General features: G+C 42.7%; 3 protein-coding genes across 5 annotated transcripts; all 3 read left to right on the top strand.

The window, feature by feature from the left end:
- Positions 1-9,496: 9,496 nt before the first annotated feature.
- mtmr8 (myotubularin related protein 8) lies at positions 9,497-54,232 on the top strand. 2 transcript variants are annotated; one of them, XM_067997115.1, is made up of 14 exons: positions 9,497-9,662; positions 13,172-13,294; positions 14,668-14,830; positions 20,225-20,382; positions 26,949-27,077; positions 28,337-28,471; positions 29,073-29,205; positions 31,013-31,122; positions 31,828-31,953; positions 35,274-35,323; positions 37,637-37,837; positions 42,823-42,951; positions 44,108-44,234; positions 47,381-54,232. In XM_067997115.1, the coding sequence occupies exons 1-14, from the start codon at positions 9,639-9,641 to the stop codon at positions 47,705-47,707; spliced, it is 1,935 nt and encodes a 644-aa protein (XP_067853216.1). In that variant the 5' UTR covers positions 9,497-9,638; the 3' UTR covers positions 47,708-54,232. The 2 variants fall into 2 exon arrangements, with proteins under 2 accessions (XP_067853216.1, XP_067853217.1); XM_067997116.1 differs by lacking the exon at positions 31,828-31,953.
- Positions 54,233-65,937: 11,705 nt separating this feature from the next.
- asb12a (ankyrin repeat and SOCS box-containing 12a) lies at positions 65,938-69,377 on the top strand. Its single transcript, XM_067996675.1, has 2 exons — positions 65,938-67,004; positions 68,819-69,377. The coding sequence occupies exons 1-2, from the start codon at positions 66,149-66,151 to the stop codon at positions 68,950-68,952; spliced, it is 990 nt and encodes a 329-aa protein (XP_067852776.1). The 5' UTR covers positions 65,938-66,148; the 3' UTR covers positions 68,953-69,377.
- Positions 69,378-96,589: 27,212 nt separating this feature from the next.
- On the top strand, positions 96,590-116,440 carry amer1 (APC membrane recruitment protein 1). 2 transcript variants are annotated; one of them, XM_067996677.1, is made up of 2 exons: positions 96,590-96,662; positions 112,172-116,440. In XM_067996677.1, exon 2 carries the CDS (start codon positions 112,278-112,280, stop codon positions 115,893-115,895), a length of 3,618 nt encoding a protein of 1,205 aa, XP_067852778.1. In that variant the 5' UTR covers positions 96,590-96,662; positions 112,172-112,277; the 3' UTR covers positions 115,896-116,440. The 2 variants fall into 2 exon arrangements, with proteins under 2 accessions (XP_067852778.1, XP_067852777.1); XM_067996676.1 differs by lacking the exon at positions 96,590-96,662 and adding an exon at positions 111,237-111,436.
- Positions 116,441-144,179: the final 27,739 nt, after the last annotated feature.

A 144,179-nucleotide genomic window follows, 5' to 3' on the forward strand; every position in this document is an offset into this window, starting at 1 on the left:
CGATAAATCCCACAATTGCTATACTTACCACGCTGTGTAATTTGTTAACCGAAGACCGCAATTTTGCATATGATTTCCCAAGAGTGAAAATGCTGGGCTCTAATTGAAATCAAATAACTTGCCCTACCCATGAAACATTCATCCATTGTGGATCGAGGTTCCCAGTTTCTAACACAGATCTAAAACATCTGGAGCAGGATTCTTCTTTCCCGCTTCCTCCTTTTTTCACCAATTTTCTTCCCAGCATTCTCCTAATGAATGCGTGACTCCTTATTTGGGTACGATTCAATGGTTCCCAGAGGAGAATAACTGTAATGGCCCGGAATTAAATGGCTATATCAGTGACGAATGTCTTTAATCACACTGTTCAGCTCTCCAATTTGCCAGTGGCGAATTCACGCCACGTCAATGGTCCAGAATTTGCTGTCAAAATGGTGAAGCTAAAGGCTAACTGTTATTTATTCGCAAATCGTACAGAAATTTCAGGCGAGCAGAGATGCGCAATTAAACATGAAAATCCAGAAGTTGCTGTCCGAGATGCGCCGCTCCGCCGTTAGCTTCAGGAAAATGCCACCTCGCTGTCTGACTCACCGTTCAAATGCATTGAACGGTGTGAAGTTCCTGTACTTGCATAGTAGATACAAACTAAACATGCCACAGAAAGTTAGGGCTTGCCCATTTCAATCTAAGTACCCCTTTTAACTGTGTGATAAGTGTTAATTACTGCCAAACAAACTCTCTGGCACTGAAAATTAACTATTACAAGTGTGGAGTGTCATTCTTTCAGTTTTTAATTGTTGGAGATTTTTTAAGAAATTAATTTAAAAAAAACTTTTGTCTCTTTTTTCCCTCTCTATTTCTTTTTCTGTACCTGACTTGACATTGAATTCGCTATTCTAACTTACACTGCCTTATTCAGATTCTGCACTGTTCATTTAGCAATCCTTCAATCTGATTGATTAAGGAGATACATAGTTGCTTGCCCTGTTCACTCAGATCCCAGAGGGCACCGCACCATTTCTACCTCGCAGGTCCAGCAACTTGTAGGGCAAAATCTCATGGAAATTAAACGAGCACGAGCAAGTCTAATGGCGGGCGCCATTCGTTGACCGGCTACAGTAAATTCTGGGCCATTAGAATATGTTGCAGCGAGTGTAGCAGTGGAACAGGAGTGATACGGCCAATGTCTGATACACATCCAAGGTACCGGACCTGACACAGAACACAACAGATTATTTAATGTTTCCATAAAAGTAAATGAGCTAAATAATTTTTGCAGGTTTCCCATTTTCATATTTTAAAAATTGTTTAGTATAAATGGAGTTAGTTTATTTCTTATTTTGTAATTAATTCGCGTTGCTTACAATCGGAATGGTGCAAAAGGGCATCTGTCTGCTGAAACAAGGGCTGCTCATTGTTATTGCATCTCCTGGCTAATTTCACTTCTGACAGGCTGTCTTGTCAGTAAATGGCTGGTTGCTTTACTTTAAATGTTATGACATTAAAGTTAGGTTGGTTTGAAGCGGTTATCTCCTCACACAAACAACCCTCACCTCCATATAATACCCGTTTATTTCACTTCCCTTCTACCCCAAACAGGGTTGTCATATCAACCTGACTCAGAGTTATAGTGTGCTGGAGGTTCAATTATTTACAAACTGCACTTCTAACAAAGATCAAATATATTTGGTAAAATTGTTCATATTTCCTTTCCTGATAATAAGATGGACTAGTATGAATAGAGATTCTTCTAATCCACACTGAACATCAAGAAGTCCTTGCATCTCCCATTACTAGACTTATGTTTTTAAATAAATCAGTACAAGTTGTTCCAAAATAGCTGCATTTGAGTATAACTCTTCAATATTTTATTTAGTGGGAACTTCATGCAAACTGTGTCAAAACATGCTGAGCAATTGAATACTTTACTGATTCTGAGACCTTCAGTGCCATTCTGTGATGGTCTAAGTAGCAGTAGCGATCACAGTGGCACTAATTCAGCAAACTCGATCTTAATTGGCTGAGCCTGGTCCATTTAAATTAGGCGCCTGGATTCTCCATTTCCTTTTCAGCTGCAGAGCGTGGACAGTGGTGGTCAGGCTTCTCCTCACGGTTCTTGCATAGTTAGACTCTGTTTCAGATGAGTGTATTTTAGAATGGTCTTTACAGACTGGGTGCTTTTAGCAGACTGGGTTGCTCTAAATGGAAGCTATTGAACTGCAGTGCGACACTCATTGATGGACATGTTTTTCAATATTGTTGTTACCAAGTTTTATCAATACCTGGCACCAAATTATCCCAATCTGAGCTCTTTTGCATCAAGAATTCTTTCCATGTTTGGGACCACATACTTGTGAACAAGTATTCTCCATCATGAATAGCAACAAGTCTAAACTACATTCTCAACTTTGTGACACACACCTGAACTTAGTATTCAAGATAGTCACAGACCAGTCATTTACTCCAAATGTTGATGCAATGCTTCAAATAAAGAGGTTCCAGGTATCCGCGAGCAGCAGTAAATAGAACTTTCATTCTATATATAGCGCCGTGTTTGACGCCGTTAGTAACTACAAATGGTGCAGACACGTGACCTTGAACTATTATTCGGGCCATCATACTAACATGTAATTGCTGGACAATGTTCACAAATTTACCGGGGCATCCAAATTTGAAAAGAATCGCCCACAGTACATCATGATTCACAGAATGGAATGCCTTTGCCAAGTCAACATGTAGAGGTTCTGGCCCTCTTTACATTTTTCCTGGATTTGGCGAGCTGAGAAAATCATGTCAGATGTTCCGCGATCGCATTGGCTTTCTGGGAGAATTATTTCCGCCACTTGTTAGTTTAGTTATCAGAGCATGATGTGGGAAAGTGGTGACTATCACAGCATGAATGATCACTTTTGCACTCGTAGAAGTGCACAATGTTGGTGTCTTTGAAATCTTGAGGCAGTTTCATGTTCCCAGATTTAACTGTAGATAACGAGAAGCCTCATCTTAAGCTTCTGGCCCCTGTGATTGCAGATCTCTACAGTTTGTCTTAAAATAACTTAAGTAGGAGGGTTGAACTATAATCTCTTCCAATTAGTCTGGACAATTTAACTTTTTTATCTCTAAGTATTGCAATGATCAATCATGTTAAATCCTGTAAATCCAAGACAACTGAAATACCGAAGTTTGAGGTGAGATGTTTAATTAACACCAGGGAAATGTTGAAACAGTAACTTCATCAGCAGAACACTTTCATATTTACAACACAAAGGCCCACAAAGATCTACAATATTGACTATTTGGACTTTTTTTCCTTGGACAGTAGTTATTTCATGGAATTCAGGGGCTTTTGTTCTTGTTACAATGCAGATTGTATAGAGTAATGGTAAATCATTCACTGCCAAAGTAAAGGAGTTTAACACAAGATCTCCAGAACCAGAGATGAATGCCAGACCTTTACAGAATGTTAGTAAATCCAAATATAAATTATTCTAAAGTCAGGGTCTGAAAGGGAAGAAGTTGCTTGATTATTTTGGCAGATTCCCAGATCTCACAAAAGGTTTGCATCTGACATGGACACAGCAGTTTCATGCAGTATTATTTACAGTGAAGTGTAAGTATATACCTTTAAATACATTTAGCCTTAGTATTTACTACATAACCATTCCAGAGGAAATTATTTTTGGCTTCAAATGCACCAAGTGTCAAAAATAAAAACATCCTTGGCAGCATGTCCCTAGACCTCCCAGAAAATAAATTTTGCATTATCGCAACTCATTTCAAAAATTTCTAAAGCCACTATTGAAAAATTTAACTTTTGCGTACAAGTTCATGTACTATCACATTTGAACTACTTGTTGTATGTTATACGTGAGGCCACTGTGCTTTAGTTTTTCCACAAAAAACAAACTGAATTGTAGAATGTGATACCAAAATACTATTAACAATCCTGAAATCTAATATATTAAAAAGGTATTTAATTTATTCAGTTGCGTTGAACCAGTAGCCTTGGTCATAAGCCTTTATCCAGTGCTGATTTTCTGTTGTATGTTGTTTTGAGTTGTCATTTTTTTAAAAAGCTGTTGGTCAGCTTTTCTGAGTTATATGGGTTAGCACGTATTCCCCTCCTTAACCCAAGGGCTCAGAATCCAGTTGCAACACCTTTACTATGGGGGAAGATGAGCTAACTCGGCAAAGAACATTTTTTTCCCCTAAAGTGAGAGGCAACAAACAAGATCAATCATTTTTTAAATCAATATATATGAGCGTGCTAATTCCAAATGAAAGACAGTTGATGGGTCTGGAAACAAGCGTTGCAGAGGGATGGCTACACCAAAAATTAGCCTTCATCTGAACCAAAATGGCCACCATGTCCTTGGGAAGAAGGAAGTGGGGGAGGATTGAAACTAATATGGCAGGGGGCTGGGGGGGGAGTCTTGGTTTGGGACTAGAAGGGGCGAGCAGAATTAACAACGCTGCTGGATAGAAAAAGAAGGCTTAGCTGAAATAAATAGCAAGAAAACTAGGGCAGCGGGGGGAAGAGGCTATGAGGTAGTGAGGGAAGAAACACTGTTTTTCCACAACGGGTATCAAAACATTAAAAGGGTCAACATTCCAAAAAATTGGAGTGGAGATTGAGTGGAATGTATGTGCATACACACAGCATTCAAGGCAAAACCAGAGAGTTAGAAGCATTAGTAACCAAAGGGATATGATTTAGTAGCTATCACATTTGGACAGGATGGGAACTTAATATTGTTATAACATTTTCAGGAGAGACAGTTAGGGGAGAAAGGAGGTGGCAGTGTTAGTAAAGGATTTCATCACTAAGCTAGAATGCAAGAATGTCCAGGGGATTGCATTAAGACAGAATGCATATGGATAGAGTTAAGAAATAAGAAGGGAAATGTTAACAATTCTCAGTGTGCATTACAGGTCACCAAACAGTGGAGACGAGGTAGAGGTGGAGATCTGCAGACAGTTCAGAGAGATACACAAGAACAGGCACTAACATTGGGTGATTTTAACTATCCCAAAATAGACTGAAATAAAGGTAATGCATCTGGTCAAAGTGGTGAATGATTTTTAGAATGCATCCAAGAATGCCTCCTAGGTCAAATGTTTCTAGTCCAAAAAGAAAAAAAAAATGCTTGATTTTGTTCTGGGAAATGAAGTGAGCAAATAACTGATGCAAGAATAGGAGAATGATTGGGAAACAGTGACCACAACATTTAAGAATAGAAATGAATATTGAAGAGTCATAGATAAGGCTACTGGACTGGAAAAAGGCAAAGTTTGTCAAGATAAAAAAGGATCCAGTCCAAATTAACGGGGCAGAAAAGGTAGCAAACAAGTTAACAGAATAATGGAAAATCTTCAAATACAAGATGCATTAAGAAAGTTAAAGGGATGCATCAAAGAATAGTGTTCCATAGATAACCAGACAGATTAAAACTAAACTGAAACTTAAAAGGGAGACAAATTAGTGAAAGTGTAATAGGGAGATGAAAAAGATTAAAAGGGCTGAAAGAGACTATGAAAAAAGGCTACCAGACAATATAAAAGGAAATAGCAAGGGCTTTTATAAACACATAAAAAAGTAAAATAATAATTAATGAGAGGGTAGGACCACTCAGAGGTGAAGGAGAGAACCTAATTGTGGAGATATTAAATAAATATTTTGCATCAGTTTTTTCAAAGGAAGTGAGAACATAGATATACTAGAGGAGGATATGGAACAATTGTCAGAGATGACAGTGCAAAAGTTCTGACAAAAGGTCTTCAGCCTGAAACGTTAACTCTTTCATTCTCCACAGATGCTGCCTCACACGCTGAGCTTTTCCAGCATTTTCTGTTTTTAATTCAGATTTCCAGCATCTGCAGTATTTTGCTTTTGACAGTACAAAAGGAATTGGTTATGAAAAAATAAGCAGAACTCAAGGCAGATAAGTCACCGGGTCCTAATGGCTGCAACGTAGATTGTTGAAAGTCAGAGAGGAGATAGCAGGGACTTTGGCCATAATTTTTCAATCCTCATTAAATATGCAAATTGTACTAACCAAAGTAACACCTATGTTCAAGAAGGGAGAGAAGGATAAAATGGGTTACGATAGGCCAGTTATGGGCAAACTTATACAATCCATAATACAAGATAAAATTAGTGAGCCTTTAGAAATGCTAATCAAGGACAGCCACCGTGGATTTGTCTAAGGCAAGTCGTGTTTGACAAATTTAATAGAATTGTTTGATATATATATATATAAATAAATGACCTGGACTTGGGTATCGGGAGTACAATTTCGAAGTTAGCGGATGATACAAAACTTGGCGACGTAGTAGATAGTGACGAGGATAGTAGCAGACTTTAGGAGGACATAGATAGACTTGTGAAATGGGCAGACACATGGCAGAAGCAATTTAATGTGGGTTAAGTGTGAAGTGATGCACTTTGGGAGGAACAGCATGGAGAGGCAGTATCATCTAAATGGTACTATTTTGAGTGGGGTGCAAGAGCAGAGGGACCTGGGGGTGCACGTGCACAAATCTTTGATGGTGGCAGGGCAAGTTGATAAAGTGGTTAAGAAAGCCTACGGGATACTTGGCTTTGTAAATGGGGCATTGAATAGAAAAACAAGGAAATCATGCTAAAACTTTACATATCACTGGTTAGGCCTCAGCTGGAGTATTATGTCCAATTCTGGGCACCACACTTTAGGAAGGATGTCAAGGCCTTGGAGAGGGTACAGAGGAGGTTTACCAGGATGATACCAGGGATGAGGGACTTCAGTTATGTGGAGAGATTGGAGAAACTGGGGTTGTTCTCCTAAGAGCAGAGAAGGTTAAGGGAAGGCCTAATAGAGGTAGTCAAAATAATGAGGGGTTTTGATAGAGCAAGTAGGGAGAAACTACTTCCTCTGGCAAGTGGGTCAGTAACCAAAGGTTATAGATTTAAAATAATTGGCAAAAGAATTAGAGGGGAAATAAAAAAAAATCTCACAGAGGGTTGTTAAGATCTGGAACACACTACCTGAAAGGGTGGTAGAAGCAGATTCCATAGGAACTTTCAAAAGGCAATTGGACATGTACTTGAAGAGGACTAATTTGCAGGGTTATGGAGAAAAAGCTGGGGTGTGGGACTAAATTGGACAGCTCTTTCAAAGAGCCGGCACAAGCAGACTGGCTTCCTTCTGTGCTGTAAGATTCTAAGTGAACGATTGCGTCAATAGAGAGAACACAGTTGATGTAGTGTATATGGATTTTCAGAAGGTGTCTCACCAGAGGCTTATTATAAAAATTCAAACAAATGGTACAGGAGGAAATGTAGCAGCATGGATGGAAAATTGGTTGATAGACAGGAAACAGACTTCAGGTAAATTGGTGTTGCTCAGATTGGAGGGTTGAAAGTGATGTACCCCAGGGGTCAGTGCTGGGTTCACTGTATATAAAGATGATTTGGGCTTGGGTATAACAGCAACAACAGCTTGCATTTATATAGTGCTTTTAATGTCAAAAACCATCCTCAAGCACCTCACAGTGGTGTAAACAAAAAAAAACAGGTGCAAAGCCAAAGATGGTATTAGGAGGGACAACCAAAATCTTGGGTCAAAGAGGTAAGTTTTAAAGAGGCCGTTAAAAGGAGATGCAGATAGTTTAGGAAAGGAACTCCAGAGCATGGGACCTAGGTGGCTGAAGGCACAGCTATGAATGGTGGAGCAAAAAGAGGGGGCATATGTCAATGGTCCAAAGTTAGCAGAATGGAGAGTTTGAGATGGGGATGTATGTCTGGAGGAAGTTACAGAGATAGGGAGGGGCAAGGTGATGAAATTTTAAATTTGAGGCACTGAATCCAATGAAGATCAACCAGGACAGAGATTATGAGCAAGTGGGCTAGGATACAGGTAGCAAAGTTTTGGATGAACTGAAATTTGCAAACGGTGAAAGGTGGGAGGTTGGCCAGGAAAACACTGGAATAGTTGAGTCTGCAACATACAGCATGATTTTAAAGCGGAAAAACAGGTGGCTTGGGGGCGGAGGGGGGAGCAAAAATTTTTTTAAAATCTAAAATCTGCCCATTTCCGGCTTTAACAGAGGTGGGACAAGCGACCAACTCCCTCTCAGGAGGCGGATTGGTCACTACAAGCTTTCAAGGAGGCTGCGGGCCTCCATTTTAACAGCTATTTTATTTTTTAACTCCTGGGGGCCAGGATTCCCGAGCCTTCTACTTCACGCCCCTTGAGAGGAGGCGAGAAGGCCTGTAACAGCAGGTAAGTGCCTTTACAGCACAGCTTGTGGGCCCGGTGGAGCAGGAGTGCTTCCCCTAGGCCCAAATAGCCTATCTGCAGCGACCCCTGCCATGACTGACCACCCCCAACATCTAACCTGTTCACATCCTCTTCTCCTGTCCGACTGAGGCCCAGCCTATCAATCAAGCTAGCCTGTCAGGCGGGAAACAGTAAAAAAAATAAAAGAATTTCTTATGTCAAAATCGTAAGGACGTCCGGCAGACTAGTACTTCCGGGTTTCCCGTCAGGAATTCCACCCCCCGCCCCGATAAAATCATGCCCATAATCTCTAACTTTGCTGAAAGCACTAAAGTAGGAGGTTTGGGCAACAGCAAGGAGGATTGTTAAAGACTTCAGGAAGACAATGACGGGGTCATCAAAATGGGCAAATAGGCAGAAGGTATAAATTAATATGGATAAATGAAAAGTTATACATTTTGGGAAGAAAAACAAGGAATGGGAGTATACACTCAATGGAAGGATGCTGAACTAAGTAGATGAACAGAAAGACCTAGGGGTTCAAAATGTATAATTCCCTGAAAGTGTGCATGCAGGCAGTTAAAGCTATAAAAGACCAATGGCATTTTAGGTTTTATAAACAGAAGCATGGAGTACAAGAGTATAGAAGAAATTATAAATCTTACAAAGCACTGGTTAGACTAAAGAGTGCAGTTTTGGATGTCCCATAATAGAAAGGACATTAAAGCCACAGTGAGATTCACCAGGATGATGCCAAGGATGGGAAACTAGGTTACGAAGAGATACTTGGACTATTTCCACTTAAGTAAAGATTTATTAAAGCTTTTTCAAAATTTTCGCTGAGAGGTTAGGTGAAGTAACTTTACACCGAGGACTGTTGAAACATTAGAATGCTCAGGCACAAGCCGTTGTATCTTTTAAAGGAAATTAAGATACATATTTGAAACAGAGCAAGCTATGGGGAAAGAGCAGGGCAGTGGGATTAGTGTTTGTATTTCTCTGGCCACAGCCACGCTGACTCGGATTACCTTCGCTGAAGCTCGGCTTCAAATCTTTTCTAGCTCTGATATAAAACATTTTTAAAAAAACAACCTGAGAAACACATTTTAGACGAGCAGGGCAATGATTTGAGATACAGCACCACAGGTAGATTCTGGCGCGTGTTTGGGGGTGTGTGGAAGTCTCGCGGGATCTTTGCAAGAAAAAAAAAGGGGGCGGGGACAAGAGGATCACGTGACACTGGCAGACATGGCGGATCGTAACGGTGTCGGTGGCTCAAATCCTGTTTAAAAAAAACAATTAAGGCACGGAGCTTCTCGCTTCTTCACTCAGGAGCCCGATCGCGACTTCTTTCGGCGGACAGGAATATAATCATTTACAATGGAGCACATTCTAACACCCAAGGTTCGTACTATTGTCGGCGGGCGGGGAGCCGCAGCTGCCCCCCCCCCCCAGAGCGGGGGCTGCGGTCTATCCTCTGACCACCCCCCTCCCCCTTTTAAATCTAACAGACCTTGTACCAGTAAAAGCTGCATGAAGTTCAGATACTTAATATCAACGTGATTGCATTCGTCCCTCGTTAGTAACTGCCGTCTCCTTTTCATTATCTTTTTGTTTACATGTTTTATGTTTTTTAAGTTTAGTTAGCAGAAGTAACCTTTTCTGTAATAGAAGAGTAGAGTCACATCCTCCTGTTGTAAGTTAGTACTTGTTGTTGTTATTATAGGAAATCTTACCAGCTCAGTTGGCAAATAGTATCAGATTGCAGGGCTCAGATTTGAGAGTCGAGAAAGTTGAAATGGTCCCAAGGCGGTCTTACTGTCTGTAGCGTCACTGAATCTGATTGTCCCGAGTGGGCAGTGCTTTGGTGTATGATAAGTTTTTATGAATGCATATTTTCATCCTAATCTCTGGTTTTGGGGACGGGTTGGGTGGTAGGGCCTTCTTCCATTCTAGTTGCCAATTCACTTCATTCTACTTTTTGTCCACTGTTTATGTGACAGTGAAGGGTGTAAGTTGGCATTAAGATAACAGAAGTCTTGCCTTAGTCAAACAAACTAAAGCTGAATATTACGACTGTTACCTTTTTAATCAAATGGCAACATGTTACTGAACACATTTTATGCAACTAAAGATATACAGAATGCATAATTAGTATTTTGTTGCTGTTTTAGAGTATGCACAGATTATAAATCTACTCCCTTGGCTTAATCAATAGATTTTCAAAATGGGGTCCATGAGGTTATTAGATTTTTATATTTTTCTGTATGTGTTGACTTACTAGAACCTTGCTTCTGTTGCAGTTTGGTGTCTGAACTGTGGCCCCTGAGCCCTGACAATTCACCCCTCAAAGCTCAGGCAACTCAGTCTTTTTGTGCATGTATTTGTTACTTACTGGTTATAGAATCATAGAAGTTACAACATGGAAATAGGCCCTTCGGCCCAACATGTCCATGTCGCCCAGTTTATACCACTAAGCTAGTCCCAATTGCCTGCACTTGGCCCATATCCCTCTATACCCATCTTACCCATGTAACTGTCCAAATGCTTTTTAAAAGACAAAATTGTACCTGCCTCTACTACTGCCTCTGGCAGCTCGTTCCAGACACTCACCACCCTTTGAGTGAAAAAATTGCCCCTCTGGACCCTTTTGTATCCCAGTTTGCGCTGTTTGAATTTTGTGAACCTGTAAAATGTTTTTAGCACTTAGCTCATTAGTTTGTAAATCCTAAATTTCAACACCAATTGATATATACTTGTGTGGCAAAAAGCTTGGACACTCCTGCTGTATGTTAATAATAAAGGAAAAATCTGCAATGATCACACAGTTTTACTTTGGTAGCTGACACTCTTTTTGAAAATTAGAACAGGTGTATGCCAATATTTGCTGGGGTCCCTTAACAGAAAATTTTGAAAACCACTGACTTATTAATATCTTGAGATGTGTCATTCTGTGAAAATACACTTGCATGTGAGAGCATTTTCCTAACTTCTAACAAGCTGTAGAGAAAATTAACACTATTTGAAAGTAGCTCTTGAAACAGATTGAAGGCTGTCACGACTGCCATGCGATTCCATAACTTGTTCTGCAATAGTAACATTTTATTACACTGAAGGTTACAGGGTGATGTGTTAATGTTACACTATCAATTGTAGTACAGTTCTAATTGGTACCTTTTCTACTTCCATACTTTGATTCTAAGAGCTTATTATATTCCCCTGGGGGTATTTTGTATTGTTTGACATACACTTCCATTTCATGTTGAAAAATATATATTTACAAATGTCTTGTTTTTATAAACATCAATACTTCAACCTCCATTTAGGCCCACCAGGCCATAATAATGACTAGGAGCAGCCTGCTGAAAACAATGAGGTTGCGGCTTTGGCTTGAGAGCCAATCCAAATCCATTTGACCCCGGAAAACTAAGCTTTTTTTCCCCAAAAAATTATGCTTCCACTTATATAGTGTGTTGTTAAAACAATTCTGTGCTTCACAAAGTAAATTTGCTATTTAAGTGCACCGACTGCTTTGCAGATAACATGGGAGAAATATTTTGACTGAAAACACTCCTATTCCCTTCCCTTTTAAGAAAGTGTGAAATGGCTCAGGAAATGTCACCACTATTGTAGACAAAGCTTCTGTCACAGCCTGATCTGCTCCCCAGACCCGTTGATGGCTTTGCAAGACAGACCAATGGAGGAACTGACCCCACACAGATGGTGATGCTTTTTTAGTATTGTTGAACTGGAAGCTGTCTTCTGCTTTTTCATTGCTGAACTGTCATGTAGCAACAGTCGGGGGGGGAAAACTAACAATTTTAATTGTCGAAATATATAGTCGATCTTCCGTGCCTCTTGGAGTCAAGACCAGGTATAGTGATCAGGTGAAGTGGGATTAGAGGAAGGGGGATAATTGGACTGGATCGTACAGATGTAATTCAGACTCTATTTGTAAGTAATTCATTCTGTCTTCATTTTTGTGTAATAGTTGGTATTTTCTACACTATATTAAATAATCTTGTGCTTCCTGCCAACTTGCTTTTTTTATTCGTTCATGGGATGTGGGCATCGCTGGCAAGGCCAGTATTTATTGCCCATCCCTAATTGCCCTTGAGAAGGTGGTGGTGAGCCGCCTTCTTGAACCGCTGCAGTCCGTGTGGTGAAGGTTCTCCCACAGTGCTGTTAGGTAGGGAGTTCCAGGATTTTGACGCAGCGACGATGAAGGAACAGCGATATGTTTCCAAGTCGGGATGGTGTTTGACTTGGAGGGGAACGTGCAGGTGGTGGTGTTCCCGTGTGCCTGCTGCCCTTGTCCTTCTAGGTGGTAGAGGTCATGGATTTGGGAGGTGCTGTCGAAGAAGCTTTGGCGAGTTGCTGCAGTGCATCCTGTGGATGGTACACACTGCAGCCACGGTGCGCTGGTGGTGAAGGGAGTGAATGTTTAGGGTGGTGGATGGGTTGCTAATCAAGCAGGCTGCTTTGTCCTGGATGGTGTCGAGCTTCTTGAGTGTTGTTGGAGCTGCACTCATCCAGGCAAGTGGAGAGTATTCCATCACACTCCTGACTTGTGCCTTGTAGATGGTGGAAAGGCTTTGGGGGGTCAGGTGGTGAGTCACTCACTGCAGAATATCCAGCCTCTGACCTGCTCTTGTAGCTACAGTATTTATTGTTCTATCATAAATTCCTATGTACACATTTGTAATGCAAACTTTCTATGAAAACTTTGTGATTGCACCCACCTGCCAGCGATGGATGATATCCCAGGTATCTGGCCAGTCGTCTCATTGTGCGCAATGGCTGCTGTACGGTGAGTGCACTTCACAGGTAATTCCTTTACTCTGAATTTAACTACTAGACCATCAGGGGAACTGCAATCCTAATTCCTAATTTTTGCTTTTGATTTCTTACAGGTAGAACAAGTGAAGTTGCTTGACCGGTTTACTTCTAAGAAACCAGCAGTGGGAACGCTTTACTTGACTGCAACCCATCTGATTTATGTAGAATCTTCATCAGAGGTTCGCAGAGAGACCTGGGTATGTGGTTACATATTTGTTATGCACTACTTTTATGTTGATTTCTCAACCTGAAAGCAAGAGCCCACATTTTAACCTAACCCACACGGCGGGAATGAGGCAGATTCGGGCCGGATGCCCATTTTACACCCCACCTGATTTTACGCCCCATTGACTTCAATGAAGTGTAAAATCTGATAGGGTGAAAAACAGGCGTCCAACCAAACCTCACCCTGTTCCTGCAGGGCGGGTTAGGTTAAACTCAGGGCTACAGTTTTCATGGATTAAAAACTTTCTTTAATTTTATCAGGAAATCATCGTTTTAAAAAAAAATGCTTTTACATTTTTTGTGACACCAAGGTGAATGGCTAAAGCTAATATTACAAGACACCAACCAGGTTTAAAAGAAAAGACGGACAATAAGAAAGTAGTGCTCAAGTGATGCGAAACATGGTTATTAAAAGACTGAAGATTGTAGGAGGAAGGAAAGATCAACTGAGGCAAGGGGCTCCACAGTTTTGATTTCCTGGGAAAGAATGAGTTAGAGTAGTAAACTGATGAATCTTGATTTCAGCAGTGAAGATGTAGGGAGGAAAAAGAGTATGCTGTTTGCAACTTATGGGGAACAATAAAGGAAAATTTGAGATTTGCTCAGGCGGAACCAGACTCTGCAAAACCATGGCACCCCTTTTGATCCAGAGTTCATCTTCATACCTCATATCCTAATAATGCTTACTTGCACCTCCACAACAACACCCGTTTCCACCCCTACTGCCACTGATACTCTTGTACCCGCTTTTGTTGCCTCTGAGTTGATTTTTTTTTCCAATGTCTTCCTTGTTGGTGCCTCACCCATAACCCTCCATAAAATGAAACTTGTTCGGCTGCCCATATACGTTCCCATCTTAACTCCCACTCACCCATCATTCCCCGTCCTTGCTGATCTACATTGGCTCCTTGTTCCCCAATATACTGAATATAAAACCCTTGCCTTCAAATCCCTCCACGATTTTTCCCTGCTGTAAGGCTCTTCGAGCATGATGGGCATCGCAGCTGCAAGTGATCCTGTGCTCAATCAATATCCACAATGCAATTTAAAATAGGAGTCACTAATCGCAATCGGGAATGGGAACCCTGGTGGTCTTATGTTTTCTCCCTCTTCTAGAGATCTGTTTGGCTTAGTGCTATAGTGCCTTTGCCTATTAGGCAGCTGTGATAGCAGTTTTCAATTTGTATTTGATAACTTTATCTAACAAAGGAGAATTGGGAATACTCTATGCAGAGGGCTGCAATTGAAACAGCTGTTCTCAAATGGAAAAAATAATATAGGAAAATATAGACTTCAAAGGCTGACAATGAAACTAATTTATAATTTTTAAAATAATACTTCACAGATTTTGCACCATCACATTTCAACAATAGAGAAGCTGCCCCTTACTACTGCAGGATGTCCGTTGCTGATTCATTGCAAGAACTTCAGAGTTGCTCACTTCGTTATTTGTCGAGAACGTGATTGTCACGGTGTTTACAGTTCACTTCTCAGATTGTCACAGCCAGGTACAATACCTCAGTGTATAAATAGCTGACTGTAAGCTTTAACAACTGTATGACATCTCTTTCACTGATGTGCGGTCTTGGTGATGGTGCGACTGGTGTAGTCGATATGTTCTACAAAAAGACATACATTTATATAGTATCTTACCACACAGCTCCAAAACATCTCGTATGTGCATTCAATTAATTACTTTGAAGTGACTGTTATGTAGGCAAACACGGCAGCCATTTTGTGGACAGCAATATCCACAGCAGCTGTGTGATGATAACAAAATAATGTGCTCTTAGTGGTGCCTTGGGTTAGAAGACATTGGGCTTTCCTTCTGGGACCTAAGTTCAAATCCAGCCCAGACAAATGGGATGAAAGTGTGCTGGCTGTGATCCAACGCCAAATGAGTTTGGCTAGCCTCAACCCAATTCCTAATTGACGTGGCTCCACAGTTTATGCTGCCTTTACTTCAACACTGAATTAACAAATTCACCCAGAGAGGGCACAGAGAAGGGAAATAGAAAAATGTCACACTGGTGCTTTTGAGGCTGACATTGTTGGGGCCCTGATCTGTGCCAGCATTGGGTGATAACAGCGAAAGTAAGAGACCGCCACAACAACAAAAACAACAACTTGCATTTATATTGCGCCTTTAATGTAGGGAGTTTCACAAACAAAATCCAGGCAAAAATTGATGCCGAACCAAAGAAGGAGATATTAAGAGGGATAACTAAAAGCTTGGTCAACGAGGTGGAGAGGCAGAAGGAATTCCAGAGCTTAAGGCCTAGATGGATGCCAATGTTGGGATGAAAAGACTGGGGGATGCATAAGAGACCAGAGTTGAAGGAATGCAGAGTTCTTGGAGGTTGTAGGGCTGGAGAAGGTTACAGAAAGAGAGGGGCAAGGCCATGAAGGGATTTAAACATTAGGATGAGAATTTGAAATTTGAGGCATTGGGGGACTGGGAGTCAATGTGGGTCAGTGAGCACAGGGGTGATGGGTGAGTGGAACTTGGTGCGGGGTAGCACATGGGTAACAGAATTTTAGATAAGCTGAAGTTTATGGTGGCTGGGAGGCCGGCCGGCCGGGAGAAATAGTCAAATCTAGAGGTGACAAAGGAATGGATGAGGGTTTTGGCAGCTGATTGGCTGAGGCAGGAATGGAAATGGGTAATGTTACCGAGGTAGAAGTATAGTTGGTCTTTTTGATGGAGAGGATGTGGGGTAAGAAGCTCAGGAAACCTGGTGGATATTGGTGCAGGTAAGAAAATTGACTTATACAGAAATTTTGTTGTGCTTTTTTTGTGTTTTTACTATAAAATAGAGTAGAAAAATGACTTCTCTAAGTTTAGGGATATATGTTGTAAAGCTTTTGTGCTTTACTGTAGGCTGGACCACAAACTCATCCATAGTATTGATTTTAAGTCAGCTATAATTACAAAGTACAGTTATATACAAGTTTTAGTGTCAGTTCATAATTATCAGTGTGTTTGATTGTATTGATAGTTGAAGCAATGTTTTTGTGCTTTAATAACATTGGTAGAATTCTATTTTGAAATTATATTTGGTTTTGTAATAAAAATAGATCTGTTCTTTGAACAGTGACCTTCCTTGGTGTCTCTCCTAGTCGCCCATTTGAAATGCCTTCTTAGAAAGCTATCTTTATCGTCACACTTCACCTTAGGCAACTTTTGTCTGTGTCTAGTAACTTCTAATGTCATAATTCATTCTATTGTTTTGAGACACTGAGAAATTTCTAAAGGATGTTTGGCCTAGAGGGTAAGATTATTCTGTAGTACAAGAATATGTTCTACTGTAGCAGTGAGATAGGCTTTTTAGTATAAACATTTGGTAAAAACAGGATGTAACTGAATTGTGAAGGTCATAGATTCAGTCCCCAGTGTGCACTGAGTTAGTTGATCTTAGTGAGGGCAGTAATTGGTGTACTAAACCAAGGCAGCAATTAAGGACAACCAAAGAGGAAAGGGACAACATAAAACTAAAAGAAAAAGCATACAAAAATGCAAAAAATAGCACAGATCCTGGCGACTTGGAGAGACGCAAAGTACAGCAAAGGGTGACAAAACAGATAGTAAGAGCTGCAAAAAGGGAGTATGAAAAGAAACTTGCAAGGGATATCAAAATCAATACAAACATTTTTTACAATTATATTAGGAAAAGAGGGTGATCAAGAGCAATGTGGACCCCTTTAAAAACTGATAATGGTGATATTGTAAATGAAAATAGGGAAATGGTGGACATGCTAAATAATTGCTTTGCATCAGTATTTACAGTAGAGGAAGAGGATAGCATGCTGGACACCCCAAGGAAACTAATTTTGAATCAGGGATGGAGACTCACCATAATTAGCGTAAGCAAATTAACAGTAATGAAGAAAATAATGACACTAAAGAGTGACAGATCCCCAGGACCAGATGGTTTCCATCCCAGGATTTTAAAGGAAGTAGGCGAGAACATTGCAGATGCCCTAACTATAAGCTTCCAAAGTTCTCTCAATTCTGGAACTGTTTAAGAAAGGTGAGAGAGGGAAACCAGTGAATTATAAACCAGTTAGCCTGATATCTGTTGTAGGGAAATTGCTAGAGTCTATAAGGATAGAGTGACTGAACACTTTGAAAATTTTCAGCTGATCAGAGAGCCAGCATGGATTTGTAAAGGGTAGGTCGTGCCTGATGAACCAGATTTAATTTTTTGAAAAGGTGACTAAAGTAATGGACAGGGGAATATCTATGGATGTTGTTTATATGGACTTCCAGAAGGCATTCGATAAAGTCCCTCATAAGAGACTTAGCTAAAGTTGAAGCTTATGGAATTGAGGGCAAATTGTTGACCTAGTTAGGAAATTGGCTGAGCGGCAGGAAACAGAGAGTAGGGATAATGGGCAGGGTGCTTAAATTGGCGACATGTGACTAGTGGTGTCCCACAGGGATCTGTGTTAGGGCCTCAACTATTCTTTGTATTTATTAACGACTTAGAGAACCACATATCCAAGTTTGCTGATGACATGAAAATGGGCAGCATTTTAAGCAGTGTAGATGGGAGCATACAATTACAGGGACATTAATAGATTAAGTGAATGGGCAAAACTGTAGCAAATGGATTTCAATGTAGGCAAGTGTGAGGTCATCCACTTTGAACCTAAAAAGGATGGATCAGAGTACGTTCTAAATGGTGAAAAGCTCGGAACACTAGAGGCCCAAAGAGACTTAGGGGTCCGTGTATATTGATCATTGAAATGTCATGGACAGGGACAGAAAATAATCAAAAAGGCTAATGGAATGCTGACCTTTATATCTAGAGGACTAGATTACAAGGGGGTAAAAGTTATGCTACAGCTATACAAAGCCCTGGTTAGACCACACTTGGAGTACTGTGTTCCGTTCTGGGCATTGCATCTTTGGAAGGATATATTGGCCTTGGAGGGAGTGCAGTGTAAATTTACTAGAATGATACCTGGACTCTAAAGGTTAAATTATGAGAGATTACATGAACTAGGGTTGTATTCCCTGGAATTTAGAAGATTAAGGGTGATTTGATCAAAGTTTTCAAGATATTAAGGGGAACTGATAAGGTATACAGAGAAAAATTATTTTGGCTGGTTGGGAGTCTAGGACTAGGGAACATAGCCTAAAAATTAGAGCCAAGACTCAAGAGTGAAATTAGGAAACACGTCTACAAACAAAGGGTGGTAGAAGTTTGGAACCCTTTTCTGCAAACAGCAGTTGATACTAGCTCAATTGTTTTAAATCTGAGATTGATAGATTTTTGTTAACCAAAGGTAATAAGGGATATGGAGCTACGGTGGTTATATGCAGTTGGGTCACACGTTAGCCGTGATCTCATTGAATGGCAGAACATACTCGAGAGGCTAAATGGCATACTCTTGTTCCTGTGATCCTAAGGTACTATTATTAGCCAGAGTGCCACTTGACTAAGAAAGTACAAAAATCAGTCAGTATTCCCTCTCATTGTTATCCAATAACGTATACTTATGTGGATGTTGGGTGAGGACAGGTTTGGGCTTGGGTGGAATGCACTCCGTGATTAAATAGGACCGCATCAAGAAGGGATTCTTGGACATGGTTTTGAGGGCACTGGCACCCATGGATCCAAAAAGAATCCAGGCCTATAAGAAAAGAGATGAGAAAGTTAGAGATTGTTAGGGGTGCGATTGGAATCTTAGTGAGTAACAGTCTTTGGACATTCTCTTTTAGATGATATATTGGTGTTGGCAGACTCATCTGGGGATCTAGCGCACTCTATTCACCATCTTGAACAACTGGTTTACCAGTGGGTTATGGTGGTGGATGCTGCAAATGTGCTATTATGGCCTTGCACATCTCTAGATGGAATCTGAGGTATTGATTGGAAGGCTGTTTGTCCCAGCTGTTGAACCATATTAATGCCTGGGGCCCTGGTGGATGGCAACTTCAACCTGGACAGAGTCCTTCAGGACATCATTGAGGAGTGCACTTTGGTCTTTTTTCTCGCTAGGATCAGCCACCCAGTTGGGCTTTAATCTGATTACCAGGAAGAGAATCCCAGCCCACAATGACAGGTCTATCTAAGGTAGTAAATTCTCAATGCAGGTTAAACTTGTGGCATATAATGTATGCATTCAAATAGTTCTATTCAGTTGTTCAGATCTCTTAGGCACGCAACAGAATCCCATGTGTAAGGTCCAGGATCAAACTGTTGAACAGATTTGTAGCAAAAACGAGAACTGGTTGCAGAGATGTAGGCTACACTGACCTGTTACTAAATAACCAGCAGGCATAGTAAGCCACATAGGAGGCAGACCTCTTTGCTAAAACCCCTCACACATGCACAATTGGAGTGATAGATCTGTCACTGTGGGCTGGGATTCTCTTCCTGGTAATCAGATTAAAGCCCAACTGGGTGGCTGATCCTAGTGGGACAAGCAGGGGGATGTTAACCAGTGATCTACTCTGGTAAGCTGCATGATTTTAACTGGTTAAACTTCAGCAGTATCACTGTGCACACTTGTGGGTCCCCTAGCCTTGGATCTGCCAACCTGTACCAAAGCTCTCTGGATTTGGGTAAATGGGATGTGTTCCTACAAGGTGAGAGTATGTATTTTACACTTGGGAGATAGAAACCCTATCAGTGGGTGTAGATTTCTCAATAGCATGAATTGGAGACTCTCAACATGATGATGGGTTTTCATCGCATAGGAAACCTGGCAGACCAAAAAATAAATAAAAACACTTGGAAGATGTGCAATGATTCTCAGCATTTTTTAAGTATGGTGTACATCTTGACTTTTGAAGCCTTATATTTTTATTGCTGATAGTGCAGAACATTCCTTTTATACAGCAACATTTTAACTTTTTATTAACTTTAAAAAAAAATGTGATTATATTTCAGTGGCGTTTGAGGAACTTTATGCTTTCTTGTACAACCCGAAGCAGAATGAAACGGACAGAGGAATAGGTTGGAAAACAATAAATATTAGAGAAGAATTTCAGCGTATGGGAGTACCTAATGAACACTGGGAGCAGACTGACGTAAATGAAGGTTACGAGGTGATTTTAAAAAAAAATTATCCATGCGTGGCCACATTTCAGTGGGATCATAGTTGTTATCAAATGGTTACCCAAGAGCATCTCAACATTCCAGAGTCCAGCTTAGTTAAGGCACTACCCAGTATATATAGTATGGAGCTACACACACCAGAGGGTCCTAGAACCTGTGCTTAGGTCCTGGTCTGTGGTGATTTAACTGAACTCAGCTGGAGCAACATTTTGAATGCTATAGTTGATCTGTGTCTCTAGGCTAGATAGGGGAAGAAAAAAAAATCGGTTACAGTTAGAGTCATAGAGTCATACAGCACGGAGAGAGGCCCTTCGACCCATCGTGTCCGCGCCGGCCATCAGCCCTGTCTACTCTAATCCCATATTCCAGCATTTGGTCCGATAGAGTCATAGAGTTCTCACTCCTGATTTGCTATCTATTGACATACACTTTCTAGAATGAGTCAAAGTGGACGGACATCAGGTGAGAACCAGATTGGGCTCGTGTGTTAGCTTCCTAACACACACACACTCTAGATTTGTACATGAAGAATTGCATTTTGTTCTAGGTACCATAAGGCTGCCTGTGTCTAAAACAGCATCGCGGCAAGAGTCAGCACCTTCGGGGTGAGAGGGGAAACAATCCATCTGGTTCACTAATGTCCTTTAGGGAAGGAAACTTGCCGTCCTTACCCGGTCTGGCCTATATGTGACTCCAGACCCACAGCAATATAGTTGATTCTTAATTGCCCTCTGAAATGGCCTAGCAAGCCACTCAGTTGTACAATCTCGCTTAAAAAAAAAAAAGTCATAATAAGAATAAAACCGGGCGGATCACCCGGCATCGGACCACTAGGCACCGAACACGACAAAGGAAACCAAGCCCAGTCGACCCTGCAAAGTCCTCCTCACTAACATCTGGGGACTTGTGCCAAAATTGGGAGAACTGTCCCACAGACTAGTCAAGCAACATCCTGACAGCCATACTCTCAGAATCGTATCTTTCAGCCAACATCCCGGACTCTTCCATCACCATCCCTGGGTATGTCCTGTCCCACTGGCAGGTCAGACCGACCAGAGGTGCCGGTACAGTCAGGGGGGGAGTGACCTTGGGAGTCCTCAACATTGACTCCGGACCTCATGAAATCAAATGGCACCAGGTCAAACATGGGCAAGGAAACCTCCTGCTGATTACCACCTACTGTCCTCCCTCAGCTGATGAATCAGTCCTCCTCCATGTTGAGCATCACTTGGAGGAAGTACTGAGGGTAGCAAGGGCACAGAATATACTCTGGGTGGGGGACTTCAATGTCAATCACCAAGAGTGGCTCGGTAGCATCACGGCTGGCCGAGTCCTGAAGGACACATGAGTGAATCAACACGAGGGAAAAACCTACTTGACCTCGCCCTCACCAATCTACCTATTGCAGATGCATCCGTCCATGACAGTATTGGTAGGAGCGACCACCGCACAGTCCTCATGGAGACGAAGTCCCATCTTCGCACTGAGGACACCATCCAACGTGTTGTATGGCACTGTCACCGTGCTAAATGGGATAGATTCAGAACAGATCTAGCAGCTCAAAACTGGGCATCCATGCAGCACTGTGGGCCATCAGCAGCAGCAGAATTGCATTCCAGCACAATCTGTAACCTCATGGCCGGCATATTCCTCACTCTACCATTACCAACAAGCCAGGGGATCAACCCTGGTTCAATGAGGAGTGTAGAAGAGCATGCCACTTCGACACTCCTTATTGAACCAGGGTTGATTCCTTGGCTTGTTGGTAATGGTAGAGTGAAGAATATGCCGGCCATGAGGTTACAGCACCAGGCGTACCTAAAAATGAGGTGCCAACCTGGTGAAACTACAACTCAGGTATACGTACATGCTAAACAGCGGAAGCAACATGCTATAGACCGAGCTAAGCGATTCCACAACCAACGGATCAGATCAAAGCTCTGCAGTCCTGCCACATCCAGTCGTGAATGGTGGTGGTCAATTAAACAACTAACCGGAGGAGGAGGCTCCGTGAACATCCCCATCCTCAATGATGGCAGAGTCCAGCACGTGAGTGCAAAAGACAAGGCTGAAGCATTTGCAACCATCTTCAGCCAGAAGTGCCGAGTGGTGATCCATCTTGGCCTCCTCCCGATATCCTCACCATCACAGAAGCCAGTCTTCAGCCAATTCGATTCCCTCCACTTAATATCAAGAAACGGCTGAGCGCACTGGATACAGCAAAGGCTATGGGCCCCGACAACATCCCGGCTGTAGTGCCTGAAGGCTTGTGCTCCAGAACTAGCTGCGCCACTAGTCAAACTATTCCATTACAGCTATAACACTGGCATCTACCCGACAATGTGGAAAATTGGCCAGGTATGTCCTGTCCACAAAAAGCAGGACAAATCTAATCTGGCCAATTACCACCCCATCAGTCTACTCTCAATCATCAGCAAAGTGATGGAAGGTGTCGTCTACAGTACTATCAAGCGGCACTTACTCACCAATAACCTGCTCACTGATGCTCAGTTTGGGTTCCGCCAGGACCACTTGGCTCCAGACCTCATTACTGCCTTGGTCCAAACATGGACAAAAGAGCTGAATTCCAGAGGTGAGTTGAGAGTGACTGCATTTGACAGAGTGTGGCACCAAGGAGCCCTAGTAAAATTGAAGTCCGTGGGAATCGGGGAAAACTCCAGTGGCTGGAGTCATACCTAGCACAAAGGAAGATGGTAGTGGTTGTTGGAGGCCAATCATCTCAGCCTCAGGACATTGCTGCAGGAGTCCCTCAGGGCAGTGTCCTAGGCCCCACCATCTTCAGCTGCTTCATCAATGACCTTCCCTCCAGTGCAGGTCAGAAATGGGGATGTTCGCTGATGATTGCAAAGTGTTCAGTTCCATTCGCAACCCCTCAGATAATGTCGCAGTCCATGCCCGCATGCAGCAAGACCTAGACAACATCCAGGCTTGGGCTGATAAGTGGCAAGTACCATCTCCAACAAGAGAGAGCCCAACCACCTCCCCTTGACATTCAACGCATCACCATCGCCGAATCCCCCACCATCAACGTCCTGGGGATCACCATTGACCAGAAACTTAACTGGACCAGCCATATAAATTCTGTGGCTACAAGAGCAGGTCAGAGGCTGGGTATTCTGCGGTGAGTGACTCATCTCCTGACTCCCCAAAACCTTTCCACCATCTACAAGGCACAAGTCAGGAGTGTAATAGAATACTCTCCACTTGCCTGGATGAGTGCAGCTCCAACAACACTCAAGAAGCTCGACACCATCCAGGACAAAGCAGCCCGCTTGATTGGCACCCCATCCACCACCCTAAACATTCACTCCCTTCACCAACGGCGCACAGTGGCAGCAGTGTGTATCATCCACAGGATGCACTGCAGCAACTCGCCAAGGCTTCTTCGACAGCACCTCCCAAACCCGCGACCTCTACCACCTAGAAGGACAAGGGCACATGGGAACAACACCACCTGCACGTTCCCCTCCAAGTCACACACCATCCCGACTTGGAATTATATCGTTGGGTCAAAATCCTGGAACTCCCTACTTAACAGCACTGTGGGAGAACCTTCACCACACGGACTGCAGCGGTTCAAGAAGGCGGCTCACCACCACCTTCTCGAGGGCAATTAGGGATGGGCAATAAAATGCTGGCCTTGCCAGCGATGCCCACATCCCATGAACGAATTTTTTTTAAAAAGGCTCATGCTTGGTCATGAGGGTATTTTCAGACCAGACACAAGTCAAACCTAAATCTGAAAAATATGAAATTTATAACTCACTCCGTCATCTACTACTTTATATTTTGTTTGAGGAATTTAAGTTGCAAGGTTTGTTTTTGCTAAGGTTTCGTATTTCCTGGCACCTTGACTTTTGAAGCCTTATATCTTGTTTACAGGAGCTGAATCAATATACTATTTAGTTCCTGTTTTTGGTGGGTATCCAAACATCATTGACACTTTTGTCAGTGCTAGCTCGTAGCAGTAGAAAAGTTAATTTTTAAGAAAACCTCCACTGAGTCTCTGATTTTTATACTTGCCTTGCTATTTCATTCCTGCCAGTACTGCAGTTGGGGCAGTTTTTAAAGTACAGTTCTTAATGGCTGGGTCCTGCTTGCACATTCCTTGCTGCATGTGAAGGAGATCTATTTATAATAGTTTTGTGTATGGCTTGTGCTTACTGACACATTAACCTTACTTCCTGTGTTATGATTTTTGAGTATAATCAGTTGTAATGGGAAAACCCTACATCAACATTTTATAAAGGCAAAATCTTGCATCAATGTTTTACCGTCACATTTTGTTGATGAACCAATCAAATCAATGAATGCCTTTTGGGGTGAAAAAATCTTCCAGCATTTTTTTTTTCAGTAGGTGAAATGTCTAATGTCCAAAATAAGATTTTAAACATGTTTAATTCACATTTCACAATAATATGATTACATTTATTCACTGGATTGTCTCTTGTGACTTTGAATGCCTTCCTTTCAGTTTTAGTCCAAGACTTCAGCCTGTCTCTGAAGTCTAGCCTTCGGTTGAATTGTTTCCCCCAGAACAAAAATTCCAACCATATCTGCTTCTTGTTTTTTAGGGCTTCGCCAGACATTTGTTCCATGCTTAGCACCAAAGATCATTCCCTAAGTGAGCCTTCACTCCTTATGAGCAGGAGTGTGATTTTGTATGAAACAATATCTGGTAATATAGTACTGTGCAGCAGTTGAACAGAAATCTTTGTTACTGTAGTTAGCTTACTGAATTAACATGCATCCTCTTGTGTCCTCCTAATCTTTAGATATCAGAAGAATAAATACTCATAAACCATGTGACTTGGGCTATAAATCTGGTTGGATAAAAGTAGGCAGTAATGGATAGTGAATAGAAAAGATTACAAAACTTTTAACTTCCTTGGGTACAAAACTAGCAAAAGATGTGCCATGTTGCTAACTCTTAACAATATTAAGCCTGGACCAGCATTGATAGCAATAATTTATACATGAGGTTTGATCATGAGGCTGGAGCCTCCAGCCTCTATCTCAATGAGCTCAAGAACTGACAACACACTGCCTAAGTGATGCCTTTGGCCCCTATGAAGTTCCAAACTAGGTTACCAGGAAATTGAATAATGTCTTCCACAGCTGATCAAAGCTTATTAAATTAAAGTGATGGTTTCCTGAACTCCACCAAGATGCTGCACCTAAGTCCGTTCATGCCGGGTGAATGGCTTCTGTGCATTCTAAGTTCAAAGGAGTTTGGGCACAAACAAAGTACTGTGTCGCTATGGGGCAACAATTAAATCAGGTGGGGGCGGGGAGTTTGGCACTCTATGTAAGTTGCCAGCATGGGAGCCTGAGGGAGGGTTTACAGTTGGGTGGTGGAGTCGAGCCTTCTTGTGATGCATGAAACTGTCACACGGCTATATTTAAAGGTGGTTACAAAATTATGCTGCAATGAAAAAGACAATTTTAGTAAGCATTCACATTGTGATTAGTTTATTGTAATGAATATGTAAGTTCACATAATACCTAAGTTTTTATCTTCAACTTGAGACGCTAAGGGCAAACATATTCCTGCGTTGCCACCCAGTGACTGTTTAATGGAGCTAAGGTGGAGAATACAGTTTCAATGCTGAGTTTGGAGCTAATGTTACTGTGATTGGCATTTATAATATTGAAAGACCTATCACAGTACCACCTGTAGGCGTAACAAAGTACTGCAGGTAAATGTTGACACTTGAAAAGGATTTTTCCATAGAACCTGACATAGGAGATTTCACTGCATTTTGAGATTGAATGTTGCAGCACCGCCCCCCCCCCCCCCCAAAAATTGTATTTTATATATTAAAAGTTTAGTGAAGTACTTATATTGTACACCAACTTTAAAAGTAACTGAAAACTGAATCAATATTTCAGGCTAAGGTGCTAGGTTGATTTATGCTATGTAAACATTTGTCTGAAAATTCTCTGACAATATTTTACAAAGACTTTAAACTATTTTAAAATAAACAAGTCAATGCCTTTGTTAAAATAGTGGGCACATCAATGGATTCATTATTAATATTGCACAGTGCAGTTTCAACTCTCTGGTTTTGGTTTTAAAACCGTCTTTAGCCCAAAACAGTTTCGTCAAGTATAATTGGAACCTTACAATAGAATTTCTGAACCAAAAATAAAATTACAAATTTACTTCTCTGTGGATTCACACTTTAGCTAAATATTTTTGCGCATTTCATGTTGTTCAAATGTTAATGAAGCTGAGTATCAAAAGTTTTGATCTTCATTTGACTCATTCCCTTAAGAATACTGTAGTAAAATCTTTTTCTACCTGCAATTTGAAATTTAAACTGTCTCTACATTTAAAGCCCTTTTGAAATAATAGCTCCGTGCATTTGAAATTAAATGAAGTATAGTTCAAATTTTCTTTAACTTTGTACTTTGACAGCAAAATAAATCTCTACATTGAAGTATTGATTTTGTTTTTAAAAAAAGAATCATTGAACAAAGCTCCAAATGTAAGTCACATTCTATTGTAGAATTTTGTTTTGGTTCCTTCTAGACCTGCAATACGTATCCAACATTTCTGTGCGTACCAAAAGGAGCCAGCAAGCCAACAGTAGTGGGCAGCTCAAAGTTCAGAAGTAGAGGGCGATTTCCTGTTCTTTCATATTTTTTCAAGGAGAACAACGTAAGTGTCTTTGCTGATTAGTGATTGTTTTTATGTTTCAGTGCATTTTATTCAGATGACTCAGTTTAAAGTACTTCAGGATATAACCCAATAGTGCTCTTTTGTTTAACTCTGTGGAAAATACAAGTTTTTTTTTTAAATAACCTTAATGGCTTAATGGATAATTTCACTGCATGGAGTTTTCCTAAGCCATACAGGCGAGTAGGTCCCAAGAGATTTGATTTCAATCTAGTGCAGATGTGGGGGAACGAGGCACAGCATAAAGAGTGATTTCCTTACAGCTTGGGAAAGACAAAAGGAGAAAGCTTAGAAGTGTCCTGGTTATAGTAGTATACAGTGCTAGATTTGGTGCTGCAGAATATGACCATTAGATCTCAGGTTTGATCCTATACCTAGGCTAGCAACTGTGATGGTATAATTGACCTCGGTGGCCCTGAGCCAATATCGGATTGGATTCTTTTTCCTGATCCCTGATCCCTAATCACTGACCACCAGCTTTGGAAGGTATTCATGTAGAATGTTAGATGAGGACAAAAACGGGCTTACATGTTATACTCCATGATAAAATAGCACACTAGTTCTCAGTGTCTAGGGTAACTCATGAAGAACGGCTATTTTGGGTGTAGGTACTGGAGATCCGGCACCTATGAAACTGTACCTCTGAGTGTTGGTGAGCTCAGCTGAAACGTAGGACCAGGGGTAGGCCACTTTGAGCACGTTCTAATGTTTTGTCAGCCATTAGCTCTTTATCTTTTTAAATCCCAATTCCTTGTTCTTTCTCCATACTCCTTAATATGCAGACTTCTCAAATAAGTATTTCCTCTTTAAACACCTCAAATAATTCTGCATATATAAAACTTCCTAGGGTAGTGCATGCACATTCAAGCAAGCTTTTGTTTTAAAAAATAAAATCCTGGATTTTCTTTTTAATCTTTGCATTACTATGGTCAGTAGTTAATTACTACCTCCTGATTTCTCAAGTTTTACTGTTTGCCTTGCATTTGTGCCTTGGCCCTTCAGTTTGGCTTGTCAAAATATGGATATGTAAAGCTGGACTATATGCCACTTGTGGCATGGATCAATTATAAGTTATCCAGTTAGACTCAGTTATGGAAATAATTATCATATTTCATTCCAGGCCAGGACACAGTGGATGTGTCCAAATGGACTGTTGATAAAGCTTTATGTACTGTTTAATTTGATTTTGTTTCTCTCTTCCAATCTCCATCCCTAACGTAATTAAATGTTTGTTTCAACAGGCTGCCATCTGTAGGTGTAGTCAGCCACTGTCAGGGTTCAGTGCCAGGTGTGTGGAGGATGAACAAATGCTTCAAGCCATCAGCAAGGCCAATCCAGGAAGTTCTTTCATGTATGTGGTAGACACGAGACCAAAGGTATTTTTATTCACCAAATGGTTCAATGGACATTACTTATAAAAGTCAGTGAGTTAAAACCCACTACAATTTGCCTCAGCGTTTTTGAATTAGGGAAAAGAAAAATCAGCTAGGGTTCCCACTTGACTGTTATCCAGTGATTCAAACTGAAGATTGTACATGTGTGGATGACAGGTAAGGACAGGATGAGACTCCGCTATGATGCCTTCCATCGTTGAGGAGCATATCAATTAAGGATGTCACAAGTGTATGCCATGTATCTGTGGTGTTCAGATTTATTCTTCAGAAGCTACACCTATGGGTGCTCCAATCTGCAGATCTCAACACCAGTCATTACACCATTGTAATAATGTTGACAGTCAGCAAGAAACCTTCTTTAAGTGATGAATGAAAATGATGTATGACGTTATAACTTACAACAATAGGACAATTTTGGAAGTAGGTTTAAAAATTATTTTAACCTCCTGGAACAAGACAAGATGACTGTAGCAGGACAATTATTGAATACTGTCTCATCAACAGCAGAAAACAAAAATCCATATCTGAAAACAAATAACCAAAATTACAGGGGCTATGTTCACAGTATTGGTTTCTTTTATAGCTGAATGCCATGGCAAACAGAGCTGCTGGGAAGGGATATGAAAATGAAGATAATTATTCCAACATTAGGTTCCAGTTCGTTGGTATTGAGAACATACATGTGATGAGAAACAGCTTGCAAAAGTTTTTAGAAGGTAATGCTCCTTTTCTATTCCATTTATTGTTATAAAAACAAACTGCTTTATGAATTGTTGGTTCAAAAGTCACAAACAGAAATTATTCTTTGAACAAACAGAAAATAGAAGGAATTCTGGTATGTAGGGCCTGGTGTTACACTAGCACTTTTAACTGCTGAGGCATGCTTGACTAAAGCTATGGTGTGTCCAGCTTCTGCTCTGGCCAAGATCAGTGAACTCAGCACTGACCTTGGGCCCTTTTGATCTGTATGGCTTTGTAATATACTGGCTTTATAAAATACTAGGCCATCGGGGTTGCTGCAAGTTTCATCCTGTTCATTTAAAAAGGTTTTTAATGTTGCAAACTTACTTAATTTTAAAACTGTCAGTTTCAGACCTTTCATAGCACATGATAAATGGCTGGTTAATGTGGAATATATGAGACTGAAATTGGCTGGTCTGGGGGAATGTTTGTATAGTGCACTGAAGTACAAAATAGTTTTTTTCCACAGTAGTTTATTGAAGGGGCTATAACCTCTGTATTTAGGATTAAAGTAGAATGACTCTTGTTCTATAATCAGCAGGACAGTCCTTTAATGAAATGAAACGAAACAGGAAGGGGAAGATTTGAGCTTTTAAAAATCTCAACACATGCATTCATTGGGTATATGCTTGAGGAGTCAACTAAAACCTCAACTTCCATCAAATTAAGGAGCAAATGAATTATAATTTATTTTAAAAAGTAGCTAAAATTGTATAGAAATGTCTCTCCATTATTGGACTATTATCCTCTTTGTTGCTAAATTACATGCATTCTGATGTATACTGCCTGAAAGGGTGGTAGAGGCAGAAACTCTAATCACATTTAAAGGGTACTTGGATGCGCACTTGAGGTGCTGTAACCTACAAGGCTATGGACCAAGAGCTGGAAAGGGAGATTAGGCTGGATAGCTCTTTCTCGGCCGGTATAGACACAATGGGCCGAATGGCCGCCTTCCGTGCTGTAAATTTCTATGATCTGATGCTTCTATAATGTCAAAGCAACTGAGCTTGTTCCAAAACATTATTTGTATTTTTTTTGTTTTTATTTCATCCCAATTTTCTCCCTTCTATTCTCCTTTCTTGAAGGTGCTGATTCTTACTGAAGTGCTATTCCATGGGTTCACCTTGGTGCTGACAGGTCGTTCGACTGTGAAGAACCTCACAGACAAAACTGACCCTGTCTTCACCTGACAATCTCACAGTAATATATTCTAGTTGGGATTGCTGGATAATGATCAGAAGGAGGAACCCAGTAACAGCTTGCATTTCCTCCTCCCCCCCCCCCTTTTTGGGCTGTACGGTTCAGTTGTACATTTTCATAAAATCTATTGAGAAAATTAATTCTTCATAATTTATAATTGGTATTTATCAGTTAAATGTGTTTCTTTGAAGATCGCACCTTGGCACATGTCTAAAATTTATGTAGAAAAAGCTCACCATTATAGGACTTCTGTCACTGCATTTGATAAATCATTTTGAAAGTTTTGTGTGTGGGGGGCCCTCTGCAAATATTGACATGCCCTCAGATCCTCTGTACTAATTTTGAAGGATAGTGTTAGCTACCCAAAGGAAAACAGTGCTATAATTGCAGAAAATATTATTATAAAGGAACCAAAATAGCAGGCTCCTAAATCAATAAATATAGAAATTTACAGCAATCTGATGACACACATCTTTGGGAACCCCAAACAGCTTACATCATTTATACTTTTTAATCTTCATTTGTTACATGGGCAGGGGAAAAAATAACTGCAATTTTAATGAGTTTTTTTTCTTTCTTTAGTATGTGAACTGAAAGCCCCATCAATGAGTGACTTTCTCACGGGCTTGGAAAACTCTGGGTGGCTGCGTCACATTAAAGCGGTCATGGATGCTGGTGTCTTTCTAGCAAAGGTAATGGCTTGAGCTTATTTTTTCCTTTTTGCCAGTATGCTTTCCCTTTCTAGCAGGTGTTGAATCCTTCTTGTAGTATGATCAGTGACACAGCCTTCAATTGTCATGACCCTGAGCACTGCAGTTCTCTTCCTAAACCCCTCCGCCTTGTCACAGTCTTCCACACCTTCGAAACCTGCCTTAGGATGTACCCTTAGAATGTACTTCTTTAGCTATGCCTTTGCAGATCTCTCCGGTCTCTTCATCCAACTAGAGTTTGGTGTCCAGCTCTTTTTTTTGAAGCACCTTGGCACTTTCCTTAAATGGTCCTGCGACTCATTATATGAGCCCATGGACAAGCTTTTTTTAAAATTATATTGACTGAAATACTTAACCATGACTGTTGTTCTTCTTGCTTACTTCCCTTCACCCCCCCCCCCCCCCCCCCCCCCCCCTTGGCTATTCTACTGCTTTAATAGAATATTAATACATTAGAAAGAAAATACTATGTTTATATAGTAATAGTTTTCAGAACATCCTAAAACACTTCATATACAATGGATTACTTTTGAAGTGCAGTCCCTATTGCTATGAGCAAACTCTATTTATTTCACTTGCTACTCATGAATTTTGGGTGTTTCTGTTAAAATGCAGTTTGTGGTGATATTTATAAAGGAATTTATGTGTTTAAAGCTACTTTGTTTTTCTGTACACTATTACTGCTAGGCAGTGGCTGAAGAAAATGCCAGTGTGTTGGTCCACTGTTCTGATGGGTGGGATCGTACTGCTCAGGTTTGCTCATTGTCTGGCCTTCTCCTGGATTCCTACTACAGGACAATAAAGGGATTTATGGTGAGAATGTGAAGGTGCACTGTTTTTGAGGTTTTGGCTACTTAGGCTATTTAAAATGGTTAAATAATGTATGGCCTATGTTCTGCTTCCTAACTGATCAAAATGTATTATAGTATTAAACAAAATTAGTTTGTAGGTCCAGTAGTTAAAAACATTGCTCCGTGTAGGACCATGCCATGCAGACCAGAAGATGCTGGGTTCAATTAATGATCTGTCCTGAGTTGGCTAGTCTCAACTTGGGTGGCAGCAGGGGCTCCACGATTGGTCTCCGTGTCCTGAGGAAGCAAAGAAATAACCAGACTGGATTCCTCCTCCTGATTGACTTGTGTAGGAAAATGTGCATGTGTAGACATAGGGTCAGAACAGAGTTGGGCACAGCTGTGATGCTCTCATTGTCGAATAACCTGCCAAAACTCGAGGTTCACACATGAAACATGAATGAACTGACCACACCCAAGGAACCATATACCAGTGTGGGTCAGTACTTTCAGGAGAGGAAGGAGGAGAAAATTATTTTTTAAAAATTTGAAAGAGTGAGAGCTGCAATAAATGAGTATGCAAGGTGAATTTAAATATCCAGACCTTTTTTCTCTAATTTTCTCTTTTTCTTCTGACTTTTCCCTAAAACATTGACTATTTTCAAGGACACAGTCCATAGGTGCCAAGTGCTCTCTGATATCTCATGCAATCCTGTCCTCAGCCAACAGGAGTTACTGGATAGTGATGAGCAGCAGCCACCTCAGATAATTCTTTTCTTTCCCAGACCCAGTGGCACTGAGGCCAGTTGTATGCCTACCATGTATTGGCTTAGATTAGCACAGATTGGGATTGATCATCTTGGGCTGTATGACTCAAGTACCCATTGAGTTTAACAAAAAAAAATTAAATGTTTTAAATACTTTGCGACTGTCTTGATTTCTATTTTCCAAATTTTCCCTGTATTTGTTAACTTACTAGCACATTATTCTGATGGGTGGGATACTGATGAAAGGTTTTCGACCTGAAATGTTAACTCTGTTTCTTTCTCCACAGATGCTGCCTGACTTGCTGAGTTTCTCCAGCATTTTCTGTTTTTATTTCAGATTTCCAGCATCTGCAGTATTTTGCTTTTGAGCACGCTATTTCTGCTGCTTTATGTACTAATAGGTAGCAGTTTTTTGGGAGTATTTAACATTCTCTCTCATGTGATGAGAGGAGATCCCCATGATATGTCAACATTTGCAAGTGGTATCTCACAAAGACAAGATCAGACATTGTTGGTGGAATTGTTTACACTATATTTTTTAAAAAAGCATAAGGTGATTTTCTAGTTACACTGTATCCTGGCAGCTGTATCCTTTTTTTAATATAGTCCTTGCATGAGGCAGTGACAGCTATATTATTAAACTTGCTGTCCCGGCCTCAAAAATTACATATTTCTCAATAACCTGATTTAAATTTATCCACTGAATTGTCTTTTGTCTCCTTTAATTTCTTAATTAAGGTTTTTTTTTAACTTGAAGACCTTAGAATCTCTCAAAAGTCTTGGCTTAGAGTTGATATTTTTGCTCAAAGCTGTGAATTTGCCATGCTGTATATACCTCTCCCCCTTCCCCCAAGTGGAGGCCCTGCAATTCTACCACTGGTGGAAAGATGTAATTACATCATAACAAGTTACCTTGGCAATTTCTGTTCTAAATGTTGACCTAGGAATTTATCTTATAAAATATATTTAAAAATCTTGTGTCTGTGTGCACTTCATGTCAGTTTTTTCCATTATAAGCTTCCATGTCCACACTTATAATAGAAAATGTCTGTGTAAACTTTTTGTACTATTTACAAGTGTAACAAGTTTACATATGCAGTTTCCATTATAGATGTAGACATAGAAACTTATGATGGAAATATAAAAATAAGGACAAAATGTATGACTCTACAATGTGCACTGCATTACTTCTGCATGCACTGGTCCGGTTATCCCCCTGCCCCCTAACCTCATGTCACCTACTTATTCTTGACTTCCCATATGCAGTGCCATGGAAATCAACTAGTATTTGGGTTAAAAAATATACATTTATAAAAATCATAATGTGGCCAAGTAAGCTAGGCCTCTTTCACTGTTTGGCTGCTCCTTGATGTCACTGATGGGTACGTATCCCGGAATAACTCCACTAACTGGAATAGGACCTGTGGCTTTAGAGTGGGCTGAGAGCTGATCCAGATACATGCGACCCTAGTGAACCACGCTTTCGGCTGGGTGTGTGATGCTGGATCAGCTATCGGGCAGGTAATGACTGACTAGTAAAGGATTACTTTGAGCCAAAAGTACTAAACTTTCCTTCCCCATTAACTACAACTATTTACATTTTTAAAGTGCTCCTCATTTTTAAAAAAATGTTGTTTCAGTGCTCTATAAGGCAGAAAAGGATAGCTACCAAGCAGGAAAAAGGAAGGGAAAAAATTGGGAGGAAGCAAAAGGCACAGCCAAAAAGGGGGGATTTTAGGAGACTTTTGAAAACGGGGATATGGTGGCAAGCTGAAGAGATTATGCGAGAGAATTCCAGAGGGTTGGCTTAATAACAGAAAAAGTGGATGGGGACAGAATGGGGAATGAGGAGAATGTTTGTGGCTTCAGGAACACTGGAAGAGGTGCATGGGTGTAAAGCTGAGAAGATGACCCTGATGAGGTGCAGTGCAACCATGGAAAGATTTTAAATAAAGATGAGGGTCTTAAAGTCAATTTGCTGTGGTACAGGCAGTCAATGGATATTGGCAAGAGTGGAGTGATGAGAGTGCATCCCTTTGTGTGATGTAGGATGCAGGTATCAGAGTGCTAATAAATAAATAAATTGGTATGTGTGGAGGCAAGGAGAACAGCACTGAGAGCATTGGAGGAATCAATCCTTAAGATAACAAAGTGTGGTTGAGAGTTTTGGCAATGTTTGGGGTGTAGACTGGCAGTGTTCTAGAAGTGAAAAGGTGGTCTTGGCAACAGGATGTCTGTGGAGGAGGATGCTCAGCTCAGGATTGAACAGTTGTTGAAGTTTCCAGATTTAAAATGGGGGAACTGCTGGGGAGATTGAAGTCAAGGCCAGAGCTAAAGAAGATGCCTTTTAAGTAAAGATTTTTTTTTAAATTAAGTACTTTAGAGGAATATTAAATCAATTATAAATACACAAAAAAGTGATACAGCTTTTAAGTTGCTGACTTGAATATAAAAGGAAATGCGTGTTTTCCATTGCTGATGAATCAGGAAATGTGTTTCTTTGAAAAGGTTATCAACGAGAAATGCTTATTTCTAATGTTTGTGTCAGTGTAATTACATGTCTGCTCTTTTCAAGGTTCTTATAGAAAAAGAATGGATTTCTATGGGTCACAAATTCTCCCAAAGGTAATCAGATGTTCTTCCATGGATAATTGTGTACATGTGTAAGGATCTATTTGGTTTCCCTGTTAAAGCATATTGAAAAGTGATGGCAGAGCTCCCATCACATGGTCATCGAGAAGTTGTGTTACACTTGTATAGAACCTTGGTTAGACCACGCTTGGAGTACTGTGATCAGTTCTGGTCTCCATATTATAGAAGGGATGTAGATGCAATGGAGAGGGTGCAAAAAAGATTCACAAGGATGATACCAGAACTGAGAGGCTATCCTTATCAGGAAAGGCTGAATCGGTTGGGGCTCTTTCCTCTAAAAAGAGAAGGCTGAGAGGGGACATGATTGAGATCTTTAAGATAATCAAAGTGTTTGATAGGGTAGACGTAGAGAAAATGTTTACACTTGTGGTGGAGTCCAAAACTCAAGATCATAAATATAAAATAGTCCAATAATAAATCCAATAGGAAATTCAGGAGAGACTTCTTTACCCAAAGAGTGGTAAGACTGTGGAACGTGCTACCACGAGTAGTAGTTAAGGCAAATAGCATAGATGCATTTAAGGGGAAGCTGGATAAGCACATGAGAAAAAAGAATAGAAAGGTATCTGATAGGGTTAGATGAAGTAGGAAGGAGGCTCCTATGAAGTATAAATGCCGGCATAGACCAGTTGGGCCAAATGGCCTGTGTCTCTGCTGTAATTTTGATTTAACTTGATGGTCTAGTAACTTGATGGTCTAGTACTAAGTCATACAAGGCAAAAGATCCTAGGTCCAATTTCTGGTATCTGCTCGATTTATTGATCTCAACCAGGGCAGCAGTTGAGGTAAAAGAAGTGCCCTTGGGCTTGGGCGGGGTGGGGGGGGGGTGTGGATTCCTGTTTCTGATTGCTGTCTAGTGATTCCTGCTGAAAAGTGCAGATGGTTGGGCATTGGTTGAGGACGAGATCTGGTTCAGCTGTAATGCCCCTCCCTTATTTTCTCATTCTTTTTATCGCTCGCTCTCCTTTTACTCTCTCCACTTTCTCTCCCAAGTTAAATTGCTTGTCAATACTCACTACTAAGGCTCACACATGAAAAGTAGCTACTTGGGTGCTCAGCAAGAGTCAGGTCCTTGAGGTGATGAGAGAAAAAAAAATTGTAACAAAAAGGAATGTTGGACTCAAAGGGTGAATGACTGTGATAGGTTTGCGGGTTAATACCAATTATTCCCTGTTATTGTGTTACATTGGTTCATTTGGTGGTACTCACCTGGGTCAGAAAGTTGTAAGTTCTAATCCCACTCCAGTACTTGAGCACAAAAAGAAAGAACTTGCATTTATATAGTGCCTTTCATGACCCCACGATGTCCCAAAGCATGTTGCAGCCATTTATCTACTTAGTCAAATGCAGTCGCTGTTGTATTGTTGGGAATGCGGCAGCCAATTTGCTGCTTGCCTGCACAAGTCACTCCAAAAGTAATTCATTGTGTGAATTTAGCAGTGTGATATAAATACAAATATTCCTTTTTGTTCTAGTAAATCTGTATTTCAGCAGTGACTGGTGGAAGCCTAACGCTGTCCTATAAGGACAAAGTCAGGACCAGTCCTGGGCTATGCTTTTTAAATTAAAAAAAGAAAGTTAGAAATAACTGAATAGTAATCAGTTTTGAATTTAAGAATTTATAGTTGCAGTAACAATTAAAGATACTTTTTAGCTCAATGGGGGAAAGCTTCCACCATGTAGCTGAGCAGTATACCAGAAGGGTCCCAGAATCATTTTGGACTGTGTTTTGTTAACTGATGATGTGGTGATGGACGGGGGTGGACAAAGGTGAAGGAGGTAAGCTCTGAAAGCTTGTGATTTAAAATAAAACTATAACCTGGTGTTGTGCAAGTCCTTACATTTGTTAACTGATCTTAGCCATGGATTGCTGCAACTGACCTATGAGCTCCTTGGGGAGGGTGAAGGGGGCAGGGTAATGCAGACAGGGTCCCTGCTCCTGATCACAATCCAGAGACTACTGCAGGGAAAAGTGTGTGTGTGTACATTGAGTGAGGACAGGATTGAGCTTGGTTATCCATCTGTCTGTTTCACCCCACCGCACCCCCACCCTTTACAATTGAATAGCCTACAATGATGCAGGCTTGCATGTAAACATGACCAACTTGGACAAGGTGTCAGAGTGGCCATCGTATGTGAAAACATACCCCAGTGCCTTCAGGTCCTGGGGGAAGTAGGTTGGAGGGGAAAATACTTTTATATATAAATAAATAATATTGTCATTTCAATTCAGGGATTTCGCTCTATATAAAGTTGGAGATTTTCATCAGTTTTTATCTTTCACAGATGTGGGCATCTAGAGGGTGACCCTAAAGAAGTTTCTCCTGTGTTTACCCAGTTTATTGAATGCATCTGGCATCTGATGGAACAGTTTCCATGTGCTTTTGAGTTCAATGAGAAATATCTGCTGGAGATCCATGACCACGTCTTCTCCTGTCAATTTGGCAATTTCATTGGAAACTGCCAGAAAGAACGTCGAGAGTTAAAGTGAGCTTAAAGTGAATATCCATGTTATAAATGAGCTGGACTCGTGCCATTGTGGTTCAGAAAGCCCTAGTGAGTTTGTGCTTACTGGCTAAATCGAGGCCATATTTAGTCATAAATTGTAATAAGTCTTGTGCTTTGAATTGGCTCTGAGTCCAATTATCATATGTTTCATTATCATATTATCATTATGTTTCTTTTAATAGCTGGCAATAAACTGTATCTGACCCAATAAGCAATCCTTAAGCCTAGTACAACAAATGTCCTGACTAGCATTAATTATTTTGAAATGGCAACCTAGAGGAGGATAACCTCTTTAAAAAATAAATTGAAAATCTTCTGTAATGACTCTTGTAAGGGGAAAATGCAGTTGTGCCATACCTGGTTTGTGATCTTAGCCAGGGCAGCAGGTGTGCTACAGATAGCCTCAGCACATCTGACTTGAAAACAAAAATCAATCAGCACCCCGATATTACCTGGGAGGCGGGTTGGCAGTGGGGGCGACTGGGCATGTCGGTAACCCGCCCAGTAAAATCGGTGCATTCCCCATTCAATCGCGGGTACATTGAAGCCACTTACCTTGGCTTCCGGGTTTCCTGTTGGAAACCTGCGCAGCAGGCGGACTGCGTACCCGCATCACAGGCTGTCAGCTGGAGGAGCCCTATTTAAAGGGGCAGTCCTCCAATGCTGCTCCTGCAGCAAACAACCAAAAGAGCAGCATGGAGCAGCCCAGGGGAAAGGCTGCTCCCAGGTTTAACTATGCCTCACTCCAGGTGTTACTGGATGGGGTGAGGAGGAGGAGAGAGATATTCTACCCGGCGGACGGGAGGAAGTGGCCTGCCTCTGCCACCAAGAAGGCCTGGCTCGAGGTGGCAGAGGAGGTCAGCAGCAGCAGCAATGTATCCCGCAGCTGGATCCAGTGCAAGAAGCGCTTCAATGACCTAACTGGGTCAGCCAAAGTGAGTACACTTATTCGTCTACAACTCCGTCTTCAACATCACCACCCTACAACTCCTTCTGCACTGCCATCACTACTCTGTCACATCACTCCTCACACCCACTCAAACCTCATCAACTTACCTGCTCTTACTCACCTCCCCAGTACTCATCCCACCACTACCACTCAACCCAATCCTCAAACAATGTCATGGCTCTGCCTCATACTCATCCTTTGATGCATCTCTTTCACGGTCAGCCTCACCCAAACCAATGCATTCAGCGGTTGGCCACATCGCCATCGCTCACTCACGCCTCTCTACTTTCTCCCCTTATAGGAGAAGAGAGACAAGCATGCACGGGAGAGGGCGAAGACCGGAGGGGGCTGCAACATCAGGTCGTCCTCACAGACGCGGAGCAGGAGGCTCTCTAATTGAGCCGCACCCTCGAGTGCTTGTCCTTGGGGGACGCCGAGACTACCACCCGACAAACGGCTGGTGACAGAACTTTAACATTCAGCGCTCAGAATAGCAAATGATGTTAACATGCCTTGCCATCTTCAGCACCTCAACATCCGTCATCATGCTTAATGTTGCCATCTGTTCTCTTACAGGGCCTTCAGCAACTGCCGTGACAGCGGAAGGCGATTCCTCAGAGGACCTGCCAGCCTCTGAGGGGGCACCGTCACATCTGAGCGAGCCATCCACCAGCGCAGATACACACACCTCGGTGGGTCCCCGTCCTCAGTTAGTTGGGGTTGCACATGGTGAGTCACCACACACGTGAGCATGAGCGGACACTGGTGGCAGGGGCAGCTGTGGAGAGTCTGTGTCGGTGGGAGCACTCATTTCCAGGCTCTGCTCAGCTGGACACAGATGCTGAACCCTGGGAGCCATCCATGAAAAGGAGAATGATCGAGGGGCAGCAGCACATTTGTGAGGTGCTGGAACAGGTGCCACGCGCACTCTCCACAATCGCGCAAAGGGTGGAGTCGTCCAACTCCTGCATGAGTGGAATGGTGGCACAGGTACAGGAGGGAATCTCTGAGATACTGTCACAAGGACGTGAGGGCATCTCAGATAGTGTCGCGGGTAAGTGCGGGAATGTCTGCGATGCAGAGAAGGCTAGCCTCCATCGAGCTTCAAGCTCAGCTCGACATTGAGGCCCTAACAACGGCCGTTCGGACTCGGGATGAGCAACTTTCGGCCGCCTTAAATAGGCAGACAGATACACTAGCACTGGCCTAACAAGGCTTCACATATGTCCTCCAAACTGTCATCCAGCAGAGTGGTAGGAGTGATGTGGGCCTGGCCCAGGAGAGGGATGATGGCGAAAGGGGACATGGAAGTGGGGACGCCACTCAAAGCGCTTCCACGTCTCACCCATTGCCTCCCTCTCAACCAGTACCCGCAATGCTGCCTCCTCTCCAGGTGGTCGAGTCTGCCCCTGCACAGGTGCAGGTGGAGCAGTCTTTGGAGGGGCCCTCACTGGCACCGAAACCCAGAGGGCGTCGGCCCAAAGCAGCTAATCAGTCAGTGCATAAACAAGAGCAACCTGCCCCTACCTCTGCTGCAGCCACAGGGGAAACACCACATGGGAGTAGCCGGAAGCATAAGGCAAAGGTTTTGTGAGCACAAAGGGGATGCACAAGGGTGTTTGACGGATTGTCATGTTTTTTATTTATATTTGATTTTTTTTCCACTCTCAAATCTTCTTATCACCACTACTGCCACGTCTTGTCCATTCTTGACTGGCTTGTGCAATAAGTCCCTTTCATGAGGTTCACCATGAACACCCACACTTGATGCCACCCATTGGGTCACTCTACAGTGGGTGTAGGTGTAGTTGCACGACTATTTTGTGCAGGGGGCTGGTGTGGCCGCTCCCCTGTCCAGGTGGTGAGGACTGGACTCTTCACACTGTCTGATGTTAGGAGAACTGTTCACAGATCAGTGACTCCCTGGCCTCACGAGCAGCCAGGTGAGCCGCTGTTCTGCCCATGGGTTGCTCTGCCTCCTCCTCGGCCTCCTCCTCCTCCTCCTCCTCCTCAATATGGGTGGCAGATGTGGATGGGGCCTCCTCCAGCGGCACCCCTCTCTGTTGTGCCACGTTGTGCATGGCACAACAGATGACTATAATGCGTCCCACTCTGGCGCGTATTGAAACCCTCCCCCAGAACGATCAAGGCACCTGAAGCGCATCTTGAGCAGCCCTATAGCATGCTCAATTGTACACCTGGTAGCGATGTGGCTGTCGTTATATCAACGCTGTTGCTCGGTGGTGGGGTTCATCAGAGATGTCATGAGCCACGTGCACAGTGGGTATCCCTTGTCCCCGAGGAGCCAGCCCTTGCGAGTGTTGGGTGCGTGGAAGAGGGGCGGGATGTTGGACTCCCGGAGGATGAAGAAATCGTGGCAGCTGCCAGGGTATTTAGCACACACTTGAAGGAATCTCTTGCGGTGGTCACAGATGAGCTGAGTGTTGATGGAGTGATAGCCCTTCCTGTTGATGAACAGTCCTGGCTCGTGTGGAGGTGCTCGTATTGCTATATGGGTGCAATCGATCACACCCTGCACCCGTGGGAAGCCAGCCACAGCGTGGAATCCGACTGCCCTCTCCATCTAGCTGAGGTCATCCATGGGGAAGTTGATATAGTACGAGGCCCTGCAAAACTAGCCGTCAGTGACCTGCCTTATGCACTTGTGTGCAAACGACTGAGAAACCCCAGCAATGTCCCCGGTGGCACCCTGAAAGGATCTGGAGGCGAAGAAGTTGAGGGCAGTGGTGACTTTGACAGCGACAGGTAAGATGATGCTGTTCGGGCCAGCCGGGAGCAGCTCGGCATGAAGGAGACTGCAGATGTCCGCGACTGAGTCTGAGCCTTCGTATGCACTGAGCCTCAGTCTGTCGACCCTGTGGTGAGGGTAGTGCCTCCTGCAACACCGCTCTCTCTGTTGCCCTCCGTGCTGTTGTGCAGGGGCGTGTGGCGCAGCACTGTGTTGTGGAGCTCCACGTGGCGGAGGTGGATGGGTGCCTGGCAAGGCTGGTGATGTTGCTCGCCCTCGGATGAAGTGATGAATGTAGCTGTGGCGCCCCCCATCCTGATGGTGTGAGTTTGAGGGGGTCAGCAAAGTAGGTAAATGTGTTTGCACAACAGAGTTTAGGGTATAAATTAATAATTTTGAGTGGAAAGACAAAGGTGCTGCAGCCAAAACTTTGTCTGAAGTGACAGTGCCCTGCTGCAATAAATGAGGTGTTCCCCCCCCCCCCCCCCCCCAACCTGTCAAAGAATCCTTTGCATCTCCCACTGGCTGCTGGATGAAACACGTCTGCTCCAACAGGGAGTGTTTCCCACAGCACAGGAAACATGCTGAGGATACTTGAAAATTGCACCCCTGCCAAAATCTCCTGTCAATGAGGTCTGTCAAGGACCTCAACTATCTAAATAATTGTGAATTGTCATTCCGCCGGCTTTAATTGCCGGTGGGAGACCCGCATGTGGGAGCCGCGCATGCATCCGAACGCGTCATTGGGGAACCCAGAAGTGGGCAGGTTGGAGCCGGGCTCCAGACCCGTTCCGGGATTCCCCCATTTTACGAGCCCCCCGCCCCCAACACTCGGCCATCTGAAAATCGACCCCCAGGTGTCCCACTCCTGAACGCTGTATTGTGATCTCCCCTAGAAAGTGCATGTGCGTGCATGGCAGGTGAGGACAGGAATGAACATGCCAATGTTGCTCTCCACAATTGAGTAGCCAATCGATAATTGCTGTCTAGGCTCACATTTTCAGAGTGGCCATTTGGATGAGATAACTGAGAGCTGCAGCACTCGTGCAACTATTTCCCAATTAAAGTTCAGCACCTTCAGGAGTAAAGGGGGAAAATTTGATTTGAAGCAGCAGCACTTAAATGTTACTTTTCCATTATTGCTACCAGGTTTGTTTTTTAAAAGATTGAAGTCTGTGTGACCACACACCCATTTTAAAATGTCTACTTAAATGTTAAGATTGCTTGTATAATTTTAGAATTTTTTTTTTTTTGTGTGATTTATAGACTTCAAGAAAAGACTCATTCCTTGTGGCCATTCCTAATGGAGAAGCAATATCGGTACCAGAATCCCCTATATAAAGCCAGTGCAATAAATATTGTGTTGAAGCCCAATACTGCTCCTTTTAACTTTAAGTAAGTATGTCTCAAGAACTTAAAAACTTTTTTTTGGTTTCGTACCTTTGTTATCTCTTGCAACAGTTTTTTAGAAAATATTTTTGAGAAAGCTTTCTTTATCAATTGGTGGGTGCAGGCAATGCCTCGTGTAACAGAAGGCTAGAAGCTCACTGGGTTCTTTGCTGAGTTAGCTGATTTCAACCACATCTGCAGTTGGGGGGGGGGGGGGGGGTGAGAGGCACAATTTTAGTGCCACCAATCAGTTAGTTAACTGTAGGGAAGGAAAAACCAGCCAGTGTTCCTGTTCCTGATCATGGTCTAACGACACCCGCTGGAAATAATGTGTGTGTTTGTGTCTGTGCGGAGTTCTGTTGAGGACAGGATTTAGCTTGGCTGCAATGCTCTCCGCATTTGAGTTAGACATGCGCATGAAGAATGGCCACTTGGGCACAGTACCAGAGCATCTATGGAACCATACTCGGTATCAGTCAGCACCTTCAGGTAAGGAGGGATGGAAATTGAGGTGAGGGGAAACGGTACAGCATTTTTGTCAACCTTGTATTACATACTTGTAAGAGAGTGCAATGTTGACGGCATCTATCTTCCTACTGATTAAATAATTTTTTCCCTATTTCTTAAATGTCAGTTTTTAAAAATAAACACTTACACCACATATTGTACCCCAACTGAAAGAATTGGTAAGCATGTTCCATCTTTGCCGAAGCTGCTTTTGAGTTAATGCTGTGAGAGTATCCCTCGGTGACTCAGCTGGCTTTTTACTTTCTCCCTTATAGGACACCAACCATGGCTGTGGTCAAGCTGTCCTGCTGTCTTTGATTTGGTACATTGGAGCATCAACAAACAATGCAACCTTGATCAATATAAATGAGTGGTTTTAGTTGTCAATTCCATAAAAGTGTAAACACTATTATTAAGGCCCTTATATGTTCGCTGTTAATGTTTCTACTGCCACACTTTTGATTTGTAATAAAAAAAAAAGTTTAATCTTCTAAGGTTCCTTTTGCAAGTTTCTCTTTGGTCCATGTATTTTTGAAAATCCTCAGCCTTTATTAGTTCACCAACATATAACGTAGTGTTTTTTATTGCGAAAGATTACTGCCATTTGCTAAAGTGTCACTATCTTTACAAAGACTTCATCTGCTCTCCTGCCTAGGTTCTGGTGTGGTATGTATAACCGTTTTGACAGAGGAATGCAACCAAAACAATCGGTGCTGGATTGTCTACATGCTTCAATGAAACAGAAGATCGAGCTGGAGGGAACTGTAGCAGGTCTGACTCAGGTAAAATTGCTGCATTGGGGCTCCATGATAAAAGGCACTGCTCGGTGTTATACCAAGACATACAAACCAGGAGGCCCCAGATTCAGTTTGCATTCTATACTGAGTTGGGTTGCTACATTTGGCTTCGGTGCCTGTGTTCAAGGGAGGGAAAAGTCAATCAATGATTCCACTCCTGATTGCTGTCCCATTTGAAAGTGTGTGCTTGGATATCAAATAAGAACAGGATTGGGCTAGGCTGTGAATAGCTTGCGCACACACATTCGTATATATGTAGAAACGCGCACTGTCTCACTCTCATGCGCACTCTTGTTTACAGTCTCTTGCATGCTCTCTCATACTTCACAGGCCCATTTTGCTCTCGCGCGAGCCCCTCTGGCGGCTGCGCCCCCGCACCCTTGCGGCCGACCCCCCACTTGCTCACGTGTGAGCTGTCAATTGCAGTCTCGTGCTCGCTCTTGCTCTTGGGTTCTTGCAGCCACCCCTCGCTCTGTTTTGCAGGCATGCCCCCTCTGATGCGCGGACACCTCCCCGTCACACAATCGTGGGCGGGTCCCCTCCGTTGCGCATGCGCGAGCCCCCGTCTCTCATGCCACCAACCCCCCCCCCCCCCCCCCCCCCCCCCCTTCAGTCTCTCTCTCTCTCTCGTGTGCTGACCTCTTTTTCTGTCGCCAACTGGTTAGTACAGCTTCACAGCTAACTCAGTATTTTACTTCATGTCCTTATACACTATACCTGTAAAGACACACTGCATCTTACAGAACATAGAGAACCAAAGTGAACTAATGGAGAGATTGCTACTTCTACAAAGACAAAGACAGCTTGCTCTGTCTGGAAAAAGATTACTTCTGACTGCGACTGCTACTACTACTGACTACTGATTGTCTACCACTAGAAGGGTGTAATAGCCCTCTCTTTTATATCTTAATTTCAAAGGGAAGTCTCCCTATATTCATTCATTAATCATGGTGACACCTGTGCTCACCTCCCCTCTTCCCCCCTTCCGCCAATCAAACCATGTAAATGTGGAGTCCTGTGACTGTCATCGAGTCACTGGGGCATGGCAAGCAAGACATACTTGTATCTACAAATTCTTTCAACCATTTCCCCATCAATCTTGCATTTCTCTTTTTTTCACACAAATGGGGAGAAGTAACATGTTTATGTTCCATTTAGATGTTCCACTCGCGACCTGAGCTAGGGATAATAGGGTCTTGTACTAGTAAGAAATGTCTGTAGTATAAGTACTTTTTTGTTAGGTTATTACCTAGGACCCTCCATAGCTTTCATTGCTTTATGTCCTTAACGTTAGAAGATTTTTATGGCCAAATTATCTGGGAACTTCCATGGCCAAAAGCCTGGGTGATGGTTTAAATTAGCCTCCCTTATGTTAGCTAAAAGCCTTTTCCCAGCGTTCAATTCGACAGCTGAGCAGACTATCCATCTGTCTTCACATGATGTCCAATCTCTCATATTTCCAGTAAGCTGAACTCTCTTTTAGGGCATTTCTCCTAGAAATCTTGAAGGCATCCTTTGGGCAATTTACAGGGCCCTGTTCCTACAAAATCCAGGGGATGAATTAATTAGGGATGCCTTCTTTATTTAAAAAAAAAATCTGTATTTTCTACTAATTTCTGTCTCTATATATAGTATTGCCTTCATTTGGTCTGTCTTATTCACATTCATGCTGCTCTTGCAAATGAGAAACAGTTTTCTTCTGACACTAACTTGTCCTTTTTCATGCCTTTCAAGAATTCTTTTCTGTCTAATAAGTTTGCATTCCCAACAGTTCACAGGAATTCAAATTATGGCAGGTATCTTATCCATAAGATGTGTCAGCCCTGATAGTAATTGTCAGCAGATTATGCAACTGTCCTTACATGATGTCCATTCTTGCACATTTCCAGCAGTGCATTGCTGAATAGCAATCAGGAGCCAGAACTCTGTCTAATTTTTCCCTCTGAAGTATGGAAGCCTTAAAGTCAATGGTAGTCCCCCTACCACCTGTGCATGGTTCACTACCCATTGGATAAACTTGGTGAACTGTTGATGGGAACCTTCACAAGAGAGGATTAAGGTATAATCCTGGTAATTACTGATCAGTATGCCTACTGTTAAGCTTAAGGTTAATGAATAAGAAACTTTTGCAGCACACAATAGCTTCAGACAATTGGTCAGTCTTGCAGTCCAGAAATGGAACAGTTTCTTCATGCCTAGTACAAAGCTAGAGTAGCAACCCATGGCATTTTGATATTTTGACATTCCAGCCTTGTTGAGAATCTCTCTGTTTCTGGCATATCTGATGAACTCCAGAATTGGATATGAAATGATAAATGGATGTTTATCTTTAGCAACACCTTGAGACAATTGGGCAGAGGTGTATGCAAAACTCAGAATGCCAAGTCAGTATGGTCATAAAATACAGACCATGTTTTTGCCCACCCATATGTACTGGGATGGTTGCAAATCCTTTTCAATTACAGGCTTTTACTCTGGGCTTGGTAATTGCACACAATCTACAATTGGCGGGCAAATAGCAAAGATAATGGAAGATTGGGATATCAAGAAAGCTGGTCTTACATGCCATCAATGCCGTCTTCAGTTTTCTACAGGACATATCGTCATTGAGAATCTGACTGCTTGCATATCTGGTGAACACCTGAATTAGTGCCAGTGCTTAAACCAGACCTTATGATTATACCAGGAGTATAGGAGGAGTAGCAGGACCTCCTTATATATCCATCCTAAACGTCCACAAATTGCTAGTGACAAAACTTCACATAGAGCTTCTCTTGCCTATGGAACTCTTGTCACACTATTACTGAAACTTTGTCCTGTTATGCATCAGTTCAAATACAGAGTTGATCATTAATTGCTGAACTAGAGTTCCTAGACCATGTCTTTGGTTATGGGCAATCTATTGCCCATTTGGATCACGTTAAACTGTACCCTCGGCATGTCTTCAAAAGTGGAACGAGAACATGGTCATACTGATGCTGACACTTGTTATGCCAATGCTGTGTTAGGAAAATGTGGAACGCTCTACCAATATGTAAATCATTGTATGTCTTTCTATAATTAGATTTTTTGGGTATGGAGTTTGAGTTAATGTGCATCGTTGCTTTTCTGATGCTTTTTTCTTGATGCAGAAACTAATTCAATTGGATGAATCACACTCTGATGCTACCTTTATTTTACCTATGAAACTTTCTATTGAGGAAGACTCTTCTCAGCCCCAAGTACTTGGTGCTCCTCAGGACTATATGGAAGAACAGAAAATTCCGTTAGCAAATGGCACAGAGGAGGTAATAGAATCTGTTGCTGATGGGAGCAAAGAAAGGGAAAATGTAACAGACTCTTCATCATTTACACATCAACCTACTTTGCATCACGTTGACTCCCTTGGGTTAGTCAAGTTGAACGTACAAGTAGATGAGGAAAACCTTCAAATATTCCAAGAGATGATAGAAAAATAATTCTACACATTTCTGAGCAAATTGTATGTGTTTGTTCACAAATGTATTTGTTCTTGATATTTTATATCATTCTGTAAAAGTGTGTCAGAAAGGGAAAATGCCAAGAAATAGCTTTTTAACAAAGGGAAGATATTCTAGGATCTGTCAGGGAATCTGGCTGCTTAAATGGTAGGATGTGCTTCAGAAGGATAATTTTATAAAATCACGCTCCTGGTGTTGATCCTCACTCGCCAGGAGCACATCGTGGAAATTATGGGGCGACCATCCATAACTGATGGGAAATTGTGTCACTTTGCACCTGAATTTCTGACGTACTCCTAGCAGTATTGTATTTCTTCGACTTTAAAGGACCAATCTCAATAAGTGGCTTCATTGTAGTGTTTGAGTTTTGCTACTGAAGAAACCAGTGATGGGCCTTTTAGAAACCTATTCTGGCTGCTTTGTAACTTTGAGTAGTTGACCAATATGTTTTCTAAATTGGAAATTCTTAAAAGTTTTAGACTTAAATACTTTCTAATGAATAAACAGATTGTTATGATTGCATTTCCCTTTTTAATCTTTTTCCCCAGTTTTCTCCCCTCTTCTGCCTTTCTATTACTCTTTGTCTGATATGGTTCCATGGTTGCCATCAGCCCTCTGATATCCTGCCTAAGTGCCCATTCTCCATGTTAAGCCAAATGACAAGTTATTCTCCAAGGAAGGTATCACATTTGAGTTTAATCCTGTTCGCAACAAATCTGTCACACTCATTTCCCAGCAAGAATTACTGCTTAGTATTAGGGACAGGAGCTCTGGCACATTTCTATGGCCAACTGCAGCTCCAACTGAGACCAAGTAACTCTGCACAGAGCGGGGGGGATTGATCCAGGGCTTTCTGGTCTCTGATGGCTTAGAGCCACCTTGGGGCGAGGAGACCCTTTACGGGCTAGGTCACTGGAGAAAGTTGTATTTTACATCGTTTTTGAAAGATGTTTTTGCAATTGGGTTGTACTAGTATTCTATTAATTATGAATGGTATTGGTGATTCGCCAAAAATTTCACAGCTCTTTGAGTGACTGTGGGACATTATCACTTCACATTTTGCCTGTTCCAAAAGTAGTCGTGGTGCTATATTTGCAAAAAAAAAATGCTAGTCAGTGCTTACTTCTTACTTTACTGGACATCATGAGGAAACTTGCCTTCATGGGACCCAACAAAAAGTTTATTTTCTAATCTTTAATATTAGATAGGTTGTCATAAAACTTTTATTTTTTTATAACATGTTTGGTTTATTGTTTTCTATGATTTATTGTCTGAAAGTGAGCCTCCAGTTATTGCAATGCAAAAGTTTCTTCGTCCCTTTCCGGGCCGCTACACCAACCTACAACACAGCTAGAATAGCCATCACTGCTCCTCATTGCCAGTTCCTATTGAGTGCACTAAAGAGCCAATAGCATAGAGGCGATTTGTTGCAATTCCTTAGTGGGGAGCTCTCTGGACCCATGAAAATTTGTGTCCTAGATAATGTTAGATGTGTAGAATTCTCAGCCTTTATAACGTCGTGTGCTGTCAGTGGCAAATTTTCGATGAGAGTCATGCTAACAGCAAATAATTAAAATTAAACAGGAAGAAAAATACCACCAGTGTTGTAGATTTTGAGCTTCTCTAATGGCTTTTTCTTCAAGATTACTTAAAGTCCCATAGTGTGCTCTGCAGAAAGTGTATGAACAATGGTTAGACTTAGATCATATAATTTGAAATAGGTCATAAAATTGTCATGATTAGAATTTTATATTTGTTTGTGCATATATACGTGTGTAAGACTAGACATTTGGTTCATGTTTATGGGTTGAAAGTAGGCCGCTTGCTTATACACAAGTGATTGCTGGATGGATGTTACTGTAGCTCACGTTGGGGAGTGCACTCATTTAGCCCGGTCCTTCTCTCCTGGTCTCCCACTCGTATAAGGAGATCATATTGGTGCAAATGAGAAGAATTCCCACCACTTTATCTAAAACTGTTGACTGTCAGTTGAAGCTAGTTGGATCAGAGGAGGGATTTTTTAAAAATTTAAAGTAAGATCAGATTAATTTGTGTTTTGGCAACCATAATTGGTGGGGAAAGGGGATGTTTTGCTTTTAGTAAATTCTTTTGAAGGATACATAAGACAACTGTTTTAATGTAGCATATAAATATCGTAAATGTGCTAAATAGTTTGGATACAAGAATGTATGGTTTATATACAATTTTACATATCAATTTTTGAGTTAGACATTTTCTGTCAGTGGGATTATTGGGTACCTAATAACTTTATAGGAGCTAAAATGTCAAAGGAAAAGCTGTGGAAGTTTTTGTTAATCTTTGTTTGCCTTCCAGTTTTCTTGCCTCCTTTCCTGAAAGTAACAACCAGTGCTGGGTTCAGTACCAGGGTACATATCTACTCTGCCCATACATCACCCACGTAGCATTACTTCATGTATGAGTCTAAACAGTATCAACAGGCTAATCAACTAGTGGTGGGAGGGAGACAGATTCTGTACTCATTTGACATTTACACAGACACACAGACAATCCAGCAGGGATCCTTGGATTGCAATCAGGAGCAAAAACTGAGAGTGACTTTCCCATTTCCTCCCTCAGACGGGGTGTTTAGGCCAATTGTAACACTCTCCTACCATCCTAGGTGAAATCAGCTAGCGTAGCACTGACTGGGAATTGAACCTGAGACCTTCTGGTTTAACTGGCTCAGTTAACCATCCATCTTGCCTATGTACTCCTTCCTTAACCATTTTAGGGACAGTACCATTTGGAATTTAGTAGACTTTTGAATAGTGTTTAAAAAGTACAGTACCATGAAAATTTGCCCAAAATGAAGGCAAACAATGAGATTTTGTAGAAAATGAATGATTCTTAATTTCTCCAGATTATTTATTTTTCAGACCAGAATCGATCAATAAGAGTTTTAAATTGACATGTAGTCAGTGAAGGGACGATTATATTTTTAAAATTGAGTTTATTGTGACGTCGTTTGATTGCAGACCATCATTTTATTTGTGTTATCTGCTCTGTATGAGCTGCTTCTATGTGATAGCAAGGTGCCTATCACAGGAGAATTGATGAGACATAAACCAAACACACTAGTGTAGCTATTATTATTGCATATTGTTCGAAAAGGGAAGGCTTGCCGTTGCTGCTCAAGCTTTGTGCAATTATTCAGCAAATGAACAAAATTGACCTCTAGATTTGTGACCATAGTACCGTGTTGTAATATCAAAATCATTAGAAGTTTGGTAAAGATCAGCTTAAAAATGCATTTTTCTAAGCCGTTTCTAATATTGTGAAACTACTGCTTCTTGTATGATTGTGATATTTAATTATATCCCACACAAAACTGAACTTTTGTTACTTTAATACTTGTTTCACTTGCCTGTAATATGTTGGTCCTGTATGTACAGACATTAAAAAGACTCTTCCTGTTTTGTACCTTCTCCGCTTCAACCTGCTCCAAAAATCCATGTAATTCCATTGCATAGTTCAACTTAATGTAATTCTTGCAGATTTAAAAAAACCTGACAGCTAATTTCTTCAATACTGCCCTGCAAATGTTCATGGCTGAAAGAAAATAAATTTAAACTTTAGTTTAGATTTTATTTCCTAGAAATCAATTCAGGGTGAGCTGAAAGGCTATTTGTTGCCTGTGTATTTTTATCTTGCCAATTTTATCCCCTCCCCTCCTATCCTGTTCATTCCTTGACAGAGTATGGTTCCACAAGCATCAGATATCCACACTATTCATGTGAGTCTTGATGGTGATTGTTGGTGGACTATATGACCACATTTGGTGAGAAGGACACATCACAGTTAAACCTCATCCTGACCTCTGCCAATGTTTATACTTGTGCACTTCCAGTAGGAATCAACAGTTAGTGATCAGAGGGGGAACCATTGCCGATTTTTCCTCTTCTCATCCGACGGGGGTAATGCTATTTGTACAACCCTTACTGCCAACTGCCTGATATCAACGAACAGCACAGGATGTGGGTCGAACTGGGACCTCGCTAGTGTGTATAGATCAGTTGCCTAACAGATAAAATTTGCTATTGAGGAAAGTCTGTGCTTTTAACATTAAACTGATATTTCAATTTGCTCAGCAGTCTTAAACCAAAACTTTAGGCAACACTAACTACAGTTTTTTTTTGATAATTCTCCTCCTCTCTCCTGAAGACAGACTGCTGGGGGCATCTTTTGACAGGCCACTGGTGCTCTCCAGTATTTGCCTAAGTTTTTGTTCTCCATGTGAGCATGAGACGGTGAGCATTGGCAATTTATTCGACCATTGGAACATCACAGCCAAACCAGATGCTGTCCTCACATGACATCCACACAGGTGCACTGTCCAGCAGAGATTACTTAGTAATGATGAGCTATGTTCCTTCCTTTCTAGCTCAGGGGCACTGAGGCCAAATGTAGAAAGCCAGCACAATCTTATTCTGTCCTCTATGTCGATGAACTTTCCAGCTCTGGTCACTGGATCGAAATTGCAAGCAGGAACGCAGGCTGATTTGCATTTTTTTCTTTCTCTCTTGCCACCTCCAGATGTTCTCATACCCAGGTTAACTCAGCACAAACTGGGAATCAAACCTGGGACTTAATGGTCTGTATGGCTTAGTGCTACCCATTTGATGGCTTTACCCACTAGATCATTGGGAAACTCCTGAGTTAGTATTAAAATGTACTGTTTTCAGATGATAAGGAAGGACCATGTAGGGGACAGGGTAGGGTGTAGGAAGTTAGTCTTAATCTAAAAACATTATGCAAATTATAGTTTGGTCTGCCCTCTCCTCCCCTTTGTGATAATAAATAATGCACAATCTCTGAACAATAATATCACTACCAACAGCAAAAGCTGGTATGGTGATGCTTAGGTTCTTAGAAGTGAGGAATTGATCCAGAGCAGTCAACATTTGGAAGATGTTAGTGAGATTCGTGATGAGTGTGACTGATCAGAAACCACTTTAAAAGAATCAAGTTTACTTGTAAGAGGCATCTAAATAAGTTGTCTTTTTAAATGAGTCTTCCTATAAATGAGTAGGATTCGATTAATCAGTTTTTGTCACAAGATTATCTCAACAGTAGTCTTTCAGCTTACTTCTGCAGGAAAAAAGCCTGTACAGGAATTTCCTTTTTCCCCAAAATCAGAAGGGTGAAGTTTTGTTCTGGCATCTCCTGTCACACGTATTAATACGATTAGTATAGTCAAGAAAATTCTTAAACTTTTTTGGGGACTTCTGTAATTATTCAAATATAGTATTACATCAAATGAGAAGGTAATAAGATTACACTTTTGGTTGTAGAACCTGGCATGGTTTGTACAAATAAATGATTTTCTTTCAAAAATGTTTAATATTCTGTTTGTTATCGAATATACTGGTACATGTGCTGTTTCATTTCATTACTCAATAGGCCTTTGATCTGGGTATTAGTAAACCCCTTCACCACCACCAACCCTCACCCCCCAAAACAAAAAAAAGTCATGTTGGCCATGCTGTGGACATTCACAGACCAATTTGGCAAAGGGGCCAGAAACAGGCATTAGGCCCCCGATTTGTGTATGCAATCAGCCTAAAGCCCGTTTCAGGTGCGGGCACTGGACACCTACTGAGCAGTCCTAACCAATATGGTGGGCGGCACACTTTTGCCGTAAATAAGCGGCACATACCACCTGCCATATTGGACCCTTAGCACCATTGAATTCCAAGGCTGTGGTCTTTAATTAAATTAAATGTATCTTTTTTGGGGGGAAACAAGGCAATACCATATAATTTTGTATTTAAAACCAATTTCAGCAGCAGATTTGTAATTTTTTTTTCTTGTCAGTTTTTCTCCCCTCCTATTGAAGGGGCCTTTTTTTATTGGAGGATAGTTTCACAGCTGCTGGATGCGGTTGGTTGCCCAACAAGACCCTAGGCAGCAAGAGTAGGCTGGGCAGGCTATTTAATCATAAGGGACATCACAGCCAAACCCAATCCTGACCTCGCATCATCCACGCACATATATCCCAGTATGGATCACTGGATAGTTATCAGGAATGGGAATCCTGTGTGTATTTCTCCTTATCCAAGGGTGCTGAGGCAACTTGTAGCCTGGTTGAGATTATCTAACTCAGCGCAAAGCGGAAATGGAACCTGAGACCTTCTGGTCTATATGGTTCAACGACATGTCCTTACCAACTGACTCATTGAGAGGAGATCTGTAATAATTGAATATGTATGTAAATATTACAAAACCACTTTTGTTCATTTGTGTGCCCTGAAAGGGAATGAGTGAGATAGTTGCTCAGTCCTTTTAATCAAGCCATTGTGAATTGAGCCATTTTTCAATATATTAATGGTAACCTATAGTTTTAAATATTTGGAAATTGTTGTCATTGAATATTTTGTACCAGCACTATGTGATTTATCTTTTTTGATTCTTGTACTTGTATTTTTAAGCAGTGAGATGTTGTTCTTTTTGTAAATGTATTAAAAGTATAAGATGCCAATGTAACCTGTGTAGGATTCTTTGATTAAATTTCGGGTGATGATAGGTTAGCTGCTTGTCCTAAATTTTTTTTGTCCAATTTTCTCCCCACTCCTGAAGGTGCTAATTTATTGGGTTGTGGGTTCCAACTGTCCTACAGTACCTTGTGATCATAAGTCATGTGTCAGCTTGGATAATAATGTTTACACACACTTTCGAACAAAAAGGACATCACGGCTAACGCTGGGCATGCTTTTAGCCTGGAAAAACGGGTGGGTTGAAGGCAGGGGGCAGTAACAATTGCAAAAATCTAAAACCTGTCTCTAACCCGCCCATTTCTGGTTTTCACTGAGGCGGGACGGGCATTAAAAGCTTTTAAGGAGACTGCAGGCAACCATTTTCAAAGCTTTTTTGGTTTTAGCCTCTGGGGGCCGGGATTCCCAGGCCTTCTCCCTCAGGCCCCATGAGAGGAGATGAGAAGGCCTGAAACTGCAGGTCAGCGCCTTTCATAGCACAGCTTGTGGGCCTAGAGGAGCAGGCCCAACAAGCCAACCTGGAGCGCCCCCCGCATCCACTCTTTCCCCCCCAACCACCGACCCGACCGACGCCCACATACCCCCCCCCCCCCCCCCCCCCCAACCTATTGACTGACCCGACTCCTTCTCTAACACTTACCCGATCATGTCCGCTTGAGAGACAGCCCGTCAGGCTGGTATGTCGGACGGGAAACCAGGAAAAAAAAATGACATCCTTACATTAAAATCATAAGGCTGTCTAGGAAAGCCATACGTCTGGGTGTCCTGTTTAGAATTTCACCCCCCCCCCTCCCCCTGCCCCCTTCCCAGCTCTGTGTGAAAATCATGCCCCCTGATTTTGTTGTTACCTAATATCAAGCTAAATGCACCAAATTAACGTGTGGGTAAATTATAAGCATTACAAAGCTTGAGTATTAATACCTGCGGAGGTGGTTTTCGTACCAAAACAAAAGCACTTGTCGTATTGATTGCCAAAATTGCTCGAGCCCTATCACGTGATGAGGGGGAATAGCCTCTGCAACATCACTGTTACTAGGCGAGTGACTCACCTCCTGACTCCCCAAAGCCTTTCCACCATCTATAAGGCACAAGTCAGGAGTGTGATGGAATACTCTCCACTTGTCTGGATGAGTGCAGCTCCAACAACACTCAAGAAGATCGACACCATCCAGGACAAAACAGCCCGCTTGATTGGCACCCCATCCACCACCCTAAATGTTCATTCCCTTCACCACTGGCACACCGTGGCTGCAGTGTGTACCATTCACAGGATCCACTGCAGCAACTCGCCACGGCTTCTTCAACAGCACCTCCCAAAGCCGCGACCTCTACCACCTAAAAGGACAAGGGCAGCGGACACATGGGAATAACACCACCTGCACGTTCTCCTCCAAGTCACACACCATCCCGACTTGGAAATATATCGCTGTTCCTTCATCGTCGCTGAGTCAAAATCCTGGAAGTCCCTAACAGCACTGTGGGAGAACTTTCACCACAGGACTGCAGCGGTTCAAGAAGGCGGCTCACCACCACCTTCTCAAGGGCAATTAGGGATGGGCAATAAGTGCTGGCCTCACCAGTGACGCCCACATCCCATGAACGAATAAAAAAAATTCATGGGGCACTGGCACCAGTACGCAGGAAAGAGGGAGCTGTTCCGTTAGGACAGGCTCCACTTAAACTGGGCTGGGACCAATATCCTAGCGAATTGAATAATTAGGGTAGTAGGGCTTTAAACCAATGAGAGAGGGAGAGTTCAGGTAAGGGTAAATTTATAAATCTAAAGAGAAAAGTCAAGGCTGTAGAGCAGAGTAGTGTTTTGGGTAAAATCAAACAGAGTATGTCAGGAAGGGACAGAGTTTTAACAAAGGTAATAGGACATTAGTGACTATGGTCATAGGGAAAAATAGTAAAAAGTTAAAATTAAAAGCACTATCTGAATGCACGAAGCATTTGTAACAAGATAGATGAATTAATGGCACAAATAGAGATAAATGGGTTTGATCTAGTAGCCATTACTGAGATGTGGTTGCAGGGTGACCAAGGTTAGGAACTAAATATTCCAGGGTACTGGAATTTTAGAAACGACAGACAAAATGGAAAAGGAGGCGGGAGGTAGCCCTGATAATAAAGGATGAGAAAAAGGCAGTAGTGAGAATGATCTTAGCTCAGAAAATCAGGATGTAGAATCAATATGGGTGAAGCTAAAAAATAACAAGAGGCAGAAAACACTGGTGAGAGTAGTTTACAGGCTGACTAACAATAGTTATAGTGTTGGACAGTGTATAAAGCAGGAAATTAGAGGAGCATGTAACAAAGGTAATGCAATAATCATGGGGGAATTTAATTTTCATATAGACTGGGCAAATCAAATTGGCAAAAGTAGTTTGGAGGACGGGTTCATGGAATGCATTTGAGACAGTTTTCTAGAATGATATGTTGAGGAACCAATTAGGAATCAGGCTATATTAGACCTAGTATTGTGTAATGAGACAGGGTTAATTAGTAATCATATAATTAAGGATCCACTGGGGAAGAGTGACCATAATATGATAGAATTTCATATTGCGTTTGAGAGTGATACAGTTAAGTCTGAAATTAGGGTCTTAAATTTAAACAGAGCCAATTACGTAGGTATGAGGGGCAAGTTGGCTAAGGTAGAATGGGAAATTAGATTAAAAGATATGACGGTAGATAATAATGGCGAACATTTAAAGAAATAATTCATAATTCTCAATGCATATACATTCCCTTGAGGAATAAAAACTCCATGGGAAAAGTGATCCATCTGTGGCTAACTAAAGAAGTTAAGGATAGTATTAGATTAAAAGAAAAGGCTTAAAATGTTACGGAAAAGGACGTGCTTCTCCATGAAGTCTGGGAAAGGAGGGAGGTATTGTTTGGCAAGAAGTGACACAGTCCAAAGGGAGAACAGCACAGTATGCTGTGAAAGCCATCTATCAAGGAACTACACATGCAGATAGTGGATTCCTCCATTCACACCAACAGCTTCTTTCTCCACACACACTACCTGACTTGCTGAGTATTTCCAGCATTTTCTGTTTTTATTACAGTATCAGTGAAAGCAGGTGGCAGGAGCAGTCAGTGCCAATAGTAACAGTGCACACATGACTTTTTCCAGAAAAATATGTCTAGAAACCGAAAATAAATAAAGAATAGTCAGCATGGATTTCAAAAGGTCATGCTTGACCAACCTTATTGAATTCTTTGAAGAAGTAACAGAAAGAGTAGACAAGGGTAATGTAGTAGATGTTCAAATATTTAGATTTTCAAAAGACCTTCGATAAGGTACCACATAGTAAACTCATGACTAAGGTCAGACCATGTGGAGTCAGGGGACAAGTAGCAGAAAGGCTAGCAAACTGGCTATGAAACAGAAAACAGAGAGTAGTGGTTAAAGGTAGTTACTCAGACTGGCAAAAGGTGGGAAGTGGTGTACCACAAGAATCGGTGCTAGGACCACTGTTGTTCACCATTTACATAAATGATTTGAATTCTGGAATCGGAAGTACAATTTCCAAAATTTGCAGACAACACCAAATTAGGGAGTATAGTTAATACCGAGGAGGACTGCGACAAAATACAGGAAGACATCAATAAACTTGCAAAATGGGTGCGGAATTGGCAAATGAATTTCAATATAGATAAGTGTGAGGTATTACATTTTGGTAGGAAGAATAAAAAGGCTGCTTACTGCTTGGATAATAAGAATCTAAATGGGGTAGAGGAGCAGAGGGATCTGGGGGTGTACAGTACACAAATCACTGAAAGTAGCAACACAGATTAATAAGGCCATAAAAATAGCAAACCAAGCACTGGGGTTCATTTCTAGAGAGACAGAATTGAAAAGCGGAGAAGTTATGTTAAATTTGTATAGAACCTTGGTTAGGCCACACTTGGAGTACTGTAAACAGTTCTCGTCTGTTATTATAAAAAGGATAGAGGCACTGGAGAAGGTGCAAAAAAGATTTACTAGGCTGACACCAGAACTGAGAGGTTATACCTATCATGAAAGATGGAGCAGGCCGGGGCTTTTTTCTCTGGAAAAGAGAAGGCTAAGGGGTGACCTGATAGAGGTCTTTAAGATTATGGAAGGGTTTTATAGAGTAGATGTAGAGAAGATGCTTCCATATGCAGGGGAGACCAGAACTAGGGGCCATAAATATAAGATAGTCACTAATAAATCCAATGGGGAATTCAGGAGAAACTTCTTTACCCAGAGAGTGATTAGAATGTGGAACTCACTACCACAAGGGGTAGTTGAGGTGACTAGCATAGATGCATTTAAGGGGAAGCTAGATAAACTCAAGAAGGAGAAAGGAATAGAAAAAAATGCTGATAGGGTTCGATGAAGTAGGGAGGGAGGAGGCTCGTGTAGAGCATAAACACCGGCATAGACCTGTTGGGCTGAATGGCCTTTTTCTGTGCTGTACATTGTATATAATTCTATGATCTTACCAGGACTGGCAAGGTAAGAGGAGCCAGCCACAACTTCCATAATGTACTGTACCAAGCATGTCAGCCACTTGGGAGAATGAGACACAGAGGGGAGTGCACTGGGTGATGCACAGAGCAATGACTGAGCAGGAGCAGCTGGTGGTGACATATGAGGAGGAATATGTTGCTGACCAGAGGTTTAGGATATATCATCCATTGGCTGAAAAGTCTGGTCATTCAGGTCTCATTGGTCTTACTTTTCAAGGAAGGCTGTTTGCAGAGCATCAAGTGTATGTGCAGGCACTGTGGCCTTTATTTGCCAGTGTGTCGCTAATGGTTGTGTGAGTGGAGAAATCCATTATCTGCGTGTGTGATTCTCTGATAGATGGCTTTTGCAACATTACTGCCATCCTTGGAATGTGTGGCTGGTCTAGTGTCATCTGCAGCAGAGGTCCCCATGATAGGGGCTCTAACAGAAGTCTGTGCTTCCTCCATGAATGCTCTATCTGCTGTCATGGATGCCTGGGTGCCAGATTGCAGAGGGCTGCCTCTTCTAGCATTCGAGTCATTGGGGCTGGGATACAGATAGGGGCTTCATGATCTCATTGGCACCATTAGGTCTGTTTTCCCACAGATCAGTGAATCTGCAGGGACAGTGCCCAGTATTGGAGGCATAGCAGGAATGGGATGGATGGTGCTGTTTTCTCTCAGGATTTCAGTATTTACAATCTCTGTAGCCCACTTCCTCCAATGCCTGCACATGGTTGAAAGAGCATGAAGTCAGATTGCCATGTAGACAGACAAGTGCTGCAGCCTTCAGCAGATCTATCTTGGGACATGGCTGCCATGAAATGATGGCCACCTCAATTCCAAGAGTCTTCTGTCATGTTAGTGTTGGTTGCCCCTGGGTGAAATTGTTAGCTCTGGACAACAATGCATCATAACTTTCTTGATGTATCAAGCACACCTGTTTGGCTTGTGTTACAGTTGTCTCCACTGACAGCCTGGAATGGCGCCTTGATACAAAAGTTAAGGGGGGGTGGTGACCTTACCAATCACTGACAGTGTAGCGCATATGGTGGAAGTGGGCTGCAAATTTGCTTGCAGCATATGGCATAACTCTTAACAGCTTTCTTTGTAAAGTGAAGCTTCAGTATACAATGCTACTTGGTCAAATGGGTAGATAGGAGCTGGGAAGGATGGCATCATCATTTCCTCATTGTGGCTTCAAAATGGGCTGGCACTTCCATTGGAAATGATAGTGGAAAATTGAGTGCATGCAAAAGTGGGCGAGGATCCAACATAATGGATCTCCATACATGCTTGCCTGAGGTAAAGAGTATCAAGAAGTCTAAGCTGGTGTGTAGTATAACTCCACTGCAGTGTGAAGCTGGGTTTTAACAGTGCTTAGGGCCTCTTTACTGTAGAGCCTTTTTAATGTTAAAAGAAAGCAAACAATTCCACCCCTGCTCTCAAAACATTAAAAATTTACTGGCGTGAAAGTGGAACTCTGCGCAAGTATATAAGTACATGCATGTGCAGAGCTTTCTTCTGGAGGGAAGAGTGCAAATCTCAGTGCATTGCAAATCTCAGTCCACAGCATTACTTTGGTCTTGCTGCCTGTACTTCACACTCTGTACACTCCTCAGACTAGTGATACTGTACAACTGTCGTCTACATCAGTTCAAATATGTGAAAAATAGCAGTGCACTGATCTTAGACTGATAAAATTGACGAATAGCTCATCAGAAAGGGATTCTATAGCTGCAAAGCATAATGGCATTTACTGTCTGAGCCTGAACAACTTGCACAAACATAGTCGTCACTCATCTGTGTCTCACTGTTGAGAGTCCACAGCAGCTGACTTTTTTTCTTGCAATGAGACAGCTGGCAGAGTTCAGGGTTGAAAAGATCCCACAGGCAGGGAATCATTCATTGAATTTTTTGGAGCAAAGCACCTAAAATATTTTCCATTCAGTATAGTATGTCAAATTTCATTGAACGATTGGCCAGCTGACTCTCAAAGAAGAGGAGCAAGATGCACATGCGCTCAATACATGAACTTGAATAATCTATATTGAAATTAAACTGTTTATTAAAAAGATCTTGTATAACGATAAGCTTGGTTAGAACTGTGGACGCATGAGTGCTGATAATGCAGGTCCAGGCTTAATGCTGCTGGAATTGCTGCTCTTGAGGTACTGCTTCTACCTGAATGAGTTGATCTTGCCCATAATATAAGGTAAACTCATTGCCATATTTTGATACTAGAAGACTGTGCCAAGTTCATGAGACATGTTTTTTAGCAATAGCAGCTCTTAAAGGCTGCTGGCTGCCCACAAAGCTATATTTCATATTGAACAAAAAATGACTCAGCACAGAAGAGTGGTATTCAGCAATCAAGCACTGGAGGTCCTACTGAAAGTGGCCTTCGTGGAAGAGAGGGCAATAAAGAGTACTGCTAAAATAGTATGAATAGAACTGTACAGAATATATCAATGCAGTTATGCCTATGACCCAAACCTGGAAGCAGAAGAGGAAGAATTTTTTTGGCTTACGCAAGTTCGCCGAATTAAGTGAACGTACATGAAACGACATGATTGTTTTGCCAACCTTATTCATTGTTTCTCTCTGTAAACCTGGCACACCACCACAGAAGGAGAATGCAGGAAACTTTGTCAAATGATGATCTTTGTAAATACACAGGCCTGCTGATTTTCTTCTATTTTGCTGTACCATGTTTCCACATCAAATGGTCAATTAGGATCTTCTTGACCCTTCATATACATTGCGAACTGTTGGCTACCGCAGGAACAATGAAACATGACAGCTGACAGGGAAATGTACATTAACATACATAATTGTTCTTATGGTCACAGATTAACTGTATATTGATGGATTGGTAGCACTTTCTAGTCGTGAATGATGCTGTGTTTGGGCAAGGGTTATGTGTAGCTGCATGAATGCAATCGATGTTGCTATGCTTTTGTGGTAATTTGCTGTAACCCTTAACAGCCAATGACAAAACTGTTCCTATTCTGGAACTGGTCTCCAATTCTTACTGCAGGAGTGTGCAGAGTTCAGTGATAACTTACTTTGGGAATCTAAATCGGTGCTGGCAGATTTCTTCAGACAGGTCCAAAGGAAAGGACCTGGCCTTGAATACATGACTATCAGCATAAAGACATGTCTGAATAGGGCATTTAAGGTTCAATCTCTCCTCCTCTGACCCTTCTGCTCCTCCTTGGTGTTAGCCATGGCTCAGTGGTAGTGCTCTTGTTTCTGAGTCTCAGGAAGGTTGTGGGTTCCAAATCCCACTCCAGTAGACCTGAGCACAGAATCTAGGCTAACACTTCAATGCAGTACTGAGGGAGTGCTGCACTGTCGGAGTGTGCCACCTTTTGGATGAGAGGTTAAACCGACGTCCTGTCCACCCTTTCAAGTGGATGTAAAGGATTCCATGGCACTACTTTGAAGAAGTGCAGGGGAGTCCTGGCCAATATTTATCACTCAACCAACACCACTAAAAATAAACAGATTATCTGGTCATTGTCACATTGCTGTTTGTGGGAACTTGCTGTGCACAGATTGGCAGTCACATTTCCTACATTACAACAGTGACTACACTTCAACAATTCTTAATTGGCTGTAAAGTGCTTTGGGATGTCCTGAGGTCATGAAAGGCACTATATAAATGCAAGTCTTTCTTCTTTCTCTAGAACCCGAAAATAAAGAGATGTGCCCTTATGGATACCCATAGCTGGTCAGTAAAGAGCTCTTTAACAGCTACAATTGCACAGTCACTGACAAAAGATACAGTTCAGCTTTAAGCAGCTATCAGCAAGACCAAAACAGCAGATAAACCATCAGTTGTTAAGGGATCCCTTTAACAACAGGGATCCAGTTGAAAGGATCAGACTTCCCTGGCAATAACCACCTCCCGATCGCAGTATGGGAAGTACCTCTGATTTAAATATATTTTCAGGCTATAATGAACCTTGTGGATAGTCTTTGTTAGTCTAGGCTACAAGCGGAAACTGTGCATCAGACCTCAGGCCCAATAATAGAGCACCCACCAACGCATAATTGGCCCCATGGATTCGATACAGATTTTGAAATTGTTAAACTGTGCTGTACTTGGTGATTGTTAAAGGGGAATGGTCATATTTTAGTGAAAGGCAAAAATTAACACATTGCCCTTGCTTTCATTATTAACTTCAGATTCATGCTGCAGTTATAGTGCATGGATTGGTCACTGACTTTGGATCAGCTGACAAAGGCCGACTGGTCCTTCGAGAAGAGTAGAACTCCCGGAAGCGATGGCTTACTCTGTGGTACTGGATAGGCCCAGACCCGCTGGAAGTGTATAGGGACATGCTTCTGGCAGGAAGCATGTCAGAGTCCACGAGGAAAAGCATCATCGCCCTCATCTACAAACGGAAGGGGGAGAGGGAAGAAATAAAAAATTGGCAGCTCATTTCCTTGCTAAATGTCGACTACAAGATTCTGTCTAAGGTCATTGCCAACATGCTCAAGTCTGCTCTGGAGCCGTGATCCACCCCGATCAGACCTGTACAGTACCTGGCAGGAAGATCTCTAATAGCCTTGAGCCACTCAGGGATACGATCGCCTACACACAGGACAGGGAGGTGAACACCTGCCTGGTCAGCTTGGACCAGGAGAAGGCCTTCGACAGAATATCCCATACGTTCACAATGGACATGCTCTCCAAAATGGATTTTGGGGAGGGAATTCGTGATTGGATCCGACTGCTCGACGCGTACATCCGTAGCGCAGTCCTAATCAACGGGTGGGCGTCGGAGAGCTTTCGGATCAGATCTGGAGTCAGGCTGGGCTTTCCTCTCTCTGCGGTCTTATTTGTGTGTTGTATTGAGCTGTTTGCAGTGTCCATCAGGAAGGACACAGGTATCGGGGGTTGGAGGGGGAGGTGACGATCCCAGGCAGCGGAGGCTCTCAGGTTAAGCCCTCCCTGTACATGGACAACATCACCGTCTTTTGCTCTGATCAGTGGTTGGTTCACAGACTGATGGGCATTTGCAACCAGTTCCAGCTGGCCTCGGGGGCCAGAGTGAACCGCAGTAAGAGCGAGGCCATGTTCTTTGGCAGGTGGGAGACCCGGTCCTTTGTTCCCTTCACCATGAGGTCCGACTACCTGAAGGTGCTAGGGATCTGGTTCATGCGGCCCCAGGCCTGCACCGATAACTGAGAGCAGCGGGTTGCCACGGCAAAACAGAAGCTTGTTATGTGGCGGGGGGGAGGGGAGGCGCTCCCTCTCCATGGCCGGCAGGAACCTGGTGATAAGGTGTGAGGTGCTCGCGTTGTTGCTCTACGTGGCCCAGGTCTGGCCCATTCCCTGCCGCTCCGTTGCTACAGTCACCCGAGCCATCTTTCACTTTGTCTGGAAGTCCAAGATGGACCGCATCCACAGGGACACCATGTTCCAGCCTCCATACAAAGAGGGAAAGGACGACCCCAATGCTGCTCTGATCCTGATGGCCACCTTTGTGTCTGGCTGCCTCAGGATGTGTGTAGAGCCCCGCTACGCAAACACCAAGTGTCACTATGTGCTAAGTTTCTACCTGTCCACCACACTGAGAAGGTTGAGTCTGGCCACATCGACCGAGCAGTAATAGGACGTCCCATCCAGCTGGACTGTATCTCACCACCTGTCCCAGGTGGAGAAGTTCCTGAAGAGGAACCCTTTCGACCACAAGGCCATCAGACAGTAGTTGGCACGGAATATTCTGGGGGTCCTGCAGGGAAAGGACAGGGTGGATCTGATCGGGCAGTTCCCTGACCGGACAGTCAAAGCCATTTGGCAGAATGTCTCATCACTGGAACTGACCAACAGGCACCAGGATGTAGCTTGGATGGTGGTGAGAAAGACCCTTCCAGTGCGGTCTTTCCTGAACGGACCAGCATCTCAGCACCACCGCGAGCTGCCCTCGAGGCTGCAGCTGGGATGAGACCATCATCAATCTCCTGGTGGAGTGCCCCTTCATGCAGAAGGTGTGGAGAGAGATGCGTTGGTATCTGTCCCAATTCATCCCCAACAGCTCAATAACACAGAACTCTGTGCTCTACAGACTGTTCCCTGGGACACACACCGAGACAGATATCAAATGCTGCTGGAAGACCATCAACTCAGTGAAGGAGGCCTTTAGTCCGCCCGAAACATGCGGGTCTTCTAGCTGAAGGAGTTGTCCATGACCTAGTGTTGCCGACTGGCACACTCCAAGGTCCAGGAGTACGTGCTGCGGGATGCACTGAAGTGAGGTGTGGCCTATGCAAAGGTTCTATGGGGAAAGGACTGTGTAAGGCCATCCCACCTTGTATTGCTCACCATGTATTATAAGATATGTACTGTGTTTGAATTGTAATATTGAGATTGTATTGTGTATGATCTGAATTGTATTGTTTTGAATTATATTGCTTTGGAATTGTGATATCTATATTGAACTGTGTGCATTCTTAAATTTTATGAAATAAAATATATTTTGAAATTTTAAAAAAGTTAAAGTGCACAATCTGTCTGAGACAGGTAACTTGCATCTTGCAGCATCCATTTTATGTTGTGAGCTGTGAATTTCACTCTAACAGCCAGCAGAGAGTTGTACACGTGTGTGAAACAACATTTGTTGTCTCAAAACACTAAAAATACTTATGCTTGTAATGTACCTAGGAATTCCAACTAAGCACATTAAACCTGGCCTGATACCGTACTGAAGTTATGTGCAATGTCTTATCAAGCTGAAGCAGTGTGAGCTGGCCTTCCCAAGGAGCCTTTACACTGCTGCATTCCAGAGGTAGATTGGGACGTAACTCTGCAATTATGCTGTCACTTTTGTATCACTGCCTAACACCAGTAATACCAAATGAGTGTCTCAAACAATTTTTTAAAGAATATTCAGATATGGTTAATTTATTTTACCTAAGGAAATAATGTCAACTACTTTCTGTTTGTATTTACTAATTGTAGTTTAATAACATTCACTCATGTTCTGTTTGTAGTTACATTTGAATCCTTTTTCTTTTTTCACTTAAGCCTCTCACATCTCCCCTCCCCTGCCTTCACTCAAACAGACACAGGCACACACACATTGTCACCTATCTATATTTACCCGCACTGGTAGGGCTGACCAAGTAAGGAAGGACATGAGGGCTAAATTTAGCCTGCCCCATACATCTCTGTTCAGACACATTTGCTGTGGTATTTGGATAGGTTACTGGACTGAGCAAGCTGTTTGGATCTATTTAAGATTTTGGTTACAAAAGTATATTTGGGAAGACTTTTTTGTGCATTACCTGATCAATGGAGCAGCAATAGAACATTTTTGATACTTAACTTCATTACTGTTGCTGTCTTACATCACCGACTACGTTAACAGTTAGTAAAACTTAAGGAGTGACCAGAAAGAATTATGTCTGGATGTGTCTGAAACTGAGTGGAAGATCTTTCATTGATATGGAACTGGAGATTATGTGGCCTGTGAAAATGAGCCTGGTGGACATCACCAAGATATTTTCCATGCTCCAGCCAAAAGATGAAGAAGATGACAATGGAGAAAGAAGTCAGCTCAACCAAGCAGTTTCTAAAGATGATGACAAACTATTAGCTGAACTTCTGACCCAGGAGAGGTACACTAGATTTATTAATAGTCGAAGTGGCTGGGGTGTTCCAGGAACCCCTCTTCGTTTAGCAGCTACTAGGGGTCACCTGAAATGTCTGGAGGTCCTCCTAGCCCATGGAGCTGAGGTGGACAGTTTGGATGTGAAGGCTCAAACCCCTTTGTTCACTGCTGTTAGCGGCAGGCATTTGGATTGTGTCCAAGCCTTGCTTAGGGCAGGAGCTAATCCCAATGGTAGTATATATAACAACAGTTCACCTATTCTGACTGCTGCCAGAGAAGGGGAGGTGGAGATTTTAAAGGAACTGTTGGAGCATGGCGCAGAAGTCAATGTCCGCTCCAAGATGCCGGAATGGGCCTCCAATCCCTGTGCTTGCAGTGGCCCTCTCTATCTTTCTTTGGTGTATGGACACTTTGACTGCTTTCGTCTTCTTCTCTTGTATGGAGCCAACCCAGATTTTAATTGTACCGAGGAGAGACTACTGGCAAGAATTAAACCACCAAAGACTGCTCTGGAGATGTGTTTCAGATATGGCTGTGGGACTGAATATGTCCAGCTGCTCATAGACTTTGGTGCAAACCTTTACTTACCAGATCTCCCTGCAAATAAAAATATAAACCAAAATGAAGTGTTTAAACTTCTAACCAGAGCCAGAGGTAAGCAACAGTTGTAATTGCCATTTCTATATCAAAAGGTAATACTTGTAAGCAGCAGATTTGCTGTATTAATTGAACAGTAATTGCCAAAGAAATGGTGTATTTTCTTACCAAACTGCAAGTTAGTAAAAAGAGAGGAACCAGACTTTTAACTTTTCAGAAAATATTAAAATAAAACTTTGAGCGATCACTTTCGTCAGTTGCTAACTAGACTTTAATTATTGTGGTGGTAACTTGATTACTCAAAACCAAAATTGTCATTGGAACTTTGCATATTGTTGCATATATGGAGAGGAGCTCTGTATTTTTACCCTCTTATTAAAAATGACTTAAGAATCCCACCATTTATTCATTCATTCATTTATTTGTGGTAAAATGCAGAGATTGACTTCTAGAAAAGAAACTTTTTACGGTTGGACTATCTGTGGTGGTGAAACTGCTAAACTACGTTTATTTATGGTTTTTATCTAACTGAGAGGGTACTGGTTATATTACTGGACTAGTAATCCAGAGGCCTGGACTGATAATCCAGAGAACACAAGTTCAAATCCCACCATGGCAGCTTGAGAATTTAAATTCAGTTTAAAAAGAAAATCTGGAAATAAAAAGCTGGTGTCAGTTTCTCTAGATTAGTCACCTTTGAGGAGATACCAGCTTATCATAAGGTCAGAAAAAACAGCAGAAAATTCTCTTTCACTAAGTTAGGTGGCACAGTAAGTAATGTAGATGGGAGCAGAAAGTTGCAAAGGGACATTGATAAAGTGAATGGAGTTCAATGTGGGGAAGTGTGAGGTCATGTACTTTTGACCTAAGAAAGATGCATCAGAGTATTTTCTAAATGGTAAGAAGCTAGGAACTATGGAGGAACAGAGAGAATTAGGGGTCAATGTACAGAAATCACTAAAAACTAGTGGCAGGTACAAAAAGTCATTTAAAAGGCTAATGGAATATTAGCTTTTATCTCAAGGGGTCTAGAATACAAAGGGGTGGAAGTTATTCTACAGTTGTATAAAGCTCTGATTAGACCACATCTGGAGTACTGCGTTCAGTTCTGGGCACCGCACCTCAGGAAGGATATATTGGTCTTGGAGGTGGTGTAGCGCAGATTTACCAGAATGATACTGGGGCTAAAAGGTTAAATTATGAGGACAGGTTGCATAGACTAGGCTTCTATTCCCTTGAATATAAAAGATTAAGGGGCGATCTAACTGAGGTGTTTAAGATGATCAAAGGAGTTGATAGGATGGATAGAGAGAAACTATTTCCTCTGGTGGGGGAGTCCAGAACAACCTTAAAATTAGAGCTAGGCAGTTCAGGGGTGATGTCAGGAAGCATTTCTTCACACAAAGAGTAATGCAAATCTGGAACTCTCTCCCCTAAAAAGCTGTTGAGGCTCGGTCAATAGAAAATTTCAAAACTGAGATTGATAGATTTTTGTTAGGCAAGGGTATTAAGGAATATGAAATCGGGTAGATGGAGTTAAGATACAGATCAGCCATGATTTAATTGAATGGCGGAACAGGCTCGAGGGGCTGAATGGCCTACTTCTATTCCTGTGTTCCTTTGTTCCTATGGAGGCCTTCTGGCTGCTGTTTTGAGCAGGAGCCAGAGAATACGACTGCTGGGGATTCCCACCCCGACTCTAGGCCAAGGGCAAATACTAATAAGCTGAACCTGGAAATGTGCCCGGGTGCAGGAGAGGGGAGGAATATCAATAACTAGATTTGAATTGTAAAAAAAAATCATCAAAATTGCTACTTATATTGTTGAGCAATATATTGTTGAACACTGACCTAAAGTATTTTTGATTCCAGCTCAACCAAGGTGCTTGATGTCTCTGTCTAGGATAACAATCCGCAAGTATCTCAAACAAGCAAGTGGATTACATTCCATAGACCAGCTGGATATACCACCAATCCTAAAAAACTATGTGAAACACCAGATCTGAGCTAACTGTTGAGTTTTTATTGATTGATATGGTTGGTGTTCTGTGGGGCTGAGATCAAATGGGCCAAAAGACTATCTTTAGCATGTGTGATCTTGTGATTTTAAAATGGTTAGATCTCATCTGCAACAGAGTTAGACACAGGTAGAGCATTTTATGTTCCCGGTTATGAAACTAACTAGATTATTATAGGTTGTAATTGTTTTGTGTGTTGTATTATAGAGGTAATTTTCTAGCTTGGAGCTCTCAAGAGCGAAAATGGGAAATTTAGGCATTTTCTCACCCCTAACCAGTAGAATTTCTTAATTTAACTTGAACGTAGTGTACTAAGTTATTACATAAATAATTTCATACATTATTTGACAGGAAGCTTTTGTTAAACAGTGAACATTTACAATAAAGTAAATCACAAAACATTTAGAGAATAATATTAGAAAGAACAACATATGCTGCAAAGTGATGATCTATTTAGTTAATACGTAAGACACATATATTTAATTATTCAACTGTTTCATTAATTATTTATTTGAATACTCAGTGCTGTCATTTTCTTTGTTTTCACTCTCATTATTTTCTTGAAAGTGCAGGTGTGTGGGCAGCGGGCGAGGACAGAATTATGATGCCCTCCACAGTTGAGGTGCCTGCTGACCCTTAATATCTAGGCTTACACGTGAAGAGTGGTTACTTATGTGGGATACCAGAGTCTCACTGGTGCCTGGTGATCCATACCCCAGCCAGGAGGGAAGAAAATTGGATGGGAGGGGGGAGAAAACAAAAAGAGGCTTCCATTGAAAGAAATGGAGTCAAAAGCAAAATACTGCGGATGCTGGAAATCTGAAATAAAAACTGAAAATGCTGGAAACACGCAGCAAGTCAGGCAGCATCTGTGGAGAAAGAAACAGAGTTAACATTTCAGGTTGGTGACCCTTCGTCAGAACTGGAAAAAGTCAAAGATTAAACAGTTTTTAAACAAGTACAGAGTCAGGGAAAGGTGGGGGCTGAGGGGTGGGGGGAGGAAGGGGAGGGGAGGAAAGAACAAAAGGGAAGGTTTCTCATGGAGTGGAGGGCAGGAGTGATTAAATGACAAAAGGGATGATGATGCAAGGCAAGGAGGGTGGTAATGGGACAAGTAAAGAAACAAAAGAATGGGTCTAGAGGAGCTGTAAATGACAACAACAGAAACATTAGCAGCACTTGCTGTCCAAAAAAAAGAGGAGCAGTGGTTATGATCTGAAATTATTGAGATCAACGTTGAGTCCAGAAGGTTGTAAAGTGTCTAATCGAAAGATGAGGTGCTGTTCCTCGAGCTTCAGTTGAGAGCTTCATTGGAACAGTGTAAGTGGCCGAGGACAGTGAGGTCAGAGTGGGAGTGGGGCGGGGAATTAAAATGGCAAGTGCCCGGCAGGTCAGGGTCATGCTTGCAGACTGAGCGGAGGCGTTCAGCAAAGCCATCACCCAGTTGGCGTTTGGTCTCCCCAATGTAGAGACCACACTGTGAGCAGCGAATGCAGCATACTAAATTGAAAGAAGTACAAGTAAATTGCTGTTTCACCTACTTTTGCAGCTTTTCTGACGCCCTTCACCACTTTTACCAAGATATCGGATGCATTGGGGAAGAAATGGAGTGTCTCTCCTATCTAAAAATATTTACAGTTTACGTAAAGGACTATGAAAAACAGAAAGTAAGAAAAACATGAATGATTTTGAAATTTGAGTTATTATCACCTTTTTTGAATTATTACCAAAAAATGTTCTCTTGTTTCCATGTACTCTATAAAGTACAGGATACACTACAGAGATTGAATGACTGTGTCGTATGCAAATAAATGGACTTGAAGTAGGACAAGTGATTTGTTGTAGATGATTTATTATGACCTGAATCTGCTAAGAAACCAGCATTTTCACTATATCTAGGATTATTTTTTGTACAAGATCACAGTACTATACTTGGGCAGAAAATTGTGCTATAGGCAGTAAATATAAACATTTTCAGGATTTGCCACAAGACGTTACACTGTGCCAAATAAATCTCCCCAGCAACAATCTCTGAGGAACAAATTTGCACAAATAAGCTGTTTATACTAAAAATTCTATGAAACAAGTTTGATTTAAATAAGAAAGAGTGGAAAGCAAGTCAGTACTTCAGTGTTCCAAACAATTAAATGCTTTCATAGAATCATAGAAAGTTAAGCCAGGCGGAGGAGGGTGGTGGTGGATGGAAACTGGTTGGGCCGCTGTTCAAGGAAGAAATGCTGGCCATCCTAGTAGGGGATGGCAATGTAGAGGGACTGTGCATCCAAAGTAAAAAGGAGACAGTTAGGGCCAGGAAACTGGATTTGGTAAAAGTGGCGAAGGTCGACAGAAGAGCTGTGAATGTACGTGGGAAGGGGAGAAAAAATGGAGTTGAGATAAGAGAAAATACGTTCTGTGGGAGATATATATATATACACACAGTAAACCACTTTAGACGAATTTAACAATTGAAGGAAATTAAAGTAATTAATATTAGTAAAGAAAAAGTACTGGAGAATTTAATGGGACTAAAAGTCGACAAATCCCCTGGACCCAATGGCCTACACCTAAGGTTTTAAAGAGGTGGCTGCAGAGATAGTGGATGCATTGGTTTTGATCTTCCAGAATTCCCTAGATTCTAGAATGGTCCCTGTGGATTGGAAGGTAACAAATGTAACCCCACTATTCAAGAAAGGAGGGAGACAGCAAATAAGGAACAATAGGGCAGTTAGCCTGACATCAGTAATAGGCAAAATGCTAGAATCTATTATTAAGGATGTAGTAACAGGGCACTTAGAAAATCATAATATGATTAGGCAGAGTCAACATGGTTTTATGAAAGGGAAATTGTGTTTGACAGATCTATTACAGTTTTTTGAGGGTGTAACTAGCAGGGTAGATAAGGGGGAACCAGTGGATATAATATATTTGGATTTTCAAAAGTTATTCGATAAGGTGCCATTCAAGAGGTTGTTACATAAGATTAGCGCTCATGGGATGGGGGTAATACATTAGCGTGGATTGAGGATTGGTTAACAGACCAGAAAACAGAGAGTAGGAATAAACGGGCCATTTTCAGGTTGGCAGGTTGTAACTAGTGGGGGCTGCAAGGATCTGTGCTTGGGTCTCAGCTGTTTACAATATATATCAATGACTTAGATGAGGGGACTGATTGTAATGTATCCATGTTTGCTGACGATAAAAAACTAGGTGGGAAAGTAAGTTGTGAGGAGGACGCAAAGGGACTGCAAAGGGATATAGACAGGTTAAGTGAGGGGTGAGAAGGTGGCAGATGGAGAATAATGTGAGGAAATGTGAAATTATCCACTTTGGTGGGAAGAAAAGAAAAGCAGAATATTTTTTAAAAGGTGAGAGACTAAGAAATGTTGGTAGTCAGAGGGATTTGGGTGTCCTTGTACACGAATCACAGAAAGTTAACATGCGGGTACAAGCAATTAGGAAGGCAAATGGTATGTTAGCCTTTATTGCAAGGGGGCTGGAGTATAAGAGTAAGAAGGTCTTGCTGCAATTATATAGGGCTCTGGTGAGACCACACCCTGGAGTACTGTGTACAGTTTTGGTTGCTTTGAAGCAAGGATAGGTAGTATAGTGGTTATGTTACTGCACTAGTAAGCCAGAGGCCTGGACTAATAATCTGCAGAAAACATGAGATCAAATCCTACCATGGTAGCTGGGGAATTTAAATTCAGTTAATTAAAATAAAAAGCTAGTGGATTGTTATATAAAACCCATCTGGTTCACTAGTGCTCCTTAGGAAAGGAAACCTGCTGTTTTTACCAACGGTCTACCAAGCCACTGAGTTGTAAAGAAGGTGGCTTGCCACCTTCTCTCAAGTGCAATTAGGGATGGTAATAAATGCTGGCCTTGCCAGTGCATGCCCACATCCCATGAATGAATAAAAAAATATACTTGCCCAATGAAGGTTCACTAAATTGATTGAGTAGAATGGGCCTATATTCTCTGGTGTTTAGAAGAATGGGAGGTGATCTTGTAGATGCATATAAGATTCTTACAGGGTAGATGCTGAGAGACTGTTTCCCCTGGCTGAAGAATCTAGAACTAGGGGTCATAGTCTCAAGGTAACGGGTTGGCTATATAGGACTGAGATGAGGAAACATTTCTTCACGTGAATCTTTGGAATTCTCAACCCCAGAGGCCTGTGGATGCTCAGTCGTTGAGTATATTCACGATTAAGGTCGATTGATTTTTGGACATCAAGGGATATGAGGAGAGGGCAGGAAAATGGAGTTGAGGTAAACGATCAGCCATGATCTTACTGAATGACGGAGCAGGCTTGAGGCGCCAGATGGCCTATTCCTGCTCCTATTTCTTATGTTCTTATGTATAGAATAGTGGTTATGTTACTGGACTAGTAATCCAGAGGCCTGGACCAATAATCCTGAGTCATGAGTACAAATCCTGCCACAGCAGCTGGGGAATTTAAATTCAATTAATTAAATAAAATCTGGAATAAAAAAAAACTAGTATCAGTAATGCTGGCCTTTACTAATGTCCTTTAGGGAAAGAAACCTGCCCGGTCTGGTCTATATGTGACTCCAGATCCACAACAATGTGGTTGATTCTTAATCGCTCTCTGAAATGGTCTACCAAGCCACTCAGTTGTATAATCTTGCTACAAAAAGTCACAATAAGAATAAAACCGGCTGGACCATCCGGCATCGGACCATTAGGCACCATACACAACAAAAGCAAAGCAAGCCAGTCAACCCTGCAAAGTCCTCCTCACTAACATCTGGGGACTTGTGCCAAAATTGGGAAAGCTGTCCCACAGACTAGTCAAGCAAGAGCCTGACATAGCCATACTCACATGATCATACTATCAGCCAACGTTCCAGACTCTTTGATCACCATTCCTAGGTATGTCCTGTCCCACTGGCAGGACAGACCGACCAGAGGTGGTGGTACAGTGGTATACAGTCAGGAGGGAGTGGCCCTGTGAGTCCTCAACATTGACTCTGGATCCCATGAAATCTCATGACATCAGGTTAAACATGGGCAAGGAAACCTTCTGCTGATTATCACCAACCGCCCTCCCTCTGCTGATGAATCAGTCCTCCTCCATGTTGAGCACCACTTGGAGGAAACACCGAGGGTAGCAAGGGCACAGAATGTACTCTGGGTGGGGGACTTCAATGTCCATTACCAAGAGTGGTTTGGTAGCACCACTATTGATTGAGCTGACCGAGTCCTGAAGGACATAGCTGCCATATTGGGCCTGCGGCAGGTGATGAGCGAACCAACATGAGGGAAAAACCTACTTGACCTCGCTCTCACCAATCTACCTATCGCAGATGCATCTGTCCATGACAGTATTGGTAGGAGTGACCACTGCACAGTCCTGTGGAGACGAAGTCCCTCCTTCACACTGAGGACACCATCCAACGTGTTGTGTGGCACTACCACTGTGTTTAATGGGATAGATTCAGAACAGATCTAGCAGCTCAAAACTGGGCACCCATGAGGCGCTGTGGGCCATCAGTAGCAGCAGAATTGTATTCCAGCACAATCTGTAACCTCATGGCCCGGCATATTCCTCACTCTACCATAATCAACAAGCCAGGGGATCAACCCTGGTTCAATGAGGAGTGTAGAAGAGCATGCCAGGAGCAGGCGTACCTAAAAATGAGGTGCCAACCTGGCTGGTGAAGCTACAACATAGGACTACATGCATGCTAAACAGCAGAAGCAACATGCGATAGATGGAGCTAAGCGATTCCACAACCAACGGATCAGATCAAAGCACTGCAGTCCTGCCACATCCAGTCGTGAATGGTGGCCAAGATGGATCATCTTCAGCCAGAAGTGCCAAGTGGATGATCCATCTTGGCCTCCTTCCAATATCCGGACCATCACAGAAGCCAGTCTTCAGCCAATTCGATTCACTCCACGTGATATCAAGAAATGGCTGAGTGCACTGGATACGGCAAAGGCTAAGGGCCCCAACAACATCCCAGCTGTAGTGCTGAAGACTTGTGCTCCAGAACTAGCTGTGCCTCTAGCTATGCTGTTCCAGTACAGCTACAACACTGGCATCTACCCGACAATGTGGAAAATTGCCCAGGTATGTCCTGTCCACAAAAAGGAGGACAAATCCAGTCCAGCCAATTACCAACCCAGCAGTCTACCCTCAATCATCAGCAAAGTGATGGAAGGTGTCGTCGACAGTGCTATCAAGTGGCACTTACTCACCAATAACCTGCTCACCGATGCTCAGTTTGGGTTCTGCCAGTACCACTTGGCTCCAGACCTCATTACAGCCTTGGTCCAAACATGAACAACAGAGGTGAGGTGAGAGTGACTGTCTTTGACATCAAGGCAGCATTTGACCGAGTGTGGCACCAAGGAGCCCTAGTAAAATTGATGTCAATGGGAATCAGGGGAAAAACTCTCCATACCTAGCACAAAGGAAGATGGTAGTAGTTTTTGAAGGCTAATCATCTCAGTCCCAGGACTTTGCTGCAGGAGTTCCTCAGGGCAGTGTCCTAGGCCCAACCATCTCCAGCTGCTTCATCAATGACCTTCCCTCCATCAAAAAGTCAGAAATGGGAATCTTCGCTGATGATTGCAGTGTTCAGTTCCATTCGCAACCCCTCAGATAATGAAGCAGTCCGTGCCCGCATGCAGCAAGACCCGGACAACATCCAGGCTTGGGCTGATAAGTGGCAAGTAACATTTGCCCCAGATAATTGCCAGGCAATAACCATCTCCAACAAGAGAGAATCTAACCACCTCCCCTTGACATTCAACGGCATTACCATCACCGAATCTCCCACCATCAACATCCTGGGGGGTCACCATTGACCAGAAACTTAACTGGACCAGCCACATAAATACTGTGGCTACAAGAGCAGATCAGAGGCTGGGTATTCTGCAGCAAGTCACTCACCTCCTGACTCCCCAAAGCCTTTCCACCATCTACAAGGCACAAGTCAGGAGTGTGATGGAATACTCTCCACTTGCCTGGATCAGTGCAGCTCCAACAACACTTAAGAAACTCGACACCATCCAGGACAAAGCAGCGTGCTTGATTGGCACCCCAAGTACCACCCTAAACATTCACTCCCTTCACCACAGGCGCACTGTGGCTGCAGTGTGTACCATCCACAGGATGCACTGCAGCAACTCGTCAAGGCTTCTTCGACAGCACCTCCCAAACCTGCGACCTCTACCACCTAGAAGGACAAGGGCAGCAGGCACATGGGAACAACACCACCTGCACGTTCCCCTCCAAGTCACACACCATCCCGACTTGGAAATATATCGCCGTTCCTTCATCATCGCTGGGTCAAAATCCTGGAACTCCCTACCTAACAGCACTGTGGGAGAACCTTCACCACACGGAATGCAGTGGTTCAAGAAGGCGGCTCACCACCACCTTCTCAAGGGAAATTAGGGATGGGCAATAAATCCTGGCCTCACCAGCAACGCCCACATCCCATGAAAGAATAAAAAAAATTGCTGATTCTAATGTCTCCTGAATTGCGTTTTACACCTTCACATCGGCTGATTCCAACTTCTTTGTTACTGAATGGAGCCACTTCAAACTGTTAAACCATGTTGTTGGAGAGAGTCTGGATGTGCCTGGAGATCTAAAATGACAGGTCTCCAGAGGAGAGAAAATGAGTCACTAATTTGAAGATATCTTTTATTCTTTTATCTTGCTGGTTCTTTCAGTTGGAGGACAATTCAGGCTTATTTCAAACGCATACCTTATTCACAAGATCCTTTGCTGGCTCACTCATTGTTCCCCATCTTATACAAGAAATAATGTTATATAAACACATCTATATCTTTCTGCAATATACTAATAGTCTTGTGTATAGTGCGCACTTCTTTTAAGTGCCACACCTACTTCCTGCAACATTTATCAGTCAAATTCTTTACATGTTATTTGCATCATGCCTACCTGACAAAAACTTACCTATATATTATACTTGCCTCTTGTTGTGTCTTCCCAGGTGTGCCTCCAAGCTAAGTAGTGCAGTGGTGCTGTTCCCCACTCCGCCAACTGCCTGAGGACTGGGAAAATTGAGCCTTTAGCTTTGCGTAGCCTCTGGTCATATTCCCTTTCTTGCTGTCATCTCTCTCTGTTCCCACCCCCACCAAGTGCTGATGCCTTTCCACTCTCACGCAACTATTCTTGACCCCAAATATTGCTTTCTTTCCTCTCTTACTTCATTTTCTGCAGCTCTGCCAATCCATCCAAAGGTGTTCCAGAGGGATTTGGGAATGCCACTGGGAGATGGGCACCTGATAGCCACAAAAGGACTGGGGGACATCAGGCAACATTTGCCTCAGTTCCACTCCCCCTCAATTCTACCAGACCCAGTCTCTCTTCAGCAATGTCAGATCCTGACCGCGACCCCCCCCCCACCCCACCCCTGCCACCACACACACACATTGATGGTAGGGACCTTTTAATACTTCCACACCTCATGAACCTTTCACAAAACTCCCCAAATTCTTTGTAATCTTCCAACTGTTCTAAGAACCCATTATTTTGTAGGTAGGTCCTGGATGGCAATAATCTCAAAACCCAGCACCTGATATTAGCCTGGAACTGGATCTCAGGCCAATTCCTTCCTGCTCCTCTTTTGCTAATTCTACTTGCTCCTCCTCACTCATGTTGTGATTTTCACCTGGTTCTCCATGTTCTAAATCTACTTCAAGATCTAATTTCTGGCCTGATGCTAGCTGCAGGTGACACTGTGTGTGTGAAGTGGATGCCTCACTGCCTCAGGCCCAGCAAGCTGCTGGTTGCCAGCCATCCCTATGGAAACACAATGGGAAGAGGCATTTGTTGCTATCAGCAAGGCATGTCTTGTAACACATTTCACGAGACAAACATGCCATGTATTGAAGTTGTGAGGCCAGTTAACTTTTCAAATGACTGAATGCTTGAGTGCATGAGAAATTAATAGATGGGAGATATGGTAGTAATAAAGGTACAATAGTGTTAGCTTGTCCCAGTGGTAGCAATCTCATCTCTGAGTCATAAGGTTGTAGGTTCAAGCCCCACTCGAAGGACTTGAGCAGATGAACTAGGCTGACACTTCAGTGAAGTACTAATGGAGTGCTGTATTGTCGGAGGTGTCGTCTTTCAGATGATATGTTAAACCGAGGCCCTGTCTGCCTGTTCAGGTGCACTTAAAAGGTCCCATGACTATTCAATGAAGAGTTATAGAGAGATAACTGCCTTCTGAGGAGGGTATCCCCATGAGTCAAAAATGGCAACCCTTCTTGGCTCACCTCGCTCAACATTACCTCTGTCAGAAAAGGGAGCAGTTCTCTCTCCTGAGACATCATGAAAAAGCCATCCAAAAAGATCTGCCAAACAGTGAATATTTAACCACAACATGGTATACAGGTGCCTCTCTAAAGCAGAACAGTTGCCATTTTATACTGCTGCGTCGGATAGCCCACTCCTCCTGACCTCACAGGATCCAGTCTGCACCGGGAGTGTTTCATAGCTATTTAAAGGAGAGGACCCAGCAAAATGCCTGGAGGACTCCATCCTGCACCCTTGAGTTGTGGCAGTGCACTTCTAGGCATGCCACCACTGTGCCTGTATCAAAAAAACGTTTATATTCTTAATTTATCCAATGTACCACCAGAATACATTTTATCGTACATACTGCTCTTCTTCTAAAACAGCACATTCACCATGAGCAGCTTCATGAGAGATCCATTTATTTATATATTACATCTAGCACACATTTTGTTGGTCACACTCACCATCCTACACACTTTGGTTCTTGTCATGCTGTCTATACACAAATGTCTGTGTCACACTTTCACCTGATAGGCTCAAATTTCATATTTATAAAACAATATCAAATCACAACTTGCAGGTAAGCACCACACCAATCAATAAGTAGCAAGCAGGAACAAAAAAAATCACCAATCATGAAATTCAAAAACTATGAATCAGAAATGGCAATCAACAACATTTATCAATAAGGAAAAGGTGAACCAATCAAATTGCTCAAATTAATTGAAGATTCTTTTGACCATCTTCTTTGTTTTCTTAGTAACAAATATCAAATGCTATAAATAAAATTTGTAGTATAATAAAGGCATAAAAATTACATATTTCATTATAACATTAAACTTGTGACTTTGAATGGTTTTATTAACATTTTTACTTAGAGACCCCAGTATCTATGAAAAGCCTAGGGTTTGAATTGATATTCTTCCCACAGTTATTTCTCTATCAGTGGAAGAGACTTAACAACCATAATTACCAGTATGAGTGTGTGTACTGTGAAGAAATATCCCAGCTTGCATCACTATAATTCTCTCATATAATTGTGCATAATTCAAAGCATGTCTGTCCCTCAAGTTCTAACATTAATTATGGGATTGTTTTACCAAATAACTTCCAAGCAAGCTAAAGCATGATGTTTAGACCCTTTTTTTAAGGCAAGTTTTGACAGGTAAACTATTTTCAAGTGTTATTTTTAACTGAGATTGTCAGGGAGAGATGTTAACTGAGAAAGTGAGAGCCTGGATGAGAGAGGGAAAGAGGCTGATTGAGAGCGCTGAGAGGGCTAGAGGTTGGCTAAGAGAGGGACATGAAAGAGAGAGAGAGAGAGAGAAAGGTAGAGAGCAGAGGGTAAAGGAAATACAGAAACAGACTTACAGACTTACATACAGATTGTGTGAGTGGCAGAGGGAGAGACAGAGACAGACACGTAGAGAATGGAATCCTTAAATTTTCTAATATATTCTAAATGGTTATAGCACTAATCTTCAACGTGTCCAAATCTCTGTTGCCCACATTCTGTGCTGCATTAAGTTTTGTTCACCTATCACCCCTTTCAATCTCTATTGACTCCCTTTCCCTCAATGAATTAAACTCAAAATCCTCACCCTAATTTACAATTCCATCCATGGCCTTACTTAGACATGTTGCTTCATCCTCCAAACCTGACTCCTGTGCATAGATCCTCCCTCCACTCCACCATCAGTGACACTGGTGGTGAGAAGGGCCCGTCCCGTCAGATCCTTCATGCACTCCCGGAGTCTCAGCGTCACCGCGTGCTGTCCCCGAGGAGGCAGCGGTGGGGATGAGACCATCACCCATCTCCTTCTGGAATGTGCCTTTGCAAAGAAGGTCTGGAGAGAGATGCAGTGGTATCTGTCCAGGTTCGTCCCAAGCAGTTCCGTAACACAGGATTCTGTGCTCTACAGGCTGTTCCCGGGGACGCACACTGAGACGGACATCAACTGCTGCTGGAAGACCATCAACTTGGTGAAAGACGCCCTTTGGTCTGCCAGAAACTTGCTGGTCTTCCAGTGCAAGGAGCTGTCCTCGACCGAGTGTTGCAGACTGGCACATTCCAAGGTCCAGGACTACGTGCTCAGGGACACACTGAGGCTGGGTGCAGCCGCCGCAAAGGCTCTCTGGGGAAAGGTAACCGTTTAGAGCCTTCCCGCCACTGTATACCGAGGGGCTGAAATCAGGGAAAAGCCCCTCGGGCAGAATGTAAAATTCAAATTGATGTAATGAAATGTAATGTACCTGTAATAATCTGTAATGAATCACCTGTATTGATTGTGATGCAATGAGGCACCCTCGAGTGTCATGAACTGTAATTATGTCCAATGTGTTCATTGAACTGTACTTGATGTAACCTGCAAATGGTATAATCTGTATTGTGTACGTTTTGAATGAGATATGACAACTGTATTGTGTGTATTGTTGCAAATTTTATGAATAAAGTATATTTTTTGAAAAAAAATCAGTGACAAGGCCTCCAGCTGTGTTGGCCCTATTTGAAACTCCCTCCCTTAACCCCTCCACATTATTTCTTCTCCCCTCAACTTTAAAAGATTTTACAAAACCTGTCATTCGGACCTTCTTTCTGATCATTTTTTCTAACTCTCCTACTAATACTTATTGTGCATTTCACCTTTGTGAAGTGCCTTGGGATGCTTGCTATATTTAAAGATGTTGTGTAAATATAAGTTAATGATTTACCAAAGATTGTCATTCCTGGGTTTGGAGAACAGCCAGGCAAACGGCCCCAGGCTGCTGAACATGTGGAGCATGAACTAATTGCTTGTAGGTGTATGAGAATGGGCTATGGCCTCCTTCATCTGAATTCTCCTTTGTTCTTTTGGGAATGCACTTTGTCTGTTTGGCTTCTCCACCCAACAATATGGCTAAGATTGGGAAATTACTGTATGGAAAATCTTGGAGGTATGTCTATATCCTGTCAGTGTTTCAGAGTGTGGAGATGCCGTTTCCAACAACGTTCACCTGAGGAAGGAGGAAGCCTCCGAAAGCTTGTGAATTTAAAATAAAATTGCTGGACTATAACTTGGTGTTGTAAAATTGTTTACAAGTGTTTCAGAGGGCACCGGAGCATCGATGCCATGTGGCATTGCACCACCTTCTCCTATTCATATTAAGATCAAATGTGCAATCAGAAATTTGAAAAAGATAAAAAATTAGGTGAGAACTTTTCCACTAACAAAATCACTTTTTGATTTGGGCTAACACAAAATCTTGAAAATCTTTGTTTTTTGTAGTAAAAATGCCACCTTGTTTATGTGCATTTTAGGATGATAACTTTTCTGCAACAAAACTTCAATTTCACCGTTACGGTAGCCTTTGCTATTTACCATATTTACAAGGAGAACTTATATTTATAGTTCCTTTCACATTCAAAATTTTCCAGCTGCTTTATTGGGGTAGTGGTCAACACTGAACAGGAAGTAAGCGAGAAATTGGAGGAGGTGAATGAAGGTGTGGTTGAAGCGAGAGGTTTTGACGAGGCTTTTGAAAAAATAGTGGAAGAGAGAGCTCCAGGGTGCAGGGGCACGGTGGCCGAAAGTTCTCCCACCTGTGATGAAGAGGAGGAGAAAGGAAGATGCACAATAGGCAAGAGTCAGCAGAAGATTGCAGTGGTAGGGTGGAGTAAGACCTTGGAGGGATTTGAAAGTGAGGATGAGAGTTTTGAAGAATTTCTTTCTTACATTTCCCCATATATTCCTTATGTATTTTTAAAAATCAGTTCAAATATTAATGTCATTGGATATATTGAATAATGACTGATACTTTAAAAATTTGCTTTAAAACTTCAGCATACCTTTGACTCTCATTTTATAATAACCCCTGGTAGGTTAGTGGCACGTATTTTCTTTTAACAGTTTTTTTTTGCCGGTTTTCTCCCCAATGAAGAGGATTGGGCTTGGCAGTGATGTCTCTCTTCCTGACTGTCACTGTCTAGTCTCATGTATGAAGAATGGACACTTGGGCTGAGTATTATAGGCTGCCTATCTCTGTGGAATCATACCCAGAATCATCCCTTTTCGGGGATGATGGCAGTCAAAATCTTTACAGTGATTTCTAAGCAGTTGTTTTGTTTCATTCAGATACTATAGCACACCACTAGGGGTCCTTCATTAGCTGATGATGGTGCCTTTGTGCCAGTGAAGTAGAATTCATATTTATGGAAAAAAGAATCATTATTGTGCAGATTATCTCTATGAAATTATGTAAATCAGGTATTTTATATTGTTTGAAGGCTCATTTAATTAATGTAAACCTAAACTACAAAAGGTTGGATTGCTCTTTAATATTCGGAAGGAACTTAGTACAGCTAAATTGCCACCAGACAATGGATCTGGCTGGAATACTAAAACAAACCTGTCAGAGTGGTTAGTTTTGAGGTGTTTGACAGCAAGATTTAATAAAGCAAATATGATTCTACAGTAATGTAAAGTTAGTGAACTACTCCATTTTATACATTCTCTCAAATAATTAACATGCCAAGGAAATAATAGAATTGATAAGAGAAGCGAGACAGGATAACAGAATCTTGCATAAATTCTGGTCTTTCAAATTAGATAATTGCCTGTTCCCCTGTTCCCCAGCAAGAGACAGTGCCTTCAGGAGAGGGAGGGAGTGTGCAGGCAGAGAGGGAATGGTGACCGCCAGACAGACAAGGAGGAGCAGGCAGGTAGTGCAGGAGTCCCCTGAGTGCATCTCACTCTAACCGTTCTGAATACTGGTGAGGGCGATGATCCCTCTGGAGAGTACAGCAAGAGCCAAGTCCACGGCACCATGGGTGGCTCAACTGTATAGTGGGGGGGGGGCGGTGGTGGTGGTGGGGAGGAGGAAGGTCAGGAGAGCAATAGCGATGGGGGATTCAATAGTTAGGAGAACAGACAGGCGTTTCTGTGGCCGCAGACATGATTCCAGGATAGTATGTTGCCTCCCTGGTGCCAGGGTCATGGATGCACTGAGCTGCTGCAGAACATTCTGAGGGGGGAGGGTGAACGGCCAGAGGTCGTGGTCCATATCGGTACCAATGACATAGGTGGAAAGAGGGATGAGGTCCTGCAGGCAGATTTTAGGGAGCTAGGAAAGAGATTAATATGCAGGACCTCAAAGCTAGTAATCTCCTGATTATTCTCGGTGCCACGCTCTAGTGAGTACAGAAATAGGAGAATAGTGCAAATGAATGCGTGGCTGGAGAGATGGTGCAAGAGGGAGGGCTTTAGATTCCTGGGGCATTGGGACTGGTTCCGGGGGAGGTGGGACCTGTACAAGCCGGACGGGTTGCACCTCAACGGGGCCGGGACCGATATCGTTGCGGGGAGGTTTGCTAGTGCTGTTGGGGAGGGTTTAAACTAGCTTGGCAGGGGGATAGGAACCTGAGCGTAGATTCAGAAGGGAGAGAAACAGTGCTGGAAATGGAAGGCAGAAAATTAGTAAGCTAGTTTGGAAGGCAGAGGAAATAAAGGCTAGAAAATAGACAACAAAGGAGTTTGGCAGTGCTTAATAGTATATACTTCAATGCAAGGAGTCTAGTGAATAAGGCAAATGAGCCGAGGGCACAGATAGATACGTGGAAGTAAGATATCATAGCTATTTCTGAAACATGGCTTAAAGAGGGGGAGAAATGGCAGCTCAACATTCCTGGTTACAGGGTGTTCAGATGAGATAGAGAGGGGAATAAAAAAGGAGGGGGGGTGGCAATATTGGATAAAGAAACAATTACGTGAGGAGGGATGAAATGTTAGAAGGATCATCAAATGAGGCCATTTGGGTTGAACTGAAGAACAAAAGGGGGCAGTCACACTTCTGGGAGTGTACTATAGACCCCCCAAATAGTCAGAGGGAGATAGAAGAACAAATATGTAGGTAAATTTCTGAGAAGTACAAAAACAATAGGGCAGTAATAGTAAGGGATTTCAACCACCCTAATATTAACTGGGATAGAATCAGTGTAAAAGGTAAAGAGGGTGCAGAATTCTTAAAATGCATTAATTGAGAACTTTTTTAGCCAGTAGTTAGCAAATCCAACAGGAGAGAGGACAGTTCTGGACTTAGTTTTAGGGAACGAAGCTGGGCAGGTGGAAGGAGTATCATTGGGAGATCATTTTGGTGGTAGCGATCATAATTCAGTTAGATTTAGCATAGTTATGGAAATGGACAAAGGTAGAATAGGATTAAAAGTTCTCAATTGGGGAAAGGCCAATTTTACTAAGCTGAGATGTGATTTAGCAAAAGTGGACTGGAAACAGCTACTTGAAGGTAAATCAGTGTCAGAGGCATTCAAGGGGGAGATAGTGAGGGTTCAGAGCAAATATGTTCCCACAAAGAAATAGGATGGGACTCCCAAATCTAGAGCCCCCTGGATGTCAAGGAGCATACAGGGTAGGATAAGACAGATACCGAGAGCTCAATGCTGCAGAAAGCCTAGAGGAATATAGCAAGTGCAGGGGTGATATTAAAAAGGAAATTAGGAAAGCAAAGAGAGGGCATGAAAAAATATTGGCAAGTAAAATCAAGGAAAACCTAAAGATGTTTTATAAATACATAAAGAGCAAGAGGATAACTAAGGAAAGAGTGGGGCCTATTAGAGACCAAAAAGGTAAACTGTGCGTGGAGGATGAAGACGTGGGTATGGTTCTTAATGAATACTTTGCGTCTGTCTTCACAAAAGAGGAGGACGATGCAAACATTGTAGTTAAGGAGGAGGAGTGTGAAATATTGGATCGGATAAACATAGTGAGGGAGCAAATATTAAGAGGATTAGCATCTTTGAAAGTAGATAAATCACCAGGCCCAGATGAAATGTATCCCAGGCTGCTAAGAGAAGCAAGGGAAGAAATAACAGAGGCTCTGACCATCATTTTCCAATCCTCTCTGGCTACAGGTGTGGTGCCGGAGGACAACTAACCTTGTACCAATGTTTAAAAAGGGAGAAAGGGATAGACCGCGTAATTACAGGCTAGTCAGTCTAACCTCGGTGGTGGGCAAATTATTGGAAACAATTCTGAGGGACAGTATTAATCGTCACTTAGAAAGGCACGGATTAATCAAGGACAGTCAGCATAGATTTGTTAAGGGAAGGTCGTGTCTGACTAACTTGATTTAATTTTTTGAGGCGGTAACAAGGAGTGTCGATGAGGGTAATGCATTTGTTGTAGTCTACATGGATTTTAGCAAGACTTTTGACAAGGTCCCACATGGCAGACTGGTCAGAAAAGTAAATGCCCATGGGATCCAAGGGAAAGTGGCAAGTTGGATCCAAAATTGGCTCAGTGGCAGGAAGCAAATGGAAATGGTCACGAGTGTTTTTGTGACTGGAAGGCTGTTTCCGATGGGGTTCTGCAGGGCTCAGTACTAGGTCCCTTGCTTTTTATGGTATATATCAATGATTTAGACTTAAATGTAGGGGGCATGATTAAGAAGTTTGCAGATGATACAGAAAATGGCTGTGTGGTTGAAAGTTAGGAGGAAAGCTGTAGACTGCAGGAAGATATCAATGGACTGGTCAGGTGGGCAGAAAAGTGCTAAATGAAATACAGTCTGGAGAATTGTGAGGTAATGCATTTGGGGAGTGCAAACAAGGCAAGGGAATTCAATAAATGGGAGGACACTGAGCGGTGTAAAGGAAAAGAGGGACCTTGGAGTGCATGTCCACAGATCCCTGAAGGTAGCAGGACAGGTAGATAAGGTGGTTAAGAAGGCATATGGGATACTTTCCTTTATTAGCCGAGGCATAGAATATAAGAGCGGGAAGGTTACGCTGGACTGTATAAAACACTAGTTAGGTCACAGCTAGAGTACTGCATACAGTTCTGGACACTACATTACAGGAAAGATGTGATTGCACTTAAGAGGGTACAGAGGAGATTTATGAGGATGTTCAATGTTCAGTTCCATTCGCAACCCCTCAAATAATGAAGCAGTCCGTGCCCGCATGCAGCAAGACCCGGACAACATCCAGGCTTGGGCTGATAAGTGGCAAGTAACATTTGCGCCAGACAAGTGCCAGGCAATGACCATCTCCAACAAGAGAGAGTCTAACCACCTCCCTTGACATTCAACGGCATTACCATCGCCGAATCCCCCACCATCAACACCCTGAGGGTCACCATTGACCAGAAACTTAACTGAACCTGCCACATAAATACTGTGGCTACAAGAGCAGGTCAGAGGCTGGGTATTCTGCAGCGAGTGACTCACCTCCTGACTCCCCAAAGCCTTTCCACCATCTACAAGGCACAAGTCAGGAGTGTGATGGAATACTCTCCGCTTGCCTGGATGAGTGCACCTCCAACAACACTCAAGAAGCTCGACACCATCCAGGACAAAGCAGCCCGCTTGATTGGCACCCCATCCACCACCCTAAACATTCACTCCCTTTACCACCGGCGCACAGTGGCTGCAGTGTGTATCATCCACAGGATGCACTGCAGCAACTCACCAAGGCTTCTTCAACAGCACCTCCCAAACCCGCAACCTCTACCACCTAGAAGGACAAGAGCAACAGGCACATGGGAACAACACCACCTGCACATTCCCCTCCAAGTCACACACCATCCTGACTTGGAAATATATCGCCGTTCCTTCATCGTCGCTGGGTCAAAATCCTGGAACTCCCTTCCTAATAGCACTGTGGGAGAACCTTCACCACATGAACTGCAGTGGTTCAGGAAGGCGGCTCACCACCACCTTCTCAAAGGCAATTAGGGATGGGCAATAAATGCCAGCCTCGCCAGCAACGCCCACATCCCATGAACGAATAAAAAAAATGTTGCCAGGACTGGAGAATTTTAGCTATGAGGAAAGATTGGATAGACTGGGGTTGATTTCTTTGGAACAGAAGACGCTGAGGGGAGATTTAATTGAGGTGTATAAAATTATGAGGGGGCCTAGATAGAGTGGATAGGAAGGACTTATTTCCCTTAGCAGAGAGGTCAATAACCTGGGGAATAGATTTAAAGTAATTGGTAGAAGGATTAGAGGGCAGCTGAGAAGAAATGTTTTCACCCAGAGGGTGGTGGGGAATTCATTGTCTGAAAGGGTGGTAGAGGCAGAAACCCTCAATGCATTTAAAAAGTACTTGGATATGCACTTGAAGTGCCGTGACCTACAAGGCTATGGACCAAGAGCTAGAAAGTGGGATTAGGCTGGATAGCTCTTCTTCTGCCTGCACAGACACGGTGGGCCGAATGGCCTCCTTCTGTGCCGTAAATTTCTATGATTCTATGATTCTATTCTATGAAAACTGGAAAGATCATAAAATAGGTTTGGATGAGGAAGCTCTTTGGCCCTTTAATCTCATCCTTCCAGAATACCAAGCCTACATACTTTCCATGACATCTAGCCTTTTGTTAAATCAGTCCCATGTCTTGGCCTCAACTACGCTTCAGGGAAAGTTAAAAAATACTCCAGCCTTCAAACAACTTTTTAATATACAGAGAACTTTGATGTTGAAGTCTTGGCACCAATTAAATTTTTAATCATTTGATCTCTACATGAAAAACAAGTTTCAAAGTGAATCTTTTCCACTTACCAACAGCAGCTGTTTACTACTTTGGAGTGTGAGCTGTGAAATTTCACATACCTCTTTCCCTCCTGAAAGTAAAACTATTAGATATCAATTCAACATTTGAACCTTCTAAGGGTGTGAAGGCCTACCGATGAGCACAGGTGCAGATCCTTCAGGTTTGGAAGCTTTTTTTTTTAAACAGCGCTGGGTTAGGGAGGGTAAAAAATTAGCTATGATCATAGAATCATAGAAATTTACAGCACAGAAGTAGACCATTCGGCCCATCCGAGTGCCAGCCGAAAAAGAGCTATCCAGCCTAATCCCACTTTCCAGCTCTTAAAGGTTACGGCACTTCAAGTGCATATCCAAGTACTTTTTAAATGCGATGAGGGTTTCAGCCTCTACCACCCTTTCAGGCAATGAGTTCCGGACCCCCACCACCTCTGGGTGAAAAAATTTGTGAACAGCTCCCCTCTAATTCATCTATCAATTACTTCAAATCTGGTTATTGATCTCTCTGCTAAGGGAAATAGGTCCTTTCTATCCACTATATCTCGGCCCCTCGTAACTTTATACACCTCAATTAAATCTCCCCTTGGCCTCGTCTGTTCCAAAGAAAACAACCCCAGTCTATCGAATCTTTCCTCATATCTAAAATTCTCCAGTCCTGGCAACATCCTCGGAAATCTCCTCTGTACCCTCTCTAGTGTAATCACATCTTTCCTGTAATGTGGTGTCCTGAACTGTGTGCAGTACTCTAGCTATAGCCTAACTAGTGTTTTATACAGTTCTAGCATAACCTCCCCGCTCTTATATTCTATGCTTCGGCTAATAAAGGAAAGTATCCCGTATGCCTTCTTAAGCACCTTATCTACCTGTCCTGCTACCTTTAGGAATCTGTGGACATGCACTCCAAGATCCCTCTGTTCCTCTACACTTCTCAGTATCCCCCTATTTATTGTGCATTCCCTTGCCTTGTTTGCCCTCCCCAAATGCATTACCTCACACTTCTCCGGATTGAATTCCATTTGCCACTTTTCTGCCCACCTGACCAGTCCATTGATATGTTCATACAGTCTACAGCTTTCTTGCTCACTATCCACCACACGGACAATTTTTGTATCATCTGCAATCTTCTTAATCATGCCCCCTGCATTTAAGTCTAAATCATTGATATATACCACAAAAAGCAAGTGACCTCGTACTGAGCCCTGCAGAACCCCATTGGAAACAAAAACAACCGGCGATCATTTTTAAAAATTTGTTTATGGGATGTGGGTGTCGCTGGTGAGTCCAGCATTTATTGCACATCCACAATTGCCCTTGAGAAGGTGGTGATGAGCCACCTTCTTGAACCTTTGCAGTCCGTGTCATGAAGGTTCTCCCACAGTGCTGTTAGGTACGGAGTTCCAGGATTTTAACCCAACGACAATATAATTCCAAGTCGGGATGGTATGTGACTTGGAGGGGAATGTGCAGGTGGTGTTGTTCCCATGTACCTGCTGCCCTTGTCCTTCTAGGTAGTAGAGGTACCAATGGGGTGCCAATCAAGCAGACTGCTTTCTCCTGGATGGTGTCGAGCTTCTTGAGTGTTGTTGGAGCTGCACTCATCCAGGCAAGTGGAGAGTATTCCGTCACACTCCTGATTTGTGCCTTGTAGATGGTGGAAAGGCCTTGGGGAGTCAGGAAGTGAGTCACTCGCCGCAGAATACCCAGCCCCTGACCTGCTCTTGTAGCCATAGTATTTATGTGGCTGGTCCAGTGAAGTTTCTGATCAGTGGTGACCCCCAAGATGTTGATGGTGGGGGATTCGGCGATGGTAATGCCTTGAATGTCAAGGGGAGGTGGTTAGACTCTCTCTTGTTGGAGATGGTCATTGCCTGGCACTTTTACCTTTTGCTTCCTGCCACTGAGCCAATTTTAAATCCAATTTGCCACTTTCCCTTGGATCCCATGGGCTTTTACTTTTCTGACCTGACTGCCATATGGGCCCTTGTCAAAAGCCTTGCTAAAATCCATTTAGATGACATCAAACGCTCTACCCTCATTGACTCTCCTTGTTACCTCCACAAAAAATTCAATCAAGTTCGTCAGACACGACCTTCCCTTAACAAATCTTCCTGACTGTCCTTGATTAATCCGTGCCTTTCTAAATGATGATTAATACTGTCCTTCAGAACTGTTTCCAATAATTTGCCCACCACTGAGGTTAGGCTGACTGGCCTATAATTACTCGGTCTATCCCTTTCTCCCTTTTTGAACAATGGTACAATGTTAGCAATCCTCCAGACCTCCAGCACCATGCCTGTAGCCAGAGAGGATTGGAAAATGACGATCAGAGCCTCCGCTATTTATTCCTTTGCTTCTCTTAACAGCCTGGGATACATTTCATCCGGGCCTGGCAATTTATCGACTTTCAAAGATGCTAAACCCCTGAATATTTCCCCTCTCCCTATGTTGATCCCATCCAATATTCCACACTCCTCCTCCTTAACTACAATATTTGCATCGTCCCTCTCTTTTGTGAAGACAGACGCAAAGTATTCACTAAGAACCATACCTATGTCTTCCACCTCCACACACAGGTCACCTGTGCTAAAATAAAGTCATAATAAGAATAAAACCGGACGGACCACCCGGCATTGGACCACTAGGCACCGGGCACAGATCTAGCAGCTCAAAACTGGGCACCCATGAGGCGCTGTGGGCCATCAGCAGCAGCAGAATTGTATCCCAGCACAATCTGTACCCTCATGGCCCGGCATATTCCTCACTCTACTATGACCAACAAGCCAGGGGATCAACCCTGGTTCAATGAGGAGTGTAGAAGAGCAGCACCAGGCATACCTCAAAATGGGGTGCCAACCTGGTGAAGCCACGACTCAGGACTACATGCATGCTAAACAGCGGAAGCAACATGCTATAGACAGAGCTAAGCGCATCCACAATCAACGGATCAGATCAAAGCTCTGCAATTCTGCCACATCCAGTCGTGAATGGTGGTGGACAATTAAACAATTAACGGGAGGAGGAGGCTCTGTAAACATCCCCATCCTCAATGATGGCTGAGTCCAGCACGTGAGTGCAAAAGACAACGCTGAAGCCTTTGCAACCATCTTCAGCCAGAAGGGCCGAGTGGATGATCCATCTCGGCCTCCTCCTGATATCCCCACCATTACAGAAGCCAGTCTTCAGCCAATTCGATTCACTCCACGTGATATCAAAAAACAGCTGAGTGCACTGGATACAACAAAGGCTGTGGGCCCAGACAACATCTCGGCTGTAGTGCTGAAGACTTGTGCTCCAGAACTAGCCGTGCCTCTGGCCAAACTGTTCCAGTACAGCTATAACACTGGCATCCACCCGACAATGTTGAAAATTGCCCACGTAAGTCCTGTCCACAAAAAGCAGGACAAATCCAGTCCAGCCAATTACCGCCCCATCAGTCTACTCTCAATCATCAGCAAAGTGATGGAAGGTGTCATCGACAGTACTATCAAGCGGCATTTACTTACCAATAACCTGCTCACCGATGCTCAGTTTGGGTTCTGCCAGGACCACTCAGCTCCAGACCTCATTACAGCCTTGGTCCAAATATGAACAAAAGAGCTGAATTCCAGAGGTGAGGTGAGAGTGAATGCCCTTGACATCAAGGCAGCATTTGACCAATTGTGGCACCAAGGAGCCCTAGTAAAATTGAAGTCAATGGGAATCAGGGAGAAAACTCTCCAGTGGCTGGAGTCATACCGAGCACAAAGGAAGATGTGGTTGTTGGAGGCCAATCATCTCAGCCCCAGGACATTGCTGCAGGAGTTCCTCAGGGCAGTGTCCTAGGCCCAACCATCTTCAGCTGCTTCATCAGTGACCTTCCCTCCATCATAAGGTCAGAAATGGGGATGTTCGCTGATGATTGCACAGTGTTCAGTTCCATTCGCAGCTCCTCAGATAATGAAGCAGTCCATGCCCGCATACAGCAAGACCTGGACAACATCCGGGCTTGGGCTGGTAAGTGGCAAGTAAGATTTGTGCCAGACAAGTGCCAGGCAATAACCATCTCCAACAATAGAGAGTCTAACCACCTCCCTTGACATTCAACAGCATTACCATCGCCGAATCCCCCACCATCAACATCCTGGGGGTCACTATTGACCAGAAACTTAACTGGACCAGCCATATAAATACTGTGGCTATAAGAGCAGGTCAGGGGCTTGGTATTCTGTGGCGAGTGACTCACCTCCTGACTCCCCAAAGCCTTTCCACCATCTACAAGGCACAAGTCAGGAGTGTGATGGAATATTCTCCACTTACCTGGATGAGTGCAGCTCCAACAACACTCAAGAAGCTCGACACCATCCAGGACAAAGCAGCCTGCTTGATTGGCACCCCATCCACCATCCTAAACATTCACTCCCTTCACCACAGGCGCACTGTGGCTGCAGTGTGTACCATCCACAGTATGCACTGCAGCAACTCGCCAAGGCTTCTTCGACAGCACCTCCCAAACCCGCGACCTTTACCACCTAGAAGGACAAGGGCAGCAGGCACATGGGAACAACATCACCTGCACGTTCCCCTCCAAGTGACACACCATCCCGACTTGGAAATATATCGCTGTTCCTTCATTGTCGCTGTGTCAAAATCCTGGAACTCCTTTCCTAACAGCACTGTGGGAGAACCTTCACCACACGGACTGCAGCGGTTCAAGAAGGCGGCTCACCACCACCTTCTCAAGGACAATTAGGGATGGGCAATAAATGCTGGCCTTGCCAGTGACACCCACATCCCATGAACGAATTAAGAAAAAACCTTTTTGGTCTTTAATTGACCCTACTCTTTCCTGCGGTATCCTCTTGCTCTTTACGTATTTATAAAACATCTTTGGGTTTTCCTTGATTTTACTTGCCAATATTTTTTCATGCCCTCTCTTTGCTTTCCTAATTTCCTTTTTAATTTCACTCCTTCTCTTTCTATACTCCTCCAGGCTTTCTGCAGTATTGAGCTCTTGGTATCTGATCTAGTCACCCTTGCTGCAACAGTGTAGTGCCAATTTTAGAAGTGGACTTAATAGATATCATCTATTTTTTAGGGGTTTCACGGAAAGGTCACCCAGCAAATATTGATTTTTGGCACTTTATTTGGTTCATTTTTGCAACATTCTGGAGTAGATATTTTATGTATACATATTTTCTGACCTGCATATTACTTCGTATGAGAGAACATACTCCTTTAAAAGCCGGCTCAAAAAATATAACAGTGAATCATGTATGTTTTGGTAATCTATTCATAGAATCATAGAATCTTACAGGCCATTTGGCCCTTTGTGTCAGTGCTGAGTCTTTGAAAGAGCTATCCAATTAGTACCGCACCCCTGCTCTTTCCCCAAAGCTTTGCAATTTTCCCACCTTCAAGTATTCGAAGAAGAGCAGGGAATTCTGGCCAATATTTATCCCTCAACCAACCCTTCAAGTATTTATCCAATTCCTTTTTGAAAGTTACTATTGAATCTGCTTCCACCACCCTTTCAGGCAATGCATTCCAGGTCATAATAACTCGCTGCATACTATGTTTTCTCCTCCTCTCGCTTCTGGCTCTTTTGTCACAAAATATATATTTTTTTCTTGACTCTTTTTCTTATTATACCACTAAATATGTTTTATGCCTAGAAATTACTGTTGATGATAATAGTATGATTGTCCTCAATCTGCTGTTTTAACTTAGGAGCTAAACCATCCATATATTACCAAAAATCTCGCACAGAGCACACACTTCCTGTTGTCATTATTTTTGGTCAACGCTTCGCATTATAAATTGCTATGTCAACATTTCACATTCAATTTCCCTGTCGACTGTCACAATATAGTTGTAAACTCTGGCCACTAGGTGGCTCTGTCAAGTGAGTTTCTGAAGTCTCCCAACTCAATTGCCATCTTGAACATAAAATAATTATCTACTTTAACTGACCGTAGGCAACACCACAGGAAACGTACTAGCTTATTTTAAATGGTTTAACACCAGCATTAAATTATTGGAGCAAAGAAAGAAGTTGCATTTATGTGGCACCCTTGATGACTTCAGGATGTCCCAAAGCGCTTTACAGCTAATGAAGTACTTTTTGAAGTATAGCCACTGTTGTAATGTAGGAAACGCGGCAGCCAATTTGAGCACAGCAAGGTCCCACAAATAGCAATGAAATAAATAACCAGATAATCTGTTTTTAGTGATGTTGGTTGAGGGATAAATATTGGCCAGAATTCCCTGCTCTTCTTCAAATAGTGCCGTGGGATCATTTACATCCATTTAAGATGGCAGACAGGGCCTTGGTTTAACGTCTTATCCAAAAGACAGTGATCACCCTCTCGCCAAACAGCCCCACTTTATTGCCATTGTCTGTATTGACCCTCTGTTTTGCTCCTCCCCTCTATTGCCCTTGTATATATTGATCCTCTGTTTTGCTTCTTTCGATTATCCTTGGATATATTGACCTTCTGTTTTGCTCCTCCTTTCTATTGCTCTTGTATATATTGACCCTCTGTTTTGCTCCTCCTCTCTATTCCCTTGAATATATTGACCCTCTGTTTTGCTCCTCCTCTCTATTGCCCTTGTATATATTGACCCTCTGTTTTGCTCCTCCTCTCTATTGCCCTTGAATATACTGACCCTCTGTTTTGCTCCTCCTCTCTATTGCCCTTGAATATACTGACTCTCTTATTTTGCTCCTCCTCTCTATTGCCCTTGTTTGTGCTCCAGAACTAGCTGCGCCTCTAGCCAAGCTGTTCCAGTACAGCTACAACACTGGCATCTACCAGACAATGTTGAAAATTGCCCACGTAAGTCCTGTCCACAAAAAGCAGGACAAATCCAGTCCAGCCAATTACCGCCCCATCAGTCTACTCTCAATCATCAGCAAAGTGATGGAAGGTGTCATCGACAGTACTATCAAGCGGCATTTACTTACCAATAACCTGCTCACCGATGCTCAGTTTGGGTTCTGCCAGGACCATTCGGCTCCAGACCTCATTACAGCCTTGGTCCAAATATGAACAAAAGAGCTGAATTCCAGAGGTGAGGTGAGAGTGACAGCCCTTGACATCAAGGCAGCATTTGACCGAGTGTGACACCAAGGAGCCCTAGTAAAATTGAAGTCAATGGGAATCAGGGGGAAAACTCTCCAGTGGCTGGAGTCATACCTAGCACAAAGGAAGATGGTAGTGGTTGTTGGAGGCCAATCATCTCAGCCCCAGGACATTGCTGCAGGAGTTCCTCAGGGCAGTGTCCTAGGCCCAACCATCTTCAGCTGCTTCATCAATGACCTTCCCTCCATCATCAGGTCAGAAATGGGGATGTTCACTGATGACTGCACAGTGTTCAGTTCCATTCGCAACCCCTCAAATAATGAAGCAGTCCGAGCCCGCATGCAGCAAGACCTGGACAACATCCAGGCTTGGGCTGATAAGTGGCAAGTAACATTCGTGCCAGATAAGTGCCAGGCAATGACCATCTCCAACAAGAGAGAGTCTAACCACCTCCCCATGACATTCAACGGCATTACCATCACCGAATCCCCCACCATCAACATCCTGGGGGTCACCATTGACCAGAAACTTAACTGGACCAGCCATATAAATACTGTGGCTACGAGAGCAGGTCAGAGGCTGGGTATTCTGCGGCGAGTGACTCACCTCCTGACTCCCCAAAGCCTTTCCACCATCTACAAGGCACAATTCAGGAGTGTGATGGAATACTCTCCACTTGCTTGGATGAGTGCAGCTCCAACAACACTCAAGAAGCTCGACACCATCCAAGATAAAGCAGCCCGCTTGATTGGCACCCCATCCACCACCCTAAACATTCACTCCCTTCACCACCGGCACACAGTCGCTGCAGTGTGTACCATCCACAGGATGCACTGCAGCGACTCGCCAAGGCTTCTTCGACAGCACCTCCCAAACCCGCGACCTCTACCACCTAGAAGGACAAGAGCAGCAGGCACATGGGAACAACACCACCTGCACGTTCCCCTCCAAGTTACACACCATCCCGACTTGGAAATATATCGTCGTTCCTTCATCGTCGCTGGGTCAAAATCCTGGAACTCCCTTCCTAACAGCACTGTGGGAAAACCGCCACCACACGGACTGCAGCAGTTCAAGAAGGCGGCTCACCACCACCTTCTCAAGGGCAATTAGGGATGGGCAATAAATGCTGGCTTTGCCAGCGACGCCCACATCCCGTGAACGAATAAAAAAAACCCCCATGTTTTGCTCCTCCTCACTATTGCCCTTGAATATATTGACCCTCTGTTTTGCTCCTCCTCTCTATTGCCCTTGAATATATTGACCCTCTGTTTTGCTTCACTCTATTGCCCTTATCTCTTTCTATTGGCTGTCTCTGTGGTTACTGCTTCACTCTCTATCGACTCCTCGCTGCATGATGTGGAGATGCCGGTGATGGACCGGGGTTGACAATTTTAAACAATTTTACAACACCAAGTTATAGTCCAGCAATTTTATTTTAAATTCACAAGCTTTCGGAGGCTTCCTCCTTCCTCAGGTGAATAGTGTGGAAAAAAAAACTATTCACCTGAGGAAGGAGGAAGCCTCCGAAAGCTTGTGAATTTAAAATAAAATTGCTGGACTATAACTTGGTGTTGTAAAATTGTTTACAATCCTCGCTGCATGATCGCGAACGGAAGTCCCGTCCCTCGGAGTCGTGATTGGCGAGCGGGAGCTGGCGCTGATTGGAGCGTCGGGTTGTCAATCGCGGGTTGGGCGTCATCAAGGAGTGGGGCCTGGCCGAAGCCGAGTGGCTAGTAGCGGCTCCCGGACTCGCAACTGGCCCAGTCACACCCAGAGGTGGCAGGTGAGTGGTGAACCAGGTGTCGGGAGAGTTTAGTGTGGCTCTGTGTTATATATAGAGCGGGGCCCCTTCAGCAGCTGGGGCTGGGATCAGGCAAGGCCTGGAGCCGGGGGGAATGCTTAGTAATGAACTGTGAAGGTGATGGTGGTGCCCGGCGCTGGTGTTCGCTGATCTGCTGCTCCGCCGGTGAGGTTGTGATTTCCATGCAGGCTGGGTCTATTCACCATTACCGCAGCACTGACACCGCGGTCTCCATCCAAAACAGCAACTACACCAAAAGTTTTCATCAGCTCACATTATTTGACAGGCTGATTCGGTGATTTCAGTCAAATGTGTGGAATGCACTGCCTGAAAGGGCGATGATGTGGAGATGCCGGTGATGGACTGGGGTTGACAATTGTAAACAATTTTACAACACCAAGTTATAGTCCAACAAATTTATTTTAAATTCCACAAGCTTTCGGAGGCTTCCGGCTTCCTCCTTCCTCAGGTGAATAGTGTGGGGAAAAAAAACTATTCACCTGAGGAAGGAGGAAGCCTCCGAAAGCTTGTGGAATTTAAAATAAATTTGTTGGACTATAACTTGGTGTTGTAAAATTGTTTACAATTGAAAAGGCGATGGAAGCAGATTCAATAGTGACTTTCAAATGGGAATTGGATATATGCCTAAAAAGGAAAAAATTGCAGGGCTATTGGGAAAGAGCAGGGGAATGGGCCTAATTGGTAGTTCTTTCATAGAGCTGGTACAGGCAAGATGGGCCGAATGGCCTCGTTGTATTACTTTATATGCAATTGTTACACTTAAACTGTGACAGTATGTACCATTGTAGATTGTGTCTGGAGGAAGAATTTTTAGCTGAGGCTGAGGTATTGGTAGTTATGGTACCATAGAATCATAGAAGTTTACAACATGGAAACAGGCCCTTCGGCCCAACATGTCCATGTCGCCCAGTTTATACCACTAAGCTAGTCCCAATTGTCTGCACTTGGCCCATATCCCTCTATACCCATCTTACCCATGTAACTGTCCAAATGCTTTTTAAAAGACAAAATTGTACCCGCCTCTACTACTGCCTCTGGCAGCTTGTTCCAGACACTCACCACCCTTTGAGTGAAAAAATTGCCCCTCTGGACCCTTTTGTATCTCTCCCCTCTCTCCTTAAATCTATGCCCCCTTGTTATAGACTCCCCTACCTTTGGGAAAAGATTTTGACTGTCTACCTTATCTATGCCCCTCATTATTTTATAGACTTCTATAAGATCACCCCTAAACCTCCTACTCTCCAGGGAAAAAAGTCTCAGTCTGTCCAACCTCTCCCTATAAGTCAAACCATCAAGTCCCGGTAGCATCCTAGTAAATCTTTTCTGCACTCTTTCTAGTTTAATAATATCCTTTCTATAATAGGGTGACCAGAACTGTACACAGTATTCCAAGTGTGGCCTTACTAATGTCTTGTACAACTTCAACAAGACATCCCAACTCCTGTATTCAATGTTCTGACCAATGAAACCAAGCATGCCGAATGCCTTCTTCACCACCCTATCCACCTGTGACTCCACTTTCAAGGAGCTATGAATCTGTACTCCTAGATCTCTTTGTTCTATAACTCTCCCCAACGCCCTACCATTAACGGAGTAGGTCCTGGCCCGATTCGATCTACCAAAATGCATCACCTCACATTTATCTAAATTAAACTCCATCTGCCATTCATCGGCCCACTGGCCTAATTTATCAAGATCCCGTTGCAATCCTAGATAACCTTCTTCACTGTCCACAATGCCACCAATCTTGGTGTCATCTGCAAACTTACTAACCATGCCTCCTAAATTCTCATCCAAATCATTAATATAAATAACAAATAACAGCGGACCCAGCACCGATCCCTGAGGCACACCGCTGGTCACAGGCCACCAGTCCGACAAACAACCCTCCACAACCACCCTCTGTCTTCTGTCGTCTATCCATTTGGCTACCTCACCTTGGATCCCGTGAGATTTAACCTTCTGTAACAACCTGCCATGCGGTACCTTGTCAAAGGCTTTGCTAAAGTCCATGTAGACCACGTCTACTGCACAGCCCTCTTCTATCTTCTTGGTTACCCCTTCAAAAAAACTCAATCAAATTCGTGAGACATGATTTTCCTCTCACAAAACCATGCTGACTGTTCCTAATCAGTCCCTGCCTCTCCAAATGCCTGTAGATCCTGTCTCTCAGAATACCCTCTAACAACTTACCCACTACAGATGTCAGGCTCACCGGTCTGTAGTTCCCAGGCTTTTCCCTGCCGCCCTTCTTAAACAAAGGCACAACATTTGCTACCCTCCCATCTTCAGGCACCTCAACTGTAGCTGTCGATGATTCAAATATCTCTGCTAGGGGACCTGCAATTTCCTCCCTCACCTCCCATAACGTCCTGGGATACATTTCATCAGGTCCCGGAGATTTATCTACCTTGATGCGCGTTAAGACTTCCAGCACCTCCCTCTCTCTAATATGTACAGTCCTCAAGACATCACTATTTATTTCCCCAAGTTCCCTAACATCCATGCCTTTCTCAACTGTAAATACTGATGTGAAATATTCATTTAGGATCTCACCCATCTCTTGTGGTTCTGCACATAGATGACCTTGTTGATCCTTAAGAGGCCCTACTCTATCCCTAGTTACTCTTTGGCCCTTTATGTATTTGTAGAAGCTTTTTGGATTCTCCTTTGCCTTATCTGCCAAAGCAATCTCATGTCCCCTTTTTGCCCTCCTGATTTCTCGCTTAACTCTTCAAGGGATCCACTTGATCCCAGCTGCCTATGCATGTCATATGCCTCCTTCTTTTTGACTCAATCTCCCGAGTCATCCAACGTTCCCCTTCACTTTATAAGGAATGTTCTTACCCTGAACCCTGGTTAACACACTTTTGAAAGCCTCCCACTCCCAATCAACTTCTGAAAGTTCCTGTCTAATACCATCAAAATTGGCCTTTCCCCAATTTAGAATTTTAACTTTTGGGCCAGACCTATCATTCTCCATAGCTATCTTAAAACTAATGGAATTATGATCACTGGTCCCAAAGTGATCCCTCACTAACACTTCTGTCACCTGCCCTTCCTTATTTCCCAAGAGGAGGTCAAGTTTTACCCCCTCTCTAGTCAGGCCATCCACATACTGAATGAGAAATTCCTCCTGATTACACAACAAATTTCTCTCCATCCAAGCCCCTGATGCTATGGCTGTCCCAGTCAATGTTGAGAAAGTTAAAGTCCCCTACTATTACCACCCTATTTTTCTTGCAGCTGTCTGTAATCTCCTTACATATTTGCTCCTCAATTTCCCGTTGACTATTTGGGGGTCTGTAGTACAATCCTATCAAAGTGATCTCTCCCTTCTTATTTTTCAGTTCTACCCATATAGACTCAGTGGGGGAACCCTCGGATATATCCCCTCTCACTACTGCCGTGATGTTCTCCCTAATCAAGAACGCAACTCCCCCTCCTCTCTTACCTCCTGCTCTATCTTTCCTATAGCTTCTGTACCCTGGAACATTGAGCTGCCAGTCCTGCCCCTCCCTTAGCCATGTTTCAGTAATAGCTATAACATCCCAGTCCCATGTACCCATCCATGCCCTGAGTTCATCTGCCTTGCCCATCAAACTTCTTACATTGAAATAAATGCAGTTTAATCTAGACTTCCCTTGGTCTTTGCCCTGCTTTCTCAGACCATCTGTCCATGTTTTGTACACTCTCCCTTATTGCCTTTTGTTTCTGTCACCACTTTACTTCCCACTGACTTCCTGCATCGGTTCCCATCCCCCTGCCACATTAGTTTAAACCCTCCCCAACAGCACTAGCAAACACTCCCCCTAGGACATTGGTTCCAGTCCTGCCCAGATGCAGACCGTCCAATTTGTACTGGTCCCACCTCCCCCAGAACCGGTTCCAATGGCCCAGGAATTTGAATCCCTCCCTCTTGCACCATCTCTCAAGCCACGTATTCATCCTAGCTATCCTGTCATTCCTACTCTGACTAGCCCGTGGCACTGGTAGCAATCCTGAGATTACTACCTTTTGAGGTCCTACTTTTAGTTTAACTCCTAACTCCCTAAATTCAGCTTGTAGGACCTCATCCCGTTTTTTACCTATAACGTTGGTACCTATATGCACCACGACAACTGGCTGTTCACCCTCCCCCTCCAGAATGTCCTGCAGCCGCTCCGAGACATCCCTGACCCTTGCACCAGGGAGGCAACATACCATCCTGGAGTCTCGGTTGCGTCCGCAGAAACGCCTGTCTATTCCCCTTACAATCGAGTCCCCTATCACTATAGCTCTGCCACTCTTTTTCCTGCCCTCCTGTGCAGCAGAGCCAGCCACGGTGCCATGAACCTGGCCGCTGTCACCTTCCCCTGGTGAGCCATCTCCCCCAACAGTATCCAAAACGGTATGCCTGTTTGAGAGGGGGATGGCCACAGGGGACCCCTGCACTACCTGCCTGCACCTCTTACTCTGCATGGTGGTCACCCATTCACTTCCTGCCTGTGCACCCTTTACCTGCGGTGTGACCAACTCGCTAAACGTGCTATCTACGAGTTTCTCCGCATCGCGGATGCTCCACAGTGAATCCACCCGCAGCTCCAGCTCCGAGATACGATTGGTCAGTAGCTGCAGGTGGACACACTTCCTGCACACATGGTCGGCAGGGACACTGGTAGTGTCCATGACTTCCCACATCTTGCAGGAGGGGCATATCACGTGTGCGAGGTCTGCTGCCATGACTTGCCTTAGCTTAGTTACCCCTTTTTAAATTACGTTGAAATTAGAAAATGTTAACTATACTAGGGACTTAGGTCCACTTTAAAAAAAAAACACTACCTGCTATAAAACCTGCAGACCTTCCCTTTCTTATTACTTTACTTACAGTAAAATGGTAGAAATACTCACCTGAACCTACTCACCAATCAGCTGCCTCCCCTGTGCCGCGTCACTTTCTGACTGGTGACGTCAACCCGAACTCTGCCGCTGGTCTCAGAGTCTCGGTCCCGCGCTTTATGTGCTCCTCTCAGCCGCTTCTCCCGCGCTTTATGTGCTCCTCTCAGCCGCTTCTCCCGCGCTTTATGTGCTCCTCTCAGCCGCTTCTCCCGCGCTTTATGTGCTCCTCTCAGCCGCTTCTCCCGCGCTTTATGTGCACCTCTCAGCCGCTTCTCCCGCGCTTTATGTGCTCCTCTCAGCCGCTTCTCCCGCGCTTTATGTGCTCCTCTCAGCCGCTTCTCCCGCGCTTTATGTGCTCCTCTCAGCCGCTTCTCCCGCGCTTTATGTGCTCCTCTCAGCCGCTTCTCCCGCGCTTTATGTGCTCCTCTCAGCCGCTTCTCCCGCGCTTTATGTGCTCCTCTCAGCCGCTTCTCCCGCGCTTTATGTGCTCCTCTCAGCCGCTTCTCCCGCGCTTTATGTGCTCCTCTCAGCCGCTTCTCCCGCGCTTTATGTGCTCCTCTCAGCCGCTTCTCCCGCGCTTTATGTGCTCCTCTCAGCCGCTTCTCCCGCACTTTATGTGCTCCTCTCAGCCGCTTCTCCCGCGCTTTATGTGCTCCTCTCAGCCGCTTCTCCCGCGCTATGTCATACCAAATAAACCCAATGACAACATTGTTGTTCCTGGGTAAGGTAACAAGCATTGTACTTAACATATCTGGGGTCTGAGGATAGGTTCCTGAACTCTGGCTGCTAACTATTGGATGCCAATGAATGCCTGGTGTTGCTGCATGCCCTGCCTGTGCTTTGTTCCACTAGAGTTGTAACAATTGAATCTTGACCTTAAACTCACAGCTAGATGTCTGCTACTCTGTTTATAATACAGTAGTTTATTTTTTAAAAACTCCAGAAATTGTGTTGAACATAGTAGAGGTAGTGCAATGTGGTCAAAGGTTAATAAAGGACAGTGGAATTACAACTCTTAGAACATTTGATTTGTGTTTTAATTTTTCTTTGAGGAAGTGCAGCAAAGTGGACCTGATGGGCAGCACAACTGTGTAATGATCACTAAGTTCAGCAGTATTGAGTTATGAGAGTATTGTTTGAAAACATTGGCGTGATAAAAGGATAGTGAGATAATACACTCAAATATTTAATTCTTGTCTGCTTAAGTGGTGACCCTTCTAACTTGTAAAGGAAGACATTTAAAGGCTTGCACAAATATCACAGTAAAAATAGGAGAACAGGTGGCTGTCCATGAGTTACAAGGATGAGGCTAGAATGGTTTATGAATATCCAGTTTGATTCCTGGTTTGTGCTGAGTATGCTGATCTCAAGTGGGGCAGCTGTTTCAGTGTAAACATTGGCCTCTGTTCTTGGGTGAGGGAGGAGAAAAATCAGCCAGGACTGTCATCCCTGATCATTGTCCATTGACCCAGCTGGAAGTAAACATCTGAATTCTGGGAAAGGACTGGACCTGGCTTGGTGGTGACTCTGCACTGTCATATAGCCCAACAGTATTGAGATGGAGTATACATGAAGAATGATCATGTATGAGGTACTAAAGGGCTCCTGGTGCCAGTAGAACTGTCCAGCAAGATTTGGTGCTATTGAGGGAGGAGGGGGGAAAAATTAGCAAAAAGAACCTCACTAGACCTTTGATTAAATCATTAAGTCATAAAGTTGGCCATTTTTTAACTAGTATATTATAAAAAAAGAGTGAAATGTTACCAGTTGTCAGGCATTACATAGAGCGCAGTAAAGGTAGTGCAATGCTAGAAAAGGTTATGGAAATATAAGTTAATGCATTATGTTGCTGGTTCTGAATATAAGTCCTCTGATAGCAACTTCCGCCCACTCCCCAAGCAAGCAAATATAGGCAATTAGATACTAAGAATCTTCAGTTACAAATGTTTTTGAAACTTTAAAAAAAAAAATTATATTAGAAAAAGTGGGTGTTGCATTTCTGTATCTGCACATGGGACTGCTGTCAAGTGTACAATAAGAACATAGAAAGTTCAATTGTAAACAATTTTACAACACCAAGTTATAGTCCAGCAATTTTATTTTAAATTCACAAGCTTTCGGAGATTTTCTCCTTCCTCAGGCAAAAGGAAGGAGAAAATCTCCGAAAGCTTGTGAATTTAAAATAAAATTGCTGGACTATAACTTGGTGTTGTAAAATTGTTTACAATTGTCAACCCCAGTCCATCACCGGCATCTCCACATCATAGAAAGTTCAGAGTGAGAACTGGCCATTTGGCCCATTGAGAACGCTCCATCAAGTCCATGTGTAATTATTCTTTCATAGATTCCCACTCTCGCGTAAGCAACATTTCAAGATTAGGAAGGGAATTAACAAAATTGATGCCAGTAAATTGTTTGTTATGGTGAAGGGATCAAATACCAGGAAATAACAACTTACATTTATATAGCACCATTAAGGTAGTAAAACGTCCCAAGGTGCTTCAAACAAAATTTGACTCCAAGCCACATAAGGAGATATTAGGACAGGTGACCAAAAGCTTGGTCAAAGAGGTAGGTTTTAAGGTGCGTCTTAAAGGAGGCGGAGAGGTTTAGGGAGGGAATTCCAGAGCTTAAGGTCTAGGCAGCTGAATGCACAGCCGCCAATGGTGGGGCGATTTAAAATTTGGGATCGGCAAAAGGCAAGAATTGGAGGAGTGCAGAGATCTCTGAGGGTTGGGCTGGAGGGGGTTACAGAGAGAGAGAGAGAGAGAGAGAGAGAGAGGGACAAGGCCATGGGAGGATTTGAAAACAAGGATGAGAATTTTAAAATCGAGGCGTTCCGGGAGCCAGTGTAGGTCAGCGAGCACTGGGGTGATCGGTGAATGGGACTTGGTGTGAGTTAGGATACGGGCAGCAGAGTTTTGGACGAGCTCAAGTTTATGGAGTGAGGAAGATGGGTGGCCGGCCAGGAGAGCATTGGAGTCTAGAGGTAACGAAAGCATGGATGAGGCTTTCAGCAGCAGATTAGCTGAGGCAGGGGTGGAGATGGGCAATGTTAAAGGGGTGAAAGTAGGCGGTCTTGGTGATGGAGCAGATAAGTGGTCGGAAGCTCATCTCATGGTCAAATAGGACGCCAAAGTTACAAACTGTCTGGTTCAGCCTCAGACAGTGGCCTGGGAGATGGATGGAGTTGGCGGCTAGGGAACAGAGTTTGCAGCAGGGACCAAAGGTAATGGCTTTGGTCTTTCCAATATTTAGTTGGAGGAAATTTTTGTTCATTCATTACTGGATGTTGGACAAGCAGTATGATAAATCAGAGACAGTGGAGGGGTCAAGGGAGGTGGTGGTGAGGTAGAGCTGGGTGTCGTCGGTATACATGTGGGACCTGACGTGTTTTTGGATGATGTCGCTGAGGGGCAGCGTGTAGATGAGAAATAGGAGGGGGCCAAGGATAATTCCTTGGGGGACTCCAGAGGTAATGGTGCGGGAGCAGGAAGAGAAGCCATTGCAGGTGATTCCCTGGCTATGACTGGGTAGATAAGAATGGAATCAGGCGAGTGCCGTCCTATCCAGCTGGATGACTGAGGAGAAGCGTTGGTGGAGGATGGTGTCGTCAACTGTGTCAGAGGCTGCAGATAGTTCGAAAAGGATGAGGAGGGATAGTTTACCGTGGTCACAGTCACATTGGATGTCATTTGTGACTTTGATAAAGGCCATTTCAGTACTGTGGCAGGGGCGGAAATCTGATTGGAGGGATTCAAACATGGTGTTGTGGGAAAGGTGAGCATGGATTTGGGAGGTGACAACACGTTCAAGGACTTTGGAGAGGAAAGGGAGGTTGGCGATGGGGTGGTACTTTGCAAGGACAGAGGGGTCAAGGGTGGGTTTATTGAATACGGGGGTGATGGCAGATTTGAGAAGGAGGGGGACAGTACCTGAGGAGAGGGAACCATTAACTATATCAGCTAATGTGGGGGCCAGGAAGGGAAGTTGGGTGGTCAGCAGTTTGGGAATAGGGTCGAGGGAGCAGGAGGTGGGTCTCATGGTCAAGATGAGCTCAGAGAGGGCATGAGGGAAGAGAGGAGAGAAACTAGAGAAAGATGCAAGTTCAGGGCTAGGGCAGGGGGGAATCATAGGGGAAATTTGGCTTGATTGGCTAGGGGAAGGGAGGGAAGCGGCAGAGGCAGCTGAACGGATGGTCTCAATCTTAGTGACAAAGAAGTCCATGAGCTCCTGGCACTCATTGTTGGAGGAGGCAAGGGAGAGGAGTTTAAAAAGGTTTGTAGTGGAGAAGAGAAGACGGGACTTTGCATTCCAGGATGATCCTGGAATAGTGATCAGTTTTGGCAGAGGCAAGCAGGACCCGATAGTGCTTTATGTGGTCCAGCCAGATCTGGCGATGAATGGCTGACTAAACCAGTTGTCTTCCATAAATGTTCAAGTCTGTGTCCCTTGAACTTAAGGGAACGGAGATGAAGGCCGTACCGGGGGAACGATCAGCGTGAGTGAAAGTTTATGGGTACAAGGGCATCAAAGGTGGAGGTGAGGGTGTGATTGAGCAGATTGGTAGCTGCAGAAATGTTGTGGTGAATGGAGGGACATAGGCTAGATATTTGGGATTTTGAAAGTGCTGCCGTAAGTGACTTGGGGGAGAGTTTTTTCCAGGGGCGAACATAGAAAGGATTGGAAGGGGGATGTGGGTGTAGAGGGATATAAGGAAGTGATCAGAGATGGCCTTGTCCGTGATTGACACATTGGGAGTAGAGAGGCCACGTGAGATGGCGAGGTCGAGTGAGTGACATGAATATGGGTAGGGGAGTTTATATGGAGGGAAAGATTAAGGGAGGATAGGAGGGCAGTGAACTTGGAGGAGAGAGAGCATGATGAGTTGAGATGGAAGTTGACGTCACTGAGGATGAAAAGTTGCTTGGCGCTGAGGGAGGAAAGCAGTGAAGATATGTGAGAAACTTGGCATGGCACTTGGGTGGGCGGTAGAGAATGAGGATTTTAAAGGAGAGGTGAGCGGGATGGAACAAGGTGAGATGCTCAAAGGAGGAGCAGGGGGACGGACCAAGGTGTGATTTAGTGATGAGGGCCACACCACCACCACAGTGGTCTGGGTGGGGCAGGTGGTAGAAGATACAGCCAGGTGAGGCTGCATCATTAAGGGGGAAGGTATCATCACCTGGTAGCCAGGTTTCTGTCAAGTCAATTAAGTCGATGCAATCATCCACAATAAGCTCATGGTTGGAAAGGGCCTTGCTCACAAGTGGAGGGAGATGCGGAGAGGGACAGTAATAGCTGATCCGCAGGCAGTGTCCACATGATCAGCGCTGGGAGGGGTGAGAGGATGGGAAGGAGATTGGCAAGATTAACCCCCAGCAGGCGGAAACACTAGGAAGTTCGGAGTAAAAGGGACGTCGTGAAGAATTAGGATTTCTACCTATCTTTATTTTTGCTGCAGCAGAATCCTTTTTTAAAAAAATAATGCAAACAAGGCAGCAGCTGTCCAGTTTTCTGGCTTTTTGTCATTGGACAGTTAGCCAAAATCAGTACTTGATTTTAAACTTCCTGCAGTGTTTTGAAATAACACCTATAAAACATTGCATCAGATGGATCCTGCACTCCCTAAACTAGCAGCAAATTTGTGGTGGCTTGGCATGTTTCTTGAGTTTGCAAAGATACTGTAAGTTCAGACATTGTGGCTGTTTCAACAAGTGACTGAATACCTTTGTTCTGACCAGTGGGGGTTTCTCAATGCTATCTGGGATCATGGGGTTGGCATTGCTACAGTCCTACAGTGCTGGCAGGTCCTCATTTTAGTGAAGGATCATGGAATCCTGGTGTGGGAATGAAAATGATGCTAGTATTTTACATTTGGAACTGCGCTGGAGAGCATTGGGATTGGAGAACATTTGTTTTGCAATGTAATGCATCTTTATTGTTGGCAATGAGGCATGGACTAAATTTGGCGAGGCAAAACAAATGTAGAATATAAGACAGTGCCTTGAAATAAATACAAGAACCAGAATCAAACCAATAATAAACACAACCTAATACAGTGCAAAAACAAACCAATAATAAATGATTAGGCACTTATCAGCAAAAAGACGTATGTTGAAATAGTAAAATGCATTTGCAGTATTCCTCCTTTGAAAAGAATGAGGATAACCTGATGATAGCCCTTTACTAATGTTGCTCTTGAGTTAGCCATTAAAGAGATTATGCTTGCAGCCTGAATTTACTTGTCTTCCATTTTCTCCACTAGCCCCACCCTGTCTTTTCTTCACTGTACTTTGTCACGTATGACATTTTTATCATTGTTTCTTGCCTGGTTCACAAGTGCTGTCATTTCTCTGCCCCCCCCCCCTCCAGCTGGGCCAGTAGGAAGGAGTCTCATCTAGTTCTGCATCGGTTGGCAGCTCATGGATCCCATGAAAACTGGATTCAGCAGGTGATGTGGCTCTTGCCACCTATATGCTGGTGGGTACTGGCCCCAGTAGGAGGACTGTGTGCGTGCCACCAACAGCACTTTGTCACGTTAAAGCCAATGTAGTAAAATTGAGAATTGGGACTCGTGGGGACGTCATTATGGCTGCAGACCTATGTCTTCCCACTATTTTCAGATTGTTAGTACATCGATGTATTGTGTTACTACCGCCAGCATGCACTGTTTAACCGATGCCCTTGGTTGTTCTTTTGGCCACTTTCTGCTGGGCCATGGGACAGTAGTTCTGTAACAATTTTGAAAGTTTATTCCAAAAGATCTGATTCAAGGACTTTTCTTATAATTATATTACTAACCAGCTGCACTGGTATTTTGTGCTGCCTTCAGTGAGGTGAAAAAATTTTTAGAAAAGATTTGGATCCTGATTTGGTGCCAAAGGGCAGTGCACCCTTTTTAATTTCTCTCAGGGCAGAGACTTATGCATTTGTTCCTACCGATTATTTACTTGCCTTTAGACATGTAATATGTTGGGAATTTCAAATCTTGGATTGTAATACTATTTTCCCTGTTAATTGTCCCCCCCCCCTCCCCCGACATGTGTTCGATAATGTTCATTTGATTTATATTAAAAATAAGTGATGTTTGAATGCATAGTACAAAGGTTACATAATTTTACAATGGCTTCTATTGCTTGTAGTGTATTTGCTGAGTAATTAACCCCTACTTGTTTGCTTCTTAATTGAATTTTGACAGTATCATTAGTCACGGTGTGACTAATTTGTGTCATTTAAAAATAGCTTGATGCAATTCAGTGGCTATAGAAAATTTTGAAATTCAGGATCCATTCTATGACCATAATAAATCTTTCACGCCCTTGACTGTTAACATCGAGCATTTTCACTTCATTTCCTCATCAGCTAAGTGGGTGCCTTCTGTGTTTTGTGAAGACTTTAATACCAATTTTTAATTATACTAATTTACAAAAAACTCAACAACTCGCCATATAATTTATTGGGTCAACCCACTGCCTGATGTGCTTCTAAGCCAGAAGGTCCTAGGTTCAATCTCCACTCTGTGCTCACGCCATGGCAGCCAGTAAGACCTACAATAGGCCTCAGTGCCTCTAGGTCTGTCCTACCTTATTTGTGTTCTCCTCCAACTGTAAGACCCCAACTATATCCTGCACAGCTCTTACTGCTCATCACTGCTACTGCCTCTTCAGTGTCGGAGGCAATTCTTTCTGTCATAATGTCCCGGCTCTTTGGATTTCTTTTCTTAAACCACTGCTTTGCCACCTCTTCTCTGTTTCCCCTTTCAAAAGCCTACATTTTTGGCTGTGCATTTAGTACCCCTCTTCCAACCCACCTGCGCCTCCGCGCCTCCCCCCCACCCCCCCCTTTTTTTTCGCCTCCTGCTTGGTGGCATTCTCTCTCCTTTGTAAAACATTGAGATGTTGCTCTACATGATAGGTGCTATGTTATTGCTGTTGGACTAAGGAGGGAAAAAAAATCAGCTAGACTTCCTGCTCTGGATTGTTATCCAGTAACACTAAATGCGATGATGATAGATGCGAACAGGATCGGTCTCAGCTGTGATGCCCCCCCTAGGTTGCATAGCTTTCATCTGCTTGCACGTAAAGATTGGCTGCTTGGGCAAGGTCTTCTGTTACCAGTGGATCTGTACCCCAGCAAGAGTCAAGAAGGCTGAAGCCTGACACATCAACTTCCTTCCCATTGAGTATTTGTCTAATGGTACAAATACAGACATTGCTGAATTTATATTCAAGCAATTGCTTTTATTTTTGGGCTGCCTGCACGCCAGCTGTCAGTTGTAGCATCGTTGCACTGGACATCAGAGGGTTAGATTCATCATACTTTTTTAAAAGAACGTCTAACTCAGTATTGGGTCACACATTCTTGAGTAATTGAATGGAGTTGTTAGGAAGTAGCTCAACTTTGTAGAAAATAAAAGTATTAAATGATTTTGTAATATGAGACCAGGATTTCAGTAAAGTGTATGATGGGTGTGTGATGTTTTCCTACTATTTCCACTGAAAAAGAACTAGCAGGTTGTTTTTGCAGACTCTCCAACTGTTGCTAATTGTGGGTTATATTCCACATACTGTACTAAAATGTTGCCATATGTATGTTGTGAAGTTCCAAATAAGCAGGGTTTTTATATTAATTGGTCGATGTTCTGTGGCATTTCACACGGGGAATTAAGACCAAGTGTACGTTTCAGGTGAAGCAGACTGAGAATGGACCAGGGAACACGGACGTAATTCCATCCTTAGTTTAAAGTCATACATTGTTATTTTTATATTTCCATTATAAATTTCTATGTCCACATTAATAATGGAAACTCCTTTGTAAACTTGTCATGCTATAATTACACCCTCCAGCCAGTGTAATTAATAATTACCAATTACCACTGATACAAGTCAGATACTGCAATATCCTCTCCTCCTCTATCTCCATAGAACCATTTGACTGTAGCCTTAAAGACGCAACTTCCTCTTCCCCAAGGGTGAGAGGAGGAACAACTGTTCCACCTTCCCACAGACCAGTCCCTCAGAATTGTTATATTATGCTGCATTTTGAATTGATAATGGGAAGGGGGGAAATGTTTTTTGTTGTGGGAAAAGGGGCTGGGCAAGGGATAATGGCTCAAACAGCTGGAAAAATAGTTCACAACGTTTGCCATTATTAGTTTGTAAAAAGTCCAGCAGTTTGTCATGAAGAGGAGATAGGCCATGAGTTCCGATTCTCCACAAATTGCCGGACAATTTGCGCTGCTCCGCCATTAGCCTCGCCAAAACTGAAACATTGCAGCCTCGCCGTGAGCCTCCACATTGAAGTTCATTGCGTGTCATAAAATTGCTGGATTTACGCCGTTAATGTGAATTAATCTTGCCGCAGCCATTTAGGGCTGGTGATTCATGTTGTAAGGGCCCTGTTAATGATATGATCTATGATCGTGACATGCCACTCAACCTTGAAGGTCCAGAAAGGAAACCGTGTAACTGTGGTGTCTTTCTCTCGCAGGTAGTAAATTGTTCCTAGAGTTCTTTAAAATTTTTAATTTTTTCTTGCGTTTTCTTTCTGTTTTTTTCCTCTGTTATTTCTCTTTCTATCACTAATTTGACGCTAATTTACCCCTGTCTCCTTCTCCATTGTTCACTCTGTTTCTTTTGTTTCATTAGTTAAGGAGGTAGACCATTGGGCACAACGTTCATGAGGCCCCAGACGTTGACATTGCTGCGCCATTATCAATGTGCGTTTCCAGCAATTTGCGGTGCAAATATAGTGCGATCTGAAGGGTGAGGTAAAAAGTCGAGTTCCCGTCGCTTGCTGCGAGATGTGGTATTCCAGCAATTTCTGGATCAGCTTTGCAAATTACTTTAAAGGAGGTAGTTTCCTTTTTTATTCTAATTTTAATTAATGTACATGTCATCTGTGTTTATCACCAACAAGGTCAAATTTAAACAACATATTTGAAGTTCTATTAACTCTAGTATGGGTGGCTACAGTTGATCTCAGTTAAGAACCTCTGGGGGGTGGCAGAATGAGTGTTCCTGCTCCTGATCTCTGCCTAGTGGCCCATGCTAGAAAGTATGTCTGCTTGAACATTGAAAACAGGATCAAGCTCAGCTGTGATGACCTCTGCAGTCAAATAGCATGTTAATACTTACCATCGAGGCTCAGACATAAATAATGATCACTTAGTTGAGGTGATGGAGAACAATGCAACTGTACTCCAGCAAGAATCCATGCTATCAGGAGAGGAGGAAAAAAAATTGGGGGGAGGTAGAGGAAAAAATAAATAGCATCTATCTGAAAGCACAGTATTGATTTCTTTTGTTTAGCTAGCGTGCTGTTTTATTGGGATTGTCTTTCCATGATGCTGTGTGCAACAGTAGTGTTGAATGGAGACCTTTAAATTAAATTGCAGTATTGCAATGTCCCAATAAAGAAATTTATCTTAAGCTGCGATTCTCTTATTTAGTGGGTCAAACCAAACTGAAGTTGCCATGTCGAAGTTAAATTATGTCAGCAGCCTCTCAGTAATGGCTAGTCAGACAATAATATAAGTGCAACAAATGTTATGCTTCCTAGTTGACAACCTGATGTTTTGTTTTTTGTAGGACAATGATGGTTGAGCAGGTATACAGACTTTATGGAGATGATTTGGGCGCCTCTGCGTCTGATCCAATTTACAGCTGATTGCACCTGTGTATAGACACGGTTGCTATGGAAACTGGCAGCAACGAAGAGACAGCTGGAACAAAGGCTTTGTCTGCCGGCCGTGGGGAACTTGCCAGAGGGAACCAGGCCCAGGGAGCAGCTGTGTCCACACCATCTGAGTGTACTGATGCCACTGATGCTGAACAGTCTTCTGGGAAGCTTAAGAAAACAGCGTTCAAACTGTTTGGAGGAAGGAAGAGCATTTGCACACTACCTAGCTTTTTTACAATAAAGAACAAAGGGCAAGTAAAGGGATCCTCCAAAAAGGGAATTGCCAAAAGCAAAACTCACAATGGCATAAGTGAAGTGGTGTTGGACATCAACCAGAAAGAAAGACCTGATACTGTATCGAGTGGACCCACTGATTCATCCAGTTGGAACACTGCTGCAGCAAGAACCTTATGTAGCTCTCAAAGTGAGCACTCGGCACTTGACAACAACGTAAATTCTGATTTCCATAAAGGTGAATCGCTACAGTCCGAGAACTCCGAATGTTTTGCTCCGAAACGGAGCACAGACAAGCCCTCGAGTGCGAGGAGATCAAAGAAGGGACTGAGGGGACTGTTTAATAGTATCAGGCGTCACAAAAAGAACAAAGCTGTTGATTCTGCTAAAGGAGATCCACTGGACAGCAACCATGCTGCTGCTGCTGCTGATTTTGCACATACGGAACAAATGACAGCAGGAGAGCAAGGAGTACGAGCTGAATTTAAAAAGGGCTTGGTGGAGCTAAAGCTAAAGCCTTCATGTAAAATGAACCATTCAGGGACCGGTGATTCAACAGATAAAACTGGGACTGCAAATAGTACAAGCTCTTCATCTGAATCATGTGCTATCAAAATAGAAAATACCTTGAAAAATAAGAGGAGTGACTTTGAGACATCTGGTGCAGAGGTAAGGAAGGTCAGTGTAGGTGAAATTAAGACGTTAAATGGGAAGGCAGGCAGTGCTATTCTTAATATGAACTCTAGTTTTGGTAGCATGCCTGATATTGTAAAACCTAATTGCATAGACCATGATCCACCGTCAGTGCATTCTTTTGATCAGATCAGCTTGATTTTTGGTGATGTGACCTCGCTAAAGAGCTTTGATTCCCTAACGGGCTGTGGGGACATTATTGCTGACCATGATGATGATAGTATTGCCGAAAGTACGGTGTCAGGTGAGAGGGGCCGAATAGCTGGGAAACGGAGCTCGTGTCTGGTCACTTACCAGGGTGGAGGGGAGGAAATGGCAACTCCGGATGAGGTGGATGATGAATACCTTAAAGCACTGTGGGAGAAAGCAACAGGCGAAGGTACGGTCTATGACAGCAGTCAGAATATAGCGGAGGATGGCGGTGAGTGTCTGAGATCGCCCAGTGATGTTGAACATTCTGCCTTGCATATCAATCTGGCAGATCCTTGTGTGCTGAGAGGGATCACTGATAGTGCAATCAACAGTAGTGAGCTGGTGACACCACAGAGCGACCACCAGGAATCAGCACCAAATAGTGATGAAGGGTATTATGACTCCACCACTCCAGGACATGACGAGGAAGGGGGAGATAGCATCAGCCAAAGCAAAAAAGACCGGCTTCCGAGGGATAGCTATAGTGGTGATGCCTTGTACGAACTCTTTGTCGAGCATGACGACAGCCTTATGAATTCCCCACCGAGTGATGAGCTGTCTTTAGAAACAAAACCACCTTCTTTGGGAACCTTGTTTACATCCATTTTAAATTTTTCTGTCCCAGGGGATGTAAATGTTGCATATATCCCAAGCAAACAAAGTATTCTGCTTCCTTCCGAACAAGAGAAATTTGATTTTATTCAGGATGAGATCAGATTAGCCCACGTACAGCAGCAGCTAACCTGTTGGGAGCCAAATGGAAAGTCATCGCTTAAAAAAGGCTTGGCCTTTAGAGAAAAGGAAAAGTTCTCTGGTAATCTGCACAGTAATGAATTTAATAAAATGGACACAGTAGCTGTCAGTATTATTGCCAAAAGCCAGCAAGCTGGTGTGAGTGCAGAGTCACTTGTTTCACGTAGAAATGGGAAGGTGAAAGATGATTACATGCTAGACGCAGCTGATGAGCAGAATTGGACGGATCTCCAGGGATCTAGCTGTCTAAAAGAAGCTAATAATAAATACATGAGCAGGCAAAGTGCTTGTGGGAGTAAAAGCATTGCAAAACTTCATAATAAGGTTCCAGCGACAAACTACACACAAGAATCCAAAAGTGAAACGTGTGGGAAATGGGGTCAACAAATGAAAGATGGTGAGAATCGAGGTATGAAGAAAGTAGTTCTGGATGGTACCTGTGTCAAAGGAGCAGTTGATAATCCCTGTGGAAATACCCCTCCCTGTAAGAAAGTGGAAAAGGCTGAGGAGAAGTGTGAACAAGCTATCAATTACTCACAGGCATTAGTTGAATTCACAGCTAACAGAAAACTTTATCCCAATCTCTCCGAAAGTCTTGGGAGCTCTGAATCGGGTTCCCAATTCACACAGGATATACATGCTCTGCCAGCTATGGTAACGTTTGATGTTGTTGATGTTGAGAATGAGGGAGAATGTGACCAGCAGAGTGAAATGGTCACAGATGAGGAAATGTCTGCATCTTATGAGGCCTTTGATAACAGTTACATGGAGAACGATCCTTATCACCACTGTGACGACGGAATGTTTCAGATGTGCGCCCAGAATTCCTTCCTTGGCAATTGCTGGGGCGCTGCCAGTCTTCCACGCCACATTAGCCTTTATAAACTGAGCCCATCGTTGCCAGCTCCGTTATCCCTTAACAGAAGGAGCAGGTCCCTTGACACTGACAGCTTGGAATCTGAACTCACTGATTTCTATCTGTCAAAGGTCACTGCAGCATCAAAGAGCACCCCACAGTCTCCTGATGTTCCCCAGTACGAATGGGATGATAAGAAAGGATCCACTCGTCATTGGTTTGGCAAAAGAAGTGGTCAAGCAGTTTCTTTGGAAACCAGGGAGACTGCATACATTTCAAATTGCTCATGGCAGCAGCTTGCTAAATATAAGGAAGAGCCTTTGTCTTCAGATAAGAGAAACACGGCAACTAAGGCTTTCTGCCCTTCAGATTCAGGCACACAGCACACTGGGCAGGGTGGGGACTTACACTGTAAATCTAATTCTGTTAAACTGATGGCTCAAAACCAGTCTACTTCTAAAAGGCATCTGGAACCTGTAATTAACAATAAGCTGCCTCAAAATCCTAGAAAGTTGGTTAGACCCTCTCATCTACCTTTGCAAAATGATGGTTGTGAGTTGCAGTCAGGGACTGGCTCTTTTAGTTCTTCAAGGGAAAACACTAATGGCAAACAGGCATGTGTTTCTTCATCATTAAATGAAAGACGAGAGGATGATTTTTGCAAAACTGCACCCATGTCTCAGTATTCTGATTCTGATTCTAACTCTGAACTTAAAGGATGCAGGCTTGTAGGGAACCCTCGGGTACAATCTCCATTTCACTCGAATAAAGCAGAAAGTCTGAAACACACCATGGATCCTACTGGACGTTACACAACTGCCAACAGTAGCAAATTTAAAGGGAGAAGTGATCTTGGAGTGAAACTTCCTGTTGGGTGGAATAAAAACACTACAATGGATGTGTAGGTTTTAACACACTTGGACTGGGAAGGTGGCTGGAGGCTGGAGAAAAAGAATATTTGCTGCCTGATGTGTTTTTTTTACATTACTGATTGTAAAGTCACAAATATTTTTTGTATTCACCAAAGGCTTTGGATATTAGATTTTTTAAAAAAAAAGTATTAATGAAGCAGTAATTGTAGCACCATTTTTAGAATGTGAAGTGCATGAATTTTTTTATATCTGTAGATGTGGTAAAGTGGATTATTATAAGAGCATTTCCAATACTTTGGTGTAAGATGCTGCTTCAATACTGCCGAAGTATGGCGATTGTTTTACTAAGCGTTGTGCTAAAATATACCAAATGTCACTGTTACCAGTTTGGATTTTCATACTATAGTACAGCCTTGATTTATTTGTGCTCCCATTATCTGTGTTCTCTCAATTATCTACAAGAACTTTCGATGGGTTTCAGGCAGTGTTTTGCATAAACCTGCTAAAATGCAATTGAATGTTTTTAATTTGATTTTTCATACAGGCTGGGTTCTTGATCCAGCAGGTTAAATAGTAGTAAATAAAAACAGAAAATGCTGGAGAAGCTCAGCAAGTCAGGCAGCATCTGTGGAGAAAGAAACAGAGTTAATGTTTCAGGTCAAACTGACGAATGGTCTTCAACCTGAAACTTTAACTCTGTTTCTTTCTCCACTGATGCTGCCTGACTTGCTGAGCTTCTCCAGCATTTTCTGTTTTTATTTCAGATTTCCAGCATCCACAGTATTTTGCTTTAAATAGTAATAATCTAGATTTCCAGTACCTGATAGAACTTAATATTAATACATCTCAACTTAGCTTTGGGTCCTCTGAGTCACGGCTACCAGTTTTCTTTCCCCAACAGTATCTCCTTAAAATAATAATGTGAATTTTGTGTGTATATGCAAGGAACTTGATCAGCTAATATAAATGGACCAATCAGAAATAGACTTGCTGAGTCAGACTAATTTGTTATCTGACAGGATGTCCTTCTATTATAATGGATAATTGTGCTTTCACTGTAAAGGGCTATACAGATTAGTGACCAGTAATAATTGCCATGGAGTAGTTTAACTGGTGTGAATCTTGCTAAGAGATATTGTACTTGCATCAGGATTTCTGTAAATTCCCGGATTAAAAACTCTAATTTGAATTCCCCAATAGTCTAGTTAAGTCAGTGTACTGCCTGATGTAGTACTGAATCATGCAGACTATAAGATCCTAGGTTTGATTGCCAAGTTAGTTGTTCTCAACCAGGATTGTGGAGAGAAAGGTTGGATATTGGCAAGAGTTGTTGCTCCTGAGCGTTATCCAGTTATTTCTGCTGGAAAGCGTTCATCTGTGATGTCCCCCAGGGTTTAGTAATCTGCCAATACAAACTGCCTAGTCTCGCTATGAATAATTACATGGGTAAAGTACTGGAGAGTTGCCAGCCTTGTGGAACCATTCCTCAGCAAGAGTTAGCACTTTTAGGAGAAGAAGAAACTCCTTTCCCATGCTAATTGTCAAATATTGTTTCACCATAACCAAAGTAATTTCATTCAAGGCAAATAAACAATAAAAAGAAACACTTAACAAAATAATGGAAAAAACACTACAAAATCTGTATATTACACGCAACTGGTTAGAGTTCTACAATATGCTGCGTCTTGTGTGAAATGTGGCTATGCAGTGTTGTCGCTGGGATTTGGGTGAAGTATAACAGTGGGTGTATTAAACTGATCTATGAGAAATACACAGTATTAGAATTAGAATTTTTTTTGTCCTTTTCGAACTTGGGTTGTACCTAGAGAGCATTTTGAGTCCTATAACACTAGGTTGGAGTAGCGGTGGTCAAACAACTAAACAGAGCCAAAACTTGAAACATCATTTCTTGCATGCTTCTTAGCTGAAGGTTGTAATGCAGAGCTGTCTCATATATAAATCTGAAATTCAAAATGAACTTTCTATGTGCAAATTTAATACAACTCATAAAATCAAATGTTTCTCTTGTTACTGTTAAGTAATGAGGGAGGAGAAAAATCAGTCAAGGTTCCCTCTCCCAACTGTTATCTGGTAAATTCTGCTCGATACCCTGTGCATTTGTGGACATTGACACAGGTTTGGGTTTGGCTGTGGCTGTGATGCCTTGTACAGTAGAGTAGCCTCCAGAACAGTCACTGCCCCAAGTGCACACATGAAGCTACTGGTGGATGACTAGTGCCTGTGGAATTGTACCTGGCATGTGGCACTGCCTTCAACAGAGCAGGAATTGCTACATATTCCCCTCCAGCAACCCCTTGTTTTATTTATCTTTGCCACGCAGCTAAAACATTGAGTAAAATGCCATCATATGGTGCAAACTCAGCAGTTTGCCCTGGTACTGTCCAGATAGAGAGCTGTTTGCAGGACCTGTTAGTTCACTTTGCCACCACAACCCTCACTCTAATTTTCTCCTCCTTTCCTGAAGATGCAGACAAATGCTGGTGTATGATTCTCAAAATGCTGGTGTCCTCCATTTCCTTATCCGAGTGGCCATTTAGCCCACATAGTGGGTGTTGCCAAGCCATTTAATACAGGGAATTCACAGCTGAATCCAATCCCACCATCTCTCATGCACTCTTTCAAGCAGAAGTCACTGAGTAGCAGTTCAGAGCTGCACATTTGGTTGATTTCAGTCTCCCTTAGGTAGAAGCTTGCATAATATAAATGACCATCTGTGTGAGTTATTGAAGAGTACCTCAAAATGAGCCACTTTCAGAAGAGAAGGGGAGGAAAAGGGATAAATAAGAGTCGGTTGATACCCTGATAAATTTTTAGAGAATAGATGAAGAGGGTTCTTACGTTCCACAAGTGGCTGACCCTACAACTTGTGTTCTGATCAGCCGCGCAAGTGAAATAAATGGCAGTTATACATTGCTTACTTGCGATAGCACCTGCATTTAAAGGACTTGAATTATTGTGCATACTGGGAGTTGCCATCAGTGGCACACAAAGTGTAGGCTTTCTTCCTGTGCTTTAACCTATAACAAAACTAGTAATAGAGGGTATCCCATGGCTCTTTGTTTCATAGTCTGTTGATATCACATATTAATTGAATAATTTAAAGTACCGATCATTAGATGGAAGTTTGAAATAGGTGCTGGGTTAATGTGTGGATCTGATGAAACTCTTTCCCTAGCATCATCTATTCCAATTGCGATGCCACCTCAAATACAAAGAACACTTTCATGAAGATGATATGGTCATGTTTGGTATAACAATAGAAGTAGGGCAAGTGATTTATCACTGAGATCCACTGTAGTTGCTATTTTTTACTGCCTTTGGAGCTTTTTATCCAAGATTGTGGTACTCTGGCAGCAAATCTCAGTACACATGGTAAATCATAGAATCATACAGCACAGGAGGAGGCCATTTGTCCCATCGTGCCTATGCTGGCTATTTGAAAGAGCTATCCATTTAGTCCCACTCCCCTGCTCTTTCCCCATAGCCCTGTAAATGTAGAAATTTGCAGTATGTCAAGCTGCACTATAACACTTGCACCAACAATAAGTGCATTATGATCTGAGACACATTCAGCTGTTCCTTATGAGTGAACCAGTTGAAGCCTATAGTTCTCAAGATTTCCTTGTGCATAAACTGATAGCAATTCAATTTTTCTTTTTTTCGTATTCGTCCCTTTCCCATCCCTCCCCATCTCTCCTGGGATATGGATCCACAGCTTGTGGGAGCCTTAACAGTTGGTAGACTATTTGAGTTTTCTTCTACACTACAAATGGGGTTTCACTATATCTGAGCTTTGTATAAGAGGCTGTATGAGGTGAGAAACAATTTTTATAATTTTATTTCTGGTTTTACTACAGTCAGTGGAAAAACTCTCCAGCTTCACTACCCACAACAGTTAAGATTAACCAGTTTTTCCAGCAGTTCATTCCTAATGTCATACCATTAAACTAGATCCCCGTGACTTGCTAGTTTTTTTTTGTGGAAAATTCATCTGCATTATAAAATACGGTAAAATGATTTCTGTGTCTTCTATTTCATAAACAAGAACTGTTAGCATTATTTTCTACGAAGCTGTTAACTCACTATTTGATACTATTTTAATACTTGTTTTATATAAATTGATTGGTGTTTTCCTTTGCTATACCAAATATTGCAAATATAACAAGTGGAATCTAATTTGATACTGGTGTACTTAATTATTACAGTCTGATCTTGCAAAAAGAAATCGGTGTTTTTTTTTGTGAATTTTGTGCTCATTGAGATGAGGGATGTTAGTACTGGAAAAATGGAACTCTCTTCCTATTTCAGGCACCCATTGTCAGCATGGTTAGAAGCAGAATAAAGTTCTCGGTACTCTCTCCCAGCAATGTGTCTCATCCCCAACTTCAGAAGAGTATCCCCTTACTGCACCAGTGACATTTTTCCATTCCTGCCACCCTCTGGGCTTTGACATTACCAATTGATGCTGATGTGCTAGATTTCATGTGTACTTACTAGAACTGGATTGAGACCGGACAAACTTTTTTAAAATGTAGGACTCTTACAGCTGGCCGATAGATGTTAAACTTGTCCTTGGGCTAGTCTTTTAAACTTACCCTAAAAATCTCTTTGATCATCATGTTTAGGAAATATATAACCATATTGAAGAGCCAGCATCCTTTTAGACTTACATTGGTTTTTATTAAGTGCTTTCAAATCTGTATAGTACTTAAAACATTTAAATGTTTTTGAAAATTGGGGTGATAATTTTTTCCATTACCCTACCTAATTAAAATATGTAGAAGTATTGAACTTTGGGGCGGGGGTTCTAAATGGATACTGAAGTAAAGTGAATGAAAAAGTTTCTAAGTCTATGGAAGGACACTGTCTCTACATTTGAACATAATGCTAGCCTTGTATTAAACAGAAAATACTGGAAATATACAACAGGTCTGTCAGCAACTGAAAAGACATTGGTTGAAGATTCTACACCAAGAGCAAAGAGTGTCAACCCAAATTATTAACCTGTCTTTGCTCTTTTCAGATGCTGACTGACCTGTGTATTTCCAACATTTTCTGTATTTAGTTGAGATTTCTAGCATTTGCAAATTTTCTCATTTTTGATACTAGCCTTACTTACACACTTGGGTATAATTCCATACTGACGCATGCTTTCCCTTGTGCACGATATCTGTGTGTGTTCCAGTGGCAACAAAGGTCCTAATGGTGTCTCTCTTGAGTGTGTAATAAACGTCCTGAGGTGCCTTAAATAATGTTTGGTGTTCGTCACATCAATAAAACTGTTACTGTTGTCATCTTGGCCAACATTGAATACTGCTGGCTGTCTTACGGTGCTTGCATGTATAACGTGTTCTATGGTAACTAAACACCTAGTGGTCAATGTAGCCACTAAATTCAAATGAGTCAATGTTCTTGTTGGTGTAATGTGACCTGTTGTAAATATATTGTACTGTACATAACTATGGCCTCTAGAGCATGGAAAATGCCTTTTTTTGTGTTGTAAATTGTTTTGCAGGTCTTCGATATCCAGCTGTTGCGCTCCAAATATTTATGTCCAAGTTACTCTTCCATTATCAGTGTCTCTAATGAATGATTTACACAGTACTGTGTACAAAGGAAATAAAACTAAACTATGGAGCAAAAAGCCTGTTTTATAGTGTGTTTTGGTTTTGCTGAAGTCTTGATTTACAGGTGGTTTGGCTACTGTCACTAAGGATGCAGTTTGAGTAGCTATTTTTAATGTTACTTTTGTGCTTATCAAAGTGAGGAATATTAATACAATGGAATAGAACACAGAATTTCAGGTCAGCCTTTGGATCTGAGAATGAATTTTCATTTATACAGCATGAAATGAAAACAATATGTTAGAAATGCATCACAAGGCCATCAGCAGCTGGACAGATTAACATTTTGGGTGGAGATCATTTGTCAGACTTGAGATGCTGAAACCTCAATCTCTTACAGATGCTGTTTTTTTTATTTAGCATTTTACAGTTTTTTTTTAGTGTTGGTTTTAATGTAGTTACATGCGGAGTACAACTCTATCTACTCTGCTCCAGCCTTTATACCTTGTCCACCATTTCCAGATATTGTACAATTATGGCAACAGCATCAATAATTAAAATTGTTCTAAATGTATTACTATATTGTAGTAAGCTACATTTTATGAAATAGCAGAATTTCAGAAGTTTTTCACCTGTAGGAACTGTGCCTTTCCAATTCCTACAGTGGGCTGATGAAACAGTACCCGTCGGGGGATCTGCTCCTTCAGCAAAGGGGAGTAAAATCACAGGAATGAATTGCTAATGTACAACTGAGAGATACTACTGCACATGTAATTTTTTTAATTTCCCAACTATCCCCGTTGATGCTGGGGGACAGTTCTGTGGCTGCTGGCAATCTTCCAGTACCTAGTCCATATGGCTATTCTTCATGTGAGTCTAGACAGAGGTTTGACAGTTTGATACCTGCTCTGTATTGAATCAACTGATCTCAGCAGATGGGGTACTACAACGGGCCTGATTGCCCTAGGGCCAAGGGGAGAAATCTGCCAGGATTCCTGCTCCTGATCACTATCCAATATCAACTTTGGAAAATGCACATGTGTAGGCATTGGGTGAGAACAGGACTTTCCTGTCGTGCTCTTCAGTTGAACGCCTTGCTGACACTGGCTAGGTTCATAAATGAAATATAGTCATTTGGGCAAAGGATCAGAGGAGTACCAATGACTATAGAATTGTGTCCAGCAGGAATCAGTGCTCTAAGGTGAGGAGGGGAAAAGTTACCATTGTTTTGTCTTTTAATTATTGTACTCTTACAGCTACTTTCAAAGTGCCTTTACTGTTCTGATACTGAATGCATTGATTTCTCAGCTTCATTGGCTGGTGTGTATTGGGTGTTCGAAAATTATTGTTCCAAGAATCTACCTGGTCCTTATTATTGCATACAACTCTTGTGCAGATTATGGAAAATTGGCTTTTGTAGTGTGACGTATCCAATTGTTTTTACTCTGCCTTTTAAAAAAAAATTTTTGTTGAGTCTGATGACAGCCAAGCAGCGGAAGTGCTGAGATGTCACGCCTGGCTATTGTACATCTCCTAGTTACTGTTTTTTGTGAGAGCTGGCAGGTTACTTCTTTCTGCCTTCTTACCTGGGATCAACCAAGGATAAAGAGGGGCACGTTAAGGGCCAATTCTAGGATTTGAAGCAATGGTAAAGGGACACTGCATTTGGCAATAATTGGATGAATCATGCCCATGGTCCTGTGGCTGTACCTATACCTGCACGTCTTGGGAAAGAAATATCTTAAAAGAGAATGTCCAGGAACCTTACCATTGGATTAGTTGGTAGTTAGTGAGTAGCTGAATAATATGGATCAGATTCCCCTTGATTTTATTCCTAGTTCGTGCTGAGTTTGTTGATCTCAGATCGAGTAGAAGGGCAGTTAAAATTAGCCTTGATGCCCTTAAGTAAGCAGGGAAAGAATTGAGCCAGGGTTCCAACTCCTGGGCCCCGATATTACCAGGCAGGTGGGTTGGCAGTGGGGTGTCGACTGGGCACGTGGGTAACCCCCCCCCCCCCCCCCCCCCAGTAAAATCGGTAGGTTCCCCACGCGATCACGAGTAAATTGAAGCCACTTACCTTGGCTGCCGGGTTTCCCGTTGGAAACCTGCACAGTAGACGGACTGCGCACCCGCATCACAGGCTGTCAGCTGGAGGAGTACTAGTTAAAGGGGCAGTCCTCCAATGTTGCTCCTGCAGCAAACAACCAAAATTACAGCATAGAGCAGCCCAGGGGAAAGGCTGCTCCCAGGTTTAATGATGCCTCACTCCAGGTCTTGATGGGGTGAGGGTGAGGAGGAGGAGGGAGATCTTCTACCCGGCGGCCGGGAGGAAGTGGCCTACCTCTGCCACCAAGAAGGCCTGGCTCGAGGTGGCAGAGGAGGTCAGCAGCATCAGCAATATATCCTGCATCTGGAAACAGTGCAGGAAGCGCTTCAATGACCTAACTAGGTCAGCCAAAGTGAGCACACTTATTCTCCTACACTCCGTCTTCCACATCACCGCCCCCACCCCCCAACTCCTTCTGCACTGCCAACACTACTCTATCACATCACTCCTCACACCCACTCAAACCTCATCCTCAACTTACCTGCACTTACTCACCTCGCCAGCATTCATCCCACCATTACCACTCAACCCAATCCTCATAAAATCTCATGGCTCTGTTTCATACTCACCCTCTGAAGCATCTCTTTCATGGTCACCCTCACCCAACCTGCCACTACCTCTGCTGTAGCCACAGGGGTGCATCACGTATGAGTAGTAGGAAGCGTAAGGCAAAAGTTTCATTAGCACACTAAAGGGGATGCACAAGGGTGTTTGACGGTTTGTCATGTTTTTTTATTTATATTTGCTTTTGGTTCAACTCACATTAAATATTATATCACCACTACTGCCACATCTTGGCCATTCTTGACTGGCTTGTGCAATAAGTCCCTTTCATGAGGTTCTCCATGAGCACCCACACTTGATGCCACCCATTGGGTCACCCTACAGTGGGTGTATGTGTAGTTGCACAACTGTTTTGTGCAGGTACCTGTGGTGCAGCACTGTTTTGTGGAGCACCACATGGCGGAGATGGATAGCGTGCCTGGCGAGGCTGGTGATGTTGCTCGTCCTCAGATGAAGTGATGAATACAGCCATGGCGCCCCCCCCCCCCCCCCCATCCTGACGGTGACAGTTTGAAGGGTCCGCAAAGTAGGTAAATGTGTTTGCACAGCAGAGTTTAGGGTATAGATTAATCATTTTGAGTGGAACGACAAAGTTGTTGCAGACAAATCTTTGTCTGAAGTGACAGAGTGCCCTGCTGCAATAAATGAGATATTCCCCCCAACTGTCAAAAAATTCTTTGCATCTCGCACTGGCTGCTGACTGAAACACGTCTGCTCCAACAGGGAGTGTTTCCCACAGCACGGGAAACATGCTGAGCATCCATGAAAATTGCACCCCTGCCAAAATCTCCAGTCCATGAGGTCTGTCAAGTACCTCAACTAGGTAAGTATTTAAATTGTCATCCCGCCGACTTTAATTGCCGGTGGGAGTCCCACATGCGGGAGCTGCGCGCGCACCCTAACGCGTCACTGGGCAACCCGGAAGTGGGCGGGTTGAAGCCGGGCTCCGGACCCGCTCCAGGATTCCCCAATTTTACGAGCCCGCCCCCAACGCACCCGCTCGGCCGTCCTAAAATCGGCTCCCTGATTTCTATTCACGGACTGCAGCTAGAAAGTCTGCCTGTGAACTTTGGGTGAGAACAAGTTTGGACTCACCAGCACTGCCTTCCATGTTCAAATAATTTGTCAATGCTCATTGTCTAGGCTCAATCAGAAAGAATGGTCACTGTGACATTTTATGCCATTGTTGGAGTGAGGGAGAAAATCCTCTAGATAAATGGAACTCAAATCATCTGGTGGGTAGTGATTCAATCAAATATGTTTATTGCTGTTTAGCTGTTCATTCAAATTAGCCCAAAGGTAACAGTGCTTCGGGGCCTTCCTGCATTTCCATTTGCTTTCTTGTTCAGAAATGTACATTGCTAAAACCTCCCTGATAAAATCACTGATGCTTCTGCATGATTCTTGCCTTGTCGCAGGTGGCTCTTTCAGACCATAACAGAGTCAGGGAAAATTAAATTCTGAAGCAGTTTAATTAGCAGTCACATCTCATAAGATAGCAAATTGATGTCTGGAAAGCAGTTACTGATAATTTTCAGGGATGGGCACTCTTGAGAAACATATCAATTTGTAATCCTTTTATTGAAGTGTCATGGTCATTTATTAAACAAGCAGAAACTCCTAATTCTTGGTCAACAGCAACTTACACTAATATAGCTCTTTAATAAAATGTCACAAAATGCTTCACAAATGGAAAACCAGAGCCTATAAGAAATGGAGGAAGATTGATTAGGGGTGGTGACTGATACCAAGATCAAAGAAGTAGGTTTTGAGGAAGCTTTTGAAGGAGAGAGGTAGTGAGGTGAAGGGGCTGAAGGAGGGTGTTCTAGAGTACCAGGCCAAAATGGCTGATGGTTCTGAAGCCAAAAGCTCAGCAAAGAGGAGAGGGGATGATACAACGGAGGCCAGAATTGTAAAAGGGCAAGTACATGGACATAGGGCTGAATGAGGTTACAGAGATGGGGGGCAGCAAACCCATGGAGAGATTTGTAGATAAGGTCAAGGATTTTGAAGTTAATGACTAGGCGGATAGGGAACAGTGAAGGTTGGTGAGCACTGGAGTAATAGGGAAACAGGACTTTGTGTGGATTAGGAGCAGGTGGTGGAATTTTGGACAAGTTGCAATTTGTAAAGGGCAGAACTCGGGAGGTGAGCATGAGAGTAATCTAGTTTAGAAGTGATGAAGGCATAGATAGTTATTTCTGAAATAGTAGGGATGAGGTAGGGGCAGAGGCAGGCCGTATTTCAGAAATGGAAACAGCTGGTCTCTATGGTGGTATGGATGTGGGATTTGTAGTTCAGCTCAGATTCCAACAGGATACCGAGGTTGTGCACCATTGGGCTCAGTTTGAGCAAATTGCCAGAGGGATGGAGAGAATTAGGCACTAAGATGTGAAGTTTTAGGTGAGAGTTGAACATCATGACTTCAGTCTAGCGATATTGAATTGAAGGGAACTTTTGCTCGTCCAGAACTTGATATCGACTAGGCAGATTGGACAGAACAATGATGGTTGAGGAGTCAAGAGTGGTGCCAAAGTGTGTTGGGTGTCATCAGTGTAAAAGGGAAAGTTGATTCCATGCCTATAACTAATGTCGCTGTTACAAATTTGGGTCTGTTGCAGATATCTTCTCGGGCTCAGTGGCATCAGTCACTCCCATAAGCGGTCCGAGCGCCTTCATTTTATAGGGATTGACTCACACTGCCCGTTATTTACTTGGATGGTAGCGGGACATAGGAGTGTAACAATTAAACTCCTTTGTGATCTGGACCAGTATGCTGTGTCATATGCATGTGTATCTCTTCAATCTCTTTCATGGTGGACTGAGTTAAGACTAGATGAGGCAAAGTTTGGTTCAATTCATAAACTGCTTTATTCCACAGTAAGATAAAATGTATAGAGTAACAGACAAAGCAGCTTTAGTCCAATCGGTACAACTTGTGTTTGTGTAATAAATTAAAGAATATGTGAATGCTATCCCACTTCAGTGAGTTGTCTTACTTAAAAAGAATAATCTCTCTGCACCCTATTCTACAGCGCAGACAGACCCAAATTTGTAACAGCGACATTAGTTATAGGCATGGAATCAACTTTCCCTTTACCCTGATGACACCCAACGCACTTTGGCACCACTCTTGACTCCTCAACCATTATATTACTATCCAATCTGCCTAGTCGATATCAAGTTCTAGATGAGCAAAAGTTCCCTTCAATTCAATATCGCTAGACTGAAGGCATGATGTTCAACTCTCACCTAAAACTTCACATCTTAGCGCTAATTCTCTCCATCCCTCTGTTCTCTACAGTTCTCTCCCTGTAGTCTTCTGTCTTTTCTATCTTCAGGTACTTCCCTTCACCTCTAAGAAAGCAGGTTCAACATCAGACTAAGCAATGTAGCTAAAAACATAATTTCTTTCATGGCTATTGAGATTTACAAATGAGTCCAGATTCAGTCCCAAAACCTTCAAAAATGCCCACCTGGATAGTCTCAGCTTTGAGGTATTTTGATTAGAAGCCCACAACCCTGGCACTACTGTATTGCACTGTGCACATTGTACAATATGAATGTAATATATCAATGCATTGTACCAAGAACAATGTAATAAAAATACAGTGAACAGTTTCAAATATATGAAGTTCATATTGTATTTGAGTAGCAATTTGTCAGAATGACTTGTGATCAGTTTTCCAGCAAATTTCTAGACATAACATAGGAGAAGGTAAAAATAATGATCATTGTGATAAATATTCCAAGGTATCTGGCCATTGTATAATTGTGAAGACATATATGGCTTGAAAATAATAAATAAATTTCATTTTTGCCTTCTCTCCTGGAGGCTCTGATTCCTACTGGGATACAATTCGACAGACACAGGCAGTCCTTCAGCACCTCGTACAAGTGGCCATTCTTCATATGTGTGCCTATTCAATGAATGAAGATAGACCATTCACCATGGAGACATCACAGCTGAGCCTCTTGGTCCAATGCTTTCCTGGCTGGCCTCCTATCTTCCATCCACCATAACCCTGAGCTCATTCAAAACTCCGCTGCTCATATTCTAACTCACACCAAGTCCCGTTCACCCATCACTCCTGTGCTCGCAGCCTACATTAACTCCCGGTCCACCAATACCTCGATTTTAAAATTCTCATCTTCATGTTCAAATCTCTCTATGGCCTCGCCTCTCCCTATCTCTGTAACCTCTTCTGGCCCTACAATCCTCCGAGAACTCTGCATGGAGGGGACATGGATGGGCTTTTTGATGGCAGGTTTGAAGAGTGGGGGAATGCTGCCTGTGGACAATACAGTGAGCTTTCATCAAACATTGAGTTCCTTATTTTGAACAGGCAAACTGGAAACTGTGTGTCTAAGAATAAGGCAGACAGGGAATGTATGGAACATCTATATTTAAGCTATCTGATTGGTTAACATCCATAAACTGCTGCAGCATTTACAGAGCTGCCACGAGTCAAAGATAAATAATTTCATGCATATTCTGTTAGCTCAAAGGGTCAAACTAGAGAAATAAATAACACATTTTAAAAATAATTTCTGATCTGCATAAGTCCCTATAACTGCCAAATGTTTCTATTCCAAGGAGCATAATAAATTAATTTTTCTCCATTTTGCCCCCTCCTCTCTATAAGACCATAAGAGATAGGAGCAGGAGTAGGCCATTCGGCCTCTCAAGCCTGCTCTGCCATTCAATGAGATCATGGCTGATCTGATTTTTACCTCAACTCCACTTTCCTGCCTTTTCCGCATCTCCTTTGACTCCCTTGCTGATCAAAAATTTGTCTATCTCAGCCTTGAAAGTGTTCAATAATTCAGCCTCCACAGCTTTTTGGGGTAAAGAATTCCAAAGATTCACGTCCCTCTGGGAGAAGAAATTCCTCCTCATTTCCGTCTTTAATGGGCGACCCCTTATTCTGAGACTATGCCCCCTAGTTTTAGATTCCCCCATGAGGGGTAACATCCTCTCAGCATCTACCCTATCGAATCCCCTCTGATCTTGTAGAGTTAAAGTTCTACAGATGACAGCAGCCCTTTGGTACCTCCCTCAGTTAACCCCGATGTTAGCCACGACAGTGTGTGTTGGTGAGTTATTCAGCCATTGAGGCGGGCATCACAGCGGCGCTCATTCTAGTTCTTGCCTAGCACCTACACATGTATTCTTTGCAGCGGGGGTCACCCAATAGCAGTCAGTAGCAGGAATCCTGGCTGATTCTTTTTTTTCTCTCTAGCCCTAGGGGTACTGAGGCCATTTGTGGTGCAATGATTTTGACTGCTGGGGGTAAATTTTAATCCCCAAGAACAGGTGGGTTGGGGGCAGGTGGGGAGTAAAAATCCTCCATTTTCAGAGTGGGACCGCATCCCGGCTCCAACATGCTTATTTTTGGGTTTACTCCAGGCAGGTTTGTCTACGTGTGGAGAGCAGACACTAGGAAGTCCCGCCCCCACTTAAAGTCAGTGGGCCGATACTTAAAAGGGCAATGTACCTCATTGAGATACTTGAGATACTTAATAATATTTGTGTGTTAGAATAATAAAACAAATTTAACCTTACCTGTTCAGATTTCCCATCGCTTTTCATTTACGTTAGGCGAAAGCAGGCGGGAAGGGCCAGATCCATGAGGTGACTGCCTTTATTGCACTGCTTGTGGGCCCGGAGGAGCAGGAGTGCTTCATCCAGGCCCAACGACCCCTGCGATCAGTCGACTCCTCTCCCGCCCCCACACTCCATGGTGGACCTCCACCTAACTCCACCTCGTCACCTGATCTCCAGCGACCTCCGATCTTCTTCCCGGTCCCCCGATCTCTTCCTTGGCCCCCTGAACTACTCCCTGCACCCCCCCCACCCCGATCTTCTCCCCAGCCCATGTTCCCTCCCTTCCTTCGATCCTCGGCTGTCAATCAGGCTGGCTACCAGGCGCAAGACCTGGAAGTGCAATTGATTGGCCTCATTAATGTCGCAATCTCCCACTTACCTTATGGGTTTTGCATCCGGAAATCTTCCCCACCCCCGCTCCCTTCCGGGCTCGCAGTTAAAATTTCCCCCCTGCTTTTTTCTTCCCAGTCCTGCTGCTGACTTTAAAGTCATTTACTAATTCACAACGTTTGTGTGCTCAATTGTACTTTTATTCTGTTTCCACAGCCTACTTTAGTTTCAATTAAGACTGTTCCTGACTCCCCCAATAGATTACACTTTCCACCTCCCCCCACTGGTAGCTGTAAACCATACAGACCAGAAAATCCCATGTTCAATGTTTGATCACTGATGAGTTAGCTGATCTCATCCATATTAACAGTTAGGGCACCACAGTTGACCTCAGCACCCCTGGCTAGGGAGGGGAAAAATCAGCCAGGTTTAGTGTTCTTGATTGCTGTCCACCTCATGGACACGTGTGTGGATGTCAAGTGAGAACGGGGTGTGATGCCCTCCACAGTCAAATACTGCGACTTACCGTTTAGGCTCACACACGAACAATAGCCATTTGGACGAGGTCCTGGAGCGCAGATGGAACCTATGAATCCGTATCGCAAGAGCCAGTGCCATCAGGAGAGGAGGCGAGAAAAAGGGACAACAAAATGACACCAAATGTTTCATGTTTGTATGCGGGCACTGTTTGCAATTCTCTTCTTTGGGGTCAGAAAGCTTTAAAGTCAGTTTGGGCTTCCCTCAATTGTAGTTGATGACACCCAGAAGATTTGTAGAGCCACAGATGGATGTTACAGATTGCTGAGTGATGTTGGCAAGAAAATGATACGGGTTGTAGTGAAAAACTAAAGTAAGAAATCAGTCATTCACGCTGTACTGATTCCCTATTGAACAGATGTTGGAACGAATTAGGCCAGTCCTAAGCCCGTGATTAAAACAGCATGTCATATAATGACTGTATATAGTTATTATCATTATCATAATTTAGTCAGTAAAGCAATAGAATTTCACAGCTAGAGTTGGGGATCAGATGAAATGAGTTATCAACAGAGCAGCTAGACAGATTCAGAGTTAAATATGAAAAAGCTGTTTAATTGAGGATATATTCCAGGAGATTGTTTGCAAAGCTATTAAGATTGGAGCTATTGTAGAACATTTTACAGTTTATTCTGCAGCTTTAGTGCAAATTTAGGTGCAGCTTATTCCTACATTGCTTGAGCTAGATAAAGGCAATTCAAATCTTACAGATCTCCAAGGGTTATTAAGGGTTTGTTAAAAAGTGAATGAGAAATTAGTGACAGTCATACCACATTACTAGGACCAGTAACATCCATGGCCTTGCTTTACATTTATGGACAATATAAACTCATTTTTAAGTGAGTTTTGATTCCAGTTTTCTTCTCCCCTCCCCCATTACCTCCTCTGCATTGCTGAAGATAGGGGCTCATACCGGGGTACTATTTTATGGATAGCAGTTGCCTTCCGATACCTCATCTAAATGCCCATTCTTCATGTGTGAACCTAGCTAGTAAGATTGGCTGACTATCTGACTGTCGAGGGCAGCACAGCTCACGCTAATCTCCTCAATCAATATCTACACGTATGCCCTTTCCAACTGGGGTCACTAAACAGTAATGAGGAGCAGGAACCCTGGCAGATTATTCCCCTTCCTCAGTTAGGGGCCCAAAGGCAAATTGTAACGCTTGACCACTGCCTTGACTGAGATCAGGCAACTTAGTACGGACTGGAATCAAATCTGAGACATTCTAGCTTATATGGCTTAGTCACCACTTCAGCTAACTCATGAAGAATGGGCAGATATCTGAGGGCACCTGGTGTTCGTGGATTTATACCCAGCAAGAAGTCATTGCTTCAGAATAGGAGAAAAAGGGAGGAAATTAACAAAAAAAGCACTGCATCTTGGATTCTTTGACACACAACACTGCAACACATGAAGCTGGAAAATTACCAGTTGCAATATATGTAGAATGATAGACCGTTTATTATATATGATAGCAAGGCCAAGCACTTAGCTATGAGTGATACTTTTACAGAAATTAATTTATTTGATTTAATTAAAGACAGAATGTACAAGAGGATTAATCTAGTGAAATGGAGACTGAAGCAGATAATGGACAGGTGCAGAAGAACACTGGAGGGGAGGGGTCCAAATAATAATTAACTGTTTTCATAGTGATAGGTAGTCATCCAGTTTTTATTCTTAGTCAGAACTAACCAATACAGGTTTCAGCCATCAGACATACTTTTCAAAGTAATTACACATTTCAGAACGTGTCTTTTATCTGAAACTAAAATTGTTGGATGCTAGCTTAACAAAATACATATATTTAGTTACTTAGGTTAGAATATGTATTTTGTAGGAATCCATTTCTATTTTTTTACCAATTCTCTCCTCTACTGAAGGCACTATTTTTTTTGGTGGGGTGTGGTTGGGTGGTATATAGTTCCACAGGCACCATTAGCACTCTGGCACCTTGTTCAAATAGCCATTCTTCAATCATGAGCAGACACAGTGACTGTCTTTAGGTTATTTGACTGTTGAGGGTATCAAAGCCAAACTCAGTCCTGTCCTTAGTTTACATTCACAAATGCACACTTTCCAGCTGTTAACCAACTTAGCAAGTCTTTGTGCAACTGGAGGTAATGCCACCATCCATCATTGCCCCAATGCAGAGGTTGGGATTCAAACGCATTCCTGCATTGCCCCATGGTCTGGGAGCGCATCACATTAGCAACTGGACCACTATGCCAGACAGTCATTGAATAGCAATCAGCAGTGGGAACTCTAGCTGATCTGTTTTCATTCCCTTGCCCAGGGACACTGAAGACAATTGTAGCATCTCAATTGCTGCCATAGCTGAGATCAACCAACTCAGCACAGACCAGGACTTGGACGTAGGATCTGTATGAGTTGGCACAATTGCACCAATAAGCCATCAGAGGAATTACTTTTAATCAATTTATTTTTGGTTCTAGTTAGGGTTATGCTGTCTGCTGCTGCCGCACATGGCCCTCAACTGGGATCATGGGACATTTAGGGCTATAAACTTCCCTGTTGCTACATCAATGCTGTTTCATGGATGATAGGATTTACATTCCTGTTGGGAGGTAGGGATGCTGGCAGCTTATTCATCAAACTGGATTAAGTACTCAGGTGCTATTGCTCCATTTGGCAGGCTAATCAGGAAATGTGACACACAGTCAAAGTAATCAAGCAAAAATCTTTAGTTTGGGCATCATTGCTCTCCAGTGCAAGTGATACCAGCCTTCCTCGGCTAACCCACAAAGCAAAGGCCCCCCAGTGACCTGGCATAGCACCAAGCCATTAAAACTAGAAGGTTCGCTTGTTGGTTTGTGCTGACTTAGCTGCTCTCAGCTTGTTCAATATTAGTTGTGCTGCAATTGGTCTCAACATTCCTGGGCGAAAGAGGGGGAAAACATCAGCCAGAGTTCCCTCTCCTGATTATTATTTGGAGGAGATAGTTATATGAAAGAAAGTGAAGTGTGAAAGAAGTTACCAGAAAAGTGGAATTTATTCCAGTGGTAACCAGATATAAGCAGAATGTTATTTGTGCCAGTTTTGAGGACAGAAGGAAGTGTTGAGTGTGATGCAGTCACGCATTCTGATTGAAGGAGAGACATGTGCGGTGGGAGAGGAAAGGATTGGTAATGCTGTAATATAGATGTGAAAATATAATTCTTACCGTGGCAGTCCTGGTGAGATCATTGAATTTTTTTTCCTGCACTGCAGTCAGGTCCTGGCCTATGATGTTACAGGCATTAACATTCTCAGCCACCTCTCTCCATGCTCGTTGGCTGATTTGCAGGGGAACCGTTTACTATTGGAAGGATGAGGACCTCCTTCCTGGCCCTCATTTGCTCCACCAGCACCTCTACCAGCATCGCAAGAACAGGTGCCCTGGCCGTTAATATTCCTCTTTCAGCTTATACAAATGTGCTTCCCACAAACCACCACTTAAATGTCACCTCCTCTTTAAGACACCCAGTCTGGTTTTCTCAAGTGCCAGGACCACTGGATTACCACCCTCCCAGTTAGATTTGTGCTTGCAGCTTGCCTGTCAAATTTAAATGAGGCCCGATCATCAAAATGATTTGGGCCTTCCGACAATTTCATCAGGCAAGCTGTATGATTGTTCCTCCCCACCACCCGCCCAACAAATGCTCCAAACTAAAATCAGGGCCATTATATCTTGATTTCCTCAGTGGCCTTCATTGGGTCAATGAAAGTCTTGTCTCTTTCTATTCTTCAAAGACACAGTTTCTGCATGTCGCTTGCAAATTTAATAAATAGCAACCACCGTTGGTCCCCTTCAAGTATTAACAATTTGGCCTCACTATTTCCTATGACCTCAAGTAGAACTTTCACTGCATCTAAGTAACTCGGTTTCTTCTTTCATGCCAAACATTTCCTTTACTCTTAGCAACTCTCAACTTCCTATGAAATCACTGTAAGTTCAGCGGTGCAATTTTTAGAGCACTACCACCGCTTCTGGCCCGGTGGAGAGAGTGAAAATCGGCCCCCCCGTATTATTATTTGTAAATTACAAAGTTGTCCTTTTCCTAATGTCACAAGTTCAAATTGAGACAACTAATGATTTATGTGTCTTTGACCAAAGTGACTTAAATGCTGATTTACTGAAGTACTATACTTTACAAAGAAAAATTCTTAGAATTAAATATTTTTAAAATTGAAAGCAGTGAGAAAACTTCTTTTATTTATTACAGATTTCAATATTTTAATAAAAAGGCTAAGAGGAAAGGAACACAGCTGACATTAACATCTGGTTAATCTGTCTTGTTTTTAAACAATAAAAATGATTTATGGAACATAACATGTGATGTTCACTTCTACTGTTCTAGATGATGAGGTCCCAGTAGGTTAACATCTCAGTATTTTAACATGATGATGAAGCAAATACTCAGTCTGTTGCCTTGGTCCAGAGTCAAAAGTACCATTCACTAATTTACTCTGTGAATAAGGTCATTGTTCTATCATGGACCCTTGATCCTGCATAGTGATATCTCTTTTACTGTATTTGAACCCCATGCTTCCCTGTTACGTGTGCCCCTATTATTGACTTTGAACCCTCTGTTTTCCCATTAATGATACTTCTTTTGATAACTCTAGACTCCTGCTTCCTCATTAGTGATACTCCTTTTGATGGCCTTGTGAGGATGGGAGGCTGAATCGACATTTGTGGGCTATTTAGACCTGTTACTTTTGGATAAATAACTCAAGGGCTCTACTAATTGAGCTGTCCCAGGCATCTTCCGTAATACACGTTAATAGATAGTCTAATAAGGATCATAAATAGGATTATTGTAAATAGGATGTCTATTACATATTGTGAGTTACTGAGTTAAAGTGGATGGTCTGCTAATCCACTTTCTTGTATACAGCCCAGGTTAATTAGCTACTACATGTCCTTATGTCTAATGATAATTGGCTGAGACTGTCTGCTCTGGATAACATTTTGTTAAGTCAGTTCTACTGGCATCAAATCAATGGTCAAAAAAGCACAGCTTTGTTGAGGTGGCCACACAATGTCACACAATAGGTTTTAAAGCAATTTCACCCCATTAACCCCTTTTCCTTCATGAATCAAACCGCGGATGGATTTCTCAAAGATCATATTAGTTAGGTGTTTCCTGCCTCACATACCCGAGGTCTTCATATTGCACATAGTAATAGCCTAGATGTGTTTGTAAATGATATTGTAGGAATGTGAGACCCCTCAAAGTGTTAGCCTGCAATATTATGTTTAAAGGAAATCTTAGCAATGTGTCTTTATGGGTTCAGGTTTACTTAATGACCTCCTATTGCTTTCATCATTGAGCTGTGCCCAGTAACACATGATGGGATAAAAAATGGAGACAGCAATGATTGATAGGAGTGCCACTTAGCACTAAATCTTCCTTAATGGGTGGTGATTAAGTCAAATGTTTGCCTGGTATGGGATGCCAATCACAGTCCTTGGGGGAGGATGTCAAGTTACCCTACTACTGAGCCAAATATATGGTATAATTAAGACATCATTACATTACTAGGCATTTAGTTACTAGACAGGTGCTGCTATAGAGATCACACCATTCAACTCACTCTGAGGGCAGATGTGGTCTCAGTTTAATGTCTCATCTGAACAGAGGGATCTAGAGAGGTTGGTTAGTTGGGCTGAGAAATAACAAAAGAAATTCAATGCCATCAAATACAAAATGATGAGTCTAGTGAAGAACCATAAATATTGGAACTATAAATGGTGTAAATCTACAGGATACAGTATAGAGCAGAATTTGGATGTATTAGAGGACCAGATCATTGAAATCCAGTTTGTGGCAGTAGTAATTAAGGCAAATTGGATCTTGGATTGTATAGTACATGGAATAGAACACAAACCACAGGATGTAATACTAAGCCTACACATGCCCTTAGTTTGTCCCCAACTGTGGTATTGTGTGTAATTCTGGTTGCCACATTACAGGAAGGACATCTTGGCAATGGCAATGGGAAAGGTAAAGCAAAAGGCTACCTGTCTGTTAGCTGGCATTAGACACCTGAGGTACAAGGATAGACTACAGAAGCTGAGTTTGTCTGCTCTAGAAAAGATAAGATTAGATTTAGATGGGATCTTAATGAGGCAGTCAAGATCCATAAGAGTATCAATAAGTTGAAGCCTGAAAAACTTTACCAAGGCTCAAGAATGACAATGGGTGACACAGGATGAAGCTCAGAAAAAGGGAACTGGAGGGCACTATTTGACACAGAGAGTGATGAATATTTAGAATGGATTGCCCAAGGAGGTAATCAAGGCTCCCTTTTTTAAGATAATGTTGGACAGATATTTGGTGAGAAAAGGGTTTAATTTTATTCTTATATGTTATGTTGTGCTATTTCTCGCAGGTCAATATTGTAATGTTTAAATTACTGGCCCCTCTTCTTTTGGGTCCTTGGCTCACTTGTATAGGGCCTTCCTGTTGTATATTTCCTACTACCAGTGACATCAAAAAGAACATATGAATTCTGTTTTTGAACTCTGGCTGTGGAACCAGCCAATTGACTGAAATAATCTTTCCTGGTTGTGTATATTTATATTTTTCTATGTATTGTGATTTGCTGACTTTGTACAAAAACACCTGGAGGCTAATTTGAGTCAATCTGAATAACAAATTACTTAGTGCAATAAATCACATACCCTACATATAACCAAATCATTGCTAATTTTGTAAGGAATTAAAATGAGAATTGTTCATTTTTATATATCAGGAGGCTGCTGAAAATTATTTTTAGCAGGCTTGTCTAGATGTGGATTTAACTATATTCAAACATCATCAGGCCCTCATTAAAATTGTATGCAGAGTGTGCTATCCATACTTGAGTATGAGAAGAGTTAAATCTTACAACATGTCCTAACAGCAAAACTAAAGATATTAGAACTTTGAAGTTTTAATCCTTTTAAGAAAAATTGTCTTTCATTCATCTCAAAATGCCTTTTTCTTTGTTAATGATGCTTCACTGCCTCTGGATACTTTTTGTGCATTTTGTTTTCATTTCTAAATATAGAATGCTTGTATGATCTTGAGGAATAATTAAAAAAGAACTTGTCTGACAAGATGACTCTTCCTGATTTTCTCCCCTAAAGGCACTGAATTTTGCTGGGATGCAGTTCAACAGATGTTAGCAGCCCTCTGGTACTTCACCCAAGATCCCATTTCTTAATGTGTAAGCCCAGACAGTTAATATCAGCAGGCTATTCAATGATGGAAAGCAACACAACTGAGAAGCATTCTGTTCTCATTTCATGTCCACACAAATGTGTATGTTTCAGCAGGAATCTCTAGATGGCAATTAGGAGTGGAAACCCTAGCTGATTTCCCCCTTCCTAGCTCAGCACAGCTGTTGCGCCCCAACTGCTGCTCCAGCTGCGCTCAGTTAACTGGGAATCAAATCTGGGGCCTCCTGCTCTGTCTGACTGAGTGGTGCATGAGGTGATGATCTTCTTATAACTAACGTTATTTCCAAATATACAATGTTAGAAATGGGTTCAGTGATCCCAGAATAGTAGGGGGAGACTTTCAGTTGTCGGCTGCCCCTTTCTTGTCTGAAAAATGGGCAACTGGCAGGTGGGGTGGTCTGGTGGGGACCTTGTGCACCCATTTTCCCACCTGAATTAACTTTCAGGCAGGCCTTTAAATGAGCGCCCAGCACTCCTGCGGAAAACAGGCAGGCAACTGTTTAAATATGCAAATTGGGGTCTTGCGCCTGTTCTAGGACTTTGATTGCAACCTTCAAGAAGGAATGGGTGAAGCATGCAAGTCCTATTTCTCCAGGCATTGAGAGGTCCAACTAGCGGCCGTTAAAGAGGAAGCCTGTCCAAAAAGGTAAGATTTATTTTTTTATTTCTAAGGCTTTTGTGGGACCAGGAGGAATGTTACCAGGGCTCCAAGGGTTAGATTATGAGGAGAGATTACATAAACAAGGCTTGTATTCCCTGGAATATCGAAGGTTAAGAGGTGTTTGAGGTTTTTAGGATTTTGAAAGGAATTGATAGGGTAGATAGAGAGAAACTTTTTCTGCTGGTGGGGGAGTCTAGGACAAGGGGACATTACCTTAAAATCAGAGCCAGCCCATTCAGGAGAGAAGTTAGGAAACACTTCTTCATGCAAAGGGTGGTTGAAGTGTGGAACACTCTCCCCCAAAAATCAGTAGATGCTAGCTCAATCAATAATTTTAAATCTGAGATTGATAGATTTTTGCTAGCCAAGGGCAATAAGGGATATGGAGCCAAGGTGGGTGGATGGAGTTAGGATACATGATCTTGTTGAATGGTGGAACAGGCTCGATGGGCTGAATAACCTACTCCTGTTCCTATGTACTCATGCAGGCCCTATGAAGATCTTCTGGACCACTGCAGGCTCAATCTTGCCCTCACAGCATCCACCACCCCGCCCCCCCTCCCTAATAGGCCTTACTTGCTGGCCAGCTGCATGGAGTAGCCGGTCGATTTTCCTCCCAAGGAAGCTACAGTGTCTGGCTCTCACAGCTCGCCAAGAACGTTTTAATGAGGCTCAAACCTGAAAGTGGGTCAGGCCTCCCAACTGCAGTTTTGGGCGGGCGCATTGCTCAGTCTGCGCTTAACATGAAAGTCTCCATCATACATTTAAAAAAAAATAGAAACTGGTCCTTGGACGGTCTGGTTTCTGAGCAGGCTGTTTGGAAATTTTAGACTATGAACTGGATCTGAAAGGTTCCACAGAGACCATGCTGAAACTATGCAGTGTCCTGGTGAGGCCAGGGCAGCAGGACAAGAGGCCACAGGTTCAGGGTCTCAAAGGCCAAATTTCGGACAGTCTTCAGGAAATATTTCTTTACATAGAGGGTGATCAACTACTAGAACAGGTTGTCAGGTGGTTGAACCTAAATCATTGGACTCATTTAAGAAGCAACTAGATGCTGCAATAGGGGCACAGCGTGGTTGGTGTTCTAGAAGGATGAAATAATACGGGCAGAAGGGTTTTCTTCTTCCAAACTTGTCTTGTGATCTTGGAAAAAGTCTGTCTTTTAAAATATATGCACATTTTTTATTCGTTCACAGGTGCGCCTTATGGTGTGGAGGTATTAATTACGAATGCTTGTTTTAAATTAAGTTTTATTCACATCAAAGCAATCATCAGAAGTCAAGCCACGATCCTATCTGAATCCTACCCATTGTCTGGTTTTGGATTTGGCAAAAAATTGAATTATGTCTGCTATAACGTTCTGTAATTGACCCCCCCCCCCCCCCCCCAACCCTTGCTCGATTGCAAATAAATACAGAAACTGCTGGAAATACACCAGCTCTGTCAGCATCTGAAAGAGGTAAGATAGGTTACAAAGAGAGATTCCAGAATAGGAGTCAAAACTGGAAACTCAATGTAAGTGAACCTCTTACGTCAAGAATCAAATATGCCAACTGCTATCACAAAGAAGCAGTTAATGGGTTTAATCGCCTGTGAATAGATTGTTTAAAGAGCTGGAAAGAAGTACTAAAGTGTTGGATGATACACAAAGATCGTTTTTAATCAGGCAATGAAATAGCTTTAAAAAACAGAAAAGACGGGGGTAAAGATAGCTCCAAAATGTAAGGCAATGAAGCGGAAGGAGGATGAGAGAAACAGGCAGGGAAATGGAAGCGACAGCTAAAGTCTGAAACCTTAGGCAGATCATAAACCCATTTTAAACAAATAGAGCTGTGTTTATTTTTAGCAGTGACATATATCAAATTATGTGTCATTGTTTAAACCAAAAACAAATTGATCTTCCATGGTGTTGATTTCAAACAAAAATTAAAGAACTTATAGAATCGTAGAATCAGTCAGCATAGAAGGAGGACATTCGGCCCATCATGCCTCTTTGAAAGAGCTAACCAATTGGTCCCACTCCCTTGCTCTTTCCTCATGGTCCTGCAAATTTTTCCTTTTCAAATCTTTGAAAGTGACAGGACAAGTTGATAAGGCTGTTAAAAAGCATACGAGATCCTAGGCTTTATAAATAGAGGCATATAAGAGTACAAAAGCATGAAAGTTATGCTAAACCTTTATAAATCACTGGTTAGGCTAGAGCATTGTATCCAATTCTGGGCACCACACTTTAAGAAGGATTTCAAAGCCTTGGAGAAGGTGTGGAGGAGATCGACTAGAATGGTACCAGATATGAGGAATTTTAGTTATGTGGATAGACTGGAGAAGCTGGGATTGTTATCCTTAGAGCAGAGAAAGTTAAGAGGAGATTTGATAGAGGTGTTCTGCCTTAGAGGCAATGCAACAAAGGTTCACTAGATTGATTCCTGGGATGAGAGGGTTGTCCTATGAAGAGAGATTGAGTCTATACTTTCTGAGTTTAGAAGAATGAGAAGTGATCTCATTGAAACATATAAGATTCTGAGGGGGCTTGACAGGGTAGATGCTGAGAGGCTGTTTCCCCTTGCTGGAGAGTCCAGAACTAGGGGGCATAGTCTCAGGATAAGAGGTCAGCCATTTAAGACTGAGGTGAGGAGAAATTTCTTCACTCGGAGGGTTGTGAATCTTTGGAATTCTCTACCCGAGAGGGTTGTGGATGTTGAGATATTGAGTATATTCAAGGCTGAGATAGATAGATTTTTGGAATCTGGGGGAATCAAGGGATCTGGGGATCGGGCAGGAAAGTGGAATTGAGGTCGAAGATCAGCCACGATTGTATTGAATGGCGGAGCAGGCTCGAGGGTCCGTATGGCCTACTCCTGCTCCTATTTCTTATGTTCTTAACTCTAACCAAATAGGTTCTGTCTTAGAATCTCGTAACAGTAACTTTGATCAATACTGCTACCCCCCTTTATTTCCTTCCCTATCCCTCTTGAATACATTGTATCCAGGAATGTTAAAATCCCATACCTGTCAGATAGACAGGCATATTAATACAATTAGAAAAAGGGGGAGGGAGGTAAATATTTATATATCTAGCTGAATCCCAGGAGCCATTAGGAAAAGCCTAAAGGCAGGCTCTAATCAACATCTATTTCCATTATGTTACACATAAATCTTTTCACATGAATACACCATTTCACACATTACAGTTCTGCACAAACCGTCAGTTTCAAGCGCATAAGTACTTAGGACACACATGTATGGGCTTGTACAGTAGTACACATCTATATATATTAAATCTTATTCTTATATCTGCTCACATTTTCTGTCTACGGAACCTTACTTCCTATTATCATTCTTTTAATCACAATTTTGTGTCTTTTTTTCCCTATGTACACATTTATAATAGAAGCTGATGTAATCTTGTCACTTTGCAATGATACAATCTGACCACAGGGCGGTGCTGTATGATCTTTTCCCCACAAATTGCTTGTAAAGCTTTCTAAATGTATTTGTCCAATGCTGTGAACTGAATCCGGATTGTGCAGCGTACCTAATTTCCTAAGATGATTCAGTACTGTTCACTCAGCTGTACTGCTGGAATATTATTCTTCGGCTTCTAGCAGTTTCTGATCAGCTGTTTTTCAAACTTATTTGAAGAGAAGCTAGAGGTCAAATTTCATAAGCTTTATTAAGTGTGATTCTTCTTTTAAAAATGGAAAGTCTGCTTGTACTTAATTTTTTCACATTTCTCACTCGGACATATTTCACCCTTCTTATTCAGACAAATTAAAATAAAGTTAAGACAATTATTAAGTTATTTGAAGAGTCATCATGCTACACATAGTAAAGTAACCTTGATTTTGGAGATTTTCCCTCATTTTAGAGCCTGTGTCCCTCATCTTCATGTTGTTAAATTGAGAAATATAATGAGGTGTAAAAGCTTGGTCAGTGCCAATGGAACTGTGTTTCAGCAGGTTAGCACCATGAGCAGGGGAGAAAATTGGGAAAAAAATCTCAAAGGGCATATTTCTCCAGGTCTGGATTTGGATGGGAATTTTTAACATTCAAATAGTCACAAAGCCAAGAGGTCTTTCTAGATCACCATTGTATAAGGATTCATCCTGCCACTATAACACAAAGGAAAAACTGACACTTTCATTTCTACACTGGCAGGGAAAAAATAGGCTATTAACAGCTAATAGGAACAAAAGTACATGCTTCAGTGATTGAAATACCTCTTAACTAGATTACCAAGTATGTAACCAAAAATTATTTAATGAATTCAACAAATTTGAGTAAACACAGGCACCAACCTTTCTCGTTGGGACCTCTGCAATGGATTCCAGCTGCTAATGTATAATATTACACCAGGCTGTTATGTGTTATAAGACACTACAAAATTTTATAACATACTATGCTGTGCTGTAAGCTATATTAAAATTTTATTTTCATTGAGAAACCATAGTGCAGCACACCATCAAGGTTAAAAATAGTGAAAGAAATGATAGGAGGCACCAAGCTTAGATTATAGAAAGCAAAAAAACACAAGGGAGGTCTGGGAAAGAATGAATCAAAGTGAGAGACAATGATAAATCCTTGATTTCAACATAGAGGATGTGGGAAGGAGAAAAAGTGTGTAGAACAGTGTATTTGGCGACTTGAAGGACAAGAGAGGAAAGTTCAGAGAAAAAATAACCATAGAGAGAACAGTTGTAACAAGATAAACAGGCAGGAGACCAGCGATGAGAGGAAAACCTCTTCTTTTGCTGTACTATAATGTATCATATGTTGGCATACAATACGACCCTAAGCTATACCTCAATCTTCCATTAACCGAAGGAGCATTATTCATACTTACAGAAACTTATGCTGACTTTTAATAAAATGATTTTTAGCTATGGAATTTTTAAGGAGTCCAGAAGAAAGATGAAAAATGATTGTGAAATGGAAAGGTAATTGAAAATTCTATTTGAGATTTAGTAAAACATATCAGGATGGTATGAAGCTAAATGAAGGCAAATGTGATTTTTCTTTTTAATATGATACAATAGAAGATTCTGTGACCTTGAATTTCTTACCTCTCCTCTTCGCTCTGACAGCATGACTATTGACAATAATCCCACAGTGACGCAGTTGGATCCCCCCTAACAAGGCCGAGCTTGGCAAATGATGGATGTGCGTTCAGTGAAGAACAGTTCTAGGCTTCCATTATTTGAAATGGTTTTGTTATGTTTTAACTATTATAAACACAGGACCCACGTCTTAGTTAGATTGATTTACCCCACGCTGCCTATAAAGTCACTGCTGTGCAGCCTGCTATTGGCTGTAACGCAGAACCCAAAACTGTTCAGAAATATTGAATAGTAAGTGTTCCAGTTTCATAAATCAATACAATTTAAAATATACAGTGACTATTTAACTTCCCAATAATTACAGCTGGAGTACTTTTCCTCAGCCGTCATCCTTACTGTGAATTCACATTATTTTCCAGAGAACTTGGGGCCAATTTTTCTGGTGAGTTACACTGGTGAACTGGTACAACCTGGGTGGAGTGTGGAGAAAGATTGGGCAGAAGTTTATTTTTACTGGCTCCCCATCACCCAATGCTGCTTCCAGGATTTCCAGGGCTGGCATTGATGCTGGTTATATAATACACCCACCCAAAAATGGGCAGGTGTATTATAGTAAGCCACAAATTATAG

The sequence above is a fragment of the Heptranchias perlo genome, chromosome 15 (assembly GCF_035084215.1).
Source record: "Heptranchias perlo isolate sHepPer1 chromosome 15, sHepPer1.hap1, whole genome shotgun sequence".
Classification (NCBI taxonomy): Eukaryota; Metazoa; Chordata; class Chondrichthyes; order Hexanchiformes; family Hexanchidae; genus Heptranchias; species Heptranchias perlo.

Coding starts and splice junctions, on each gene's coding strand:
- mtmr8 (XM_067997115.1), top strand. CDS start 9,639: ATGGAGCACATTCTAACACCCAAG. Junction 13,295..14,667: donor AGGTTCGCAGAGAGACCTGG/GTATGTGGTTAC, acceptor AATACTTCACAG/ATTTTGCACCATCACATTTC. Junction 14,831..20,224: donor TCTCAGATTGTCACAGCCAG/GTACAATACCTC, acceptor ATTATATTTCAG/TGGCGTTTGAGGAACTTTAT.
- asb12a (XM_067996675.1), top strand. CDS start 66,149: ATGTGTCTGAAACTGAGTGGAAGATCTTTCATTGATATGGAACTGGAG. Junction 67,005..68,818: donor ACTTCTAACCAGAGCCAGAG/GTAAGCAACAGT, acceptor TTTTGATTCCAG/CTCAACCAAGGTGCTTGATG.
- amer1 (XM_067996677.1), top strand. CDS start 112,278: ATGGAAACTGGCAGCAACGAAGAGACAGCTGGAACAAAGGCTTTGTCT.